Source organism: Notothenia rossii (genome assembly GCF_949606895.1).
Source record: "Notothenia rossii genome assembly, chromosome: 9".
Classification (NCBI taxonomy): domain Eukaryota; kingdom Metazoa; phylum Chordata; class Actinopteri; order Perciformes; family Nototheniidae; genus Notothenia; species Notothenia rossii.
Genome location: NC_136907.1, coordinates 24,839,039 through 24,971,173, shown reverse-complemented (window position 1 = coordinate 24,971,173; position 132,135 = coordinate 24,839,039). Strand labels below are relative to the sequence as shown.

The window sequence follows — 132,135 nt, the reverse complement described above, 5'->3', positions numbered from 1 at the left end:
GTAGATTGGAGAAATCCTTGATTCACTTCCTTCTCCAGGAGTCCATGGGTGTTTCTCAATGTCGAGGAAGGCTGCTCCAGAGCCACTATTTCAAGCATACTACTTCATCGAGTGCCGCCGAAGGACTGTTCCAATGTCCAGCATACTTGGAATTCTACCGAGGCTGGCGTACTTCGTAGCGAGACATTTCGAGGCTGCACATGCACATGTGTAGACTCCGCGGTCTTAAAATCCCCAAAATGCTTTGCACACGGACCAATTTCCATATCTTTGGCGGAAATAGCGCTCCATTTAAGGCGGGGCCTCGCGTATGACGCACACCTGCACACCTGTTAGCCTGTTCCAAAATTCTTTGTTTTCCGAGGCCATGAAGGATTCTTGCCTCGTTTCTGAAGCAAGTGACTCGGAAGACATGTGCTACCAACAGGGGCGGTTCTAGGGGGACCCCCCTGTGGCCCCCCTGAAAATGAAAAAAAAAGTTTATGATTAAACGATTTCCTGGCTGACGTAATAGGCGGAACTAAAGATATTTTTAATTCTAGTCGGACCCATTAGAGCAGGGGTCTCCAACACGTCGATACCGGTAGCTCGCAAGCCCTCAATAGCCCCCCCTTTACAAATATATATTATTATTTTTTAACGCAAGCCGTCTTCTCCATGGAGGAGCACACAGCCTCTGTGAGCGAACACACCTTTATCTATTTAATATATTTGTAAAGAATTAAGTAAGAAATCATTCCAATGTGTACTATAGGACAGTAAAAAAAACAGTTTAAAATGGTAGTTATTAGTCAAATAAAAAGAAAGAATGCTAACGAGGTAACATAAGATAAGAATAAACAACCTTAAATGATTTGTTATTGGTTGTGAATATTTTAAATATGTTTGGATTATTGAAAAGTATACAGCTCCCTTTCATATGAGTGTTGAGAGCTGTATCCATAAATTCATGTTGTGCTCAAAGTGCACCAGATTGATGCTTTTCACTTTAACATTTAAAAAAAAAATCTTCCCGGGGGCGCATGCTCCCCGACCCCCCTAGATGATGTGAGGTCCACCCCCAAATAAAGCAGGTTCAAATAATTAAATGGCATACATTTTATTTTAGTAAACATTGAAAACGGGTCCCACAGACCCAAACAGCACACAAAGGTTAAAGGTAAGCATATAATAATGTGTAATGAAAAAAATACAAATAACTATATTGCATTGTGTTCTTATGCGCAATTACTTCATACTGTGTTTGTCTTTTTCGTCCTGCATTTATTGTGCCCCAGCCTGGCCCCCCCAGTCAAATTGGTCTAGAACCGCCACTGGGTACCAAGCAAGCGTCCTCGACATTGAGAAACACCCCATCTCTTGAGCAATACTGACACCCACTGATGAGAGTAGGGACTGGCAACTGACCCACATTGTTTATATTTTATAACATATTCTTTGTGTATAATCGGAAAAAACTGAGTAACAATGTTACACAGCAAATCAGCAAATAAATATATTTAAATTTTAAATTGTTGATCTTTTAAGATGTATACACAACACATTAATCCCAATGACAATGGGATTAATGGAAACATTCATTCACTTTACCAGTCATATTATCAGTGAATAGATTACTGAAGGGCGCAAAGCCAGCGGCTCAAAATGTCGAAGAGACACTTACCAACCATGAAGAGACATAGCCCACAAATTGACATTAATAGACTACAAAGTGAAATGAAATGACTACAGAGAAACACAAACAACGACAAAGAGATGTACAACAACTGCAAAGGGAAACAAAGTGTCTCACAATGACTATAAAAAATGTTAAACAACCAAAAAAAAACATTTTAAAGAATATAAATAGACGCAATATGATTACAAACAAAAAAAAGACTAAAATAAAAAGACAAAAGGAGTCTAAACATCTATAAAGTTTGTGAATTAAAACAAATCAGACGAAAACTGAAACAAATCTTACATTAACAATACCATTATTAGTTGTCTGTTTGGTGCCCATCTGCCCCTTAGTGGGCATGTTCTGTATTGCAGGTTTAAATCAATGTAAAATCCTGTCCCTTATTCAGCCTTTAATTTCTAGACTATAGTTATATTCAATTATTTTAAACCTGACAAAACCTTCCGATGCAAACATGTAATTCTCTGAGCAATGAAAATTATGTTAAAACGCACTGTTCAACTCTTTCATGAACGTTCCCCACTGGATTTCTAAAACATGTTATCTAGCAAGCACTAGCTTTTACCAAACATTAATGTCTTGGAAAAACAAAAGGATAGAACATTTCAGCTGTTTCAACAGGGATTCAAAGAAAAATATCAATGAAGTGTGTGTGATTGTGTATGTGTGTTTGTGTGTGGCCTTCTCTTTTCCTCTCGTGTTTTCCTGATTGCTGTTAAGTTGATTCAGCTGTTCCAAGCTACACACCTGCAACCCATCCACTCATCAAAGCAGCAGTAACCAAACCTTGGTTCTTCAATCACCGTCTTCCAGATTGTTGATTCAGCTTTAGCAGCAACTTGATACAGTTCATCACATATAGCCTTATGGACTTGGGTCTGATGAGGAAGACACTAAAAGTAAGAATTACAGAAAACATTACAACACATACACACACTCTAAAGAGCCAAAAACGATTAGGATCAGTACATTCTAAATATAAAAAGCTCTTACAGTGACAGTAAAACTGTTGTCCCTTGTTACTGAGGCACAGTAGACATTGTCACTGATACAATATTGTGTAATCACCTTGAGGCAATGGGACCATTTCTATTCACAAGTCAGCCTCTTGTTCCCCAGGGCTGCAGTGATGGAATATGAGCGCAATCTACTGAACTTGGCACAGTCAGGCATCTTAAGTGTTTCAATCCAGTAGCTGTTCATAGCTGTTGTCGCATTTTATATTATATTTGAGAAGATTTCCTTACAACAAATAATGTGGAAATACAATAAACAACTGTATTGTATATTTTGATTGCAAGAAACAACAACATCTACTCACATCGATAGGAACCTTGATAGAGAGGTGAAATGATAATGTTCCTGTATTCTGTAGGAAAGCCATTTAGCCAAAACATGCCCAACTATAAAGTGATCTAGGACTGATATAACCGATATAAAACTACTTTAGATGGGTCTATAAAGATGTCCTTCTCCGACAAGATTTCCATTTTGAGGAGACTGTAAAAAGCATATTCTCATCCCTTTATCTGCAGCAGAAAGGTTACTGTAATTAATCTCCAACACGGGCCTTATTTCAGATTCATAAGTGGGTTCAATAAACCAATTAATTGCCATGTATAGCTAAAGTGGCTTTTTTGGGGATATTGAAATAAGCGTTTTAAAAATGGGGCGTCTGATCATTAACTTTGAAACGACTTTCTCTAAATTGTTCCAAAAAGTTATATTCGGCTGTAATATGCTATTAAAGCACAAAGGAGGGATCCAAAGTGAGAGTTCACTGTGGAGCAGTTTGCTAGGGCTGTACTTTCTCTTCTGATCATTTTAATCAAAAGTGCAGTTTATTATCCACGAGTGAACTTTTCAATGTATAGATATTGCCTGAAAGCAATTTCTTTCTGCATCTCTACTGGTACTTTGGATTTAAATGTTGAGGTATCCCATTTTAATTATTTCTATGCAACAGAGATTGCCTACAGTAATTCAGGTGTTTGACTTAATTTAATCTTGCCCCTATTATCAAGTGTGTGTGTGTGTGTGTGTGTGTGTGTGTGTGTGTGTGTGTGTGTGTGTGTGTGTGTGTGTGTGTGTGTGTGTGTGTGTGTGTGTGTGTGTGTGTGTGTGTGTGTGTGTGTGTGTGTGTGTGTGTGTGTGTGTGTGTGTGTGTGTGAGTGTGTACACAGTATATCAACATATTTATTCAATGAAATAATGTTTGTTTTAATCTGAAAAATCAGATTTTTTTAATCAAGTGGCAAACTCTGGATCTGAAGTAAATGTAGTGCCTCAACCCTGTTTACTTGCCAGCAGGGGGCGACTCTACTGCTTGCGAAAAGAAGGATGATTGTATAGAAGCCTATTAAATAATTACTATACCTTACTTTTTTACTGTAGTGGAAAAACGCTATCCCCAAAATAGGTTACATCATGTGACTATGTCCAGTTTAGTTTGTGTTTGTGTAAACAACAACACCTACCAAACACTATATACGTGTATGAAACCATAAACCAATGTTGGCCAGAAATAAAATGTAATTGCAAAATAGTTGCTGCCCCTGATGCCACACTCAGACTCCACACAAAAGTAAATTAGCAGTCACAATAAAGTATAAAATACTAAATTAATTAAGTTCTGAAAACAGTAATCTTTCCTGATGTAGCATATGTGACAATAATAATAATGTCCTGGTAGCAGAAAATACCCGGATAGAGTTGTCGTAAAAATGAAATCTTTTAAAATCATTGTTAATGACTTTCCTTGCTTTTTCACCTGCATGGTAATTTACACACAGTCCCTACCCCACTGATGCAAGTCATTTCCTCTCTCTCCCTCTCTTTCTCCCTCGCTCTGTTCTTCTTTCTCCACCCAGCTGTAGAACAGGATACATGAATGCTGGGGAGGAGGATAGTGGCAGAAAAAAGAGAGGGGGAGTGAGAGGGAGAGAGTGGAGGAGGAGGCAAAAAGGCAAGGCATAGTAGGACAGAGAGTGTTGGAGGGCAGCTCACAGTAACATTCTGCTGTGTTGTGATTATGGAGTGAGCATGGAGCAGCAGGACCAAAACAAGAGGAGAAGGGGATACAATGAGGACACAGCGTGGCTTTATGCCTGATCAATGAAAGGTAGATTAGTTCAGAATTGAGGGCTCATCAAGAATCGATGCTTTGCAGAAGGACCGCCTGCAGACTCCTATGAGTTTGTTTTCTACCACCAAGGGATTGGATGTATGAAGACAAAGTCCTTCCAAATGTGATGGATCAATGAGGACATAAAACAGAAGGCGTAAAAGTAGCTACTGACATTTGGACTCAAGAAAACTCGCAGCAGGATCAGACAAACACTCAGGTAAGCCTGCTTAACAGAATAATAAAAACACGTTTGGTAGGAATGTGCTGAGAAACAGTTCTGTTTTCTTTAGTCTTGATCATGTGAAGAAAGTGTGTGGCACTGAAAGAGCATGTATATATTTCACCCCAGCAAAGGAGAATTTAATTGTGCATTAACAGGGCAGGACAGTTATCACATTAAACGGTGCTGACAACAGACAGGTCACTTGACTGAGCGTACAGTAAGTAACATTAGGTGACACGAAAACCAAAATAATAATAATAGTCTGTACCGATAAAGATCTCAAAGTGTTCTCCTTTTTGCAATTCTGACATCCCTGTATGAAGGCTGTTGAGGGGGGTGGAGAGGAGCCTTGTCAGAATGTGTTTGCATGAAAATGTTGTCATAAATCACCGTTCGCGAGCCCAAACATTCACACTGCATTTTCAGTGTGTAATGATAGACTGCCTGTTAATATGCACAAAAAGAGTCACACATTAAAGCCCCGTTGGTGACTACGGAACTGCTGTTGCGTAAATTATTAAAATGACCTCTCACACAAGAAAATACTGGCACATGTGAATTTGTGAGTGGCATAGACACACACACGCACACAAATGCCAGCCGTGTGAAAGGGTGTTCCAGTTAAATGCACACAAAGCTTAATGAAGTCTATAGCATCAATGTGTGTATACATTATGGCCTCTTTCCAAGGTGAGCTGAATGTGGAGGACAACACAGTGAAAGCTGCTTGCTATGACAAACATTCCCATTAGAGAGGAGACAGAGTTTACAAAGCCGCAACATTTTGAATTGTATTCGATAAATTTGTGCTTTTTGACACTAAAAGGAGGCAGTATTTGTCAAGGAGTAATATAATATAAAACACTTATTTTCAAAGCCCACCTTTTTATAAGCATTAACAGATTTCTGTTTCTTATGTAGGCACTCCAGGTTGGGAGAGTTTTTTAGTTGAGAGCGTGATTCTTTCTGGCTTATCTCAAGTCTGCATTTCATTTCTGACAGCAATAGTTATCTTTGATTCCTGCGGCATTGAAGCTGTCCCTCGTCTCAGTTCTAGCTCTAAGCATTGTTTCAACTTGTCCTGCATTCTCATAGATTTCTCTCATGGCACCATCTCAAATGCCTCCCACTGTAAACTTGTTCCTCTCTTACTTTTTAGACGGATGTAATGGCGTGGAAATACCGCTGTTCTCTTGAATTACCAGACTTTTGAGACAGCCAAACAAGGGATGGGGAGAAGAGCCGCTGACCTGACAACTCCAGTTCCAGTTTTGGGTGTCCCTGCCCTGGTTGGAGTGCGTGGTTGGAGAACAACAGGAGTAGACAGAGCCCTGCTTCACACATGGGGACCTCAGTGCAGCGTGGGTGTTCAGACATCCCCGGGGGTAAGCAGACCACTCACCCAGCAAAGTGTACAGTTAACTGATACACTCTCTACGCCATTGGATAGCATTACTCAAACATCCAAGAGCTACATCACCAAGGAAACGGTGTACAAGGAGATATTACTTCTAACAAAGACTGACAAGGAGAAAAGGGTTATTTTAAAACAGAAAAGTGGGGAATCCAAGACCAAAAAAGAAGTGACTTTCAAAGCACTAGGAGGTGAGGCCTCTGAGGATGTGGCCTGCAGTCAGAGGAACAGTAGTGGGACTTATTGCTATGCCAGGGCAATCAAGACCAACCCACACTTTGCTGGGAATGTAACCAACGTCAGGTCTAAATTAAAATCTGCTCACCACTACACCAACGGCAGCGTGGTAGATTCAGAGGCGATCGGCGGAATTAGTGTTCACAGCGATGAGGCAGAGTCTGTCAACAGTGCACTCTCTCGTGAAAGAGACCCAACCGGACTGCAAGGTCATCATGCAGAGCGGTGTGGGAAGCTGCTGTTATCTGCTGCCCGACCTTTTGGAATGCCACAAAGAATATGCAGCCATTGCGGTGGCAGACAGAATGAGAAAAGCTCCAATACTGGCACTTGTCTCGCAGAGAAACAGCCGAAGTCGAAGTCAGCCTCCGTCTTGCCTACCACGCATGTCCAGATGCCCAATATGGAGAAAAACTTTAAGCCTAGCCATTGTGAAATCTCTGAGAGCATCACAAACAGAGACAACAGGACACTCGTTAATCCACAAATGTTATATTTTAGTGAAGAACTAAAGTATGGAAATACCCCACACCCAGCATGCCCAGTGCACTCTAAAGGCAATTTGGACACTTTTTCAGAGACACGTGCTGCAATTGATGCAACGTCTCCTCAACCCACAACCATCCTCCATGCCAAAACCATAACTTTTACTAAAGCAACGATTGAAATAAGAAAAGAGGAAGCCAGTATAAAATGTTTAGCAAAATCGCCACAAGGCGGTAAAGTCCCGCGACCAACAACTCTCGCTCTGGCTCCGCAGTTTGCAACAGCTACCAAACCAAACAAGCCACACACACACACTTATCCTAAGCAGTTTGAAAACCCACAAAACAACTCGGCGCAAAATAATGTGCCTAAAAAAGGTTTGTCACCATCTTCTCAATTTGAAAACACATCTACTACCAACACGCGCAAATCAATCACAAACTTTAATACTGTACTGGCGTCCACTGAAAGTATACCTGCTAAATTTGCTGATACGCAACATGAAATAGTAAGTGTAGAAATAAATACAACTCATAGGCTGGGAATAAGCCCTAAAATACCTGTCTTATTACAAGTAGCCAATGCATTAGACCCTGCAAGTCCACCACGTTTCTCTCGCAATTCTGCATATACCCCTCAAGAAGAAACACTATCAAGCTTTGAGGAAAATTCACCTGGAAAAGCATCTTTTATTGACACTGCGATGAACTCAAGTAGATTTTCCCTGCAAAACAAAACTGCGTCACATTCAATTCTCAGAACTGTTGTCCCACAGAACGCTTTGAATCGCACCTCTAGTTCAGATCATACCAGCACTGAAAGTAAATCTGTGGCTACACAGATCCAACCTATTCTACGTAACGCCTCAAAGTCCGAGCCTGCGCTTCATGTTTCCACAGGATCTGTAAACGCAACATTTAGTGAAACAAAACCCCAAGAATCAAGAGTTAGGTTGCCTTCAAGTGCAGCACCCAGTTCTACATCTACATGCAACGGCACTCTATTAAAAACTAAAGCCCTCAGGTACTCCTCAATCAATCTGAAAACTTCACCACACACTGTCTCCACCTCTTCATCTACATTGACAAGAAACCAAAGTAACGTCCGTGCCACAGATACAGCTTTGCTGCAATCAGCAGACACAACACAACACACCAACGTTCTTAATCGAAGTGACGCGCCTCAACCTGATCACACGCTAGCAACAGACAGCAGGTTTCAAAGCGGGAATGAATCTTGTGTGTGTGGTGTTGTTTCCAATCAGGAAAACAACTCAACAATGACTCCGGTTGCATTATCCGAGCAGCTAAACGTGTCAAAAGATCACATCAAAGTCAGTGATGCAAGCACCCCAACTCCTAAATCAGCCATTATTCCGGCTACTGAATCATATACGCGTGGAAATAAATTCAGTCGTAATCTAATCAATGAATTAGTTTTGCATGAGTCAAATGACCATGAAAATTCAAATGTGCCCCAGGTCACCGACCTTCAGAATTACATTTCCCTAATTAAGTCAAGCAGCTCTTGTCTCCGGGGTTGCATAAACACAGGGCAACAAAGGTGCACGCATCATCAAGAATACAAAGACACTGAACATGAGGGACAATCCACTACATGCCCACCAGTAAAGAGCGCCCAGGAGACGGATTCAAAAACAGAACAATTCTCCTCGGGATTCTCAGTCAGGCATGCGAATATTAGTCTTAAATATAAGGCCGACGAACGGACACTTTCCAATCCCTCAAAACCAGTTGTCAAAGCACAATCAAACAGTGAGACCACTTTCTCATCACTGAAACACACTGGTGCACATGTCGAGGCAATTACAAAACCTTTAGTTCTCCAAACCTCTGATTCAGAGCCTTCATCCCTATCACAAACACACAAAAGTCCAGAGCTTTCATTCACTGCACCATTCCCTTTTCACAGACAGGAAAAGTTTTTTATGCGCACAGGATCTGAATGCAATTCCATATTGCCGTCATCAACAAAGCTCTTGGCATCCATTTCCTGCCTCCCGTCCTGCGAGGCAGAGGCGATCGTCAGAGTGGATTCAAAATGTAGCACTGCCCCCCCTCAGCCGTGCCCAGAGGAACCTAGCCTGGCTCACTCGCAGACAGCTGCTGCAGCCCTGTTGCTGCCTCCTTCCCCACAGTGCTGCAAATCAGCAGCCCTACAGCAGAGGCTCGAGACTGTGGAGGCCAGCCTGGCAGCCAACAAGGACAGGATCACTACTCTGCTTAACATTATCCATGACCTGGAGACCTGCCACACTCCCACCAGTGGGTAAGATGATGTGTGTGTCTGCATGACTCCTCTAGTCTAGTGTAATGTATTGCTTTATATATAGGCTAACAGCAGCATTATTACATGATGCTTATCAAACATTTAGTGTATAGTTTAACTATAATACAAACCCTGCAGTGTCAGATATGACTAAATTATTAATAGACTCCACATTCAATTCCACATTCCAATAAAGTAGCTGCTTGCCAGATCTGGTCAAGGGAATTACTTCAAAAGCTGCCCTGCTTTGCTGATCTTTGACTTTTCAGTGAGTCATCATTTGCATTTACTGGATACACACAGTGGCCTTGCAATGCATTGGTAAACTGTATTGATTTTCAATCGAAAAAACACTTTTGTGTGTGTTTGTAAAAAGACATGTACAGTAGCCATGCTTATTCATCCAGAGTTAAGTGGAGAAAGTACTGGTTACTCTGATTGTTGCCTTTAAGGCGGGTTCAGATGACCCCGACACAACAGAGGGTGGGGGGGCGGGTTTGTCAATGCAAAGGTCTACTCTACTGTGACAATACTGCATTGCTTACACAAATATGTTTTATAATTGGCTAGAGGAAAGCTAGTTAATGTTAGCTCTAAGATGTTAGCAATTAGCCTGTTAGCTCTTAGCATTCTATGGGCTGCAAAGTCCTGCTTTTCTAAATAAAAGATTTTTAAGCCTTAACAGATTGTTGTGTTTTTATGTAAATAATAGGACAAAAACAATGTAAAAGGATTACAATTTAGAATTATTGACAGTTTACACTGACATGACTGGTCATGGAGCCTAGAACGTTGAATAATTGATAAAGCCTTGACTGGTGATGGTAAAAACAACCCATATACAACAGAAAAATGTAAATTGGGTGACAGATTCATCAGACATTTCAGTTTCTTTAAACCCCCTTTTTAAAAAATGTGCAACACAGTCAAAAAATAGTTTTGTTCCCAATTTTAATTAAGTTGATGGTTAAGGAATTAATTGAAATGCAGCAAATGAACATTGACTTTCTGTTGACATTGAATCCACCTTTGAAATAATGGATCAACAAGATTAAACAATTCTTATTTGCACTATTTCTTAGATACACTTGGATGTAAGAAGTTGAACAAACGTCTTTTGAAGGCCAACATACTGTTAATATGTTATGAAGCTGGGATCATAGTGTCATGATGTGAAGCCTTAACACTGGAGATTGCAACCAGGCCTGCGAATGTGTGCATGAGTGTGACAGAAACCTACTTGGGCATTTCGAGAGGGCATATCTCGGAGAGATTTATTTAGCCGTATAACTCTTCTGGGACAAATAACAAGAATTAAAATTTGCCTTCTGGCAATGTGTCTATGTCAATCATTCTCATCCACTGTAGTGTGCTAATAGGTTGTGACTGCCTCCGAGGTCATGTTTCAGAATAACCAGCTCCTAATAACCAACTGATGTCTGACATAATGCATGTTATACGGCCCATCGCTGCCAACATCAGTCTGGAAGAATATCACACACACAGGATGAGTGGTGAGAATAATAAGCTGTGAATCTGAAGGAATGAATTTTTTCTTATCCCTTTAACTGCCGGACCAAGAAAAAATTTATGGAAAAAAAAAATGTTGCATTTTCTTATCAAATGGGCCATAAATAATCATAAACACATTTTTTTTTTTTTGACTGACCACACAGTTTTGTTTTTATGAGCCTCTACCAAATGGTCAAGCTGGCCTTCTATGTTAAAGTACATTTTCAACAATCATACAGTACAGTATTTGTATGCATCAAACTCAAATAAAACACAAAACTCAAATACATTTTTCTTTTATGGAAAATGAGCAATATATACAAGCAGATATATTCATAAAAGATAATAAATTATAATTGGAAAAAAAAATGGAAAAAAGTAATGTAAAGTGTTTTTCATGATAAAAAAAAGACTTGCTCATCTTACTGTATATTCTGAATTGGCCTAACAGGAAACCACTGGCCTAACAGCACATGTCCATATTATCCTGTGTTGGCCTAACTTGCTCATCTGTGTGCAATTTTGGGCTGAATGCCATGCATGAAAGGTGCTATATCAATTATTATCACTCTTTCACTCTGAGACTCATAAGGCAGTACTAGATTTAGTGATATTACCATGAATCTAGCCATTTATTTACCATATTTTATTGGAAAACATCTCTGAAACTCTGAAAAAGTCATATTGCTAGCTTACCATGAAAGGCCAATTCGACCGATTGGTTGAGCATTTTTTTTTTTTTAATAATTACACCCTTGTTAAAACTTTTTTTGTGCTTTAAGTTGTCTAATTATGTTCAGTCAGTGCCCTGCCACTAAAATATGTCAAAAATGATATGGTTACCTTACAAAAGTTGACCAAAAAGAGTGATTTCTTCAGCAGTGATTTTTAGTATTGTCAACTTTCTCAGTTGAAGCTAGCTGAAGGGCATTCTGTTTGAACCACAGTGACATCTAGAGGTTGTTTTGTTCATAACATGTCAACCAAAGGGTAGAGCTGGCTGAATCAGATGGAGTTCAACTTTTTTTTTTTTTTTTCAACAAGATATCAAGATGCGAAATGTGCTCTACCAAATGGTGTTGCTGGCAGTTAAAGGGTCTATGTCAATCATTCTCATCCACTGTAGTTTGCTAATAGGTTGTGACTGACTCCGAGGTCATGTTTCAGAATAACCAGCTCCTAATAACCAACTGATGTCTGACATAATGCATGTTATACGGCCCATCGCTGCCAACATCAGTCTGGAAGAATATCACACACACAGGATGAGTGGTGAGAATAATAAGCTGTGAATCTGAAGGAATGGGGGAGTTTTCTCTTATTCATTGTATGAAATTATGTTTACTTTCTTTTATCCTAGTCGGCAATGCTTCAACACTGGACAGGACCTCAACAACTGCTTAACCTGCCAGAAGACTGCTTGTATTGTGTACAGGTGAGATAATAGTTAAATGACCATTTTGCTTGCATGCAGTGTTTGAACTGATAAGAGCAGCTCTAGAAATTAGGTTTCTTGCCCAAAATAGAACTATAGTTGCAAAAAATTATGAATATATAGTATGATATTGTGTTATGCCTTGGCGTTGATTATGACCAGTCAACCTTTATTAAGATCAAGAAAATAATGTTGGGCCGGAAACAATCTCTTTTGAGATATTTGTACAAGGATACTCCCAAAAAATAAATCAATATTTAAGAATGTCCCTCTGTAAAAACAGAGGGACCATGCCTTACTTCTATCAAAGGGCAACTTAAAATGATGGGTTTTATTCAAAGTTCATTTGTGTTCAAGGCATGGTTCAACAAGGCCGAGGCCATTTGCCATTTCAGTTACCGAGCACTTCTCTGTCAGACTGCCCACTTCTCCTCACTTAAAATGAATGACTAACTGTATGGGCAGCTTACTAAATGAAAAGCTCTGTACTGCTCATTTGTTTCATCGCTCAGAATACATAGGGAGATTACTTTTCCCCTCTGGGCATATCATAAACCTTTTCGGAACACTGTCAAATTAAAACACTGACCGTATGTGACTCCAGCTATTCACAATCCAGATTTATGGAGATAAGGATTCACTCTCTGAAATTTAAACTAGCAAAAAGGGACAAGTCATGCCAAAGCAGCTTGCACTTTAAACAAATATTTACAAAGATCACTTCACTTAAGATATGAAGGCATTGTTAATTTGCATAACATTTTATATTGTGTAAAAATGTAAATACATATTTTATTTTAGCTCTCTATTTACCTAAAGTAGCCTTATCTTGAAAAGTATTGTATTCACATCCTGCAGCAATTATTTAATAATGTTAAAATGTCCTTTTGTTTTACTAACCCTATAAAAAAAAGCTAATGACAGACGTTTATATATACCTTGTCCATTTTGTTAAAGATGTGATGCATGAAAACATATCATGCAATAGTTTTTAGCCCTCATATTCTAACTTTGATGCTGGTTTGCACCCATTAGTGGAAATGTTGCATCAGTTGAGACAAAAAACATTACAGAGCATTGTCCCAGAAATACTGTATTTGAAAGGCGGCTATGGAAATCTAAGTCTTCCCATCATCTTCTGAAAACAAAATACCTCACACTCTACAAAGCGAGACCTAAAATGGTCTTTATCTTGAAATATTCAACACATCCCTCCTGATCTACTTACTCCCAAAACTGCTTTTGCATGACAAAAACACATTACATAAGTTGATCTGCTGACTGCTGTGTGTTGCCATCTGGTCCTTAAAGGCCAAATGGAAGATAAGGCAATTTGAACAAAATGTGTGCACCTTCAAACACAAAGGACACCCTGCTGGGGGATGCCTTCCTGCCTGAACCAATCACCCATTTTGAAATCTGACAAGCGCAGATCCTCCCACACGAGTCCCACAAAGTGAGCCGTAAATACTAAAGCTTGATACATAATAGGAAAAAAAAGCTGGAAATATAGATTTGACAAATCTGAGCATTCATATGCATTCTTTTGCAAGAGCAGATACATTTTGTGTTGTTTTCAAGCCTCTGTTTTGGGGGGTTTTAGTAATTTTGGGCTGCATCTGTGTCTGTCCAGTGTGGAGTATGACTTCAGGCAGCAGGAAAGACGCTTCTTGGAAGTTCTGAACCTTTCGACAAAAGGAAATAATGCTTTCAACGCGCACTCCTCCCCTCCCCTGAACTTCAGCCTGCTCAGAAATGTCATCATTAAGAACTTAACAAAGTCAAAGGTGAGAAGCAAAAAGCTTTGCAAGACCCTGTTCAAATGGCTGCCCAGGAAAATCCAGCAAGTGTAGACCTCTCCACAAAACCTGTGTGCTGTTTTATAGCCATAAGCCTGTGTTTCAAGTGACCAGCAGAAGCCTTTGCAGAGGACTTCTACTCCTCCTTTCCTACCCATAGAATAAGGTGACTCTGGATTAGGCTCTCACCCAATAGAGTTCCACTCTCCTGCACATTGTCAAAGCTTATAAACATTTTGTACCCTTTATCTTTGTGACCTTCATCTAGTATCATCCATATTTCACATCTGAAGGTTAATGCTATTTTGTTGTCAATATGCCTGCTGCAAACCCCAGCCACACATTTCTGTATCTAATTTTACATAAACAAATCTGTTATTCATATTATGATTAATGCACTATAAGTTCTAGTTGATGTCACATTTCCCTTTTATCTGTCCCTCTTGCCTGCTTCTTAAGATTAAATGTGCAGCATAAAACAAGTTTTTTAACGGAATCATTTTGAAATGTAAAAATAAATGGGAATTTACTCACTGTTTGTTTGTCTGTAAATCTGTTCATTTTTCCAGAGCTTTGTTTAATTTAGAATGCTAAACCTCCCTTTATGAATTATGTGTAATCTGCTGAGACGTACAGATTCAGTGCATCCAAACCTTTTTTAAGACTGCAAACTAACCACGAGAGTGGAGAAAATAGAAAAACATTCATTATGCCTTTGTCAATTGTGCTGATGGTCTCCAAATCCCCAAACAATCTGAGCCTCATAAAAGGTTTCGGAGTAAAACAATGACATGACGAAAGGCTGCAATGAAGCGTGAGGCAAATTCAAAATGTCCATGTCCACATGCACACACAGGCACATGAATATAAAAAGCCAAGAACAGAAACAAAACCTTCTGGACGGTTTCACTGAAAACTTCATAAATTATCAGTGCAAGGGGAATATGCGATTTAGAGAGTTTTGGGGAAGAAATGGCATAAGAGAAACATATAAACTGTATATTGAGCAACAAGCCAAGCAAAGGTTGTTATATCACCTTTTGGGCTGAAAATACTTTGGAAGTGTTTTAATTAAAATGAAGCAAAGAAGAAATAATTCTGAAATTGAAAAGGCATTATTGCACATGATGCTTGAGGGAAAAGTGGTATAGCAGGTGACAGCCTCATGGCCTTCTGAAGGAAACAGTAAGTAGGTTTTATCTAAACTAGAAATTACAACAATGCATGCATACAGAGATGTAGTATTCAGGAAATGGCCAAACATCTTCACACATCCTCAAATTGTACTCATCAAAGTTACTCATACAGCGCTGTGCTGTAAAAACAGTGCTGTTTGAGCCTTTCATGGCACCAAAGGGAGATGTATGAAACATTAAGAGGAAGTTGAAGTGCTAAATCAGGGCAATATTCTCTTAAGATATAGAAGTTATATTATATAGTACTCTCAAATAAAGTTATTTTTTTATTATCAAGTTTTTTATTTTCCATTGGGCAACACTTTAGAGGTTTCTCAATACTCAAATTTCCCCTCCTCGACTCCTATCCTAAAGACTTAGTGCCGCCCACAGGAGATGCGAGCGGAGGACTGACATTGAAAGTGCGGTATAATGAGACAATAACAGGCTACATATGCGGACATACTGTATACACACACATATATTTATATAAATATATACAATTTCAGAATCAAATAAGTATGAGAGCACTCTCATAATAACGTAACACAATCAGAGACTGGATATATCCAGGGGATGCATGCAGAGCTCTCATTGGCTGAGATAAGTCCGGCCGTGCGTAACGCCTCCACCGTTCCCGGAAATGCATCCGCGGAGGAGCCGTGGAGGACCCATCAGAGCCTCCTCGATGCTCGATGCTCGGTCCTCGATGTGCATTTAGAGAAATTAGATGTCCTTTAACATGGCGCGCTGAAATCCATTTCAGCGAGTCACCGAGCCACTACCGGAGGACCGAGGAGTCGAGGAGTCGAGGAGTCGAGGAGGGGAAATTAGAGTATTGAGAAACGTCTTTTGAGAGCTTTCACACAATCAGGACTGCAGCCTGTGATTGGTCAAAAAGTCAGAAACACAGACTGCTGTGATTGGTCGACAGACTCAATCATCGAAATCCGTAGTTGCTAATAGACAGCTAAAGCTAATAACAGCTAGAACTGTTTTCAACACGGAACAATGGTTTAAAAAAAGACATTTAATGTTCGAGTTATCATGATGGAATTATTTTACAAAGTATCCAGAAGGACGCTGCTGATTAACAAAGCTCCTGAAACGGCAACCGGCAATATCGCACCAGGAACCCTCTTCGGAAAGGCACAGCAACAAGCTTCTCGGCTAAAAGTAAGTGTCTGCATGCTAACAGCCCGAAAGTTAATGTGGTATATGACGTAGTTCGACATGACGCTAAAACTATATTAAATTAAGTTCAATATTACTATAACATTATTTCCTCTTTAAGTAAAAGTAGTCATATCGCATTGTAAATACTGTAAGTGACTCTGTGACATCTAAATGCCCTTCAATTAACGTCAAAATGCACTTACAAAAAGTAAAAGTAACTTTGGTCACTATGCACAATGGCCCATTTCATAACACATAATCACTGTTGTCTTCATTTTAATGTTGCAGCTATTTTTTTACTGCTGTGCAAAGTTTATCTTAACCTTTAAAACATTCATGATAGATGATTTGTGGACAATATCTTGCAATATTAATCCTAATATGAAGCTCTAGTAGAGCAAAACATTTTTGCTTCTGAATTATGGTTGAGTAGAAGCATCAAATAACCTTAAAATAAAGTTATATTTTAGCATTGTAGAGTAAATTGGCACATTTTAGAAAGTTCACTATCAGCTGTGGCAGATCCCTCTATATAATATTGTGTTTATTTTCCATACTTTCCATTAACTTCTTCAAACAAGTGCATTGTTGATTTGCTTGTGAAAACAAACACTGAAATTACATGATGGTCTGGCAGGCCTTGCTGCTTGGCGTTTGAATGCTGATGGACCTAGTCTAGATAACGTTTCTGTATAAGCATTATACTGTGTATACAGTACATGTACCTTTCTTTGTATACAGTAAAGCTAGATCCTATTACATTACATTATTTTCAGAGAAACATTTTTATGAAACTTACTAACTAGCTAGAAATGTATAAAATGGGATGAAGAAGCGTCCACGCTTCCTTCTGCAGAGCGCTACATTCTTGACTTAAGAGCTCTGCTGAGATTCTGCAGCTCTCTGCCAACGGACTTGCCAATTTTGAAAAGTGGTTCTGCTAAACAATATTGCAGCAACCTCTTTGCACTAGAGTCCTAAAGCCAAAGACAAATAGGTCTATAAAACAAAACATAAACGGGGCCAGAAAACATATTGCGCTTGTGTTCCATATTAGAGAATATCTTTCACACAGAATGAAACTATTTGTCGTCTATTTTAACATTAAAGAGTTCAATTTCAAAATGGGTATTTCTATATCAGTTCTAACACTTCCTGTTGCTTTAAATGTAACAGTGTAATTCGCAGTGGCAGAGAAAAACAATTTACGTGATTGTATTTCTTCTTTTAAAGAGAAATAACCTGATCAATACTAACATGTCTGGTATGCCTCAGGAGAGGATTCAGCACCATTCAGGCATGAAACTGTTGTGCTGTTGCACTTAAGGTGTGCACAATTCTGTAAAAGAACTGCACCAAGAAGCACCTTTTAGCTGTTGTTAAAGTAGCATTTCCTCCATTGCTATAAGTGTTTTTCTTTCACCTACACGTTTGATCAATTAAACCTCCATTTGCTGTCTCACAATTCCTTTTGGGCCAGCCACCAGATGTTTCATTTGAAAGCTTTTGAAAAATAGACTTTGTAAGGGATCACATTTACATCTGCTTATTGTGTTGCAATTTCCGTTTAGTTGTCAGAGATACTTCTTAGATACTTCCATATCTTAAGTGTGTAAAATGTAGCTTTCCTTTTTCCTATCAATGTAATTTGTACAAATAGCAGTATGCTCCAGAATTGGTTACAAAAGTACCATGTCTGTATGTAAAGTGACCTTTTTTAATGAAACAATTATGCACCACACATGTTATTAGCATACTAAATGTATAAAAAGCAAATGCATGTGCAGTAACGTTTTATTTCAAAAACATGTTTCCATTTGCTGCACGGTGGTTATTAAAGCTGGTGCGGCTGTTCTGTGACGTAACACTTCAAACTAGCCAGCTGGAAAACGTTCATCTCTATTATGTGACATTCTGATATTAACTTTGAATCGAATGGCTCCCAGTAAGGTGAAAAGATGACTTGCACTGCCAGCACCTCTGAAAAGTACTGCCAGAGTCTGCAGCTCCATGCAGCCCTCAGCCACCGTCAGCTCATTATTTTGGTTCACTGGTCCATCTGGTTGAGGTCTAACGGCTCTCACCAGCCCCTGCATAAATATAATGGGTAGCTGCCAGCTCACAAGCTTAAATAAGCTGTACACTACCTGTGTGTGAAAAAAGGCAGGAGCTGAAGCGTTATAATGAATGTTCTAATTAATTATAATGCTTTATTTAGGCAGATTTAAAACATTAAACACTGGATGTAACCATAGGAGGTCATTGTTTGGTTTAAAGCTGAAAATCACACAGAGTTTATTAAAAATAATCTATTTATTCAACTCCAGAAAAAGATTTTCATGATAAACAATGATGGACATTTACATTTCACAATTGTTTACATTCCCCTAAGAAAAATGTAAACAATTGACTAAAAATGGAGATCACCCTGAATAATTTCTAATTTCAATTACTGCAACTGTATATAATTGGTCAATTTCTGATCCTTGCACAAAAATAAATGCCAGTGAGCCATTCTGATGTTATATGGTAGCCTACTTGATCTTACTAAGTCAATTTAAAATGCTTTTTAATGTGTCGTGATTACTGTTGTAAAGCATTATGAAGTATATGAAGTGCTTTTGGTCATATACAGTGTTTCCGCCAGGGGGGCGTCTTGCCGTCATTTGACGGCCTTATTCAGCTCGGACAACAATGGAACGTGCACGCTTTGGACACGATGAGCGGTGGAGGATGCGCGCGTGAACTGCGAGTGCCGGAGCCTCGCAGCGGCGAAACTGAGGCTCCGTGGTAAACTGTGGTAAAAAGAGCCGGCTCTTCTTGTTAGTGCGCCGAGCCAAATGATCCGGCTCACTAAAAAGAGCCGTAATTCCCATCACTAACGTAAAGGGATATTATCTACTATAAGGGATGGCTCAATTCAAGTCACGTGACTCTCTCTCGGGTGGACGCCCTCTCAGCCCTGGTCTGGCCGAAACACTGGTCATATAACTACCACAGTTAGTGTTATGTCAGTGTGATATGTCATCGTAGTCCTCAAACGTTGTGAATGGCACAGTCATGTGATGAGGACACTTCCGTGTGAATAGTCTGCTGGTAGTGGCATATTAAATTGTGTATTTAGTAGGCAGTAAGCAGTATGTATAGCCTACAGTAGAACTGGTTTTGCAGTTTGCAACCATATAGAATTTGAGGTAAGAATGAAAAGAATGTGATTTTGTCTCTAACTGCACCGGTGTAAGTTGCTTTCAACTCTTGGTTAAATAGAGGTTGAAATGGCTTTTCACAAGTGTTTCAAGGTCTCATTTTGAAGCTGGGCAGCGAACAGCCTTATTTTTTCTCTCATAGTCATTGATTTCACTTAAGTTAATGTATCACTGATTTAAAATGTTCCCAGCCTCTGCGAGGCCGTGAGCTAAATGCTAATAGAGTGGTGCAGCGATGACATATTTGTGTAGTCCGACCTGGAAGTGAGCATCGCAAAGGGCTCCCTTGACAAAATGCAATGGAATTTCCCGATTGGATTTCAGTGTGTTATGCTCTGTGGCAAATACACATTCATGATACTTAACACCTTTTGTTCAGAAGGAAATCTCCACATATTAACACAACTCTATGATTTTGAAGAGTAAATGCAAATGCCAGAAGTAAAAAGCTAACGCATCACCACCACTAACCTGAAGGTTGTCTCGTGTTGGTGGGATGATGTTGTTTTAGACACTTGTTAGCAACCACTATTTTTAAGACACATAGAAGCTTTGCATTTTATCGAGTGGAGTATTTACTGACATATATTATGTACGTTTACATTTCTTCAGCTTGTGTAAACCACAGACCTTATTTCATGCTTCTAACACAAAAAACCATTGACTTTGAGACAAGGGAACCGGAAGTGCTGAAATATTGGTATTGTTAATTCTGGGTTTTAGGACATGTTTGTGCACCACTCAATGTTTGCGTGTTACTCGAGTTTATCAGTCTAAAATGTGCTAATGAGCAACATGAAGTGCAACTGAGGCTGATGGGCATTTCATCAGTTTTGAACTTTGTTTTTAAATCTATTCAGTCGTTGTTGATATCTTGCAGTCAAAAACAAAATATGTGTCATGGAGGCAGAAAAGTAACGGAATGATCAAGGATCATCATGGGGCAAAGATCTGGAAAAAAAGATGAGATGTTGAGCATGCAGTTATAGTTAGAGCTTTAATAAGGTGCAAATATTAACACTTTTACAAAGAACATGGCCTAATTGTTAGAATGTTTGAGCATAGTCCCAATGGGGTGGAACGACCGATTGACAGACACACGTTTCCTCTCCTACAGCCACATTCAATGACTCTGTTTAAACTGACAAACACAAACAGTATCCTGAAAAGGCCACTGGTGTTGATTTGCATTTTTTAGCATTTCTGCACCACGCTAAGCTGTATGTGGCACCAATGATTCATGCATATTTTTAATCCAGTAGAACATATGCTTATCTTTTGACAACTCAGTACAGCATCAAATGTTGCTGTTTTACCCAAGAGCCTTTTGCCTGAAAGTGTCCTGTGCTTTTTGAATAGGAATGTCTACATAGAGATACCATTTATGCGATTCATTATAGGATATAACTGGACTTTAAGAGCTAAAGGTAATACATATTCTATGTTTAAATATTTGTTGGCAGTTTTTATGTGTGTCTACCCTGTGTGGGACAGTTTAGAAAGGACTTGCTCATTTCCACTGCAGTGCTTTTCTCCCAGGGCATCCTGCTGTGCACTCACAGACATTCTGTGCCTGTTATTCTAATTTCCAGCACAGTGAAGTGTAATTTATTAAGTCTACAGGATGCTAATGAATATATTTTTAATACATCTATAACTTGGTTGTACAGCAAGCATGGCAGACTTAAATCTCTGGTCTTAATATAAGGTTTGAAACTGTTATCCGTTTAAATGTCGTCTGGCAAGTAGATGTGAGAGTTAGTGTCAGTTGCTTTCTCAAATGAGCTCTGACAGTGTCATCATGATAATGCTTTACACTCTGAAATGCACTATAGACTTATAACCTTGCGTTGAATTAATTGGTAATTCCTGCGTCTCCGGCTGGGTAAACCTCTTGAATGTCAACAGCAGACAGTAGAGAGCTCTTATTTTACCTCTTTTTTTGTTAGATTTTTGTGAGAAAAATAGATAGAAACTTTTGTGCAAATAGTCTATATTACTCACTTGTCAGGCTGAATACTGGTGTGGTACAAAGTGGGATTGTTTTGCTTGCCATATATGAGTCACTGATAGTTTTGGCATCTTACAAAGCACATCAGTAGAGTGGTGCAGTGACGATTCCTAAAACCCGGAAGTGAGTTAGCACGTTACCACTCCCGGTTCCCTCGTCTCAGAGTCAACGGGATTTCTTCATAGGATTTAGGAAAATAGCTGGAAATAAGGTCTGTGGTTGACACAAATGTAAGAGACGGATCACGTTTTGTTCTACAACATTCAATACATCAGCAGTGACCCCACTGGTGATTCTTGAAGAGTTTGTGTGTCTGAAAAACGATGGTTGTTAACAAGTGGCTGAATAGGAATACAGAAGTTGTCGAGGACGTTGTACGTCATTACGCCGAACACGTAAAAACTCCCGCTAAGTTTGTTTGCCCTGTTCTGCTTGAAACCAAGTACCTGCGCTCTTGCAAACTGTTAAAACAAACGCTTCAACTTGTACAATTTTCAATCTGTATTTTTTAATATGGATCTTAAGTTGGCGTGACGTTGAAGTCGTGCGACCCTGCTGTACTCGGCTGTAGTTCTTCTATAGCATAACGTTAGCATTTTGCTTCTGGCGATTAGATTTATAATTCAAAAATTATAAAAGTTGGTAAACATGTGGATATTTTCCGGCTGAACAAAACGTGCATTTATCAAACAGGTTAGTTTTCCACAGATCTTATTTTTTACAATATTCCAAAAGCCTATGGAGAAATCCCATTGCTTTCTTGTCGAGGGAACCCATGCATAGCTTACTTCCGGGTCGGCCTCAAAAATTACGTCATCCCTGCACCACTCTATTGTCTAAATTAGTTATATGTGGTTGGTTTGAAATAATCAAAACTACTCTATTTGAATTCACACATTACACTTATTTCTGCTTACTTACTGTCGAGTTGTCTAGAGTTACTACTGTTATTTAACCTCTGAAATGTCTGAACAAACCAATCAGAATCGCGTATTCAACTAAGCCATGTAATAATTCTCACAGACCGCTGCTTAGGAGAACAGACCTTTGCTAAGGAGGATCAAGGGACTATGTGCATTGTGCAGTCATATCAATCCGAAGAAAGAAGTCTGGTAAATGTTACGTCAGCTGTGGACAACAAACATTAGTTTACATCAATTCGAGAACACCACGGAATACTTTTTTGATATTCATTTATATATTTTCTGAGAGCACAAAACTTTGGATTCATGATGCCAAATCCTTCCCCAGTGAACAAAAGAAAAAGAGAGCAAGAGAAAGTAAGAGGTTAAATGGAAGAGCACTGGACGTCAGATAAATCAGCAGAAGAAGACAGGAAGGAAGTAAACACTAAAGGGAACAAGGTAGCGGCTCCGTCATTTTAAGTTAACTATTTCCACGGTTCCAGCCATTGGTACGCAGTGGAATGGACTATTTTGTTCTTAGTGGTGCAATACGATCATTTTCAATTAAATAATTTTGTATTAATATTGTGAATCAAGTTGTTGGTTTATTTAAAATGTAGCGGGATAATATGCAGCAAGTCAAACAAGGTCCAATATAGGACTTACCTGAAATCAAATTTGGTTGATTTAATCATGTGTTACATTTCAAAACGTGATGTTCAAAGTTAGAGAACAAGTCTGTGCTTATAAAAAAGCAAGACATTTGCCTGTAATGGTGGCTAATATGCAATTAAATGATATCATGGGGTGGTCAGGATGCACAGCAGTATGGTTGTCTGGAGAGTGCACTCAAATGAGCAACTTGTAGCCTTGTGACCTCATTACATGCGGACCAAAAAGCTGCGTGCCAAATTTGGCAAGAGAATTCAGCAGCCGTGCCAAGTTTCCGGTGAGTTGTAGAACTATGAAGATAATATCAGTTCCCATGTCAGTATAGTTTGTTTGTTTATATCCGTTTGTTATTATAGACTACCTCTTTCCCGCCATTATATCCACTAAATATAGACACAACAGACTCTCCCCTGTTTCGCCATATGGAGACATTGCTGCTGGTTGGATTCTCAGACACGGCTAATGACTCACTTTGACATGGCAGTCTTCCTTGGGGACAGAGAGGGGTGAAGGAGGACAGAAAGGGCAGATTGGGGTTTACTCTTGCTCCTCCTCTCAGGGTCGAGTGTCCTCCAGAGGGGCTGAGGAGCAGTAATCTGCTGAGATGTCAGAGATTGGCTTCCCTTGGGATGGAAATGTAAAATGACAGAGCACAATGGAAGAGAAAGGAGAGAGCGCTGGCTGTCTTTTTACAACAGAGCTGGCAATTGCCTGGGGCTTTTCTATGGCCTTGAACGTGGTATAATTTGGCCTAATAATCCTGCATAACACGCATAACATTTTCCATTCTTCTCTCTAAATGCTATTTTGAACAATGTGGAGCCACATTGATAATGATAAAAGTGGGAGGATGGTGGCACAAATCTAAATATCTTTCTAATTATGAATAGTGTTATCTCCAGATATCACCTTGTTGTGTTTAATCAACAGAGAACATCTCAAAGCAATACTGTGCCCCTTTATAAATAGTTGAACATTGAAAAATGTCAAGCAAAGCATTTCATATCTTGTAATAACTTCCTTCATTGCCCCCTAGGGAAATACATTGGGCGGAGAAGGATCATGTAACAAACATGCAAACAAACATAATGCAATCAAATGATTAATCCACATTGACAACAAGAAATAAACTATAGATAAGTAAAAAACAATGTATACATAAGGACAGCTGCAGTTAGACAATTTTTGCCAATAATGTGATGTAGCATGTTTGTTTAGTCATGCTATTGAGTTTTGGATTGTATCATCTGTATACTCCCAGTCCCATCAGATACCTCACTTTCCCCCTATTTCCTCTGTCCTTAAACGTACAGTGTATAATATAAATGTCAACAAAGGACATAGTACATCTGAAAGTAAGTTGAAGACACTAGCCATGCTTTCAGGTCACTTCTGTAATGAGGGGTATGTTCTCAAGTCTATGATCCGTGTTTCACGCTGCTGTGTGGAGGTGATAGAGAAGTCTTTTCTTCACACCACTTTTTCTGTCTTTTTTGATGTGCAGCCTACAAATGAATGCAACACTGCCTTCCAGCAGAGACTGTCAGAAAAAGCGCACTGCTATCCCCACATTAAAGCTATTACTGCATTTCCCTTTTCTTGATGATGGCAGGCTTTTCACCCCGCACTCAAGTGTGGCATTTTGGAAGAACTAAAAACTTTTCTGACCGACATGCTCTGACAACACTTCGCTTAAAGCAGTTTTTTTCGGCTTTAGTCAAGCTCTACAGTCACGGTATTTGCACTGTGTGGCTTTACCCAAGGTAATCGGCATGCTTTGCTTGCATAATGTTTGTTTGTACATTATGGTGGTACTTAACCAAGACCAACAGAAAAGTGCAATTTTTGCCATAAAGTGTAGCAATAGCATATTTAGGAATATTGTAGGGATGCACCGAATATTCGGCCGCCGAAAATTATCGTCCGGAAATGATTAAAAAGGCCCTTTCGGCCGAAAGGGTTCTAGCACCGAAAAAATATCACCGAATGTCAGAGAACAGGGTTAAGTTGGTAAGCTAACGTGTTGTTGTGATGACGTAATCAAAACGCGGCGACAAGCACGGCGCGCGACCATGCTCGCGGCTGGCTCACAGCCAACATGTCTGGCGCTTGGAGATATTTAAAAATATCAGAGAAAGAGGCGCGGATTGCGATTTGTAAAATGTGTTCAGCTGACATTTCTCGAGGGGGTGTAACTGCAAAGACTTTCACCACTTCGGGATTACTCCACCACTTGAAATCAAAACACCCGGACAAATATGCGGAGTAAGATCAAATCACAAGCACTGACAGCGAGAGACTGTTCAGCGCTGCCACTCATGTGCTTGATGAGAAGAGGAACAGACTTATGGCTGATAAAGCAGAGAAGCTACTGTTCATTAAAAAGAACCTCCCACTTTTCCTTAATAAGTAGACAAGGCTGGCTTATCATAAGCTTATCATAAGCTTATCTAGTTCTACATGTCTACTCTATACCCACTTTCCTGAACAATTTTCATTGTGAGTTATAATTCACCATCTCAGGTTATCATTAGGGGGAAATGACAGCAGCACAGTGTTCAATATATTGTACTTTCGGTATCTAAATGATACAATGTTGTTTACATTGCTCATGAGGACAGACCACCTTATTTGCAGATTCTTGAAATTGTAATTTAATTTGTAATTGATTGTGGATTTTGTATCCAGTTTTTACTTTATGTATCTGTATACAATGTTTACTACTTTGCTTATGAGGACAGACAGCCTTATTTACAGATTCTTGAAATTGAATTGTAATTTCATTTGTAAATAGTTACATTCATGTGGATTTATCCAGTTTGCACATTTGTATGCATGCACTTATAGGTGCATTTGTTGTTGTTGAAGGCCCGGCTGTTACAGTCTTTATTTACACTATTTTGTTGTAGGCCTACTGGCCTAGATGTTTATGCAGTTTTAAAGTACCTTGGCTTTGTTCTGAATGCACTTTGTTGTAGTTATCCTACAGAGAAAAGAAAATGCACTTGACTTGGAATTAATGTACTGTATGCATTCAAAAGTGCTGAATAAATGTTTGTTTTTTTACAAGTCTTTTTATTTCATTATAGTGTACAATAATCGATGCCATTTCATAGATTGTAATATCACAGTACACTCACTACACTCCCCCCTCCCTCCCTCCACCCGCACATGCCCACACTAACGAAACCAAAAACATTTATATATAAAAAAAAAGAAATAAAAAAAAAAGAAATGCTTCTCAATATAACTCAAACAACAGAGCCATGAAAATGAAAATAAACATAAAACGAATAAATGTTTTATGGACCCATAATAGTGATTATTATTTAAGTTAAGTTTTGCCATAATCATTTATTTTTCCATAATCAGGTAGCTGAACAACATTGGTAAAAAATGTATACATTATATTTATATATATTTCTATTAATCATTTTCGGCCTTTCGGCATTCGGTTTTCGCCCAACTGTTTCCTATTTTCGGTATCGGTTTCGGCCAAGAATTTCCCATTCGGTGCACCCCTAGAATATTGTCCATTTCAGAGATTCAGGTAGCCTATAGGTAGGTAGACCTTCTGTAAACTATAACACTTTGTTTTTTTAAGTAAAACACAATACTTTCAAGTACATTCAGAACATTGTAAACCCTGACTATTAGAAAACATCTCTCTGTTGCTTCAGAGGCCATAACAGACTTTGTTGATTTAAAAAATCTAATCAATTTCAGACCAACTCTCTCAATAACCTTGGCCAAAACAATAAACAGTTCAATATAAAGTGCCAGTTGCACCAACAACATAATAAATAGTTCAACATAAAGTGTACCATTTAAAATGTAATTAAAAAAGTGCCAGTGATTGACCTCAATCCCTTCTATTCTTCCAATATCCTGATGAAAAATAAAATCTCTCTGTTGCATTGGCCACTGTTTGATCAACATTTCAGTAACAAGCCCATTGGCCTCAGGATACCTCTAAGACTACTCCTTCTGCTTCTTCTCTTTCAGCCAGTTGCTGAGACAAACTAGGAAAAATAAACAAACGGTAGAAACGAACGGTTTGTAATAAACGGCCCTATTTCACGATGCAATCTGTAGTACCTTTTGCAGCCCCTTATCTTCTACCACTCCAAGTGGTCTACAGTCGAGTGCAATCCAGTGAGCTGGTTATTTTTTCAGACGTGGACTTAGTTATCCTGGCCCTGAAACCAGTCATCTGGTTGAGTGTGGGTTGGGTGTGGGTCCTTGTACTCGGAGTCGGGCTAACGTCCACGCTAGCTTACACGCTAGCTGCTATATGTTTTGCATTGAGGTGATACTTGAGGCTTGATGTGCTGCGGTGATATGCAAATTCCTTTTTGCATAATTTGCACACAACCGTGCTCTTATCGACGCTTCCATCCGTCCGTTTTTTAAAACAAAATTTCCCATCCACGGGGCCAACCAAAGCGGTCTCATCAGCTTTTTCGTTCATGTTTGACTATTGTTCACTGTGGTTTGTTGTTGTCTGAAGTCATGAACGTTAGTTGGTGCTCCAGTATAATCGGTACGCCTGAAACTCATCCAGTGAGAAACGTTCAGCGGTGCAAAAATAAGTGCGATTAAAATGCGTTAATTTTTGTGTAATTAATTAATCTTAATTAACGCGTTAAAGTCCCGACCCTAATATATATATATGCTTTTCAGCATACAATATTAATTAAAGTGAAGTACATTGCATATATCCCTTCACAGAACTAAAGTATGCTTTTAAAAAAGGTTTAATGAGATGATGGAATCATAACTGAACTGTATAACATAAAAAGGGACACATGCTGAAAACCCAACCCCATAAGTTTATACTTAAGCAATAGCTCACGACAGGCCGTGGTATATGCTCATTATATCACAGCTAAGGGGCGTGGTTTGGCCCGACGCGAATTGGAGGGTCGACAACCCCCTTAGCTTTTATGAAACGGTTACCAAGTGTGGCAATATGAAAGAAAAATACACACTCTAATTTAAATAGTTTTTATTAGTAAATAATGATGTTCAAAATAAAATAGTCCCTCCGTTGCCTTCTGCACAAAACATTGTGCAAGGTGGTTGCTATGCAACAACACTAACAGCTAGCGAACATATTAGACAGAGAGTGTTGATCCATTATTTGGCTGTTTATTTACATTAATGTGTATGTTGCTGTTTATTGTGCAGCCACTGAAAAACTGTCCAGCATCAGCAGCATGGCTTACGTGGTCACTTGGTTGAGGTTGTTCTAGGCTGTTGCTTGGCGTGGTCCACTTTCACTTTCTCCGGTCCCCGAGATTCGGCTTCCAGTAGCTCTGGAGAGAGCTTTCTCACCTGTGGCCACTAACGCTCATAATTTCTCTGCTTTGTTTCAAGACCCGCATCAGAAAGCTTTTGAATGGTGGTACTTTTCCAGTTCGTCTACCTGCTCTTCACGTAGCTCTGCATGTCGTCGTTTAGGTAGTTTTTTTTTCTGTCCAGGCACTGCTCAATCCACTCCTCCATAGTAAGACCCCCCCGGAGGCCGAAGTTAATCTTAAATGTTTCCATCTTATGCTTTGTAAGTTTGTTTCGTAACGGAGGAAATGTAAATATATTTATAAAACTGACAAGTCAAATCAAGCAATCTGATTGGTCGATAGTGTTTTTGCGGACCTCTTTGATTACAGATTTGAAAACATCGTTGCTTGCTTTAAAAGTAGCACAATTCATTATGTCAAACCTTGGAAAGTGTCTAGATATCCCTGCCCTAATGCCAAAGGAACTGCACACTGAATATGTTTTGCCGTTTGATGTCTATGTCTGGACCGCAGCGTAAAAAGGAGGGTTTCTGCCCCGTTACTTCTCCGCTGCTTTCTCCGCTGCTTTCTTGTTCCAGTATGAAAAGCAAACTGCAAGCAAACTGAAAGCAGTTTGTTTTTCAGCCCAACGGGCGACAGAAGGTTTCAAAACCGTTTATGGTCTCCGGTACTTCCAGTCCAACTGCATGCACAGCGTTAGAAAATCGGGCCTTCAAAATAAAAGTTTGACTTTTTCTCCAAAAAAAAAAAAGATTTTTTTTTTTTCTTCACTCACACATCTGCGACCCACTCGACCAGTTGAGAACCACTGCTTAAAGGCCTTGTTACACTGTGATTTAAAAGTATTACCACAGTGTTGTCCGGTTTGGGTCCACTAAACACAAAGTATACAGCAAAAGCTGTTGGGAATGTTCTTAGTTTTGCATTGTAAACCAAAGTATTGGATAAATGTTGATGCTTTTATGGTGCTAGATTAAAAAACATGAAATTAACAAAGTTAATACAATTTATCTTGTGGGGAACTTCAATGCAATCCCCAATCTAACAACTGTCGAAACATTTTCATGGAGAATAAAATCAAAACCAATTTGAATCCATCCCACATGGTAATGTATCCTCAAGAAAGTGTTCATTACTAACTAGGTTGTTTCTTTTGTGCAGGAAATACAGATACAGCTAATGTACTGGGAATAAAAACATAAATTTAGAATATTTTTTTCAAAATAGTTCTTGGACATTTGAAAAAACTGTAATTGCAATCCATCTAATAAGTGTTGTTATATTTCAGCCAGGACCAGTGTTGTTTTTCTATTTGGTTTAGAAGACAGCTTAGATTGAACATAAAGCAGGCCGCCGACCTTGAAAGAGTGTGGAAGAAGCTTGTTAGTCAGAAACATCACTGCAGGCTCACTCACATAATGTTAGTACATCCTTGTAATGAGGATGATTGACAGACAACACAGCCGTAAGGCCCTTAAACCTGTTATCAGTGGAAAAGAGTCTTATGCTGTGGCCAGAAACATCTAACATCCTCCTCACCAGAAGCACAAATAGATTAATTTTGACACTGTCTTATTTCTTTGTAATTTAGATTGACCATAGTTCACTCTGATGTCCAGCAGGTGGAAGAAAAGAGTCAGATTTGTATACAGTCACCAAATTACCAATACTTTTTTTTTTTTTTAAATGCTTAATGTTTTGTGACAATGTAGGTGCATGATATAAATGCATTGGCTCCAAGGTACTTTGCATGTACACTTTATGTTAAAATGAAATAGAAATGCTGGCAAATATAATAGCTACATCCTCTGCTAAGCGCTAATTGCTAACTTTTAGAAATTCTTAATATGAAGCAATCTTAATCTGTTTTCATTATCATTTAGGTCAGAATGAATGTACATTCGTAACGAACATATTTATTTCTGATTTATTTTCTTTGAATCTTTTTAGCTTAACACCTGCTACTGTGTAGTTTATTTTGGTTGTGAGAAGTTTTGAGTCTCTTTCTGAAGTTAACACACCTTAAATAAACTTTAGTAATTAAACTTTCAAGCAAAAGAAAGCGGAAATATATCATTTGATAATACAAATGATAATTTTTTTTTTTTTTGAATTTCTTTGGTTTTCTAATGGATAGTGAGGTGGGCTGATGATCGGAAGGTTGCGAGTTCAAATCCTGCCTGGAACACCACTACTAGTGTGCCCTTGAGTAAGGCACTTAGCCCTCAGTTACTCCAGGGAGACTGTCCCTGTAATTGGTCCTTGTAAGTCGCTTTGGAATAAGGCATCTGCTCAATGCCTAAATTGTAAATTATATTTTTGGGAGAATAAACCCCACAACTCCGGTGTGTCTCAATCATTAACAACGCAACACAGAGCAACAAAAACGTTGTCTACAGTAGCCATGAAATCACATGTATTATCTTATTTGAGGGGGGGGGGGGGTGGATGCGTGGACCACCCGAATAGGTTAAGGGGCCTTTGGCTTTTCTTGCCGGGCGGGGGTGCTTTGCGGTGCCCCCACAAATAGAATCACATTCTGTGGGAAACACTGAACCAGGATAGGTCTCATTGAGATAAAACAAAAATTAATTATTATCATCTATTGATTCAAATAACAAGATTCTCATCCTCTGGCTTTGCTTATACCAAACGTTTTTTTCTGGACCAATGCTTCCAAATGAGTTTACTTATTACTCAACATTCTTAATGCCTAATTTGTTCTCCACCTCAGAAATGTGTCTTTGTTACCCCCATATGACCTGTTCAGTTTTATGAAGCGTAGCGCAACGCACTGCTATTTCTAGTTGAACAAAAAGTCCTGCCCGTCTGGCCCAATTCTCAGGCCTTCTCCTCCTCCCTAGATGTGGTATTTTACAGCTCACTCTTGGATTGAGGATATTACATTCCCAGTCAATATCCACACAAATATCCCTGTCTGAATTCTTAAAGAAAACCCATAATATGCATTTAAAGGAGGGGTGATTCTCTTGGTTTAAGTACATTCTAAAGTAGTACTATGTCAGTAAGGCTAGTTAATAAAAAAAACATTCCTCAAGCCAAGTAAGAGACTATTGCTATGCTATGACCTTCATGAATCACAAAAACCTAAAAAACTACATCATAATTATACTCAAACTAACTATAGACCTATTGGGTTTGATGACCAGTGTAATGACTATCCGTAGACACGTTATGATAATATAGTTTGAAACTATTCCTAAAACCTGTGTTGCCACACCCCTCATTATGCATTGCTTTGAGCCTTTTCTTAATTACAATGGGTGATTTCCATACAATTTCACCAGATGTGCAGTAATCATGAATAAGCTTTAGAGACCCAAACCGTGTTCCAGGCTATCAACATGTTTATTTGTGCCGTAATGTTGCTGCTTGGACTGTTCACCATGCTAGCAACAGCCTGTCAGTCAGTCCACTTTGGTCCTGGCTGAAATATTCCAATAAATATTGGTTGGATTGTAATGAAATGTTGATTGACATTCATCTGCCTCCCGTAGAATGAACTGTAATTACATTTCCTTTGAATAAAATGTAGTGCCAATAAACACATAAACGTCTTGCACAACAAAATTTGAGATATCAATAATATCAATTACAATATGCATATTTAATTAGGATCATTTATTATTATTCTCAAAACAAAGGATTATACAATGTTCTGTTAATCATTGCCTTGATAAAGCCCGGAACGGCCTTAGATCCTAGCACGGTAAGCTTGACTTCCATCGTGGCTCGCCTCATTCTTCTCCCTGGGCGGTCAATCCACCCTTGATACGGTCTGGTCCAGCAGGTGATGTCATGAGGTGATCATCTCATATCTTCTGCACTTAATCTTGTGCTTCCTTCTCTAATTGTGGATATACTATAGGACAGGGCTGCGGAAATGTTTTCACCTTGGAGGGCCAAGAACTGAAACTTAATTGTCTGCAGTTGGGCAAAGACAACACCTATTGAATTTGATGTATTATTAGGACGGTAAAGGGTGCTACAATAATTAATTATTAGGGAACCAACATGTTTAAAGAGCATTTTTATCTCACTCACAATAAATATGTATAAACTATTTTTTTGTGGTTTCATTTTCAAGGCCATACATGCTCCAGTAATAAAGAAATGATGTTAGGATACAATATTGGATACATCTTTGTTTAATTAAATGCAATCATAATCTTCTGAAATACTCTTGAGCCCCTTGAAATTGGACAATACCCTTGTAAGAAGAAAACAAATGTAAGCCCTAACAACAGTGAAAATGCGCACCAGCAATCAACATATGGATGCACTAGAGGGAGTTAAAGCACACAATAGGTTACATGTGTCACTCTGCACATGTCTTTGAGGATAAAGACATTGGGAGGGAGAGGGAGAGAGAGAGGGAGGGGATACGGAGGGACTGAGAGAAAGAGAGAGAAATACGTTTAAGCAGGATCAAGGAAGCAGTGGGATCATTCATGTTCTGCGAGGAAGGCTGGGATCACACGGACCTTTTTAAGAACAACAATGTGAGGTGAGTCAACACGATTTCAACTACTTTCTTTAGGAAATTACACAACTGTTTATAGCTAGATGATGTTAATGAGAAAAAAACCTTTGTAAATGTATAGAAAAGTATGAATGTGTTGTTTAGTGATTCATTTGTGTTTTATTTTCTCTGGTTACACATTTACATGATGTTAGTGAGCCTGCAGGTAGGTGGTTTAGTCTTGATCCAGCAGTTAACTCCAGTGCACTAAAGTTGTTCTCAAGGCCAGTTATGATTTTGTATTTGTTGTAAGATAATTTTTGCACCTGTGGTTTCATGTTAATTGTTCTCCATACAAGTCGCTGTATGTCTGAGCCCTATATAAGAGGATGAGTTTCTGGATTAGAACAATATGGTTGTGTTGGATGGTCAGTTTGTTACTCAGTTGAAAGCACTTTTTACATGTTTCTTGCCGCAAGTGGGACGACAGGCATGGTTTTAGACTTGAATTCTACATTACATCCAATATTCATCATTTCTAAGAGATTGATCCAATGTGTTTTCGGTCGTGCAGGTCTATGGTATGTATTTGAAGTAAATATCATACATTTCTAAAAGATTGGTTGTTTAATCTGTATTCAAATCACAGTTGAATGTTCTATAACTTATGCAAGTTTATTGCATCATTATTTCTTGCTGACTTTAACAGTAAAAATGAGAGGGTGTATCTTGGTAATAAGATTATTAGCGATCATGTGGGAGTTGTTCCAGTTAGCTGCAAGGCAATTAGGTTTCTGTTTTCTTTAAAATATGTTACTGGTCTGCTTAATGCAAACAGCACATCCTGCATAAGCTAATGGGATACAAAAATGTTGTCCTTCAGTGCAGATAAAGTTCAATAAACTCATGAGGATGAGGAAGGCAAGGATAAAAATGCAATGTACACATATCATATAACTTCTCCTTGGGCGTGATTTTGGAAAATTGCCCAAATAGTTTTTACAACACTCGTCTTAGTAGTTTCACTTCTCACATGTTGTTGAATTGTTGGCACACCTTGTGTTTTTCTGGGCCGGATGTCTTTGCCACATTGTTGTCCCACATTGTTGACTCATGAACTTCAGCAGGTTAACTTAAAGGGGACCTATCATGCAAAATGCACTTTGTGATGTATTTTATACATACAGTGGGGCAAAAAAGTATTTAGTCAGCCACAGATTGTGCAAGTTCTCCCACTTAAAAAGATGAGAGAGGCCTGTAATTTTCATCCTAGGTATACCTCAACTATGAGAGACAAAATGAGAAAAGATTTTTAAAGAATTTATTTGCAAATTATGATGGAAAATAAGTATTTGGTCACCTACAAACAAACAAGATTTCTGGCTCTCACAGACCTGTAACTTCTTCTTTAAGAGCCTCCTCTGTCCTCCACTTGTTAACTGTATTAACGGCACCTGTTTGAACTCGTTATCAGTATAAAAGGCACCTGTCCACAACCTCAAACAGTCACACTCCAAACTCCACTATGGCCAAGACCAAAGAGCTGTCAAAGGACACCAGAAACAAAATTGTAGACCTGCTCCAGGCTGGGAAGACTGAATCTGCAATAGGTAAGCAGCTTGGTGTGAAGAAATCAACTGTGGGAGCAATTATTAGAAAATGGAAGACATACAAGACCACTGATAATCTCCCTCGATCTGGGGCTCCACGCAAGATCTCACCCCGTGGGGTCAAAATGATCATAAGAACGGTCAGCAAAAATCCCAGAACCACACGGGGGGACCTAGTCAATGACCTGCAGAGAGCAGGGACCAAAGTAACAAAGGCTACCATCAGTAACGCACTACGCCGCCAGGGACTCAAATCCTGCAGTGCCAGACGTGTCCCCCTGCTTAAGCCAGTACATGTCCAGGCCCGTCTGAAGTTTGCTAGAGAGCATTTAGATGATCCAGAAGAGGATTGGGAGAATGTCATATGATCAGATGAAACCAAAATAGAACTTTTTGGTAAAAACTCAACGAGACGTGTTTGGAGGAGAAAGAATGCTGAGTTGCATCCAAAGAACACCATAGCTACTGTGAAACATGGGGGTGGAAACATCATACTTTGGGGCTGTTTTTCTGCAAAGGGACCAGGACAACTGATCCGTGTAAAGGAAAGAATGAATGGGGCCATGTATCGTGAGATTTTGAGTGACAACCTCCTTCCATCATCAAGGGCATTGAAGATGAAACGTGGCTGGGTCTTTCAGCATGACAATGATCCAAAACACACCGCACGGGCAATGAAGGAATGGCTTCCCAAGAAGCATTTCAAGGTCCTGGAGTGGCCTAGCCAGTCTCCAGATCTCAACCCCATAGAAAATCTTTGGAGGGAGTTGAAAGTCTGTGTTGCCCAGCGACAGCCCCAAAACATCACTGCTCTAGAGGAGATCTGCATGTAGGAATGGGCCAAAATACCAGCAACAGTGTGTGAAAACCTTGTGAAGACTTACAGAAAACGTTTGACCTCTGTCATTGCCAACAAAGGGTATATAACAAAGTATTGAGATGAACTTTTGTTATTGACCAAATACTTATTTTCCACCATCATTTGCAAATAAATTCTTTAAAAATCAGACAATGTGATTTTCTGGATTTTTTTTTTCTCATTCTGTCTCTCATAGTTGAAGTGTACCTAGGATGAAAGTGACAGGCCTTTCTCATCTTTTTAAGTGGGAGAACTTGCACAATTGGTGGCTGACTAAATACTTTTTTGCCCCACTGTACATATGTGTCCCCGGTGCGTCGGGAACTCACGCAGCGTCAGAAAATAAAACCCTCTCTCTTGTCCTCCTTACCCAAATCTTTTAAAAACGGGTGTACAATGAACTGACGTCAAATAGGCAGCGGACCCACAGAATTTTGCTATCAGAAACAATGCCGTGTTTTGGACGTAATCTCTTATTTGTTTACATTAGCAAGCCTCGCTAACACTCAGAGCTAACCTGTACTGAAGATAGGGTGGCCATCCGTCCGGTTTTAGGTCGGACAGTCCGGTTTTCAATGTCTGTGTCCGTCTGCCGGCGCAGCCTTGAGCCGGACGCTCATTTGTCCTCCTTTTGAGGTGATCCCCATTTTATACTTTTAGGGTATAAAAAAAAAATAGACAATTATACAAAGAAATACAAAAAATAAGTTATGTGTAAGTATATATCCCTGTAAGACTTGTGGTCTTACAAATTATTGGCTGAATGTGATGTCAAATACATATCTTGTATTTCATTGGTTAATAAACGTAAACAATTAGCCATGTGCTTCTTGACGTCACGTTCACGGCATGGCACTGTGGCACAGAGTGACGTTAGTGCTAGCAGACTAGCTCATGAGCCAACTCCGCCTAGTTAGCGGTAGGTTAAACCGCAGAAATGCCGAAACGAAAGACTTCATTTAATCCTGAATGGTCGAAAGAGCATGGATTCCTCACAAAAAGCCGAAAGGACGACTTCCATGCTTTTTGCACGTTGTGTCGTTGCGATGTGGACGTAAGTAGCAAAGGAAAAGGTGCTGTCGACAGACATGCTAACACAGATAAGCACAAAAGCAACGATCAAAGCGCAGGTGCCTCTTCACTTTTATCGTTTTTCCGTGAAGCTTCATCGCCTCAAGATGACAAAATCTCCGCAGCAGAACTTTGTAAAGTTTATCATGCCCTCAAGCATCACCAGTCATACAGGAGTGTAGACTGTGGAATAAAAGTTGATCGCACAATCTACAACGACTCATCAATAGCAAAAGGGATGACCTGTGGAAAAACAAAAGCCAAAGCTTTGTGCGAAAATATCCTAGCACCCTACTCTGTCCAGACGCATGTGGATTACATAAAAGAAAATGAACTGCATTATTCAGTGGCAAGTGATGCATCAAACAAAGGTACGATCAAGTGTTTCCCCATTGTACTGAGATATTTTCACTTTGAGGAGGGCGTGCAACATGCACTGTTGGATTTTTACAGTGATAGCAACGAAAAGTCGGAAGCTATAACAAATCAGCTGCTATCTAAACTGGAGATGTCTGGACTAGATGTGAAAAAAATGTCAGCATATGCAGCAGACAAACTATGGAAAACACAACAGTGTTTATCAGAAACTGAAACAGGCTCAAAAAGACGTGCTCGCTGCAAACTGTTTAGCCCATATTCTGCACAATGCAACAAGATATGCAGCAAGCAACTTGGATATTGACATTGAAAATGTTGTGCTTAAGGTGTATAGCCATTTTAGCATCTCAGCTAGCAGAACGGCGCAGTTGAAGGAATTCTGCGAGTTTGTGGAAGTGGAGGAATGCAATCTGCTGCGGCACGTTGTCACGCGATGGTTGTCTCTGCTGCCATCTATTGACAGAATCCTGAAGTGTTGGAGACCCCTGACCAGCTACTTTCAGAGTCTAGGTGAGGAGGAATGCTCCAAGATTTTGTGGAAATGCTTTGGAGAGGATGGCAACGAAGTATCTGAGATGTATTTTCTCTTCCTCAGTCACATTCTGAAAGTGTTTTCAGACTGCATTGAAGCACTCGAGGCCAAATCATTCAGCATAACCTCTGTGTTTAAGGTAATGACTGAACTGAAAGGGAAACTTGAGAGAAGGTTAAAGGACACATTTTTTGGCTTTGCTGTGAACAACAAACTCAAGCAGCTAACCCCTGATCTGGCTAAGAAATGTGAGGCTGATTTTCTTGTTTTCTATGAAAGAGCCAAGAAATACGTGAGTGAAAGGTATGACTTCTCTGAGAACAGCTTTCATAGTAAAGTGTCAAAGCTTGGCCTCACAACTGCTGTGTCCTATGGAGAATACAGTGATGCAGTCCAAGCCTGCAGCCTGAAAGACATTGACATGTATGGACTCTATGAGGAATATGGCATGGTGGAAGCTATTCTCAGCTCTTCAGAAATGGAAGGATGCCACAGTGAGGAGCGGTATCTGAAACTGTTTTCCAAAGCAGAAGTCCCACTTGTGAATCTGAGGAAGATCAGCGCCTACATCTTCTCCATCCCATGTAGCAATGCACATACAGAACGTGTGTTCTCAATGATGACCTCAGCATGGAGAAATGAGAGAAATTGTCTGGATGTGGACAGTGTCAAGGCAGAGCTGCAAATTTGTGTCAACTTCACATTTGAGTGCACAGACATGTACCAGAGACTCCTTACAAACAAAAAACTCTTGGAAGCAGCCAGGAAAGGGCAAAAGTATCGTAAATAGACATTCAACTTGTGGTTAGTACACTAGAGTCTTATTGTGTTTTGAGTGTGAAGGATTCAGTGAAGCCAGGATAAAAACTAAAAGATAATCCCAAAGTGTCCTCCTTTTTGGTGTTATGGAAATGGCCACCCTAACTGAAGAGCACATGTGTTTGAGCACATGACACAGGTTCTGGCCCAGGCTCTCGTCATCTCACGCCTAGACTACTGCAATTCCCTCCTGGCTGGTCTACCTGCATGTGCCATCCGACCTCTGCAGCTCATCCAGAATGCAGCGGCTCGTCCGGTCTTCAACCTTCCTAAATTTTCCCACACCACGCCGCTCCTCCGCTCCCTTCACTGTCTTCCAGTAACTGCTAGAATCCACTTCAAGACACTGGTACTTAGGTACCATGCTGTGAATGGATCTGGCCCTTCCTACATCCAGGACATGGTTAAATTGTACACCCCAGCACGTGCACTCCGCTCTGCATCAGCCAAACAGCTCGCTGCACCCTCAGTGCGAGGGGGACCCAAGTTCCCATCAGCAAAAACATGTGGGTTTGCTGCAGGTTTCGAGTTGTAAACTGAGCTCTACTGGTTTTTTTTAAACTACGCTTGCGTAGTTGCACGCGCACGTGCAGGCGCGCACGCACACAGGCATAGATTGCGCAATAATGTATTGCGCACCTTGGAGGTGCAGACTCCAACTGATGGTATATATTGCACACCCTTGCGAGTATACAATTAGTGTCTGATGTGTTAGGGCTTCAAAGATTATTACAAAATCACAAAAACTCAGGAACTCTGTACTTGTGGAGCGTCACAAACAGCGCCTCCGTTTATTACGTTTTACTCTCTCTCCACAACTTCAGAACAGACTGCTTATGCTCAAACACATGAACTCGTACACAATCAATAACAACGTAAGAGCTATAGGCCTACAAATTAAAGAAAATACAAAAATTAGCTCTCACAGATAAAACGAGAGAGAGAGACTGACTTCACTGCTAATTACGTGGTACAACAAACACACACACACACACACACACACACACACACAGACACAGACACAGACACAGACACAGACACAGACACACAGACACACACACGCACATACCTTACCAAAGACAGCATCCTCCATAGCAGCAAGGTTAGTGCTAGCTGTCACGCTAGCAGGTGCATTTTGGTTGTCAAAAGCGTTTTTTTGTTTCGTTGTGAGAAAACATAAACTAGCCAGGCTTGTAGACCCCGTCGGCTTTTTTTGGGCGGCATGGTAATCGTCTGCTAGCCTACGGTACTCGTAGTATGTATGTGTGTATCTTGTCAATATATTTGAATGTCTGTTGAACATTGTTCAACTTTTGATGCCGATAGATGCTCGTGATGCTTGCAAAGCCATGCCATGCTCCCAACAATGCAGTTCGGCGAAGATTAAAAATCTTCTACGTCATCCCATTCAAGTGAATGGGCGAAGCGTTGAAAGCATTGAAAGCATTGAAAGCATTGAAAGCATTGAAAGCATTGAAAGCATTTTTCGATGCCTGTAGTGTAGACGGGCCGTGACGGCCCGTCTACACTACAGGCATCGAAAAATGCATAGATTGCGCAATATTTTATTGTGCACCTTAGAGGTGAAGTGCAGGCATATTGTCAATCAAGAGAGAATACGATGCGTAGTTCTTTTCGAAAACATTGTTTTGTTGGCCTATTTACCTCGTTAACGTAAATAATACTCATTACATTGAAAAATGCATTATTTGTGATCAAAATAATGGTTGTTGGTAATGTATAATAGCGACCCCCACAGATGTTTGATTTCACTGGGTCCGTGGGAGCTCAGGCCCCTCCTTATGGGAGCTCAGCTCCCATTGGCTCCCACGTAACTCGAACCCTGGTTTGCTATCCTGGCTCCAAAATGGTGGAATGAGCTCCCCATTGAAATCAGGAGAGCAGATAGCTTGCACATCTTCTGGGGGAGAATGAAAACTCATCTCTTTCGACTCCACTTCGATCGATAGAATTACTAACAAAGAACTGCTAACAAAGCACTTAAATACTAATAAAGGGCTGGCTTATCTAAAACCAGTTGAGTAGCACTTGAAATGTTTTAGCTCTATGAAACCTGATGTACTTATATGATTCTGTTTTCTTCAAGTTTGTATCTTCTTGGTCGAACGCACTTATTGTAAGTCGCTTTGGATAAAAGCATCAGCTAAATGCAATGTAATGTAATGTGTTTATAAAGCAGGAAATAAAAAAAGAACTTGCCTTGTGATAAACCTGCAAAAGAAAAAGCATTTGAGCTTGACATGGTTTAAACAAGATGTTGTTTTATCACAGCAGAATTGAACTTTTATCTCCGTTAGAATTCTGATCAGGCATTAGCTCCGCCTCTTCTTCTTCTTTTTTTTCAAGCTAAGGACCCAAGATCCGCGTTTCTCTAACAGGGCTGCAAAAGAGGGGTTTGAGCAGTATGAGACATGGCTACAATGAGTGAACTGTTTGGTATTTAGAAAAAAAAACTTCACAGACATGTTTTGTATAGGTATGTCCCTACAATATATGTTTCAAATATAGCATGATAGGTCCACTTTAATTTATTCAATTATGCTTTTTATTTCCCGACCTGTTCTCTGTCCTTTGTGTACAGATATATGTACTTCTATCATTAACAGATGCCAAACAGAAACAGGATGTCTTTTTATTCACTGTAGATGAGACAAGCAATAACGTAGGCAATGGGCAATGTTGCATATTGCAAAAACAGCCAATATAACTGAATAATAATGATAAATATATTAGTCATGCAACTACATGTTTATTTTCTGTTTCATTCTTCTCATGTAATAGAAAATTAGAGCAGATTATTTTAATCTTGTCATAGTTAGGCTGCATTTTCATATGAGCTCTGAAAAGTTTCTGGAGATTCACGTCTGGAACATTTTGTAAGTGTAACTTTGTTTGGTTTAGGTGAAGGCTAGCACCTTGTAGAGCGTTGAGGAGGCAAGACAGGAAGCAGATTTCATTATGGTCACGTAGCTACTTACCGTTTCTTGAATTCGTTGGACAATTTTATTATCTGCTATTGCCGTCGGAAATTCCACCGACCATTTGGACATCATTTTTGTATGTGACCCTTCTTCTTCACCTTCAAATGTGTTTATATTTATATATTAATATATATATGACCATTTTACATCAGCTACAGTAGAAAAAAACCACCACTCGCTGTAAGAGCCCCTGACAATGAGCGGCTCTATTCACGCATTGCTCAATTACACAGACTTTGTACTGGCAGGGTTAATCTGTTTAAATCTGTCTAATCTGTGTTAAAGTCCAGTTAAATAATTTGAACCACTTTCCCATACAGCTTTACCAGGTAATTCTAGATAACTTCAGGTTTGCACTGCATGTGTTAAAGAGGCTTCTGACTGTCAGGGAATCAAATTGAATTATTCAATGAAATTTCAAAAGATCTCATGTTCTCATCATGGAACAATGGTGTTGTGTTTCACCTGATAAGCTCTGTTACAACTAGGCAATATGAAAAAAAAAGACCAACATGGTTAGTATTTGAGTTTAAAATGAAATCCTCTACCTTTGTGAAGTCTGGTTCATAGCATCAAGGGAGCAGCTAACGACAGCTGCAACTCGGTTTTAACTCTGTCAGTAGTGAACAACCCAATGTCACCATGGAAACAAGAAGTGTTCCTCCCTGAGGGTCATCTTTTAACATTATTAAAAAACATTAAGACCTTGAATTCCCTGAATGGCCAGGTACAACTGAAACATTGCTACTATAAATTATGTAACTATTCGCCTGAGGAAACAAGTGAATTATTTGTATTTGAGACAAGCTAAAGCTCACAGAAATGTTTGCTGTTTCTGGTACTAAAAAAAGTCTGTAGTGTAGAAACGTTGTTTATTTTACTTTTATATTTGAACACAGGGCCAGAAATATTGACATGTTGAGCGACCATGCACATGTACATAACAATAAAAAGAAAAACCTCTATATTATAAATACAATTAATTAATAAAAATATTCGTAAGCGCTCCAAAGGTGTGAAAAGATCAACATTTGTAAAACAATTGCTACGTTGCAAAATGACTTCATAATTACACAAAACAACTACAAATTGATGCAGAACGATGACAATGGTATGCAAAATCAAGGACTATTTGACCCTTTGAGTCTCTGCTCCTCTTTAGCAAAGTAGTTATTTTAGGTGTTTTTACATATCTGGGCCCATTTGATGTACTGTAACAAAAATGCTAACATCTGAAATTGTTAATGCATACACCTTCGTCAATGTGTGTATCCTTTAGATACCTATTATATCTTGATGGACTGTTATATTTGCATATTTACTACAATGAACACAATGCTGTCCTTTGACCAGGATTTGACTAGTAATTTTAGGAGTAAATAATTCAATAAATAAATAGTTAACAAAGAATAACTGTGAAACATGGTTTGCAGCACCATACTTTTATTCCGTCCTGAATATTGTCTGCAGATATGTCATTCAGGCTGCTTACGTAACAAACAAAATGTACCAACAAGTAAACCAGTATGTCATCTGTACAAAAAGGCCCTTATCCCATGCATCATTATACAAATGTCTGTTAAACACCATTATAATTGTGTCTACCCTAACCCAAACAATGTAACTTTATAGTCACTGTTGTTATCACTGTCAAAGTATACACCTGATGTTATCATATCTGTCAGGGATGATATCGTTTTTGGAAATCCCTGAATGGATGACACTAACTCATAAAACAAAACAACCCAGCAATCTGTTCGTCATTATGTTTGTAGATACCATACATTTGACATAAAGAATAAACTAAACATGAAAGAGCAAGCGGTTTGTTTTTGTTTAACAGATGCCATATGTTTGGACATCTGTAATAACCATAGAATATTGCATTTTTATCACTGTGTGTATTAATAATGAGTCTTTGCCAAATTAAACAAAGCCTCTTGAGTGTCATATTATATGATGTTATCAGAGGCGGAAGGTGTGTACTCAAGTGTTACTTTAAAAAAGAAAGGTCAACTTTTTTTAAACTGAAAAAGGAGATCAGTATATTATGTGTTGAGGGGACTTATTTTAAATTAAAGAACATATTTATGCTATTTAAATTGCATTATGTCACAAACAAGCTAGTCAATAAGCATCCATGATGTCTGAACCAACATAAATGTATATTTCTAAAGATGTGGATATGACTGATTATCAATTATAAATATGTTGACCAGTAATTACCAAAAAAGAGACACTCTGCAAAGTCTTCCCCAATTGGCTCAGTTAATGTAAAATCCTTGTTTAAGAGCAATGCATATGAGTTGATTCCAGGTTATTCAGACTACCAGGCTCCTATTAAGGGTTGAGAGCAGCTGGTTCACTTCCCCTTTGACCAATCAGGTTTATGCTATGTCCATGCACTTAGGCAGAGAAACCATGTAGTCTTTTGCAAACAGTACAAAGGTTTTATTTTGCTATTAATCGTTGTGCATTATGGGGTCAAAGTCAAGTCAAAGTCAGCTTTATTGTTAACATTTCTACATGTGTTATACATACAGAAATCTCGAGATACCGTTTCCCGCAGTCCCACAGTGTGACATAAAACAAGATACAAAAAAGGGCCTAGATAAACAGTGTATACAACTAAGTAATAGTATTAATAAGTGCTAGTTTAATAATACATTTAAAAACACAGTCCACAGAACATGAATTAACATTAATGCAAGTATTTTTTGTGCAAATTAGAAAAATGTTCAAAGTACAGTTTCAGTGCAGTAGCAGCGGGGATGGGTAGAAAAGTGACTGGTGCTGGATGAGGGAAGGTTGTGCGTGTCCCTGAAAAATATGTTAATTGCATAAATGTTGTATGGCTAGAAAGCTGAGACTACTGAGAATTCGATGAACCCAATTGTATAAATGTTTGATGATGCTAGCCCCCACAGTAGCAATTTCATTGTAGTGTGACCACTTTTTGAAACTTGACCTCACTGTATGAAATAAGCTGTTCTGAACTCTAGGATAGTTACAGCTCATAATTACAATCATGTAACTTTACTACCACAAATTAAAGATATGTTATGTATGATTCATGATTTAGCCTAAAAAAAGAATACCATCTAATTACATTACATGTCACTTGTTAGACGCTTTTATCCAAATCGACTTACATACTCAATACAGTGGACAATTCCCACAGGAGCAATTTGGGGTGAAGTGTCTTGCCCAGGGACACAACGACATGCTGACTGCAGTGGGGATTGAACCTGTGACCATCACTGTGACCACCTGTGACTTGGTATGTTCCCCATACCAAGTCTCTATCCACTGCGCCAGGGCTGGGGAACAATAGTTTTGCAAGGGGGGGGGAAGAAACGAGAAGAAGGTGGAAGAAGAACAATTTGGGAGAAAGAGAGGAAAAAGAGAAAAAGATGAGAAAAAACGATTCTCTTGCTCCCTGTACCCCTTCTGTAGCATGTAAAAGTCTTTATATACAGAAGTACTTTAATAAAGACCAACAACGTATGCGTTTGTTGACTAATAACACTTGTGTTATGCAGTTAACTATTAACACATTTCTATTAAATATTATATATTTCTAATAAATATTAAGTAAAACGTATCTACTTCTTTCAAGTTTATTACATACGATTATTTTTTTTTTTTTTATCAGGGATAGTTTTGAAGTACCCAATATGGACCTGCTCATGGTTTGTGTGCTGTGGATAAATAATTAAATGTAACCATTACATTTAATATGAACTAAGAAGGTACTGGCGTTATAATGTATTTCTTTTAACAAACAAAGAGAAAACCTATAGAAATTCTAAACATAGCACTCCATTCAATTATTGGACAGTCACGTACTTTATAGAACCAAACCTTTATTTTAAAGTAGTTCAACTTAATAAAATGTAAAACAACCCATAAAAGTAAGAAAGGTGCAGTATTACAAAATAACACTCTAAATGAGTTTTAACATAAAATAAACATTATCATAAACTTAATAAAATATATACATATCATATATATATATATAAATAAATATCAAACTATACACCGAACTTCATAAATAAATAAGTGTCCAGTGTCCATGCCTCTGGTGGGGGGGATATACATTTTGTTATGTCCTCCAACCATTGCTCCTTTGGCACAATGTAGTTCACTACTCGCTGTACTGGCAGTGTCCAGTGTCCGCTGTCCCAAACCTCACACACCTTCACACGTGTTGGGCAGTACTTTGCGGCTCAGTGTTTGGCTGGAGCAGGAGCAGGACTAGGAGCAGGAAAAGCAGAGAGAGGCTGGCATTCAGAGCCTGTGGAGCAGTGACCAGGACAGGAAACTGTGAGCTCACTGGTGCATATATCATGGAGCCCAAAGGTGGAGCAGGGAAGAGCTGCAACACCACATGAGGACCTGAGGGTGGATCAGGGAAGAGTTGCAACACCACCTGAAGACCTGAGGGTGGAACAGGGAAGAGCTGCAACACCACCTGAGGAGCTGAGGGTGGATCAGGGAAGAGCTGCAACACCGCCTGAGGACCTGAGGGTGGAGCAGGGAAGAGCTGCAACACCACCTGAGGAGCTGAGGGTGGATCAGGGAAGAGCTGCATCTCCACCTTGCTTTGATGCCTTGTGATCTGGAATGTGACAACAGCGAAGTTGAGGCATTTATTAGAAATGATCTATAGCAGTTAATGTTTCCAGATTTATAACCGAACACATTTATAATAAAAACTAGTTTTTAATGTTATTGTTTATAAGAGAGTTTAACAAACATGGACATCAAATACACAGTCACGTTATATTTGACCTTTTTGGTTGAGTCCATCTTTAAGATGGAACCAAATGTGGAGGTGATGCTGGCCTTGATATGGTCCATGTGGGAGAGGATATCCCTGCCGTACATGGACAGCACCCAGAGACTGCTTGGGAGGAGGCTGGGTTCTGGGGGCTCCTGGCAGACCACAGGGAGGAGGCTGGGCTCTGGGGGTAACTACTGTAACTGAAACTATTATCATTATGTTTTAGTCTGGAGTGAGTCACTCAGTGTAAATCATTTTTGATTGATAATATTTGCACCAGTAAATTATAAATGTTCAGTAATATACTTATCATATGTGAATAATAAGTAATAGCTACATATGTTTCTATACTTTACCTTCTGACAGAGGTCACGTCACTTCCGTTTCCTTGGAGCGGGTTTATCCCTCCTGAAGGCCAAAGCCCGTCCATTCCGCATCTTCCATTTCTTTATGGCTTATAGGTTTAGTGATCATCTAAACTTTAAGTAAAATAACAATGCAAGTGTTAGAGAGAACTACACTGCAAAGCGAACAACACTGACACCATGTTAACCATTATTTATACAAGTTATCGACACATATAATCATGTATAAACACATCATGTTCATAAACGGTGAAGTTATCCTTTTATCCATAAATGATTGATGTATGTATATTGAATTAAAATTAATGAAATGTTATATACAGTATATAGCTATCTTGAATATATATTCAACAATATACTACTGTATCCTTCCTGGAGCATATAACACACTTTATCATATCATAGTGAGCAACGATCCCTTATCTCACATAAAGATATTTATATCATATAATATATGATATACTTTAGGTGTCTATATGAACAAATAAACTGATAAACATAAACTCATGAAACGCCACCAGTAACCAATAGGCATCTTAACCAAATATGTAAAGTAACTAAAGGTAAGCTATTAAACACATGTAGTGGAGTAAAAGTGCACCATTTACCTCTGAATTGTAGTGGAGTAGAAGTACATATTAGAAAAATATGGAAACACTCAAGAACAAGTATCTCAAAATTCTACTAAGTACAGTACTTGAGTAAATGTTCTTAGTTACTTCCCACCTCTGTGTATACAGTATATGCTGTATGACTTCTGTACCACTGCTCACAGAAGTGTAGTTACTAATTACTACATGCCCATTCATACAAGAGTCGTTTAACAACGTATTTAAATTACTGTTGTCAATCGGATGTATAACACATGGCTGTTGACATTGATTAATATAATAACTTGTATTTAACCTAGACAAGATAGCATTAGCAATGCTGGCTTGCTAACTTTATGCAGACTGAAGTGGCCGACTGTATACACTACAGTCATGTAAAAGTTGACGCCAAAACGACGGTTGTAAAAATCAACACACTCTCACTCCATAATCGTCCAGGAGCGACGTTTGGTCAGGGTCCCGTGGCGTGCAGTTGTGACGCTCCTAGGCTCCTTCAGCTTCATAACCCGGAAGTAATTATTCCCCTTACTGTCTATTGATTTTACAGTGGTATCTGCACTATTCATCGACTAAAAAACACCAGATTATCCTTGTTAATTACACAACAGTGATTGGTTTAAATTGTGTACAATGCTTTTGTATTTTTCCCCTTCGATTCGGAGAAACAAATATTTTTTCGGAGTAAAGGATCCCCAGCTATCGTTTAGGACTACACCTTGTGCTCTGTTTGACAAACCCCGTTTTTTTTCACCATTCATTCCAATGGCTGGCGTCTATGTCACGTGATCTTCAAATTTGTCCCTTCAGAAAAATAAAACATGGCCGAACTTCGTTTTATTCTCGGTGGAAAATGCCTATTTTAAAGTTAGTTTGGCCATTAAAATGCGTTTTGATGTCATTTGATGCGAGAAATATGAGTTGATATTTCAGATTATGTGTGCAGTGGATGTACATGATCTTTAGTTTGCTCGTTATTACGAAGATTACTTCAGGAAATTGCGTCCATAGAACGTTTTCATTGTTACCAAGGTGGTTGCTAGGGACGCTGCTATCGATATTATTTCTGTTATGTTGTGTAACTGTTTAATGGTGTTATCTTTATTGCTACCCCCTTCCCCGTCAATGTATAGTGTTGGTCCACAGCGCAAACGTATTAACAAAATCCGCATCTAAAGATACGTTATTTTCCCCTGTGCAATTCCAGTCTCACATCTCACATCACATCGTCATTAACAAATAGACCAAAAACATTTCAAAAATATAAAATAATACTTTATTCCGAGTGTGCTTGCTTTTCTCTTTGAAAGTCATCACATAACGGCATTGTAATACACGGTTCGGCTGCATTAAATATTACATATCTGCCGTAGTTCTCTATTCCCTGATGATAAGACTTCTAGACAAACATGAGGAACTGCCGCCAACACTGAAAACGTGACGTGGATCATAAATATATCAGCAATTAAACAACATCTTACAATTCTGTTAAGTATTATTATGATGACGCCCTTAGTCTGTGTACTACGGTAGCAGTCGCACTGTTATTCTGTTCTTGTATGAAGGTACGTCCTAATGTGACGTCACTACGTTGACTGTTGTCAGTCTGTGAATAAACTTACCGGAGACATGCTGAAGAGAATACCGAGTCTGATTTACTTATTGTTCATACGCGATTCATGTGCACCCAAGCTTAACAGGTTATGGGCCCAGGCAGAGTTGGACACAAACCGACTTGGAGATAAGTGAGTTAGATTATCGGAAGAAGTGTTACGCGACGTATTACGCGTTAGCCAATTAAGCTAACAAGCTAGCTTAGCAAGTGAAGTATATTAGCAAGCTATTAGCCCTCGCGGTAAAGTTGGCGCGCAAAAATGGCAAGCAGAGCAACAGGTCTCCTGGCACCGCAGCTCTTATTCAAAGGATGTGAAGATAAGTATGACCTTTGGGAAACAAGATTCCTAGGCTGCTTACATACTCTGAGGCTAAAAGAGACTATCTTACATGAGCCCACCGGTGCTGATCAAGAACAGCTAGATGCAGATAGAAGGAAGAATGCTGATTGCTATGCTGAGCTAATAAGGCTGATAGAAGATAAGAGCCTGTCGCTAATAAGACATGAGGCCGCAGATGACGGCAGGAAGGCTCTGAAAATACTGAAAGAAAATTATTCGGGGAAAAGCAAGCCGAGGATAATAAACTTATACACGTCGTTAACGAGGCTGCACATGGCAGACAACGAGAGTGTTACCGACTACATGATAAGGGCAGAGAACGTGATTACAGCCCTGAGAGATGCAGGCGAGACCATGAGTGATGGACTGACCATAGCCATGATACTAAATGGGTTACCAGACTCCTTCAAGCCATTCGCCGTCCATGTAACACAGAACGAAGATAACGTTACGTTCACAGACTTTAGAAGAAGATTAAGGGTCTATGAAGAGTCGGAGAAAATGAACACAGCAGAATCCACAGATAATGTGATGAAAACATGTGCAAGGCAAGGCCGAGGCACCAAGACGCACGCTAGCAACAGAAGAGATGAAGATGCCAATGTGACGTGCTACAAGTGTGGAATAAAAGGACACATATCAAGAAAATGTTTTCGAAAAGTGTGGTGCGGTTACTGCAAAAGGAATACACACGATGAATCACTCTGTAAGAAAAAGGGGGGAGAAGATGGTGCCAGAAAAGTCGCAGAGGAACAGAATGGCGACCAAGACCATCTCTTCAAGGCCAAGCACACAAAGAGCGGGAAACCACCAGACAACGTGAAGATGAAAGGCATCATGGTGGACGCAGGAGCGACATCCCACATCGTGAACGACATCGGAAAGTTTAAAAGCTTCGACGATTCATTCCAGCCCGAGTCTCATTCAGTGGAGTTAGCTGACGGGACCAAGTGCAATGGAACAGCACAGAGAAGAGGAACGGCGGTGATATGTCTATTAGACGACGCCGGACGACAACACAGAGCACAGCTACGGGATGCACTGTACATGCCCTCATACCCACATGACATCTTTTCGGTGGCAAGAGCAACAAACGGAGGGGCGACAATCACCTTCAAGAAAGGGGACAGTCACATGGTTACCAAAGACGGCAGCAGGTTTGACATCCATGAAAGTGTAAATTTGTATTACTTACCAACTGTTGAGGGGAATGTTGACCAATGTAAAGGGTGTCACGACATGCAAACTTGGCATGAAATTTTGGGTCATTGCAATTACGAAGATGTACAAAATGTACAAGGTGTAGTGAAAGGCATGGAGATAAGAGGAAGTGCAGTCAAACCAGCTCAGTTGTGTGAAGTGTGTACACAGGGCAAGTTCACCCAAACGAGAAATAGGGAGCCAGACAAAAAGGCTAAGATGCCCTTAGAACTAGTCCACACAGACTTAGCCGGTCCCATGTCAACACCAAGCATAGAAGGGCACAGATATACACAGTCTTTTACAGACGACTACTCTGGTACTATTTTTGTGTATTTTCTAAGGTCCAAGAGTGATACAGTGCAGGCCACAGAAAGGTTCTTAGCAGACATAGCACCTTACGGAGAAGTTAAGTGTATCCGTTCAGATAACGGCACTGAGTTTACAAGCCGAGACTTCCAGGCACTGTTAACCAAAAATAGGATTAGACACGAGACGTCTGCACCCTATTCACCCCACCAAAATGGTACAGCAGAGAGAGGTTGGCGAACTCTCTATGATATGGGCAGATGCTTACTGATAGAAAGCAAGTTACCAAATAAACTATGGAACTACGCCATACAGACAGCAGCTTATGTAAGGAACAGGTGTTACAGTAGGCGCACAAAGAAAACGCCATACGAGCTGTTCACAGGCAAAGAACCAAATATATCCAAACTTCAGAAATTTGGGTCAGTGTGTTTTGCTTACAAACAAGAGAAGGGAAAGCTCGACCCTAGGTGTGAGCAAGGTGTTTTCATAGGCTATGATAAAAATAGCCCAGCTTACCTGGTGTATTATCCAGACACAAAGAGGGTCCAAAAGCACAGATTGGTAAAATTCACAACAAAGGGGGATAAAGAAAAGGAAACACAAACACCAGAGTCATACAATGAATATGGTGATAGTGATGTACATCCCAGGGTCAAGGACAGCGATGAAAATGTTGTTGATGAATGTGATGTGGGAAATGTGCCAGGTCAAGATAATCAAAGTGGTGCTTCTGGGACTTTACCTGAACAGACTGAACGTACACAGCCGGGTAAAGTCACCGAGACTCCAAACAGAAAAAACCCACCCAGAACCAGGAGGAGACCAGCTCACCTACAGGAGTTTGAGACTGATGATACGGAGGACAAACTGCAAACATGCATGGATTTTTGTTACAGAGCAGTATGCGACATTCCTCAAACCTTCCAGGACGCCATAGCGTCACCCAAATCAAGGCAGTGGGAAAATGCCATGAACGAGGAGATGAGATCACTGGAGGAGAACGAGACCTTCAACCTCACCCAATTGCCACCAGGCAAACGGGCAGTGGGGGGTAGATGGGTCTACGCACTCAAGAGTGACATTGATGGGTCAGACAAGTACAAGGCGCGATTTGTAGCTAAAGGCTACAGTCAGAAACCAGGAATCGACTATGATGAGACATTCTCACCCACAGCTGATATGACAAGTGTAAGAGTACTCATGCAAAAGGCAGCACAGGAGAACTTAATCTTACACCAAATGGATGTTAAAACAGCCTATTTACATGCACCCATTGATTGTGAAATATATATGACACAACCAGAAGGTTATGAGAAACAGTCAAAAACAGGTGAAGAGTTAGTATGCAAGTTGCACAAATCTCTCTATGGTTTAAAGCAGTCAGGCAGAAACTGGAATGCTATGTTACATACATGTTTGACTGAAAATGGTTTTGTACAAAACCCCGCTGATCACCGTGTGTATACAAGAGAAAAGCACAGCGAAAAGGTAATCCTAATAATATGGGTTGACGATCTCATTATAGCAGCCAGCAACGAGGGTGTATTGGAAAGTGTAAAGGGGATGCTCACTGAAAGGTTCAAAATGAAAAACCTGGGAAAGTTGAAATATTTCTTAGGTATAGATTTTGAGCAAACAGAAGGTCAAGTCAAAATGTCTCAAAAGAGATATGTGAGCAAAATACTGGAGAGATTTGAAATGCAGGATTGCAAGTCGAGAGACACACCATGTGAGCCAAAACTAGAATACACAGCAGACGCTGAAAACATTAAAGAGCCAAGAAAGTACAGGGAGGCAGTAGGAAGTTTAATCTACTTGTCCACATGCACTCGACCAGATATATGTTTTGTGGTCAGTAAACTATCTCAGCACTTTGCTGAACCAACTGAAGAGCACTGGAACACAGTAAAACATGTGTTCAGATACCTTAAAGGTACAGCAGAACAGGGGTTATGCTTTAAGAGAAATGACACAGATAGACTAGGTCTGAGAGTGTACAGTGATGCTGACTGGGCATCAGACGTAACAGACAGACGTAGTACATCAGGATATTGTGCCAGTCTCAGTGAAGGAAGCTCCTTGATCTCATGGAAGGCAAGGAAACAACCTACGGTTGCACTATCTACCTGCGAGGCAGAGTACATGGCCTTAGCATCAGCCATACAGGAATACATCTACTTAGAACAATTACTCAGAGGTATAGACAAATACAAATATGCACAAACAAAGGTGTACGAAGACAACCAAGGTACTATAGCACTAGCCAGAAACCCAGTAAACAGGCAAAGGTGCAAGCACATTGATATTAAGTACCATTTCATAAGGGAGACTGTAAATAGTGGAAAGGTAATTTTGGAATACTGTCCTACTGAGCAAATGATCGCTGATGTGATGACAAAACCAGCCACCAAAATAAAGCTAAAGAGGTTTGCTCAGGATATGTTTGGCACCTAGAAGGGCAAAGAGTTAACATAGTTAAGGTAAAAGAAAAAGAAGCCTTATTTTGTTTTGTTCTCAGGTAACCCAGTAAGCTAAGAGCGAGTGGGGGTGTTAAGTATTATTATGATGACGCCCTTAGTCTGTGTACTACGGTAGCAGTCGCACTGATATTCTGTTCTTGTATGAAGGTACGTCCTAATGTGACGTTACTACGTTGACTGTTGTCAGTCTGTGAATAAACTTACCGGAGACATGCTGAAGAGAATACCGAGTCTGATTTACTTATTGTTCATACGCGATTCATGTGCACCCAAGCTTAACAAATTCTTTTCACACAATACGTCTCTTCGCAGGATCAACACTAATTCGGCTGACTTTTATATTTGATCCAATTGGTAGATAGGCTGTGTTTACACCATAAAGGTGCACAGCTGATAGAAAGGGACACCTGGTGGTTAAAGCATGTTATTGAATTTCATTATTTTTATTATTAGATATTAATAGGATCCCTATAAAGCAGGGGTCGGCAACCCCTGGCACGCGTGCCAGCATTGGCACGCGGCACCGTAACCAGTGACACACTAGGAATAAGTGGAATAAGTGTGCAAAAATATTTAAATTGTATTTTCGGATCCTGATCGAGACCGCCGCCAGAGCGCTTCTCCCCGTTACCTGCAGAAGGAAGCCATGCACGCAACGCAGCCCCGCTCTCTTTAAATCCAGGTGACTTTCTGCCGCTTTCCTCCGTGGTGCAGTGCTGATCGTTTCACCACGGAGGAAAGCACTTCACTAATTGCAGTACCCATAAGGAGCTGTACAAATGCCGCAGTTTCTGCGTGGCTGTGTATTTAGTTGAAAGCCCAGTGGCGATCTGCTCATCTCTCATCGAAATAATATGCTACAAAGGGGCGGACTGGCCATCTGTGTGTTGAACTTTCCTGTCGGCTCCCAGACCGTAGTCGAGGAGGGCAGAAGCAACAAGCTTCAGGTTCAATAACCCACTTTAGCTTCAATGACTGGAGAGAGGCGAGCTCTTCTTGGGAGGCCGTTGCATTTATTTAGCTGTTCTTCTGTTTCACAAAATACATCACAGATCTCTGTTTTTCTGCTGCTTCGTTTCACTTCCAGAAACATACACGTTCCCTCACTGTCGCTCTACCATCCACACACACATGCACAAGCCACACACCCCTCTCTCTTAAGGGGACAGCGATCTCATCTCACTCTGCATGACCCTAATATACTGTAGGTGTGCTCTGGAGAATCACAGAACGGACTATCGTCCTTATTATTATGCCGTTTAAACCAATTATTTAAATGTGTTTGTTAAATTCGGCATCATGTAAGTTGCAATGACAGGTCCACCCACTGCTTCCAACGAGGCTCCCCCGCCCTCCTGCTGATGATTCTCGATCGTTGGCACGCTGATACATTTTTTTTTTTTTTAAATGGCACTTCATATCAAAAAGGTTGCCGACCCCTGCTATAAAGTATATTCATTACTCCTTATTCTCTACTAATAGTAATAGTACTAATAGTTCATTAAAGACTGTATATAATGACTATTTTGCATCCCAAGGTTTATTGACATCATATTCACAAACGGTGTAGTTATGCAATGAATGAAAAACTTGGGTCGCAGGTTCCTCAATAGTGCATTACAAGACATCTATCAATATTTGTGCATACCTCTAGCAATGTTAACTATGTTGAAGCACTTATTTTTAACTGATATTATACATATGTATTATACTCTTATAGGATGTATATAGATATTTCATCTCCGGCCTTGTCAGGAATTGAACAATCAATAAATAAAGAACACAGAATTATTAAATATAAAACACAGAATTTGTGTGATTATACTAAATGATTTACAAATAAACACCACTGCATATTTACAACTGTTACACATGCTGATGTAACGCAAATGTTTCCAACTTGGGATCAATAAAGTATATCTTATCTTAAGATGATCGATGGCTACTGCCATATTTGCAAAATTTGCCTCTGAACCTTGACAAGTGCATGTTTTAGGCTTATCAATTAACAACAGGAGGGGTCACAGACCGAAGACCAGCTGTTAAATAAAGCTCTTCTGACCTTAGCTGGCATGTGGGTAGATATATTAATGCTGCCCATTATGGGCACAAGCAATTTTCACCCATTTATTAATTATATGTTTTAAATTTGAGTGTTTCCTATCACCTAAACCTCCAGGGATTTACACAGTATACTGGCAACTTCTTATTATGGGAAATACGAAAACGTCTTTTAAAACTACAACTCCCAGTAGAGACGTACCATAGATAGAGAACATGTTGCGAAACACAATATCGATAGCAGCGTCCCTAGCAACAAGAAACAAGTAGTTAATAATAATAAAAGACATTAAGAAAAAGGCATTTTAAACAGTCATTAAAAAGCAATACAATCTACCTGCATTGCATTACTCTAAACGTGTAATAACGTGCTTTAACCAGTAGGTGGTTTGGGTTAAAAAGCTGTCAAGTTTACAGTGTTAACAAAATAAAATATATTGCTGTTTCTGGTTTAGTTTACGAAGGATATATTTAGTTATTGTTTTTATATTTGTAACACAAAAGCGATGGAAAAAACCCACAGAAACACAGAAAAGATGGTCTTAACATATCCCAGCGGTCTAGTAGTTAATAAAAAACAATAATATCAAAACAAAATATTACTACTAACTTTATTGTGAAATTCAAACTGAACGGTAAAAGAATAGTTTCCGGTCTATTCTGAGCCCGATCTCTGTAGATAAATAAAAATAAAGGACTACGACAGATGTGTAATATATTTAAAGCAGCCGAACCATTTATTACAATGCATTCATGTGATGACTTTCAAAGAGTAAAGCAAGCACTGCTGAATAAAGTATGATTTTATCTTTTACGAAACGTTTTTTTTCATATGGAATGCAATTGGAGGTCAACCAATCACAGAGCTTGAGAACTAATCACGGGGTTTGTCAAACAAGGTGTAGTCCTATACGATAGCTGGGGATTCTGGGTAGTGTAGTGTCTTCTGCCATCCTTTACTCCGAAAAAATATTTGTTTCTCCGAATCGATGGGAAAAATACAAAAGCATTGCACACAATTTAAACCAATCAATGTTGTGTAATTAACAAGGATAATCTGGTGTTTTTTAGTCGATGAGTAGTGCAGATATCACTGTAAAATCAATCGACAGTAAGGGGAATACTTACTTCTGGGTGTACAATTCTCCGTTATCCAATGGGAATGGACGCTCACATTGCCTTTTAAGGGCAGCCGACACAAACGAATGTCGTGCTTCCATGAGCGTGAAATCCCGCCGCAGATGGGAATACATTGCAATCAGTTGAAAGCAATTTCCGTCCCTTTATGAAGCTTAAGGAGCCTAGGAGCGTCACAACTGCACGCCACGGGACCCTGACCAAACGTCACTCCTGGACGATTATGGAGTGAGAGTGTGTTGAAATAGGTTTTATGACTGTAAACGGGAAAATAGAAACATGTAGTGTTGTTACCTACTCTGAATAGCACTGATACGCCTCACCACTGTCAACCAAAGCGTGAGGGGGGCGGGTTCGGGGAGAAGCCGTGCAGTGAGTGGCTCTGTCCATTGTGATGCCGTGACGTGATTGGCTCCGTCCATTGTGAACTCGCGTCGTGATTGGTTTAGGTCCAATCTCACAATGGAGAGCGAGTATCATGATTGGGTGATAGATTGGATTTTTAACAGACGGTCCTGTGCCAACTAGCGCCACACGCCTCTAATCCAGGGGTGGGGAACCTCCGGCCCCCGGGCCGTATACGGCCCGCGAGACCATTTGCTACGGCCCTCGAGGTAATTTATAAACGCAAAAAAGAAAAAAATTAAAGAAATCTAGACCGCAAAAAAATTAAACAGGCGAGTGCCTGTTTTTCCTGGCCAAGGTCAGGGTCCTTGAACACAACACGAGCCTAACGTATCATCACGTGGTATATGTCTCGTCTGACAGAGGAGCATGGCAGGGGAGCACCAGAACGTCGCGTCGGCACATCCAAAAATTGTAGTACCCATAAGGAGCCGTACACATGCCGCAGTTTCTGCGTGGCTGTGTCTTTAGTTGTAAACCCAGTGGCGATCTGTTCATCTGTCATACTGATCATACAGTTAATAACTTTGTTGTTATTAGCATCTGGTTAGCTAGCTATGCTAACGAATATAAGAAGCTTTTTCTCCAACCAGTGAGGTAAAGGCACATCTTGATATGATCATTATAGTTCTAAAAAACAAGAGAATAAAGTAAACAGGTATGAAATACTATATGACAGTAAATAAAAGTTGTTATTAATAAACAAGAATACAGTTTGAAAGGGGAGTGATTTGTAAAATATCCATAAAGAAAAATATATCTGCTTCCAGTTCTGTTTCATATGGATGTTGAGAGATGTATCCATAGATCTCCTAATGTTGCTCTCAAAGCGCACCAGATTGATGCTTTTAACTTCAACATTTAAAAAAAAATCTTCCCGGGGAGGTGAGGGCCCCCCTAGAGGAGGTTAGGTCTCCCCCCCCCCCCCACACTTAAATCACGTCAACATGGATAGGAAACGAAATAAATTTGCCCATATCTTGTGTCCAATATACTTTCTGTTTTGGTGGTCATGCCACAACCGTGCACGTGAATGCATGCACGAGTCATGGTAAAATATCTGGATTAAGAGTTCGCTTTTTCTTTGCACGGCATGAAAGAAAGGCGAAATGAATGGGCTGTAATTTTAGTATTTTTACGCAGAGGTCAATAATTTGTACGGCCCTCGGAGGATTTTTAAAAGATTGAAATGGCCCTTGAGAGGAAAAAGGTTCCCCACCCCTGCTCTAATCCATCAATCTGCTGTTGCTGTCATCAAAACTTAATAATCTTTTTTTTAATGGGATACAGTAAATCAGATGGCGTTGCCGTGATAAGAAAGCAGATGGGAAATTGCAAACATCATTATCAAAAATGCTGAATGTATACACTGTCAAGCAGCAGTCAGGCTCATTGGAGCTGGACTACTATTGGCCAATGGTATCTCATCTCAACTTTATTTATAGAGCACATTTTATACAATCATGCAGACAAGTGCTCAATAAAGCACCAATAAAAGCAGAAAATAGACAATGAAGACAATAAAATGTTAAAATAAACTTTAAGATACTAGAATTAATAAGAACAAGCAATAGAAACATAAAACAAACAATAGTATATGTAACGACGAGACGCCGTTACTTGAGCTCATGTGGATATAATCATTGTACTGTGTGGGGTATATTGACGACAACTTCCCTGTTCCCCATGTATGTTGTAGCTGATTGTGGGCACCTGGTGCCCTGTGTTTAATTGCTTCCCCTCACCTGTATCTAATAGCTCCCCCCTCACCTGTGTCTTGTTGTGCCGATTGGTGTGTGGGTATTTAGGCTCTGTTTTCCCTGTCTCTGGAGAGTGGTATGTGTGTGAGATCCCTGTGGCTGCAGGCTGGGCTTGCGTGAACAGCAGCAGGATTGAGGCTGTGTGAACTTTGTGCACAGTGTTTTAATAAATGCCCACGTCGGGTTATATTTTTGGACGTTCTGCCTCTGCCTTCTTGCTTAGTCGGGCCGCTCAACGGTCAGTCTCACAGTATATAAATGAATATGACAATATACCAAAGTAACCCTTAAGGTTTATTGAAACATTTCCACAGATGACATGTAATGCATGCTGGTGATGCAAGAGCAACGTGTGAAATATAAACAAACATATTGGATTCATATCGTAAAACGTAATTCCTGCTGTTGTTAAAACTTTCCGTTTGAGATTGCACTTGTTAAAAGGATTTGTTATTTTTAGATGCATTTCTAATTTAAAAATGAAATAGCGAAGCTTATGTAAAGCAAGACAGCTGGAGCTTTGACCTCAGAGTAAAACACCAGTCTGGTGCTCCAGTCCAGATGGATCATATTTTACTCTTGTATACATACTTTAAAGGAGAGGTGTCATGGGCATTTCCACTGATCATAATTCCATTGTTGAGGTATACTAAAATAGAAAAATATTGTGCAATTTTCCAAACTCACATTGGTTTCACATACAGCATCTCTGTAAAGTATGTGTATTCAGCAGTATTCACTTTCTCCACTAAACCCCCCCAAACCCTAACCCTAACCCTAACCATCCCTCTGTCATGGAAAACTTCACACATCAAACCGCTGCCCAAAATTACATGCCCAAAAGAACATAAGGACTACAGACCAATAGCCCTCACCTCAGTGATTATGAAATCACTAGAAAGAATTCTTCTCCGATTTCTTATCAGTACACAAGACAAACTGGATCCATACCAATTTGCCTATAAACAAGGGCGCGGTACGGAAGATGCTGTAGCCACTCTGGTTCACATCATCACTAAACATTTAGATAAAAGCAACACCTATGCAAGAGCCCTCTTCCTAGACTTCTCATCAGCATTCAACACAATAAAAGCAGACATCTTGGTGTCAAAAATGGCCAAAATGGAAGTAAATCCATATCTGATTTACTGGTATGCTGCTTTCCTCACGAGTAGAGAGCAACTTGTGAAGGTTAACAAAACCCTGTCATCTGCTATCACAACCAATGTAGGTGCCCGCCAGGGCTTTGTGAGTTCAGCTGTGCTCTTTACTCTATACACTGATGATTGTCGTACCAACACACCAAATCAAGTCATCATTAAGTACTCTGATAATACTGCAATAATATCTCTGCTCAGTAACACAGACGACCCTGAGCTGCACCAACATGCTGTAAATCAGGTGGTTGAGTGGACTGATAGCAATGCTCTTGAGACAGATGAAATCAAGCAGGGAGCTTCATACAAATATTTTCGTGTAATGATTGACCGTCTGCTGTCATGGAAGGATCACATTGAATATCTCTACAAAAGGACAAAACAAAGAATTCATTTTCTCCACCGTCTTAGGTCTTTTGGGGTGAGCAGAGAAATTATTCTGTTGTTCTTTACATCTGTGATCATGTCTATTCTGCTGTACTGCAATACCTGGTACAAATGTTTGTCAGCAGCTTTAAAATCAAAACTGCTCCACCTGTTAAAAATCTGCTCAAAGATTGTTGGTCAACCCTGTCAGAGACTCTATGACTCAGCCTATCATAACAACCTAGTGAGGCTGTCCAACAACATCGTCTCTGACCCAAACCATGTTCTGAACACTGAATATGAACTGCTACAATCTAATCGGAGATACAGGGTCCCAAGATTCAATAAAGTCAGACTGAAGCACTCCTTGTGCATCAGTCAATCCTCACAGTAAATACAGAGTTAAATCCCAGATCAAATGCACGCTGAAGGCTCTTTGAGCAGCTTTTCTCTCACTGATTGTGCTGTTATGTTAATTGTTTGTTGTTTGTGTTTCATGTATTGTGTCTGGATATTTGTCTATTGATGTTGGACATGGAGCTGCTGTGACGCAAGTCAAATTTCAGACTTGATCTGACCAATAAAGTATTATTGTATCGTATCGTATACACAGCCAAACACAGCCAAGCTCAACCTGAACAGACACAAAGTCACAGCCGAAATAAAAACAATAAGTGTGGCTTGATATTGAGTAAGAAAAAGGTTTATAGGTTGATAAACGCTGTGAGAATGGGTCTGCAGAGAGAATTTCGCCGCGATCCCAACTGTCTGTTATCAGCCTGCAGCCAGGGAGCAGAAATCAGCAGAGCTGCCCGCACTGAGTGTGTGCGTGGATTGGTCAAATTGTACCAATCAGCGGGAGCTTAACGTAACGGCTCCGCGGACTTAACGTAACGGCTCCACGGATTGGCCCATTTAGTTCCGGGTACGTGCTTTCATAAGCACAAATTGATATCACCAACGAGGCGTTTTGGGGAGGTATTTTCTGTGTTAGAGTTTTACTCGCTACAGGGTGTACTTTGAGGGTTTTGACTCTGCAGACCGTTTACATGCAGAAAATCCTTCATAACACACAAGGGGACGGGTAATAACCGGAAAAGCACGACATGTAATTTATAATAATTTGCATATTCAAACACAAGCAACATCAGTAATCCTTTATTGTTTAACCAGATTCACAACATCCCAGTTTTCCTCATTTAATCACAATGCTGATGTTTAGGCTTTGGTCGACATCTTAAAAAGGCCTCATGTCATGCTTTTCCGGTTATTACCCGTCCCCTTGTGTGTTATGAAGGTTGTTCTGCATGTAAATGGTCTGCAAAGTCACAAACCCTCAAAGTACACCCTGTAGCGAGTAAAACTCTAACACAGAAAAGACCTTTCGCTGACCCAGAACGCCTCGTTGGAGATTTCTCTTTTTCCATTGTTTCCTTCCTGGGTACAGTGACGTGCCCATACCCAAATGGACCCATTGGATCCATCCGTGGAGCTCCTCACACACACACTCTCTCAGCGGCAAAAACTGTGACGCGCTGTGGGGGGGGGGGGGGGGTGGGGGGGCTGCTGGTGGAGCCTTGCAGCGGCGAAACTGGCGCGCTTACACTAGGTGTGCCGCGTTTGGGGGTGTGTGGGTGCTAGTGGAGCCTCGCAGATGGGGGTGCTGCAGCCCCCTCAGCATCCCCCCCTTCCCGAGTCCATTCGCGATGTCTCGCTGTCTCGCAGACCCCACGCAGCAAGCAGGAAATGAACCCAGCTCACACTGTCCGCTCCTCGCAGCAGCGAGCCGCACAACGTTGTGTCATTTTCTGGTTGCTATAGCTATTGTAACACATAATCACTGATGTTCCGCTGTAACAGTGGTAGACCATAGTGGTAGACTCATCAGAACTTTGGTGTGTGGGTATTTAGGCTCTGTCAAACTGACCAATCAGAGCACAGTGGGCTCACAGGGAGGGGGGGCAGAAATGGCCATGACATGGGACCTTTAAAGAAAGCTAAACTACACAGCACCACCTTAAGTTGGACAAGTTAACTTTTTCTGGATGTAGGGATGTATACAAACAGTTTAAACATCTGTAACAATTACAAAGCAAGCACACAGTAGTATAATTGTGTTGCATGCATTTTGTCTGACGCATATGTACGTCAATACATTATTTAAAGCATGATTTCCTTTTAGATTATTATTAAATGCGATCCATGAACTAAGAACGATAAACATGCTTAACTTTGAAATTCACAATTATTCAAATGTATCTATATTATGACGTGATTTTTTTAATTAATAACCAGTGTTCTTTTTTATCACCAGGAAAGTGTTAACAGCCCTGGGACTGTGGGAAAACACATGGCTTTGAAGTGCTTTACACTCAATGATCTACTACTGATCCTGAAAACCTTCAAACAAAGGAGCCATGTAGAAAGGTGTCTGATGGAAAAGTAACCTGTCCTTGGTGAACCCGTTTCCTGAGCGAACGAACCACAGCACTGTGTTTAAGGAGTGGAGGTGACCATGATCTCCATGGCTCTCCGCTCGCTCGTTCTGGTGGCTTTCATCATTCTGACCGTCGGTGGGAACATGCTGGTGTGTTTGGCTGTGGGACTAAGCCGTCGACTGTGGCGCATCGCTAACTGCTTCGTTGTGTCCCTGGCGGTGACGGATCTGATGCTAGGCCTGCTGGTGTTGCCCTTTTCTGCCAGCGTGGAGCTGCGCAGCGGAAAATGGCCCCTCGGGGGAGCCCTGTGTAACATCTACATCTCTCTGGATGTGCTGCTCTGTGCATCCTCAATCCTCACCTTGATGGCCATCAGTGTGGACCGATACTTAAGCATTACAGCTCCCCTTAGCTACTCCCGGAGAGTTACCCGTCTGAGGGTGACACTGGCCTTGATCACCATCTGGGCTTTGTCCCTAGCAGTGTCCTTTGTGCCCATCCACCTGGGCTTGAACACAGCAGACTACAGAGTGCAGCACTCGGACTGGGGCATGGGGGAGGACAAAGAGGGACACTACTGTCAGTTTGAATGGAATAACAACTACGTTCTCGTTTATACCTTTGGCACATTTTACCTGCCTCTGCTGCTTATGTGCGGAATGTATCTTTGCATATTCAGAGTGGCACGAGAACAGGTCAGTGTTTGTTTTTTTATTCTGTAAAACATGCACAGGCGCAATGTAAAAGGTCACTTTTTGTATCCATCTAAGGAAATCGATACAAAATATGATTTTCTTTTAGTGAATGTCATTTTAGTGGAAAGGACATATAAAAGAATAGCATTCAGTCACATTCACTTGTTGATGATGGAACTTCATTTTCTGTGTCTCTAACCTTTGCTTTACGGCTCTTTTCAGGTGAAGCGAATTCGTGCTGCCACTCCGTCGTTTGCACGCTCAGCATCAAATGCAGCCATAGCTCGGGAGCACAAAGCTACAGTGACATTGGTAGCTGTTCTGGGGGGTTTTGTCATCTGCTGGTTCCCCTACTTCACCTTATTCACCTGCATGGGCATAAAGGAAAATACAAACCCCCCTAATACACTTAACTCTGTGGTCCTGTGGCTGGGCTATTTTAACTCGGCTCTTAACCCAATCCTGTATCCAGCCTTCAACAGGGATTTCCGCAAGGCCTACGCAGAGCTGCTTCGCTGCAGAGGGTCGTTTCGCAGAAAACTGCAGCTCACTCGTGTGTCAATTCATAAACGATTGACCTTTACTAACGGACAAATGGTCTCCCAACAGTCTGAGAAACATAAAAACACGGATAATAATGTAACTGACACAAAGACCGTCAGTCCACAGGAGAGAAATGGTATCCCGAGTGAGCCAAGCTAAATTGCCATGGATCTGTTGTTGTTCTGATGGACTGTAAACCTGCAGCAAGAGGTTGTAAATGAACATGCTAACTATCACTTAGATGTTACGCATTGTGCCAAAGATAATATGTACACCTCAAAACACAACATTCAAGGTTTCAGCACAGCATTTGTGTTAATGTACCGGGTATTGATAACACTTTCTTTGGCACCAATGTGGAAAATTCATTATGAAAATACAAAAACAGGGTCTTAACCTGATTATGGCACCTTATTACATATTGTTTTAATCATTTCTAATGATAAATGCAATGGCAGTTTAGAGTTAGAATCACAATGCAGTGCATTACATCAGATTATAATGTATTATAAGACAATCATAATGTATTAAAACTAAAGGAAATTTTAAACACAATCAGTCAGCGTGTGACAATGAAGGTCAATGCTTTAAGCATTATATAATAAGTATTACTAAAATATGCTCAGCAATTTGTTGTGATTACTATAAAGTATCATTAATAAATGTATACAGTGCTATAAGCATATTTTTGATGGAATACAATAATAATAGCAATATAATACATTTCATTTATAGTGTGCTTTTCAAGATACTCAAAGACACTTTTACGGGGTAAACATATTGAGTATGTTTATAATGCATTATAGAAATGGGCACCATAGAAAGTGTTACCAAAGTATTATAATGTACAGTACTGAATTGTCTGTTTATAAGGCAGGTGTAAAAAGCAAAGAAAAATGTAATTCAAAATAAAGGGCAGACAGACGGCAGAGTGGAATAAATAGATGACTCAGTAAGTTTCCCAGTGATTGTCCTGGAGACACAGATAGTTACAAAGTGTTTATTTTCTCTCCCGTCAGCCCTGCCAATTAAAGTGAATAAGTGACCAGCAAGTTGATTTTTTAAGTGCAAAATGTGTATATGTTTGACTTGACCTCGGCACGGTGACCTTTATGACTTCCTGTATGTTTTTACAGATGAATTGCTACTGGACAGAACAGCTGCCGGACGGACACTATATAATTTTTCATTAAATACAATAAAATCTACATCCATGAAAAGATTGCTTGGATATGTACTTTATATCCTTTTGGGGATTATTCTCATGTAAAGACAGCAAAGGTTAAAATAATGTGACAATACAACGCCGCCACACACCTTTTTTTGATTGCATAGAATGTATACACAAGTTATTGAGCCGTTTCCGCTCTACATCCTGAACTCCTCCCTTCGATGCAATGCACTTCCGTTTTGGCGGACTGGGTTTGTTTTGCTAGCTAGCTCCGTTGTGCCGACAAAGCACTGATATCGCAGAGACAAAGAGGATATAACAATTACAACATGAAGAAAAGTGGTTCGGGAACTACGTGTGCGGTAGTTGGTTGCAATCACTCGAGAAAGCACCTGAACGAGTGGTTAGATAGAGAGTGCTACGACCACAAACCAGCACCCAGCCATGTTGTTCATTAAATACAGATAAACACAACAAATACTGCATGCATTGTATTTTTTAATATTATATATGAATATTTTCATAGTGATGTAATTGTGTGGGCTGCTTTTATATTTTAATTTGTAATACCTGTTAGGATTAAACATGTGATCTTTCTTGTTGAAGCCATTTCTTTAGTTTCCTCTCAACAATTAATTAATTCAGTGTTATTTATGTACAGTATGAGCTTAATATGAATGATGAACTGTGTTAAAATAAATTGTAGCACTCTAAGGAACATATGAAATGCAATAATGCAATAACAGTGCAATAATGAAATTAAATTACATCAAACTTTATTTTCACTCAAACAGTACAGGCACATATGATATATTGCACAGCATAAAGAGATCATGTAAATTGTGCATTATGTAAACAACAGACAACTGTTGGCTCCTGTGGGCATGACCTAAATAAGGCAGTTTATTTTGTTTTTAAAATGCTGAGATATTTACTGCAGAACTGTAACCTTCCCTCAACAAAATCGTCAACAATTTTCGGGAGCATGTGGGCAAAGTAGAATGTGCGCAGCCTTATGATATGCCTTCAGAGTGTCCATTGCTTTTCCATCTATTGCCATGGATTGAACGAAGTAGGAGCAAATGTTGCTGTACGTTATGCTGGGCCACGTCGTCATGTTATCCTCCCAGTTTTGCACTGAATTCGGGTGGGGGAGAGTAACGCCATCTCCAGTCAAAGAAGTAGAATCGTGTTCCCAAGCTAGCATCACTGTTAGCATCGAAATCGCTGTGTTTACACCAGTGCCCGTCTGACTGTTTACACCGGTTTACATCGACAGACGCTGTGCAAAAGACTTCCGGCGGAAATGAAGTGCATTTGTGTAGGGTTATGGCGCTACCCGTGGTTTGGCGCGTAAACTTGTCTATATAAGACATCTTGTTGGTTTTTTTGTATGAAGCTAAGTACAACTGAATGCAAAATATCTAGGCATGAATAAAATCTGCACTTAACTTTCATGTACTGAAAGCAAAAGTAAATAATTAAAGTTGTAAAATTAAAAGACTGAAAACCAAAAGAAAAACATGGAAGCAAACTGTCAATCACAAGCCACGCCCTAAAGCACCTAACCTGCTTTATCGTTTATTTTACTCCCAATGGGACCAACATTTACAAAATGAGCATCATAATGTATTTAAGTGGACTTGAAACTAGTGATTATGATCATAAACTCATTGGGAATATGTTTAAAATGTAATAAAGTTAGAACAAGGGTCATTTTTGTCATAGACTTCTAGAGAATCTGCATTTTATTTGCAACCAGTGGAGTCACCCCCTGCTGGCTATTAAAACAATGTCAGTGGAAGGCCATTTACAGTTTATCGGTTGCTGTTTTGAGTGGTATGAGATGAGGATAAGAACAGAAAATTAGGAATGTAAATGTAGTCTTCTTGACAAACTTTAACACAGAAAGATGGAAAAAAAGCACACTGATACATTTTTACGGCTTTTATTTCCTTTTAAAATGTAAATTTTAACTAAATATTTTTGTAATGCAAAGGCAGAATAGTACCTTTTTTATTTTTTTAAGTATATTTTTCTTAAAGATGTTATTTATCTTTCCAAACCCATCTCATCCAATTTTAACAAACCATTCTACATCGATAAGAATTTCCCCATTGAAACTTTGTAGACACTGCTGTTTAATGCATTTTGATATTTGTTTTGGCTTCATTTAGTCTGTGTCATGATTGGAAAAAGAGTATGCAGATGGAAATGGTTTTCAAGAACTGCCAGCAACAAGGCGAGCATAGCGTGATTCAAATTAAAGTTTAATGTGAGCCCTGGTGCTGTCGATGCTAGTTGAAGTAGGTTGATAGGTTGAAGCAGGGGAAAGGAAAATAAAATCCATTTGGGATGAATCAATGTCTTGCCTTAACCTTGCAGGAGGGGGGGTGCTGCCAAGGAGGCGACATTAGATTGCACTTCACGACTGTAAGGATAGAAACTAGAAAGCGATCAAGGCGGCAGCTGCACAGTGACACATAAAGTGGAAGTCATTGAAATTATTGATTCTTATTTGGGTCAAGTGGCAGGAAGTAAACAGCGAAAATGGAAGTGCAAGATCAGTTATATGAAGCATTCATATAGCTAAGGATGATAACATTGTAATACTGTCACTCCTACACAGTATAGGTCTTTGAGAGTTTGATTGTTTGAGTTTGATTGTTGCATGTGTAAAAAGACATGTCTCTTCTATAAAACTATATCTATAAATCCACCAGAGGAAGCTCTATGACATACACAACATGCAAGTCTGACTTTGTGCAGACATAGAAAACCAGAGATAAAGACATGGGATGTTTACATGGTGCAGAAACTACTTCAAAAACACATCTCCATTAGAAGTGACTTCCTGAAGTCTGCAGAAATGGTATCAGTTACTCCATGAATTAAACTTCTTATCTAAATCTTATCTCAGTCTCTCAGAACTGACCCAAACCTTTACAGTTTTAAATGACATAAGACAACACACTTTTACCAATCACCAGGAAAGAGGCTAACTTCATTGTATGTATTTCGTATGATATTGTCTTTGACAGCAATTGTGCATTTCTTTGATATTCAACTTGTTTTCGATGACAGTATATACTGATTGTGCAATTTGTAGTTTCTGAGGTTTTCTCTTATCATATTACATTTTTATTTATATTACCTTTTCAGCAAAAAGGTTTTACTCGTTTTCTGAAAATGTATTTACATATCTATTAAGGCAAGGCCAGAAAATGTCAACATTTACAATTCGTCCAAAAATGTGTTACATTTCCTGTTGGCTTGTGTTTTGTTTTAGCAGTGATTTAGCATCTATTATTTCATATAATTAAAAAGTGTAGTTGTTCTTTTCTTTCAAAAATAAGACTTGAATGGCGCATTTCCATTGCAGGGCCTCCCTTGGCTTAGAACGGTATAGTTAGGCCTTGTTAGGATGGGCTCACTTAATGCTGCGTTTCCATTACAGTGTAGTAGCTGGGGCAGTAACTATAGTAACGCAGTGTAGGCGGAGCCGTGACGTCATCTTCAATGCGAACCACAGAAAAACCACATCAGCCGTTAGTTGTTAACACTCAAGTTCACAGCTCCCCATAGGCTATCTGTTCAGAAACGAGACAAGAGTTAAACAAGTACAAACCACAGACTGTCTGTGTCATGGCGAATACAGTCGCTGGTTTATTTATGTCTGTATAGGCCGTTGTTGTGAGTGTGGACGGTCGGAGCATATATTGCGTTAGCTTAGCCGATCTCCATTTGGAAAACACGCATTTTAAAAGGTTTTTCGCCTGCCGCCTTGTCTGCAGACTTGTCAAAGCATTAATTCATGCTCAATGCTTTATTGGGGGGGTCTGGGGGGGTCCGAAAACCAGTCAGTATCTGGTGTGACCACCATTTGCCTCACGCAGTGCAACACATCTCCTTCGCATAGAATTGATCAGGTTGTTGATTGTGGCCTGTGGAATGTTGGTCCACTCCTCTTCAATGGCTGTGTGAAGTTGCTGGATATTGGCAGGAAATGGAACACGCTGTCGTATACGCCGATCCAGAGCATCCCAAACATGCTCAATGGGTGACATGTTAGGGTTAGGGTTTAACCCTAGGGTTTTCGGACCCCCCCAGACCCCCCCAATAAAGAAAAACTGCACGTTTCAGAGTGGCCTTTTATTGTGGCCAGCCTAAGGCACACCTGTAAAATAACATGCTGTCTAATCAGCATCTTGATATGCCACACCTGTGAGGTGGGATGGATTATCTCGGCAAAGGAGAAGTGCTCACTATCTCAGATTTTTTCCAGATTTGTGAACAATATTTGAGAGAAATGGTTATTTTGTGTATATAGAAAATGTTTTAGATCTTTGAGTTCATCTCATGAAAAATGGGAGCAAAAGCAAAAGTGTTGCATTTATATTTTTGTTCAGTGTATATATATCATAACAAAATCCGGGACACAATGCATAACTTCTGATTTAAAAAGTCCTATTTATGTACAGGTTCTACGGATTCAAACCTTATCAGCCTGGTGTCTGTTCTTCTGTTAATATAAATTAATCCTGAATCAGGAACAGAAAATAAAAGGATAAAAATATAAACATCCACTATAGATTATCAAAAAAAGGTTGAGCCACTTGATGGAACTTTCTTTCAATATTCATATACATAATGGGGGCAACATCTTTTTAAACTATATTAAAGTGATAGACTATTAGATGCACAAGGATTCTGTGTGCGTCATCATGTCGTTTATGGAAATGTATCAGAGCTCCAAAGTGTGCTAATCCAATATTGTGCTCGTCTCTTAGATATAATAGGGCCGGTGACTGCGTTACGTACTCTGACCTCAGATGTTTAATCTCATTTCCATTATGGTTATCTATGTTTACTCTCACATTATCATTTCCGATGTAACATCTCCTTAGCACAGAGATAAAATCCCACCTGCTGTAGACAGAGCAGCATTTTAAACTCAATGTCAATAGTTGCATTGTTATTCTTTAGGTGTGTGTCTGTGTGTGAACGGGTATTCATTCTTGTTAATAAGGCACAGACAATTTAAACAAAAGGATGTTGGCACAGTGTCTATTATGTTATAATACAGGAAGTAATCCAACAGTAGAGATTATTAGGATTTAGGAGTTCTCTTTTTTCGATCGTAATTTAGACAAATATGTGAAGGTTTTCCAGTGTAGTCAATGTGAGACAAAGTAGAAACAGACCCACAATGCTACAACAAGAGACTCCCTAAATGCTTGTTATTTCACCCCGATGGGCACGTTACTGCAATATGCATATTTGAATTTTTTTAAAGAAACTCTCTAAACATTAAACAATACCTCGCAGAAACTCTGAATATGCCTTAGGGGTTGAATCGAGATAAACATTAACAAGAGTGAATTGCAGAGGGCAAAGAAATAATGTGCATGACTGTTTTCACATTATTTATTCCTTTGAGTTCAGACATTCAACTCAGACATTCAGACACAGAATGTGTCGAACTGTAATACTTTTCAAACTTGAGTCTCTAGAGTTTTGATACTATCTGTATAATACAGAATCAGTTTTTCCATGTCATTAAGGTCTGACCTTATACTTGGTGACTGGTAATGCATTGCATAGGCACCCTATCTACCAGTTTAATTTTAGGTAGAAGATCATGGTTTGGGTTGTATAAGTATTCCTATGTTTATCACGTACTGTATGTTAGGTTTCTTTGCTTACGTAGGCTACTTTAGTTACTCAGCGCTGACTTTTGGTTTCACACGGGTCGCAGACTCAGGCCTCAAACTGTTCTGTCATTGTTTGACTCGTCCATTGACGCCTCCCATCCCCCTTAGCAGACTTGATCTGTCTTTGAACTATGTCACCAAACTTCCCTTGTCACTCTTGTCATAATTGCCTCACCTCCTTCATGATCGTTGAACGACCATGTGAACTGATGATATCTGTGTTAGAGGAACCCTGCTCTGCGTCTGTTTCTATGGTTCATACTCCCAACTCAATAGTTCTTAAACAAATCACCTCAACAGAAAGTCATTTGGCCAAAATCTTTTATTTATTTATGCTGGAGGGCCCCCTGGTGGGTTAATCTGACCATGGTGCAACTGCTGCCTTCTCATAGTGGCAGCACTTATTATTTGAATAATGTTCAACCTGATTGGCTGAGAATGCACATTTTTCAGTTAGTGGATTCATAAAGATAGGTTGTTAAATCTGTGATGTATCCACAGGGCATTGTTCAGCCTGTATCAGTGAACAGGGGGCAGTAAGTGTTCTGTTCTCTCATTGTATGTCCACGAGATGGCAGTATAATCCAGTTTTACTTTTCAGAATCTTCTTCCGGAGATAATATTTTGACTCCTTCATCTCAAGAGAAAAAAAGTATTTTGATGATGCAGATACAAGTATACCACAGGGGAATGTTATGTTTCTGTATCTGGTACAATACAGCACTCGTGCCATTGTGGCAGAACAACCTCAAAGGGTTGTATTAACAGTTTAAAATATCTATTTGATAAATGATTGATAAGTAATTGAATACAGTCCTATATGTAAGGGTTGGATGGAGATAACTAGCTTTAAAATGTGGCAGTAGAAACAATCTCATATTGAATCAAGGCTAATATTAAGGATGGTACATTTGATTCTTCCCCACTTCAAAGAAGAAGCAGAGCATGAAAGAGACGAAAATGACTTGTTATCTGAGGAAATTAGTTCAGTATTTAGTATATTTGGATCTTGTTTTTTTTTTTATCTATTTAATGCACTCACACTGTTGAACCTCATACATTATGCAACTGAGTAGGTGGTAAAGTGGGTGGTGAGGTGTGAAGCATTAAAAAAAGATTCATTTTTCTCTACAAGAATTTGAGCCTGCATTGTGAGGTTGCAAATACTGCCACTGCGCTTAATTCTTGTGCTGGCTGGTGTGTGTTAAGTCACACGTCCTAATTGTCCCCAGTGGATGTGAAGAGGACAGCAGTTGCAATGGATAATTGAACACATTTCTTCCGCAGGCTGCATTAGGGGGGCTGGTTTGTGGAGATTTGCCAATTGGTCGAAGTAACACAAGCCAAAATAACTGTTTATTGGAACATATATATATATATATATATATATATATATATATATATTATAATAGTAGCAGCGTGGGTCTCATTTATATTCTGCTGATATGCCTTGTGTTTGTGCCAAAAAGGCTGTGATGAATTATGATTTATCTTCATCTCGGCTGTGTGCACTTTGCCGTACAAGAAAGACTCATCTTCCTTATGTGGGTTCTGCCTCCTCAGCACTTCTTTACCAAACCCACATAAGTGGCAGCTGTACCAGAGGTGGAGCCTTGTTGTGAAGTGCTGAAGAAGAACTTGCTGGTTGCTTTTCTTGTGATTTTAGCATACAGAAGTTGGAATTTTGTGAGTAGTTATTTAATAATACACTTACTAAAAAAAGCTTTTAAAAAAGAAAATAAGACCACACCAAAGATAAGGAGCAGAGAGGATGTTAATAATATGAATACAATCTGACGGAACCAAATCACGAGAAATAAAAGAAGTTCAATCATTTCTGAAAGCTTCACAAATGAAAATATTTTTTAAAAGCTCTGAAAGGAGATGGAGGGGTTGGTATTTTGATTGTAGAGAGTTCTATAGTGTGGGGGATCTAATAGCAAAAAGCCCGATCACCCTTTGTAGGCCTCCATCTGCAGATCTCAAAGAGGCCCTTTAATGCTGTTTGGAGTTTTCCCTTTCCTGCAGTGTGGTATATAGGTTTGTGTGCATGTAAATGGTCAAAGCGTAAAGTCCAAAAGTTCCCTCCAGAGACAGTTTCTCTCCCACACTCAATGTTCTGCTTCTGTAACATAAGAACATCACTATACACTCTCTTCTATTAGCTAGCCCTCAAACACATTGTACGTGATAGGCTAAGGGGTGGCGGTGGCACATCTTTTAGCAGTTGACCAATCACAATAGAGCCGGCCAACTAACCATTCAGAGCAGACTGGGCTCTAGTTCTGAGCAAGGATGAAAAGAGGTGCTGCAGCACAGGCAGTATGAGAAGAATAAAAAGCTTTTTGAAAATTAAAGCATGAAAACATGTCACAGGAGAGGCACTAAATACAAATAAGAACCTGCAAATTAGCATAATAGGGACCCTTTAATAATCTTATTTTCACTTTTGAAGTTTGTATTCTCTGATATTTGGATATGGATTAAAACATTTTCAATGAATTCATATGTGACACGTATTGTAGCCCCATGCCAAGAATGGGGAGATGAGGCCGTCAAAGTTTTGTTTGCAAGCATATATGTACAGCTATACAACACTTCATGAATGTTCAAATCAATCTAATAAATGTGTACAGACTCACAGGCGGTCAAGCATGGCATTTTGTAGTTATTTCCACTTTTAGCAATCAACATTACAACACTTACAAAAGTCCTTCTTCACCCAAGAATAAAACCCATAGTGTTGGAGGTTGTGTAAAGCGTTTGTGTTGTGCATTTGCTTTCTTCTTCTTCTTTTGTATTTTGTTGAAGGTCTATATGTGTTTTTGTTCGTGGGTGTAGTAATAAGCAGCTGTTGGCTAAGATATCTCAGCTTCTCGTGCTCCCACTGTGCTTGTCACTTCTCATCCATCCATGTGCAGAAACTCCAGTCTACAGACCATGAAGCGTGTTCAGTGTGAGCATGCTCAGTGTGGGGGCTCGGGAGATTTAGAAATCCAAAGTGTAGGAGGCGATGCGTTGCTGCTGCCTGCAACCAGCATGAGTTTACACTGTCAGCAAAACCTGGCCTGAGGAGATGGAAATTCAAGGGCTTTATGTACCAAGATAATGCAAATGAAAGAAGGAAGCCTAAAAGCAAGCAAGTCAATATCCTTGAAAGTGTGTTATGTCTAAAACATCCCCTTCTTCTTCTTGTTTATTCAAGGAATAGGCTTCACTATGGCAACAATACAGCATGCTCCCCAAGGTCATATTTAATAATGTTTTTTTATTAATACCTCCATATCACCATGGACACTGGTATTTTCTCTGGAACTGAAAATGTTATTCTCTTCCTCTGCGCCTCCGTTTAGCTTTTTTAGCGATGTTGATCAGACATGTCAGGGTATTGTTGCCAACATGATTTTAAGTTTAACACATCATGTGCAAACATCACATATTTGATATGCTGCTAGAATCAGTCCCAGAAACATGTTTTTAAGGGATGTTAATCGTGTGTGTGTGGGTGGCACATGTAGCCATTTTATTAAAGGCTACATGATATGGTTTGTACAGGCTCTTGGTCATGCTTGTGATGAGAGGCATGTTTCCTTGACAGTGCAATGGAGAGAAGAGATCAGAAGCACACATGAAACCAGTAAATCATGTGTTTTGGCATCGCTACGCCTGCTAATGGTCTCCAGTGGGAAGACATGGTAACAGTGGGTGAGCAAATGAGTAACGGGTACGTTTTTTGTTTTTTTTACAAAGTTAAAGAGGCCCTACTTAACACTAGTATGTAGTGTGTTGTAGGTTTTTGTGCATGTAAATGGTCTCCAAAGGCTAAAATCCCAAAGTTCCCTGGCTCACACCTACCTAAAACGCCTCCATTGAACTCCTTTGTTTACTTCCTCAAAATAATGACATCACTATGTAATTTATGCTTATAGAAGTGCAGCTATGTGATGGTTGCACTTCTCTAAACTAGCGCTCCGACACCTTGAACATGATAGGCTAAGTGGGGGACATCTCTAAGCGGTTGACCAATCACAACAGAGCTGGATATCTCAAGGGTTGTTCAGTTGAAGGTTCCTTACTGATGATGTTTCTTTATATTTCATCTCCACATACATGCACTACAGCTTTGAAATGCAATGCTTTTCTAAGGATCAAACCAAAAGCTCGCAAATGTCTCGCCCCTTAGCCTATCACGTAGAAACGGGTTGGATTGCTAGCCAATAGAAACGCGAGTGTTGCATTGTCATGTCACTATGTTAAGAAAGAAAACAGAATAGTCCAATAGAGGTTTCTGGCACAGAGGGACATTGTGGGAGAGAAACTCACTTTTCGATTTTAGATTTTGCAGAACAATTACATGCACAGATAGCCTACTATAACACACTAAAGGGAAAGTAAATAACCCAAAACGCATAATAGGGCCCCTTTAACTTTGTATTACAAAGAAGACGGAAAAAACTACCCGCTGCCATTCTCATTTGCTCACCCGCCCACTCAGTGTAACCATGTCTCCCCCCTGGAGACCATTAGCAGGCGTTGCAATGTCACAAAACCCATGACTCAGTGGTTTCATGTCTGCATTATTCTGATCTCTTCTCTCCATGGCAGTCTCAAGTTATTTAGCCCCTCATCACAAGCATGACCGAGAGCATGAACCATACAAAGCAAGAACCATATCATGCATTTAATCAAATGGGTACATGGGCCACCCACACACACAATTTCCATCCCTTAAAAATATGGCGTTGCCTTTAAGGCAGTGGGGGGAGTATGTGGGAGAGAAACTCAATTTTGGAGGGGACTTTAGGATCTTAGCCTTTAGAGACCATTTACATGCACAAAAATCAGGAAAGGGAAAACCCCCAAAAGCATAATATGGCCTATTTAACCTGCTTTAAATTCATACAAATCTAATGTGACTTCCTGACCGTTTCTGTGTGCAGCATTCCACCAAAAAGAGTCAATAATACATGTCTGATTTTTCAACCCTTCAAAAAAAAGCTACAAATAATTGCTTCTTGAAGGGGTGTTCATCCTTGTTAAAGCCCATTGTGACAAAGTAGGTTTAATAGGATTTTTTTATAATCACAATTTATGATTGAACTGTAATTATTAATATCCCACTGTCTTTTCGACACAGTGGCTAGCTGTCCTCCTCTCGGAGTAAAGTGCTCCTCTCCTGGGATCCAAACAGGATTTTGCGAACAAACCACCTCGAGTCATGGAAGCTAAGGTCTTCCCTTTGCTGCTTTTTTTTTCTTCTAATGTATGTGTGACAGTGAGGATGGAGCAGGGCAGTGACCTTCTGAAATGCATTGGTGGCTGTGAATGTGAGGAGAAAAAAATAATAATTTATAAGCATTAAATATAGACAAGGCAGAGGATGACTGGGGGGGAAATAGAAGGAGGAAGCACTGCGTCATGCTCTCCTCAAGCATTTCCCCACTTCAGTGGAGCGAAAAACAAAACCAGCAGACTGCAGGCTTACATAACCTGTGTCAGAGTATCTTTGGGGTAGAGTAGAATCTGTGTTTACGCGCGATTAATATGAGAATTTGGCACAGACCTTTCTTGTTCCGTTTCAGAAATGATAAATCTCAGTTCAGGGGTATGCCTGATCACACCCAATAGTGACGTAAATGTGTGTTCTCTTTTGTAATTGTACCCTTCAGTTATGCCATAGCAGGTAATAATAATTGTGATGATAATAGTGATTCATATTATTGTTTTAGGAAGCATTTGTACGCCTTCTTTCCAAAGTGTGTATATTATTATGAATTTTTTTCCAAATATTTTTTTTAAAGAGCCATCTTGTTGCTTTTGCTAATAATTTGTTATACTTTTTATTATAGCAAAAATAATGACTTATTATTATGTATTTTTGTTCACGTGCTGACATTTTAATATTGCAACTGTGGCACAGATAACACCAAACATACTTAAAATGTTTTATAATCTGCTTATAGCACTGAACATTAATTTTGTTTAAAATATAAAGAAAATAAAGAAATGGCAACATAAGTGCTAGCAAAGTTGTTGTTCTTTAATGTCGACAATACTTAGAGGAAAGTAAGGGGTCCGAGCTGCCGTTTTGTTTACCCTAGATGACTATTCCTCCAAAAATGTACAGAGAAGCCCTAAATGTGTAATCAAGACATATCAAGAACTGACAATGTATCCCTGTATATTGTAAGAACATAGTAAAATGCTGCAAATCTTTAAATAAAGCATGTGTTATCACAATGAAAAGCAGATGTTGTAATAGTTCTTAAAAAAACGAAATATTACCGGGTTTTTTTACATCTTAAAAGAAAAACAAAGGAAGAAGAAAGAGCATTCGCCAAAATGAGAGTGAGGAGGCACAGGGAGGGAGCGTAGACGAGGGAGGGAGGGAGGGAGGGTACAGTGGCGGCTTCTCTCTGCAGCACAGATCTACTGAGAGCACCAGAAGCGAAGCAACTCCATAGACCACAGCCGCAGGGCTCCCACTGCAGCTCCGAGGGGAAACCTCACACAGAAACCTACACTGGAGGAAAAACTGCTACCTCACAGACAGAAGACAAGTCAAAAGGAGAAGAAAAACCTTTCAGAGTGGACGGAGAGAAGAGTCAGACCTTTTTATTGGAAGAAAATAACTTTCAGGGCACACCACTTTCCCCACGTTCTACTTTCGGAATCCGTTTAATAATTTAACTTCTGCCTCATTTTGTTGAGGTCTGCGTGGAACACATTTTTACATTTTTGCTTTCCCAATAGTTTGACATACAGGTCTGTATTTTAATTTCCCATCAGTACTTCTTTATCTTATGCTGATGGGAAGAGTTTTCTTACTGACCTGAGTGATATAGTTGAGTTAACAGGTACTCAGATGTAACTGCGTGGAAGAGAATACACATTTTTAAGCTATACTACAAGCTTTCATACTTTTTTCTCTACAAGGATCCCCTCAAAGGACCTGAGGATGTCGCAACACAGAAACAACTGAAGCAGATTCTGCTTGCATTTAGGATCGCTCCCCAAGCTACAGCAATATCTACTGAAAGGACACTGTGGGTACACTTTCAAGCTCAAACCTTCTTTTTTTTAAGGTTTATCGGAGGAAAAGGTGGTTCTCTGGTGAAGCCTCTTTGCCCCGTCCGCCCCCTTCTCCACCTCAGCTTCGGGATGGCTGGGTGCACCAGCCGCTGCAGGCAGGGGGTGCTCAAACTGATCCAGTCCCTGCAGAGACTCGTCTCAGGAGGCCTCACCAAAGGTATGGATGTTTTTTTTAAACTATTATACATATTAAGTGACTGTTAATTTGTCACCTAAATGTGCAAGTTTATTGCTTTTTTGTGCGTGTATTTGCATAGATACAATGTGTTTTTTTTAATATGGTAAGCCTACACGTAGCATTCAATGAATACTCAAGTGTGTATACGTGTTGAAATCCATAAGATGTCAACTCCAACAGATACTAACCCAATTGCAGCAGTGTAAAAAACATTTACTCACTGTACTTTGGAAATAAATCAATTAAGAACCTGTGCAGTTTTTCACTTTATACTTATATATCACTTAATTTAAGAGGGAGATATTGTAAATTGTTCTCCAACACTTGTATTTCATAAAGTGAGTTTCTTCTCATTCTGCATACAGAGTAATTTTACTCCTAGCGTAGTTATTTTTTAGTGTCAATAGCTTGAAAAACCTCCAATTCAAGCCTCCTCTGTACCTGATTTATCTTCCAAAAAATGTCCATTAGCGTCGCACAATTGATTTATATTTGTAGAGTTGGCAAAGATTTTGATATTCCGGTATTCAGGTTTACTTTCCTCTTCATTGACAAGCAAATACTGTAACCATTCAATTGGCCTTTGACACAACAGTGCCCAGGTTGTTTTTAAACTTAAAGTTAATGAACGTACCAAAGTAGGAAAGACAGCTTTTCCAACTTCCAACGAAATGGAAAGATCCGTGCAGCATGTGAATGCAGCAGCGGCTTTAGTTTAGGTCTGCTCTCTCTGAGTGACATTCTAGTTCAGAGATGCAGTTGTGCTCGATGTAAAATGTGAGAATACAACATAAATCCTTCATTAAATGTGTTAATACGAGCTTTTGGTGCCAGTCAGAGAAGATGTGTGTAACTGGGCATTTGTTTAGTTCTGGAAACTGAAGTGGTGCAACATTCTATTTCCTCATGGCTGCTATTGAACCATAAGATCAGATAAGCCATACAGAAAAGGAGGATTAGTTTATGTTTGTATCTAGTGTATTCTTTTCTCGTGGTGGACTACTCTAGATGTTCACCTTTTAGTGCTGAAATGAAACAGTCTTAGAAATATAATTCACTCTTCGGTTGAACAGATCCCAATTCCCCAATCCCTGCACACACTGAGGCTATAACTTTTAGAATATAATTGGAGGGATGAAACCCTCTTTAATGGTCACACATGCAGAGCACACAGCACACACAATGAAATTTGGCCTCTGCTTTTAACCCATCCTAGTACCAGGAGTCTAGTACTAGGAGCAATGGGAGTGAGGGGGGAAGGGGTGTGTACGGTGCCTTGCTCAAGGGCACCACGGCAGGGCAAGAGGTGAACTGGGACCTCTCCAAGTAGCCGTCCACACTCCATATTTAGATCTGGTCGGGGGCTTGAACTGGCGACCTTTCGGCTCACAGTGCAAGCCCCTACTGACTGAGCCACTGCCGGAATATGACATTATGGATTAAACTATACTAATGTTGCATCAATGTTTAAAAAAAACGCTATAATTTGACTTGCATAAGAAAAAGGTTTGTTGGGTTAGCCTATGGTGTACACCCCTTAGGGCAACAGTTGCAGTGCACTATTGACCTTGTCTTCTTCTTCCTCTTTGTGTTAAAAGCACTGACTCTCACTCTCCTCACCACCTCCATCATCGTCTAATCCAAAATTACTTTTCAGAACAACAAAATAACAATCGCTGAGTCACCGAGTCAGAGTGCAGATGCCAGCTCAGCTGATTGCACACTGATCTGCTCTAACTGTTATATTAGACAGTTAGTGTTATGATATATATTTAAAATTCAATCTACTATACTTTATATACGCTCGCTGTGGGCCATTAACGTAAGAGTCTCAATGCTTATTTTCAATTTGTTGATAGTCTTACTACAGTATCTTACTATGAATCTTTTTCAAGCATACTGCGAGGAAGATGAGGCAGGCATTATTAATATTAATGAGTGCTTATCTTATTATACAGCACTAAGCAGCAGATTATAATGCATTATAACTTTGTTTAAAATGCATTATATTTAGAACTTGTTACCTTTATTTCTTACCATTATGGTCTTTGTTGTTTTCGATTTTCCTCAAGTAGCAAGCTAGTTGTAATAACTCAAGTTAATAATCAGAATCTTTTTGGCAGTTTCTACAATTTCTTTCATAAGTGTATACATATATACTTAAACTACTCTGTTTTACCTTTATCCCAACCAAACAGATACTCAAGTTGGCCTTGTGAATTGCTAAATCAACCCAAACTCAAACACATCTGAAGTATTTTCATATTTGTATGGTTTTTCTGATTTAAACCAAAGTAAAGTTTTTGCATTATACTGGAAAAAGTACTCCTTTGATGAGAAGTTAAAGAAACCTGTTGAGAGTGAAAACGTGTGTTCTAAAAGAGGTGGCTTTGTCAGCTACTGTGCTATTCTAGAAATAATCCAGCCTACTTATGGCCGCTTGGGTTGACAATGTAGGTCGTGTGATGGAGCCACATATCTGTAGTGACTGCGCACTATACTGTCTTTAACATCTGAACAATTCCCGACCTATTTTGTAAGGAGCTTGGACTGTTTAACAATGTAAAGTAATAAAAAGAGTGGGGATTTGAGCCCAGGTCTGTGTTTAGTGCGGCATAAAATCAAAAGATGGAGCTTGAAAGCTTTTGCCCCATGCCAAAAACAGCTCCAATTTAAGAGCACAAATTCCAAGATGCGTCTTATCTTGCCCTCTGCATCCTCAAAGCGGGAACAGCTGATGAATTGGAGTGTGAATTATATTGACCATGTAGTCCCCTGACATTGTGCCTCTGGGCTTGTTTGCTGCTTCTCCTAAAATGTTTTTTATGCCCACTGAGGTGCACACTGACCTTCTGTAACTTAAGGTTGAAAGATTGCTGCATGAGTCTCTATACCAAATACTTACTCAAACAAATATATAACATTTGAATTCAACCCTCAGTGGGATTGGATATTATTTTATCATCATAACATACAGTGGGATTTGTTTACATATTGTTTCAATATGAGATCAATTAGGCGTGTGGCGCAGTGGCTAGAGCCTTTGTGTTCGGATCAGATGGTCACAGGTTCAAACCCCACTGCAGTCAGCATGTCGTTGTGTCCCTGGGCAAGACACTTCACCCCAAATTGGTCCTGTGGGGATTGCCCACAGTATTGAGTATGTAAGCCGCTTTGGATAAAAGCTTCTAACAAGTAACATGTAATGTAATTATAGACAGTTTTTTTCTTATTTATCTCCACAAGGTGTTATCTACGTGTTACGAAGTGTAAATTATATAATATCAACTCCTCATTGTGTTATCAACTAGCTTTTTTTCAGGTGGGCGCACAAACAGATTGCACCAGATAAAAAAAATAATAACACAGTAACTGGAACATATTATGTTCCAGTTACTGTGTCCATAAATATATATATATATATATATATATATATATATATATTATTTTTTTTAAACTATAGCATAAATGAAAAGATATCCATGATGTGTAGAATTCTAGAAATGAATTTTCAATAACTATAAAATGAAATAGCAAACAGATGACTAATTTATATTTAAACAAAATCTCAATGTTTTCTGGATATTAAACTCTGAATGGGACCGTCATTTACTGAATGATAATCCCCTTCATCAAATTTACAGCACTAACATTCAAATGAACACCATGCTGTATTTAAGAAGATTTTTGAAACTTTACGACCAAACTTTTGTTTTTAAAATCTTTACTGAGGAATAAAATAAATTGATAAGTAAGTGAATTTTCTCATAGACTTCTATACAATTGGTCTTCTTTTTGCAACCAGTCTGGTCGTCCCCTGCTGGATATTGGTGAGGATCCAGTTTAAGGGATCCTCAATAATCACATTGGTATGAAATACATTTTGATTATATTCTCAACCGGAAAAGGACTAAAGCTATATTCCTATGATGCGTGATTTTCTCTCTAACCATGAGGTCGGGCGCAGAGCCATCTGGTAGAAATGGTCAGTTAAGTTTAGTTTGTCTAGGGTTACCTCCCCCTGCTAGCTTGCATAAATACATACAACTTTCATCTGATTAGTTGTCGAAGCGATAACAAGGTAAAAATGAAATAGTTTGAACTGGAACGCTCCATAGAAACACAACGGCAACGTCAGCGCAGAGCCGTTTTACCGATTGACATGAGAATGCAGTTCAAGATCTGCATTTACTGGGAAATACTTGTAAAACCCTCATGTAAAAATGATGGATGGCATTGGCATGTAACATAGAAAACAATACATCATCTTTGAGCAAGAGAAGACATTAATACAACAAAATGTAAAGAAATGATCTTGCAATGCTTAAAGCACTACACTGGTCTTTAGTTTTTCCTGTGGTTGTGGTTGAGTTTCTCTGCACATTTCCTCATTATCATGTATCATAACATAATCTCTGTTTAGCATATCTATCATATGCATGGAAGAAGGCACACATGAAAATAGGCACACAAATGAATAATCCGTTTCACACACACGCGATCATGTCAGGTAGCCTGAAAAATGTAAGACCCTTATCCCCTTTCTCGCTTTGTTAAACACATTTGCCTTTACACGCTTATACAGATAGTGATATGAACCGTTAACTCTGCCCGCTCACCTTTAAAATTCTGTACTCACAAATTCAGCAGCATGTAGATTCAGTTTTAGACCTTTAAACATGGCAAGCTTAAGTGTCAGATTTCAGACTGGGTGTTGACATGCCTTGGGTCTCACGCAGAATGACACTTTATTTTCTTTCTCTAGTGTATAATTAAGCAATCATACACGAGAGGCCGTTCTTGAACTCCTTGACCAAGCGCCTCGGTCCTGCCGCAGTACTGTCGTACCAATAATGACGTTCAAGAACGGCCTCAAGTGTATGATTGCGATTCTATTACACAAACTATCATTGTAATCAACTGTTGACAGAGTCACATGTATAGCAATAAACTGGTCATGACGACGAGGTCTTCTTTAGCCTTAACTGGCGTGGTTTATTTTCATATGTGCATTGCACCACTTGACCTGCTCTCCATGAGAGCTAGAGAGAGAGAGATAGAAGGGGAGGGAACAATCCCTTATATCTGATACCTGACGTCAGCTACAATAGCTGCGCCTCCTTACGCCTGTAGCGCCCTCTTACTATGGAACAGTTATAGTGCAGTTACATGCAGACATATTAATACTTACACTTAACATCAACAATATCGTAAAATAATTTCATAATGTGGGCTAATTTGCTCCCAAACCTACGCTTTCTGCTTGAGTTAATCTCCATCAAAAATGGTTCCTAGAAAGTAGTTCCCATGGTAACGATAGCCGATCAAACACTCCTGCTACCCTGCTTACAGTTATGGATATAATTATAGTAAATAATATATTATTAACCAATTTATTGAAAACAATTTATTGAAAACAATTCTTGAATTAGGCTATTTAAATATCTGAGTAATCACTGTGTGGGATTAGCGGAACAAATCAAATCAGGCTGTCCATGGTGCTGAAACATTTTGGGTTCAGAATGAAGGTGGATGTTCATGCTGCCATTAAAAGTGCAATTCTTGAAACAGCTCTCCATGAACTCCATGCCAGACTTTTTTGCAGGTGGTGCTTTGGTGTTCACGGGTAGGACTACCTTATAGGAAGAGCTTTCCTCCAGTGGCCGTTTCATGGCGTGTCCCGGACCGGCAAAAAGCGCGTTGCTCCACATCTTTCTGTTGTCTAGAGATGGAGCCCAGTAGCTGCGAGGCGATGACTCTTTTTTATGTCCGCTAACGAGGGATGGAGCTGAACACGGCAAAAGGAACTCGAGTTCCTTTCTCGAAATGCCGGGGTTTGATTGGAGACGTCCGTGGCTGCCACCGGCACGCGGACTAAGGCTCGGTGTGTGCTCCGCAGAAGGCTGGGGACGTTGCTCGCCGTTCCCGCATCGGCTTTCTATACAACGGGGGGACGATGCACGACCTGCTGGGTCGACCAGCAACCCCATTGCTACCTCGTGGGTTTGTTCTTCGGGGCGTGCGGCTGCACATCCTGGCTGCTAACCACGTGGGGCTAACGACGGCTAGCAGCCACCCATGGCTGCCAGCTAGCGGCTAACAACGTGGGGCTAACGACGGCTAGCAGCTACCCATGGCTGCTAGCTAGCGGCTAACGGCTAGTGCTAACGGCTAGTGCTAACGGCTATCGGCCCTTTTGAGTTTTCTGGTGCCGGAGAAGAGGTTCGACCAGCCGGTTGACCTCATGCGGACACTCTCACCTTTTTCACCAACTCGACGGGGGTTCCAGACGCCACTCACATTTTCATCGACGCCTGGGTGGTGCACTCCTTGACCCCGTCTCGCCTCGACAGTTCCGGACATCGCCCTGGGTGGCACGCTCCGGGACCCTGTCTGGCCTCTCCTGCTTCCGGAGGATTTCATGCCCGCCGCCGCGGCACGTCTGCCTACGGCCAGGTTCCTCTCCTGCTTCCCGGGGACGCCTCAGCGCCTGCTGAGGACTTCATGCCCGCCGCCGCGGCACGTCTGCCTGCGGCCGGGTTCCTCTCCTGCTTCCCGGGGACGCCTCAGCGCCTTCAAACTAGGAACTACAGTTGCGGTTATTGTTCCCACACGGACATGTTATGGGTTACTTATATATAGTGTGTGCCCTCTTGGCTCTTTCTCTTGTCGACCCGGGCTGCGACCTGACAACATGTCCTATTCTGCTCTCTATTAAAGTACCCTTTCACATCTCCATTGCACCGCCTCCGACTCCATGTCCTCGGCACTACAATGTTGCTGTTTATTGTGCAGCCACTGAAAAACTGTCCAGCGTCAGTAGAATGGCTTACGTGGTCACTTGTATAGGTTGAGGTTATTCTCTAGGCTGTTGCTTGGCGTGGCGAGAATATTGCTCCACTTTCTCAGGTCCCCGAGATTGGGCTTCCAGTAGCTCTGGAGAGAGCTTTCGCACCTGTGGCCACTAACGGTCATAATTTCTCTGCTTTGTTTCAAGACCCGCATCAGAAAGCTTTTGAATGGTGTTACTTTTCCAGTTGGTCTACCTGCTCTTCACGTCGCTCTGCATGTCGTAGTTTAGGTGCTTTTTTTTCTGGAAATAGGCACTGCTCAATCCACTCCTCCATACTATTGTAAGACCCCCCCGGAGGTCGAAGTTAATCTTAAATGTTTCCATTTTATGCTTTGTAAGTTTGTTTCGTAACGGAAGAAATTTAAATATATTTATAAAACTGACAAGTCAAATCAAGCAATCTGATTGGTCGATAGCGTTTTTGCGGACCTCTTTGATTACAGATTTGAAAACATCGTTGCTTGCTTTAAAAGTAGCACAATTCATTATGTTAAACCTTCAAAAGTATCTAGATATCCCTGCCCTAATGCCAAAGGAACTGCACACTGAATATGTTTTGCCGTTTGATGTCTATGTCTGGACCGCTGCGTCAAAAAGGAGGGCTTCTGCCCCGTTACTTCTCCGCTGCTTTCTTGTTCCAGTATGAAAAGCAGCCCAACGGTATACTGTTTTTCTCAGACGCGGAGGGATACTGACTTGTTGTGAAAAGTAACTTACAATTCTACCCGTGGTATACGCTCAGTATATCACGGCTAAGAACCAATCAGATTGCTTGATTTGACTTGTCCGTTTTATAATGTATTTCTTATACTGCACCTTAATACCCTTGTTTCGCATTGTTTTTCCATACGAAATGGTTTTGTCATAATCTGTAAAACAGAAAATATTTACAAATTAATCTAAGTTTGGAGAACCTTTTAGTTATTCCAAAAAAATAAAAAAGCATTTTAATTAAACAGATAGGCTACTTATTAATAAAATAATGGTTGTATGAAATCAGTAGGTTATTTTGTTTGACACTTTTTAATCAGAGCTGTTTCGGTGCTTAAATCAATACTGAAAATGTTTAAAATGGAAGCAGCCACCTACGGTTTTGTTAATATTATGTTAACCTCACTATATTATCAAGGGAATTGATAGCAAATGAGAAGCTTGTAAGTGTTTAGTTGGCGATCTTGCAGTAACAATAAGATGTTGCTGATAATCTATCTGGCAGTGTTCACAGCACCTTTTGCCAGAATACTTCATAGTTAGCGATTCATGAGGCTTTTGGCAACTAGCATCGCGATTATTTCCCTGACACCTGTGTTGAACATACAGTATGTGAAGTGTTTGACAAAACTAAGCTTCGTATTAGTGTGATGTTAAAGGCTGCCCCCGTCCATGTAGTAGGGTTAGGGTTAGGGTTAGTACTCTTCCCCCAATTCCCCTATCAGGGACAGATTATATATGACATGTGTTTTGCTTTGTTTTTCCTCTATGATGAAAGGGAAAGATGGAAGTAGATTTTGTTTAAAGAAAGAGGTGGATAATTTAGAGGAGATTTCTAGTCACAGTGATGATAGTGAGAACAAAAAAGAAATCCCCTTGGCGGACTGAGAGCAAGAACTGACCTCAATGCTGCTGACGTTAAAAGAAGTAGATTAAAATTGGAATTAGATGGTTACCCAGTGTCATGTTCCCCTCTGAATAGAAGAGTTCCAGTAAAGCGTGCTGTTGATGGAGTACAGTATAAGGTCGATGCTAATAGATTTAAGGGTTGTACACAGTCACAGTTGTTCAGGATGAGTGATGCTTTTCCATTTGGAAAATGTCCCTGACAAAGTATTCTTGGACCTTATCAATTACCCATTAAGTACTTTTGCTCCCAAGTACCACAGTCTGGTCGGTTAACATTAGATATTTTCCGAAAGGCTTGGTTAAATTACATTGATCAACAATCGTGTTCTTGTAATGCAGTTTTACAGGATTAGATTGCATGTAAACAAAACAATTGCAATTATAGTGAAAAAACTATAGCAAACTCACAGTCAGTACAATTGCTGTGCTTCAATTGTTCAGACACGCCGTCTCCCTTTTTTTCCTGTAGCAATATATAATGAAAAATGAAATAAATTGAGTGATTGGTCTTTTTTGTTATGTGCCATAAGTATCAATTAATTATCATTATCAGTTATTTCTATGACAATATTCATCACTTTTTAAATGGACTTTGCAAATGTGAGGTTGTTGGTTGTACCCAACCCAGGTGTACATATCTCCTGGTTTACTATTCCCACAGTAATGTTGTTGGCGTCCATCACCTCCACCTATCAAATATAATTCCCTCACACCCACCTTTGCCTCATTTTCATGAGTCAAAAATCAATAACTGAATATTAAAGGCTAATTATTGTACGTGTGTGTGTGTGTGTGTGTGTGTGTGTGTGTGTGTGTGTGTGTGTGTGTGTGTGTGTGTGTGTGTGTGTGTGTGTGTGTGTGTGTGTGTGTGTGTGTGTGTGTGTGTGTGTGTGTGTGTGTGTGTGTGTGTGTGTGTGTGTGTGTGTGTGTGTGTCTTGCCAACCCTCCCGATTTTCGCGGGAGACTCCCGGTTTCCTCCCGGGGTCATATTTCTCCCGATTTCTGACAAAATCCGATTTTCTAGTTAGGGCTGCTCCCTTATGTCAACTATTTGGTTGTTTTGGTGTTAAGATTTCTTGAGCTTATTAGCCAGCTTCTATGCTTTTTGTCATGATGGATGACTCGTATCCAAGAAACCTTTGAGTAATTCTCTGGTAAACAAAAGATTTAAACTAGTGTTTTTGCATGATCTTTCTAATAATTCAACAAAAACATTTACAAATAAACCTTAGAAGGACTAAGAAGGATTTTAGTCAAGGACAGTCTGACTCAAATATGTACTTTATTATCAACATTTCCAATTCTTCCCTATTTCCCCTTTATGCCTAGTCCTAATACTCTTGTAGAATGCAGAAAGAGTGTAGCAGGAACAGGACCTCTCATCCGGCCCCCCGATGCACCTGTCCCTTGCTATTACCAGTCACATGTGTCCTCTAAGTGCGAAACCTTGCAGCAAGAGTCCCATCAGCCCCCACTGTGGTGATAGATTCAGAAATACGGCCCCGGTACTCATGTCTCTACTACGACCACAACATACGTGTATGACAGAAGAATGCAGAATGTCACAGATTTTTGATCCGTTCTCCCCCGGAAACTCTTTCTATTCCTTTTCGTCTCGTTCTTTTCCTGGTGCTGTTGAAGCAGTGGATTGGAGCTGACAGTGTGTGTCTTGGCTTTTAATATTTAACATCACCTCACTACACACTTTAATGTAACCGTCTTCTTTGAGATGTATTTTTATCTCAATCCTCCTCTGTGTTTTTGGCTCTCCATGTTCATTCTCTCCAGCCCCCATATCTGATATTTACATATAGAATCCTTTTTTATCATAGATCAACAATGATGATCTCAGTATTGAAATTGATGTGTGATGTGTAGTGTTGCAGTAGGATACTCCAGGTTCTGTTACAGTACATGCTCCTATGTTGTAATTGTGTACATTTTTGCTCATATTGTGTTTGATCAAGAGCAAAATGAGCTTGCAACGGTGACCCAAGCTGCTGATAGTGTCAGTAAATATTGCACACTGCTGCCACCTGTTGGTAAAAGAGTAAAACCCCAACATAACAGAAAATGTACCAAAGCTGCTCTCTACTGGCCTCTCCAAACATGAACATTTAACAGAAAAGTTGTGACCCATCAATTTCATAACACAGATACAATCAAAAGGCATGTTGTTGAATAGAGGCAATGGTTTGAAAAGTGTAGAAAGTAAAAGGACAACAACCTCCCCACTTTTGTAATATTTAATTGATATTGTCGTTTATGAAAAATAAATAAAAGTAAATGTTTTTATGTATTTTAATGATTAGATATTAGATTTTCTACGATTTTCAAAAATAAATGCTTACTTCTTACCATACACATTTCAAATAACCAAATTATCACTGGTTACTTTTATTACCTAATTATTCATTAAGAAAGCTGGTTGAATGAAATAGACTGTTATTCTCTTTAATTCTCAATATATTACGACTTCTCTTAACAAGGATATATGTTTTGAACGTGCAGAAAGTTTTTTACATGAGCAGAAATCTTGTGGTTTATAAATGACTAAATGAATGTATCCTTGATTTAAATAGATGCTGGATGCACAGAAGGGATGAGTAAAGCATACCTCCATACAGTATGTGCTGACTCAGAGATCAAATAAATGAGAAATGTGCATCTACAGAAGAATAAATATTTGAAAGCTATACAGAATACCTGAGAGCCTCAATGCATTATGTTGTATGCCATTACTTTTGTATATTAAAGGGGCCTTATTCTGCTTCAGGTTCATATTTGTATGTGTGCCTCTACTGTGACATGTCTCCATGCTTTAATGTTCAAAAAGCTCTTTATTTTTCTCATACTGCAGCACCTCTTTTCACCCTCTGTCTGAAACCAGAGCCCAGTCTGCTCTGATTGGTTAGCTGGCCGGCTCTGTTATGATTGGTCAACCACATAGAGACGTCCTGTCCCTTAGACCAGTGGTGCTCAACTGGTGGGTCGCGACCCAAAAGTGGGTCGCAGATGTGTGAGTGAAGAAAAAAAAATATTTCCTTTTTTTTGGGGGGGAAAAAACTCAAACTTTTATTTTGAAGGCCCAATTTTTTAACGCTGTGCATACAGTAGGCGTTGGACTGGAAGTACCAGAGACAATAAACGGTTTTGAAAACTTCTGTCACATACTGATCATCTTCTCAATAAAACATCTTTGCTGATGTTCTTTCGAGTCTTCTGGCCAATCAGAATCAAGATTGTTGCCGGAAGTCCCCACGGAGAATAACTTTGTGGTAGAACTATTCTTTATACATCCATGGGTACAACTTCAGATAGAAATGAACACATAATGAAATATGACCCCCGGTTTGATGATTGACAGGTCACAGAGCAATGGGGGCTATCTACCCTTACCCACAATTTAAAGTAATTCACACAGACTATCTCCTCTTTACTCTTCTATGTGTGGAGCAGCAAGTTCAGCTGTCAGAACAAAGTGAAAAATAAACAATGGCATAAAATATTTTTAATATGTCGGGTAGTAATACATTTATTTATTTTCTTCTCAGAGTGTACCAGAATGTGTAGTTTATGTTAGTATTTCTAAAAATCTCCTGGGGGAGAATCCTCCCAGATCCCCCTTCTGGGTTTGGATTTTCAGCACGTGTGCCTTTTTATGTTAGTTCAGCTTTGATTCCATCAACTCATAAAACCTTTTTTTAAAGCATTCTTTAGTTCTGTGAAGGGATATAAGGGATATATGCACTGTACTTCACTTTAACTAATAATGGAGGCTGAAAAGCGTATATATTACAGCACGATTTTTTTGTTGAATAGATTTGAGTGGTTCAAAAGTATGCTACGGTAGTAAACAGTTGCAGAACATTTACATGCACAACAATCTATATAACACACTACAGGAAAGTGAAAACCCAATAAGCATAATAGGGCCTCTTTAAGAATTATCACCAGGTGTCTGAATTGTGTCTTTTTAACTTAAATACAAACATTTCGTACCATAAATTAGAACTTATAAATTCACCAGAATACTAGAATTAACTCTGTGAATGCTTAAAATGTAATTATTTATTATAAGGGATATCAGTCAGGAAAGGATAAAGGGAAAATCCCTTGATGAATCTGAATAAAGCCTTTTCTTCAGGGCCTTTAGCACGGTTTCCTCTCTGTTGGCACACTGAATAATAATGAGGAGATTATGAGGTCAGACTGCAATGCTGTGTCATGTTGGGGGTGTTACAGTCTAGAAAGGCAGATCCACATACAAATATCTGTCATGGGGATTACAACTGGTAACTTTTCTGAATCTTTAGTTCTCCTTCTGCAAGTGTTTGTGTGTCAGGAGGCTCATTCTTACTTTAAATGTGATCAGGTGAGGCCGGGAAAGATTGTTAAAAACATCTGTGGTATCAGTTGTAGTTTGTGTTAATGCTTCCATTATCAGATGACTTATACGGCCATTTTTCCAGAAGGTAAAAGTAATACATATTTAATAGGAAAATGCAGAGAAACTTTTTTATTTTATGGTTATGGTATTTAAATGGAGAAAAGAAAAGGAAGTACGCATAGCATTATAACCTTGTATATTGATTAATATATTTATTGAATTATGCATGACTTTATGTTTAAATAATCAGTGCATGTTCTTACCTTAGCTCCATTTTGTCATCACAATACTGCCCTCACACACACATACACTTACACACACAATATTTTAAGCACCATTAACCTGTTTAACTACTGAGTTCACATTGTGGATACGATTCTTTGTGTGTGTGTTGATGCCGTCGTATTCCTTTCAAACAGCCTTTGCTATTCTAACAGCTCTAACAAAGGAGGTGGAATGCCCTTTTTAAGAAACAAGAAACCTGCAAAGCCTTCGAACACGTAGCAGGCCATTGACCTTTCAAAACCTTTTCTTCTTAAGCGCACACAAAGAAAGAGTGAGACAGAGAGAGCATTTACATTTCTAATCTGCAGCCAGTGGAATACTTAAACAGACATTTACATTTTCTGTGCTTAAAGGTAGGGTAGGTAAGAATGGAATCTGCCCCTTCCTTCAGACTTCCTTACAGAGCCCCTCCTCCAACACACACAAACGCGCACTTGACCAATGAGGGCACGAGATAAGTTTGTGCACAAGATGGAAGGCTGACAGGCAGGTAGGCCATCCAATTATTTTAGCCCAGCGCCACGGCTTCCACAGATCAAATGTTTCATGTATTTATTGTCAAAGCATTCAATGTATTCATTGCTATTGGGATGTTAAGATCATTCCATGGAGTATAACAAAAGTGTTTCTGAAGTGAATGACCTATTCCACCTTTAAGTACGTTATACCCTACACGCCAGAGCAATAGACTCCATGCAGGAAATATATAAGAAGGCTTCTGGTTTTTGTTTCCACTATTCGTTCTTATTTTGTTATTCCCCATTGTCTTCTGGATTTGTCCAATATTTTGCTTGTTTTGCTTTTCCCTTGGGAACAGTCCACAAATGATATGTCCAATGCAGGAAATACAAGTTGTAAACTTGGGGAAAATAAACATTAAAACTATTATCTCTTGTAGAGTCATTCATTGACTTAAGAAATACCAATGGTCCATCGATCTCAATTAAGACTCAAAACCCTTGGAGGATGACATTGCATGATATTAGCTTCCTTGTCGAATCTTGATATGGATTGTGCACCTGTATAAACGTTTAACAGTGGATTATCTTAAATGCCTGGTATCTGACTTGAAAGACAAGGCCTGGATGGATGTGAGCCTTGTTCAAACAATCACTGAAGGGCTTCCAGGTCTTGTCAAGGAATCTATTTGTTTTCAGTTTGATAAGCTTTCATTTAAATACTATGAGACATCTAGCTTAAAGAGTTAAAAAGACTAGACTTTAGAAATGTAGAAAAGTCGATGCTGCAAATTGTGGGAGTCCATTTAGGACCGTTCAGACCAAAACATTTCCCAATTGTGTAAATATTTGACAAAAGAAAGCCGTTTCACTTGGTTTGGACAGGAACACAACATGTGACGTAGTTAGCAAACACTTTTAAACACATAATGAAGTTTTCAATTGTATTTGGTAACATGTTGATCAATTGAGTGATTGCATACCCTGAATAGAGCCTTGCACCAGGTACACCATGCCTCGCATACGTAGAAGAATAGTGGACTACAGTACGTTGAGGATATGGTTCCACTGGTTTTGGCAGACCTACAGTATGTCCTGCTTCCAAATGGGTTTCAGGTGGATTGTTGGGTTAGGGTTTCGAGAATCAATGGAGCCATAAATTATAGAGGTGGAGCATTTCAAGGTTGGACATAAATAGAAGCTTTTTTAACAGTACCGCAATTTTAATGAACTTCTCCTTTTTCTTCTATTTTTTCTTCTTCTTCTCAACTAATATTTTAGGCAATGTTATCTTTGCTAATGATTAAAAAAATGGCGTCACACCTATCATTTTAAATCAAGTGGGATTCATCTTTCATTTCACGTTTTTAAGAAATTAAGGTTAATAAAAGTTGGTGCACCTAGAATGGATTTCTTTTTCCCCCTTAACATAGAATTAAGAGAACATCTAAGATAAATTTAAGGCATAAGACTTAATGTTTAATCTTCTTATAATTGTGAATCTTCATCTGAATTCCGTTGCGAATCATTGCCCCTATAAATAACATCAAACTCTTAAACACCATATCCTTTCTAAGACATATTTCAACTCATAAGCTGCCTTTACCAAATTGAATAATATTGTTTAAGTAGCAAAAGCACTTACAGCATATTCAAAACGTACTTACCCTTTTTGATTGTAATGCTCAGCACTTGTAGGGAACTGAACATTACTCACTCCCACTGCTTTCCTTCCCCCAATGCACACAGTCTCATCTTCTTCGATTGAATCCGCTTCATGAATATTAATTGACAACATTTAACACTCTAATGTTCTTGTTTATACTGAAGTAAAAAGAAAATACAAACTCCCTGCATTCAAATTAAGGAGAGGAAGTCCAGCGATGTTACATTAGTGAATTAACACACATACACGCACAAGTGGAAAGCGTTACAGCTAACATATACAGTATCTACATGCTCATTATGGTTCGTGCCATGCATCACAGAGCAGAGCACTTTCTCACAGTATTATTAGACTAATGTGATCATAAGCCATCCAGTTGTGTTCGTCTGTAAGTGCATTTATATGCAAATAAAGAGAGATATAAGTCATGAATAAGAAGAAAACAATTATAATAGATGGATGCATTGCTTACATTTTCATCACAGATATATTACATATGTTTTAGTTTTTAATTGTAATATTGTATTTTCCTCTATTTTATATTTTTTTAAATTATGATATTTTATTTGTATCATTAGATTGTATTTTCCCTTTATTACTGTATATGTTAATATTTTTAAGTATTTATTCTATAGTATTATTATATATTTCTCCTATTCTATATGTATATATCTTAGTACACATTGTTTTATCGTATATTTTCCTTTAATAGTATTTTTATATTTTGTATTCATATTTCTTGTACATATTTTTATAGTGTTTTTTCATATCATATTATTTCATATTTTTCTCCTATCTTACATCTCAGTTCTTTTATGATTTGCTCCTTCTTTCTCTAACATTTCCTTATATGTACAAATGTACTTGGCAATAAACCAGATACTAATTCCCATCATATTTAAAATGCAATGCCTGTGAAGACCAAGGATCCATCACCTTGAAAGGCATGTCCTTAATAATAATAATAATAATGACTTGAATTTATATAGCGCCTTTCATAACCTCAAGGTCGCTTAAAGCCTTCACCTGCAACGGTTCACTTGTCAGTCGGTGGAGTTATTACTGCATCGGTTTCCAGCGCTCCATCACAACATGAGGGCATGAGGAGGCAGGGAGCCAGAAATAGGAGGGAAAGGCTGACAGATGAGTACAATCAGACACAGAAGGGAGGGAGTGGCGCAGAAAGGCGGGAGCAGCTCGCGTGAGTCTTTGGAAGGAGAAATCAGAAATCCAAGAAAATCAGCTGAAGGGAGAGATCCGTCCCTCTGAGTCAGATCTGAAAGCAGAGAGAGGAATCAACAGGGGCAAAGCCTCTTTTAGATCCAGAGCGGTGGAGCCAGACCGGAAAACAACAGGCTGACACAAACCGTGAAATAAATCGAGGATTATCACTCTGTGAGTTGTTTGACCAGGCTGGTTTCCACGGCGACAACATGGGTGCAGTTGTGGGCACTTTGACCATGCAAACCAAGCAGAGGAGACCGTCCAGAGGTACGTAAACAATACCCAGGAAAAGATGGAAAGAAGGCAAAAGAGCAACAGAAAGTGTGACTAACCTGAGAGTGTGTGGGGGAAATGACAGAGAGAATTTAGACCAACTGTAATTCATACTATGTGTTCATTTACATGTTCTTCATGTTGCACATTTAGCATAAACAATAACTTGTGTTTGCCATATTTTTGTGGAGAGAGTAGAAATGAATGAAGAACAAAAACAGCCAAAAAATAGATCTGCTTATGCATTTGGAAATGGTAATTGCATGTAACCAATTAAATGTGCTGAATATGTAAAGTACACTAATTGCATTAATGCATTCTTTTTATATTCCAGAGTTTGGAAAAAATTAAATAAGAATAACTATGTTAGAAGAAATAAGGAGTATTTTCTCAAGGAAGTAGCAGAAGAATTGTGAGGGATACGCAATGAGAGCATTTTGCTATAAAGCCGCGGTGTGAGGAGAGATTAGAGTTTCAACAAGATAGTTACATGTCCTTGAAAAATAACTAGAGAGCAGAATCCCTGCCCCTGACTCTGACTGCGTGTGTTTGGTGCGGATGTGAGTGAAAGAGAGAGGGGGAGTGTTCAGAAGGGAGCGTGTGAATTAACAGGCGGCTCACATATCATACCTCTTCCTGGCCTTATGCTTGAGATTCTCGTTGTCATGGAGACTGCGTTGTAGGGGCTTAGAGGAGAGTGTGAATGATACTCGAGCCAAGATCAGTGATGAATTCATAGCAGTGTGAAACAGATAAAATACCCGAAGCTGTAAACAGAGCAATTCATCTCTGACGGCAGGCGGAACGTGCTGTTTGTTTTTAAATGTATATAATAGTTATTCGTACTTGTTTTAATAAAAGCTGTTGAACAAAATGGCGAGAAAAAAAGCCCTGAGGTCATCCTGTTTTTTCTCTCACTCCATTAGAGAGCGTGTTGCGTAGCCAGCTGTGTAGAAGTATATGAGATCAGACTAGAAAAGATAACACTTTATTGATCCTGCATGAGGGGAAATAAGTATCACAGAAACAGGGAGAGGTATGTCTACACATAAAAATAAGTCTGAGTCAGAAAGCTAAGTATGCAATACGAAACTGTAGAGAGCCAAAGTCTTTTTCAAACACGCAGGTATTTCTGTCTTCAGTATTTGCTGTTTATGTCACTGACCAACTGGACTTTATTCTACAATATACTGTATGACACCAGTATGATGGAAACAACTGTGGAAGTCTGTTTTTTCTGGAATCACAACACAAACAAAAATAACTTCATAGACCAAGTATTGGTGGCAACAGCTGCTGTTGTTCAATGACATGAATGTAATAAAAAATATAATGCAAACAATAAAAAGGTTAATTTCTCAATGTTTATACTTTATGTATAGTCAATGTGTAATGGGCTACAAAATAAGCAAGCTACTAACAGCAGTGCAAGAATATATCAAATTAGCAAACTGCCGATATTCTGAGAGCCGATAAAATTAACATTGCTATTTTATCATTTTCACCTTTGCAATTGTCCTATAGTTAAGCTGTCTTTGTGAGTGTTCATCTAATGAGGGGCTGGATGGTACGTGTTCATTTGTTTTTTGGATAGAAACCAAAGTGGCAGGAAAGAGAAAATTACTTCCACCTTCTTATAAAACTAGCTAACTAGTTTAGGAGTCAAAAAGCAGAGCCATTAAGTCTCTGAATACATGTTGGGGTCAAAAACATACACATTGCAACTTTAATGCCTTGAGACAAAAAGTTTGAAGAAAGGATTAAAACCACTCGCGTATGTATGGTTAATATATACAGCTACCAGCCAGCATCAATATTCAATTAGCTTAGCTTAGCTAAAAGTCAGAAAGCAGGGGGAAATGGCTTTGTCCACAAGAAAAAATACCCTTGGCAGTATCTCTTAATCTCACTTAATATAATTGTATCTTGTTTGTTTCATTTGTATGAAGAGCAAAAGTGATACTTGCGGTTTTATGTGCCTGACAAATTCTTGGCTAGGTGAAACAACTTCCTGTAGTTTTGTCGTCACTGTGAGATTTCAGGGACTCCAAGAAAGAACAGGGTTTTACAAACAAAATGTACCTCTTAATAAGTTAGCTTTAAAGCTGCTGGCAGGTGGACTTTGGACAGAGCCAAGTTAGCTATTTCCCCACCGTTTACAATCTGGTCCGCTAAGCTAAGCTAACCAGCATGTGGCTGTAGCATTATAATTAACGTTACAGACATTGTACACACATCATTACACTATTTTCTCATCTTAGTTTCAGCTATAAAGCAAATATGTATGTCTTAAAATGTCAAACTATTTGTAAAAGGTCAGGTGAAAACTTCATACAGTTAGGGAATGCTTCCAGGCCTTTTCAATGTAACCTAAGAAAACAAAACGGATCCAACCTGTTGTCTACAATCAAAGCTAGACTTGTAGCACCTTCACAACCTGTCACTCAGATCAGTGGTGTGTGTAAACACTACTGTCCTAAAGCAGCTGCAGCAGCTGGCATTAACAGTATGACAGCGCTGCAGCTTGTCTATAAAGTCACCATCTGGCACAAACCTATTATTATCTCCATCACTTCATTTTGTAACACTTTATTCCCAGTGCATGCTAATGAATGTTTATGTGCAGAGCAGCTGCTGCGCCATTTATATCAAGACCACTGCCTTCATTGCTACAGTACAAGCATCATCACTAGAGTGTCTGCAACATTTATCTGCATGAATCTTGTAAGAGTATATCACTTAGATAGCATTATGTGTGTGGTAATGTGATCATTCTTTCCTCCTTTGGGATATCTATAAGTGCTACTAAACCCCAAAGCAGTAGCAGTTACTAGTTAACGGAAGTAGTACTTTTAGCTTCTGCCACTATGGGTCCATGTGGTTTCAATGTCATCCTCAGTGTGTGATGTGTCCGGCGTAGCGATATACTGCACATGTGTAGAACCTGTAATCCAAGCAGCTACTACATAACTATTTTGTGTCCATTTAGGAGTAAATCTCTTAACAGATATGTTCTGCACATAAATGCAAATATTTCTAGGCAATAGACAAGATGTTGGTATCTGCTTTCTGTTTGTACTCTGAGTATGATTGACCTATCGTGTTTTGAGTGGGTTTTAGTTGTGTGCAGAAAAACAATTCATGTGGAGAGCCTGAATGCTATCTCGGAAACCCTTGCTAAAGTCTGAAGCTGATAAAGCTACTTAACTGAAAAATAAACTGTTAACCGTGTGTATTATCAGTTTGTGTGAAACAATCCGTAGGTAGACGCATCTCTCAACTATATTCTCGCATCTGTAGTTATCTGTACTATACGCAATAATACCTGTGGATATTTGTTATCCTGGCAACACAGCAACATCTGAAATATTGGCCCTTTCCCCCAGAAGTTTATTTTCATCAGACCAACAGTTCATTTCCCCCTTAATTTGCCAGTTACTCCAAAATTCAACTCAATTTCCTTTTTCTCATCCTGCTTTAGAGATCAGTGACTTAATGTTGGCTTTCATCAAATACCATGTTTTGTTTATGTCCTCTAAACATATCGTGTTATTCTCTTTCTCTCACCTTTTTCTTCACACGTTCATCTCCTTCTTTCTCTTTTCCCATTACTCCATGCCCCCCCCCTTTCTAATCAACACTTCTCCCCGTTTCCTTTTCTCGCCCTCATTTCATTGCATCTGTTTCTGATCACACTATAGCATTTGTAGGAAAGCAAATGCAAGTGTTGTCGTGTGGTGAGTGAAACGCTTTTACTCACAAGGAAGATGAATGTGTTAGACACCTTTTTTCTAATCAGTCAATCTATATTACGCATTACCTCATCCTTTGTATCTATCCCCATGACAACAAGAGCCAGGGAGATCACAACACAAGCTGAGAGAAAGATGGAGGGATTGAGAGGAAGCTTTACATAAACACATACTGTATGTTCAGCTGATAACTGAAAGTATGTTCCACAGTTCAGCATCTATTGTCTATTCGATAAAAGCGGAATCAATATGCCAGAATATGCTAATTACATTACATGACATGTCACGTGTTAGACACTTTATCCAAAACGACGTACATACATGCAGTATTGTGGTCAATCCCCACAGGAGCAATTTGGGGTGAAGTGACTTGCCCAGGGACACAACGACATGCTGACTGCAGTGGGACTCAAGCTCTCCCCTGATCCGAAGATCAGCGCACTACTTCACTGAGCCACAGCCTCCCCTAATGTCACACTAAATGTATTAAAGTGACAGTAGCTTCCCCAAAACCTAATATGCAGTCTAAGTGCTATTTATCAATCTCAGTTTGTTTTGCTGTTTGTTGTCGAGTGTTGGATATACAGTATCAGCTATAGAGTTCTCTGTTATCTGTCCAATATAATGGAAATGGATCCAAGTGCAAAAATACATTTGAGAAACTCAACAAAAGTATCGTTTTATGCTCTGAGATAATCACGTAAGCCGAATTACGTGTAGTTTCGTAATACCCCAGAGAAGACAGACATAAATGGCCAATATTTTCGAAACTTCCGGCAAAATATAAGTAAGATGAACAAATATTTTTGATTTTTGGGTTAACGTTTCCCTTTAAACGGGCACTAGTATGCTCATTTTCAGGTTCACAATTGTATGTGTGCCTCAACTGTGACATGTCTCCATGCTTCAATGTTCAAAAACCTCTTTATTTTTCTCATACTGCCTGTACTGCAGCACCTCTTTTCACCCTCCGTCTGAAACCAGAGCCCAGTCTGCTGTGATTGGTTAGCTGGCCGGCTCTGGTGTGATTGGTCAACCGCTAACAGATGTCCCGCCCCTTAGCCTATCACGTCATGTGTTGGAGAGCTAGCTAATAGAAGCGTGAGTGTTACATAGTGATGTCACGATGGAAGATGTCTTTCCAGCTCATTCCACATTATTTCTGGATAATCTTGAAGCTAATAGGGAAGCCTCATATCCTACATATTTGTAACACACCAAGACCATTCGGTAAAGCTTGAAACTAAATGTAGTAAATAAACAGCACCAAATAAAGATGATTCATAGATCCAAGAAGAAGCATTTTATCTAAAAAATGCAGCTAACTAAAGTTTACATTTAGCACTTAGCATCACAATTAGTTAATGCCACAGGGAATTGCTAATAGCAGATGACCAACAAGATATTTGATATTCCACTAGAATCTTCCTCTGACAGATGATGCATGGTACTAGATACAGTCTTATACCTCATTCACACCAACGCAACTCCGGTTCAAGCTCCGTGCTAGACAGTAGCGTGGCGTGGGGAAAAAATTAGGGGAAGCCAATAATACGTCCTTTCTTTTTGGGGGGGGGGGGGGGGGTCAATGTAATAACGTAACCAGATGAGTGATTACAGCGCACGGTATCATTTTACACACATTTGTCTCATACAGATGCAGGACTTACACACGCCTGTTATCTAACCGACAGGTCCGCACGCACTCTCCAGCCGAAACTCTAATAAGCATTCATTCACAAACTAAATCAGGAGACCTTTAACGTTTTACATCCGGTTCGCTCCTTTGTTCCTCGCTGTACACAGCTCAAGTTTGGGCATTGGCCTGTCATCAGATTGTATTTGTTGTTGCTGCTGCTGCAGCGGAAGTTTAGTACAATTATTTTTGATTAAATACTCCAAATCTCCACCCTCCATAATTGCACTTGCTTCAGTTGCTTGCTACTTTCTAACGGCAGTGAGAGTGGTGCAGTGACGCTATCTATCTTCTATCGATTAGATTTATGATTCGAAAATTATAAAAGTAGGGTAGACATGTGGATATTATCCGACTGAACAAAACGTGCATTTACCTAACAGGTTCGTTTTCCACTGACCTTTTTTCAAGCTATTTTCCTAAATCCTATGGAGAAATCCCATTGATATTTTGTCGAGGGAAACCGGGCGTAGCTTACTTCCGCTTTTTGGGACGCGTCACTGCACCACTAAGTTGATGCGATTTGATTGGAGTGTGAGGCAAGGGAAGCCAGCCGCCTCTGGCTTCCCTTGGCATGGCCCTGACCAATCACAGGTTGGCAGGGGCATGACGTGAGCCTCATCTGATTGGTCAATCCCCCCATTTTTTTTCACCAAGGGAAGGAAATTTCGGCTGGCCTCCTCTCGCAACAGAGAGTGCAATCTACGGTTTCACCGTAACATCTAGAGGGGCGCTGTTTCACTCTTTGTAAAATAATCAATGAGAATGAGGGAGACGGGCCGGTAGCAACACACAACAAAGAATTTCCGAAACTAAACGAAGTGTTTTCATTTATTTATTAAAATTATAACTACAATCCGAAAAAACAGGGAAGCCTGGCTTCCCTTGGACTCCAGGAGAAAACACCACTGGTGCTAGAGCTTTTCAGGTTCAGAACCGGTTCTTCGGTTTAGCTCCGGCTCTTTTCACACTGCCCTGAGTCCGACTGGTGCTGCGTCATCGCGTCATCGTTTGCGTTATGACGTAAACCGTTTGCGTGCCTACTTCATAAAGCCAAACCGCGCGGAAACCTCTCACAGCTGACACCGACAACAACAACAATGGCCGATTGTGCTCCAGCTTCCTCTGGACCTCTTCAGAAGACCAGATTCCCAGTAGGTAGCTGGTCTCTTCAGTGGACCACTGCTGCTTGTTACGTTTCTCCATCGTTGTGTACAAACTGGATAAAACGCCGGCTTTTTGTTGTTGTTCAGGAGTTGATCCCGCCCCTGCCCCTGCCCCCGCCTTGACGTAAGCGTGACGTATGCGGTGCTTTTGCTCTGGCCTGACAATTTTTTGGTACTTGAAACAAACCGGATTCCGGAGCTAAGAGGCTGCTCCGCTGCGGTGTGAAGAGGAAAAGCCGGTGCTTTTCAAGCTCCAGCTCCGAACCGGCCCTGAAACACTGTTGGTGTGCATGAGGTATCAGCGGTTAGAATTCATCTTGACACCGCTGCTGAGTGGGTCGAGTGAGTCATCGCCGCCATCCAAATAGCCATCATCATATTCATCTCAATCTCTTTTCCTTAATCGAACCGAGTGATGCAGACACAGCTAAACATCTTGTTTGTGTGTGCATTGTTCATGTTTCTTTGTGGAAATTAGCGAGATCCGATGGGGTTTTGTTTGCTGAAGTTACTCATCATAGGATGCATCACTTGGTCTCCATAAAAGCAAAAATACATTGCTGATATCACAGGGACCAGTTGGGATATACAAGTATACAAGAGACTGATGTGTAAACAAATACGCTGCCGGTGAATGCAATAACAACGTCCTGTTTTCTCTCCGATGTTTGCTCATCTCTGAGAACTTGTTGTGTGGATTGTGTCCTCTGCCGGATTCTGGGATGTTGGTTTAGCCCTGCAGCTGGAGACAGTCGCAGTGACAAACCCTTACCCCCAGCAATATGAGTACTCCTTACATCATTAGCCACCATCCATCTTCACAGCACCCAGTACTGAGCACAGTAATACACCCCTCAAGGGGATCTCTTTGTCAGACGCATGTATCTTCCCTCCACCAAATCCATTTCTCCCTTTTTTTACCTCATTGTGAATTATGACTCTTTCATCTTCCCCCGCAAGCGTTTTTTTTTGCCGTCCTATCAAATGTGTATTTCTTTGCTGCCACCCTCACATCCTTAAGATGACTCGTGTATTACAGGAAGAGCATTTGTCAGACAGGGATTGCAGAAGTCTTGACATGATTCTGTGTGATAAACGTATGTCTTTCTATCTTTTCTGGCTGTAGATAGAACAGATGATGAGCTGGAGATGACAACGGTGTGTTACCGGCCGGAGGGTCTTTCCCAGTTGGAGGCGCAGACCAACTTCAGCAAACAGGAGCTGCAGATCCTCTATCGTGGCTTCAAGAATGTAAACACACACTTTCTGCTTTTATTATTACATTACAGTATCTTGGTGAATTCAAGTAACTTCAAGTTTAAAAATGTAGATTACCTTAATAAAAACACTTTTCTTTATTTTCCCAAATGGCATCTAGCTTTTCAGATTTGTATTAGATTGGTTTTAAGATCCTTGATCTTGACTTGTGTAAAGAAAATTACACAAAAATGCAAAACACTGTAAAATATTGTGAAAAACAGTGTTTGCCTTTTTCAATGTTGAGTCATAAAGTTACACTGATGTTTGGCACCGAATATTTGTATTTTGTGTGGAATTACCCAAGACACAAAAAGCAGTTTTAAAAATAAAATTATGTACACACAAAAAATGTGCGTGTTAAGGCCTGAAGGGATTATTGTTCCTAATTGCAGCGGTTTTATATCAAAGTAAAGAAAAGCAATAAACAATACAGCTATTTTTTCAAACGTTTTGCTGGCTAACTAGCTCAAATGTGTAAGAGATTCGTGGGTCAAATGTGATGAGGTCATGCCTCCACAGTGCTGCTGATTTCTTCCAACAGTAGAGTGGAGGAACCTTACTCCGTGTTTGTCTTTCCTCAGGAGTGTCCAAGTGGGGTGGTCGATGAGGAAACATTCAAACACATTTACGCACAGTTCTTCCCTCATGGAGGTAAAGTGCAATCAAATGTCTTTCATTGCTCTGAGGAGCCTTTCCACTGCAGCAGACCGCTCACGTTATCTGTTTTTGTGTTGCAGATGCAAGCATGTACGCACATTATCTCTTCAATGCTTTCGACACTACAAACAATGGCTCCATTAAGTTCAAGGTCAGTCCTCCTCCATTTTGTGTCAAATAAGACTCATTGCTTGCTTCCATGATGCTTTCAGAATCTGACTTTGTCTCGTTTTCCATTGCTGTCAGGACTTTGTAATGGGTTTGTCTATACTGCTGCGGGGAACGCTGAGAGAAAAGCTCGAGTGGACGTTTCATCTTTATGACATTAACAAAGACGGATACATAAACAGAGAGGTGAGGTTCGGCTCTAAGAGTGTGTACAGTGTTGAATATGAAGTATGTCTTATCACAATGTGACCGTGCCTGTTCTCAGGAAATGACGGAGATTGTGAGGGCAATTTATGACATGATGGGGAAGTTCACCTACCCTGCAATAAAGGGAGACGTCCCGCAGCAACATGTGGACGCCTTTTTCCGGGTAAATAAGTCTTATTTTGAATATAAGATCAACGCAAGTCAAAAGTAAAGTGTCTTTAAAGATACCCCTGTAGATCTAAAATGATCATATTAGCTTCATTGAAACTCGTTACAAGTTTATGTTGCATAAAGCTTATACATTTGAAGTCATTAGCAAATGTTTTATAATTATTCTCCAGTTGGTACTCAATACTGTGAACATGTTTCTGTAGTTACTATAATCCATATGTGTTGCAACAGGACATATTTGAGACTGATTTGTATTATATTGCAATGTGTTTTTCCACAGAAAATGGATAAAAACAAAGATGGAGTGGTGACTCTAGAGGAGTTTATTTTAGCCTGCCAGGAGGTGTGTATTCTCCTGCTTCTGAAATAATAAGAAATACATGTAAAAAGTGCTTCCTTTGTATATTTGTAAATATTACATAGCATGTATTCTAACGGATTGTCACAATGGGCTTACAGGATTAACAATCATGAATGACAGTACTAAAGGATAAATACAATTACAAGCAAATAATACAAGACAAGAAGATAGAATGTGAAATACAAAACAAATAAAATGAGAGTATAACAGAAATACAATCAAAGCAATACAATGTAATATTCTCTCAATATACTTAATGTACTAAAGTATCTCCTCAGCATGTACAGGATTGTTTCTAATCTGTGTAGATAAGTGATGTTATAGCTGGAGGTTGCTGTCATCGTGCAGCCTATACATCATGGAGTCAGTACATTGTATCATTCCGCCCTGATTACTTGTGTTCTCTCTCTGTAGGATGAAACCATGATGAGCTCCATGCAGTTGTTTGAGAACGTGATGTAAAACAAGGGGAGATGATGAAGACAAAAATGAAATGCGAGGTGTGTGTGTGTGTGTGTGTGTGTGTGTGCGCGTGTGTGTGCGCGTGTGTGTGCGCGTGTGTGTGTGCGTGTGTGTGTGTGTGTGTGTGTGTGTGTGTGTGTGTGTGTGTGTGTGTGTGTGTGTGTGTGTGTGTGTGTGTGGATGCATCCAGTTTCTCCTCCTCCTCTGGTCAGACCTCCCCCCACAACAACTTGAAAGAAAGGACTGGACTGGAATGCTGTTCGCCTTCCTGCTGAGTGTCCCCACACAATACAAAGAGACTGATGCGACAGACATTGCTCTCAGTGCTTGTCTTGAAGATTGTCATGTTACCTGATAAAGATGGTCCTGCATTACAAGGCTGCTCCCGATCAGCAAAGAGCTTTTGTTTAACCAGCACAACTTTGTTTGCCAAAAAAGAGGATATTTTTTTGCCAAAAATATTATTGCATGCTTTTGCAAGAGGTTTAGATTTTTCACCCAACAATTGTCCGATTTATTACGGGAATTTGGCCATAAAGACTTCCACATGTATCGAATGCATTGCTGTGACTGCTGTTCCTTTGTGTCGACCTGGCTGCTGCTCGCCTGCTGAGTCTGTCTGATGCTCGCTGTTAAGTCTTTCTAAAGTCAATTTGGAAACATTACATTTCATGGGTCTGATATGTTGCGTGCCTGTCTTCCTGTCCATGATGGACCTTAGGTATTCGTGAAAAAAAAAGAAAAATCGAATCATTCTTTTATATTTTCACCTGCTGCTTTGCTTACAGTGGTCAGTGTTGTCAAAAATGTTTTGAAAAAAAGTATTGTGAATGATGTGCATACATTGGGTATTTTCATCAGAAAGAGGCTTTATGATCATCAAACCAATCGGTTTTATTTGCACAGGTGACCGGTTCAACATGATGCAGTCAATTATGGTAAAGAAAGGTATGTTTTGCTGTTAGCTATGTTATTATACATGAAATTATATACCTATTAGCGAAAAAACTCATTTTATGTGTACACATACTCGGCCAATAAAGCTGAGATTTAAGTATATAGTCCATTCTAATAAAATCCTGGTATGAAACAAATCTGATAATCTTGCAGGGAAATAATATTGAATGTCAGCTTTTTGGAATGTGATGTTCTGATGACACCTACTGTAGGACGGCTCTATCTCCCCGAACCCCCCTGTGATGCCACGCTGACGGATACAGACAGACTTCAGGTGTCAGTGAGCTGTTCTCTGTACAGTGCATCAGTGTGACATCACAGCCTCTGGTGTCTGATATCTCGGTGTGGAACGGTTATTAAATCTCACTAACAGAAACATATATTTAAGCCATAAAAATAAACAGGTCAATTCTTAAATTGAGTGATGTTTTACTTTCCAGTCGTCTTTGTTTCTGTCTCTTTACTGCAGGACTATAGTAGTATTCTTCCTACAATGTTTAGATTTTATAGTCAATTAATAATAATAATAATAATAATAACTATAAAAGTTGATGGAACAAATTAAGATTATTATCAAAAAAAAAAGAAGTTAAATATTGAGAGTGATAAAAAAAGAATACATTTCTTACATTATCATTATTTAGCTATTATTAGACCTTCGTTCTATACAACAAAATAGTAGATATATATATATATATAAAATAGTGTGTGTTTATATATATATGTTTATAAATGAATAAATGTGTGTATATATATATATAAAATAGTGTGTGTTTATATATATATGTTTATAAATGAATAAATGTGTGTGTATATATATATATATATATATAAAACAGTATCATTAAATAATGCTGTGTGTATATAAATGAATGAATACATCTGTGTGTATAAATGAATAAATACATGTGTGAGTACATATAAGTGTGTGATTATATATATATGTTTATAAATGAATAAATGTGTGTATATATATATATATAAAATAGTATCATTAAATAATGCTGTCAGATAAATGAAGTACAAAGTAATAGTCAAGGTTATATTCAATATTCTGCACTTACACCAGCTGAGATGATAAAACACCAGTAATACAATCTCAGGACTCTTCGATATGGCTTTCAGCGTTCGTCAGTCATATTGACAAAGAAGCACTATTATATTGTATATTATGCAGCGTTTATAAGGATGGTATTTTGCTTGTCAGATTCAAATTTCGCGCGCGTCTATGACGCTATCGCGTAGAGCTACGTCGATCCTTGCGTAATGCGGAAGTGGGCGTGGTTAAATCTAAACTGGGTTGGAATAACGATAGACGCAACCGGATGTTAAGTGCCGTTCCAATTCTCCAAATGAAAGGAAAGGAGGTTTCAAACTTCCTTTATAACCTCCTTTAGCTTAGGAAACACTGGAACTCCCTTACCAAAAGGAGAGGAGAAAATGCTTCCCCACAATGCCTTGCAGCCGCAGCATTAGCGTCACACAACAGTCGGCCGTTCACGGAAACAAACGATTATGACGGAGAAATTATATCATGAAAGTTACGGTGCTTATTAAGCATTTTAAAACGTATGTGGTAAGTTGCCAAAGTGCTTTGTTTTGAACATTCATCAGTATTATAATCAAAAAGAGAAATATGAACGTTAGTTTTTACTGAAATGATCAAATAAAGTAAACATTTCACTGAGCTGTGTGGGGTTTGTTCAACTTTTAAAAGATGTTTGAATGGTGATGTACACAGTGATAGGTGTTAAGGACTAACGTTTATAATAAATACATTTGTATTGATTTTAAGATATTTTCATACAATCATACGTATTGGGATCATTTGTATTAATGTGGACCGGAGGGAGAGGGTGACGAGCATAAATTTCACTTTCCTTTTTTATTTCCATTACAACTTGTCATGAAGAATATGTTTCTCTGTTGTCCACGTTCATAAAGCATAAAAGAACAGCACCAGAGCACGGTGCAGAGTCTCTAGATGAGTCCCTCGTTCTTATTAAACATCCATGTAGTGCGTTGTATAGAACACTGTAGTTTCCATAGTTTCACCACAGCAGCAGACGCACATCATAAACACGTCAGATAGTGAAAGTGCATTCGGATTCTCTAAAGTACCGCAGTCTCTTCTCCTAAGTCCTGTTTAATTCTCCTATCAACTATCCCTTGACCCCATGACGTTTCACTCAGAGGTCAAGGAATAGGAGATAGGGTTAGAATTTAGGAGCTGATTTTTGGATTATCGGAATGCAACCCATATACTACAGCGTCTCCAGCGCTTTCGAGCGGCAATGGCCGGCCGTGGCCCAACCTCTCATCCCCCTGATAGGTGGAGAATTGACCAATAAGCGGAGCACCCCTTTTGTGACGTCGGAAAGAATTCAAATCTGGATCAGTCTGTAGAAGTTTCTCAATGCTCAAATTTCCCCTCCTCGACTCCTCGGTCCTCCGGTAGTGACCCGGAAATGAATTTCAGCGCGCCATTTTGAAGGTCATCTCATTTCTCTAAATGCACTTCGAGGACCGAGCATCAAGCATCGAGGAGGCTCTCTGGAGGAGCTCTAACCGAGGAGACACTGATGGGTCCTCCACGGCTCCTCCACGGTTATGGCTAGAAAGGATCCGTCTAGTGTAAATATGACGTCACGTTCTCGTTGTAACTCGTTGTAATCGGAGTGGCTCGGAAACACATCTACAGCAGTAACATGATGCAACATACACATTAATGCAGCAGCAATATTAATAGAGAAAAATCAGACTTAATAGTAAAACACTGCAAGGGAACATTTTATTGCACCAGGAGCTATCTTATAAATATAATAAAAAATAAACCATAGTGTTGGTGATCTACAGTGTTGTCATTCTTCTTTGAACCCCAACAAGACCACTAACACCCTATTTCAACAATCACACTCCCTGTCATTGACATAATTAATAGATAGTTTAGCTTCTCACCATCATTTGATGTGGCCAACTGATGTTAAAAAAGCTGCCTGCCAAACGTAAACATTCAGCCACGTGACATTCAGCCAAACTCTCGCGAGAGTTTTACACAAGACGGATCCTTTCTAGCCATAACCCGGTTGGGTTTTAGGCGGAAGTGACGTAAACTGCCACCGAGGACAAGAGACGACGCCCTTTACTTTACTGGCTGCTGCCGTCTTCACACAAATAAACCCCTTAAAACCTGTATGATTTAGTTTTCACATGTTTATTGAAATGAATTCGTCCATCTCTTTATATTATAGTATTACATGTATTATTTTCGGTTGTGTATTTATGTTTTGAACTTTTTCATTGATTTAATTTCTCCAAGAGAGACAAAAATCACTAAAAGATCTGGTGGATATCTGACCAGTATTTCATCATGGAAGTTAAATCAGAATCATTTCATTATCCTGTTGAGGAAATGTTGTTTTGTGACAGTTGCTAAATTTGAGAACAAACAAAATAACATACTTAATACATAGCTAAATGTATATATACACAAGAAGTAAAAGTGTGAATTTCAAGATAATAAAAATATAATAAAAAGATGAATGTAACTATAGGAAGTAAAATCAGAAATTGGCAATGCAAAATAAAATAACCATATGTATATAAACATATAAAACAAACAAGAAATGAAAGCAGAAATGTTCAATATGATTTTAAATAACAATATTTATGTTGAAATAAGAAGTGAAAGTAAAAGAGGGCAATACAACAAAGATACAATAAAATACAATTAAAAGATGTACATTAACATAGGAAGTAAGAATAACAATGTGCAATACAAGATAAATAAAAAGATTAAAAGGATAATGTAACCTTACAGATTTAAAGTAAAAATGTTGCAATACAAGTTGTAATTAAATAGAATAAAAATATGTATGGATAAATAAGAAGTTAAAGTTAAAATGTGCAATAAAATAGCAATATTTACATACAAAGTCAAATTGCACATTGTACAATATATAACAACAATATGTGATATAATAATAATAAAGATATGAATGCCGAACTGTACAGTTAAATGTTTTACAAAGTTCATTTCAAATTCATGCTGACCCGGGAGTTCAACCTCATAGCTTCTGCAAAGCAGCCTACCCTTTTTGTGAATGGGTGCTTTTGCGGCACGGTCACAGGTAGGTTGGCCATCTCCTTCTTCCTTTTCTCAGGTGTGAACGTCAGAGGAAGGCTCTGATCATGTGGAGTTTGTAGCTTCACATCTTCCAAGATCTCGGTCAGTTGGTCAGTTAACGTTTTAAGGTAATCTTCATCTTGCAGATGGTATGTTAAGTCAGTAATCTCACGCAAGAGACTGGCACATTCCCTTCTTCGTTTAACCTTTCTTGGTCTTTTCCTTTCGGGCAAAGCGTTACATGGTGACTGCAATTCCGCTGATACCGGGTATACATGTATGATCTGTGATGTCTGATCTGCCGCTGCCATCCCTCTCACAAGAAGTCTGTCCCAGATATGCATTATCCAGGGAGAAGAGGGGGTGATCCCTGTAATTAGATGCCAGTTTCTCCCAACCCCATTCATGCACATGATTAAAAACAGCACAGAAGTGCTTTCAGGGCAACTTGTGCTTTGCCCAGTCTTTGCAGGTGCACGATGGCATGATGATACTTTCACCAAAGTTGATGTTGTGCTGTGTGCAATGATGACTTTGGCTTTTGACATGGAACATGCCATTGCCCTTTGCAACAACGTCATTCGCCTCATAAAACTGGGCTTCTGTAAGCCTTGACATCAGATGGTGTGCTACACTTCTTGGTCTGTCTTTTAAGAACTTTGGCATGTTCTCATTGTACCTTCTGTAGAATGAGGAGTACTTGACGTTCAGTTCAATGTACCTTCAATAAGAGAAGAGAACAATATCTTAGAAGTCTCTCTGTGACAGTTTGCTTTCTCTGACATATAGATATGGTATTTGATAATACAATTGTCTCAGAAACATATGCAACAATGAACAACATCAAACAAATATGTTGGAAACAAAGCTATCGAACATTACATGTATATATATGTATATAAAAATGTGTGTGTGTGTTGGTGTGTGTATGTATGTATATATAAATATATATATATACATATGTATAATCAGTAATAATTTTTTAGCTCACTTCCGATATGTCCTTGGTAGGAAGTCAGTTACCAACACAGTGAGCATTTCACTGAGGCTGCAGTTCTTATAACCTTCAAGATGAGAATATTTTAGGGTTTAATTTTGTCTTTCCACCCCATTGTTGGTGTAGATGGCCACCTTGAGATCTTCATCCCGAAACACATGCACCCATCTCTACACAAAACAAAAAAAGACCAAAAAAAATGAAAACCACGCCCTCACTTTGTCATTGTCTTTCCAGACTTTGGCCTCCTACAGGTTGCAAAGGCGTGAGCTGAACTCCTCTGGAGTTGAAGCAGCTGACTGTCAGTGGAGGGTATGACTTTATTATATTTTGAAGTAGATTGTTGCATACATTTGCATGTAAATGATTATATTTTGGTAAGTTTATAAGTTGGTCGAATACTATGTAAAATGCATCCTTTTTTATTTTTTTAACGTTTCATATTCTGCGAATTAACAGATTTCTACAGTTACTGCAATTTCAAATGGAAAACTCTTCCTCCAGGGCACCGATCTTTACCTCTGAGAAATCAACCATGAAGTGGCTAGGGCTCCAGTCAGGGTTCCACTCCTTAAACACCTGGAGGGCTTATTTGACATCTGCTGTTGTCTCACTCTGGGTCACAAAGAGGCCAACCACTGCATAGCACACATTTGTACGTACACATAGGAAGAAGAGGGGAACAGAGTAACGACACGTCCGGTAAGTAGCATCAAGCAGGCACATCTGTTGTCCATACAGGTGGAGAAGCCTTCATTGCCAGGCTGTCTGGTAACAAAACAGCAGCTTTGTGACAGTTCCGTCCTCCTGTAGCTGGCTTGGCCTATACTTGATTTTGCAGTAATCAACTAACCATCTGGGGGTCAGAAGCTGTGAATGAAAGTGTAACTGGACATTATCATCATGAAGCCTCATGACCCAAACATTAGGAACATTTGTTGTCATTATCAGGGCAATCAGTTTTGAAGTTTTAGTTGCATTTTGAAAAATGGTCATACCCTGCATATGAACCAAATACTGCTACTTTTTTTTGCTTACTTACACCTGCATTCAGAGGACAATGTATCATGTAAAAAACTGACCATGCTTGGTGAAGTCACAAACTCTGTAAGTTGTGCATTAACCACCCACAAAAATGTACATGGCTAGAATAATATTAATACTATTCTACTCTCAGTGTATTACCTGCAGATTGACCTGGTCATTTTTGGATTCACGTATTCCCTCCTTCGTTTTTGATAAGATATTCCTGATATCCTTGTCTGTGGGGTAAAACCTTCGACGTGTTCGTGGAGGTGGCTGCTCCCCCTGGAACAGCTCGTCATTTACAAAATTAAACAGGTGACGTCTAATCTCACTGAGATTTCTGGCACCAGCCAAGGTGAGCTTCACTATTTGTTGTTCAACTCTGGAATCCATCGGTTCACGCAGTTCAGCTACCTGTACATGACGTTGAACAGGGTAATTATAGATGTTTAAAGCTGTCTAAAAAAAGTCCTCTTTGTACAGCACAAATTGTACCTCGCATCTTGTTTCTTACAGCAGCTAAAGGAATAGACGTTGCATGGTTACCTCTCCAACAGTTGGATGGTTTTGATGGTCATTTTCTGGGGTGAAGCATGTGTGGTATTCCATGACTACTTCAACTGAGGAAGGATCAGCTGCAACTACAGCCTTTAGTGCTGCGGAGAGCTCCCTCCTCTTTGCTTTACTGTTCTCTGCAATCTGGGGAACATAAAAATGACATGGCAATTGGGATCATGACACGAAAGCAATTATAGCATTGAACGCACTTGTGCTGTGCTTGTGCTGTACCTTGAAACCAGGACATTTCATGACCTGACTGACAGTTATCTGGGCAGGCCAATCCATCTTCTTCGTATTTTGTACAGGATGGCGTCTTGCATTGAAGACATGGTCTTCCAGCTAAGAGAAAAAAGGTGTATAGAAATACAATATTAATTTATGTAGACATTTTCATGGTCTCCTCTCCATAACGTGGAGAACGTCATTTTTTCAATGGTTTTTTCTTTTATCTTCTTTAAAATATGTGTAGGTCCTGCTCATATAACTGTAGCAACAAGTCACCCCTGCATCTGTACTGTTTGTTTCTATTTGTTTTTGCAGACATACCATCCCCTGTTAAAATAAGTAAACAGGAAGAATTTGGTGCCAGGTCATGACCGTGAGCTGGTTGGGTTCTGTAGGTGAACAAAGGAAGGATATCCCCCCTTATTTTGTCTCAGAAGAGGCCATTGAATTTTGTTTCCTATTCCTCTCAAGTTTAAACGACTTATGTATTTACATAATGCTGATTCCTATGTTGTTATGTGTCACATTGTTATGTGTCATAGAATGCCATAATGCATGTCATATTACGAATAGTTGTTTAATTTTCCTTTACCAATTATTTAAAGTTGTTAATGCATGTCAATTCATAAATATACCGCTTGTTTCTCTTTTTGTGCATGGTACTTCTCCTTTTGCCGAGTACACCTGTCCTTTCCCTGGTGGCATCCATATATCTTGGTGCCCACAAGTTGGAATGGCACCCCATCATATGGTACACATTTCAACTCTCTGGTGAAGGTTACACGTCTGTATTGAAACATTTGTGACAAAAATACATATTTTAACCATAAAATATACACGTTAGTAGCAGCACCAGCAGGTAAACCTCCACATCAGAGGCCGACAGGTGCTGCGAGCAGCGGCCGAGGAAGAGGTGCTGTTGACGGGCAGAGGAGCAGGTGATGTCTGAGCAGGTGATATGTTTTGATTATAATGATTGGCAATCACACTTTAATGCAATCATTGATTGAATTAAATTGTTATCAAAGCTGGTAAAGGTGAAGCTAGTTATAATGAATGTGTATACTGCAGGGCTTGCGAATTTTACTCCAGATGTATCTAAAGTCTAAATGAAGTGTTGTTTAAATTTCGCTTTTTAATCCACTTCTGCAAAGTAACTAAAGGTATTACATTAATGTAGTGAAGTAAGTGCACAATTTACCTCTGAATTATAGTGGAATAGAAGTACAAAGTATGCACAAAAAAAGGAATATACTCAAGTAAAGTACAAGTCCCTCAAAATAGTACTTAAGTGCATTACTTGAGTAAATCTACTTGGTTACTTTCCACCACTAAGTACAATAGGCTATCTGAGTACTTCTCCCACCTCCTTAACAGGCTTTTGAAGTTTGTCAACCGCCATAAAATCAAAATCAGAATAAGAATAAGAATAAGAATAAGAATAAGAATAAGAATAAGAATAAGAAGAATAAGAAGAATAAGAAGAATAAGAAGAAGAATAAGAAGAAGAAGAAGAAGAACATCCATGAAAAGAACAGGCTTTTGAAACACATCTTTCCATCCTATCTTAACGGCTGTGGGCTGAGTCCTACCTATAGTGGTCCACTGGGTGGCGCTGTGTATTTTCTCCATGTCTCGTTGTCGTTTAGGGTCAGAGAAGAAGAAGAAGAAGAAGCAGGAGGCGGCGAACCGACCACGTTAGTTAGCGCGCTCTCCAGCAGCAGTAGTTAGTCGTTCTTCACACCGCAGGCAAGCAGTAGTCTCAGTGTTTTATACTAAAAATGATCGGAATGGACGAAGAACAAATGGCCCCACAGACCTTTCTTTACGGTGAGAATTACCCTCTGCATGTCTTTCACCATGTGACTTTAAGGTGTTTTAACACAACGGGTCATCCTTATGCTAGGCTTCTTTTTTGTGAAATAGATTAAATGAAGCATTTTAACTGCATATTAACCTTTATTAAAAGCAGATACTCTACCTACTGTCATATTAACAGTATGTTGAGCACAATGTCTCGCGGTGTCAATGGTTGTGAGTTGGTCTCAGGAGGTTGAATGAGGTGAACAGCATGGCTTCAGAGCAGGCTACTTAGCACACACGTGTTGGACTATACAACAACATGGCGGCGCCCTTGTTTCGCGAACAACGTTTGATATTCCATTAATTTATTTCCTCTCTAGAAATTAAAACTATAGGGCAGTATTTATTACATGTTGTGTATCTTAAGTGGACCGTTTAAGCTGATTTTTTTAGATGACTGTTGAGCTTGTCGTGGGAAATAAAAGTCAACGTGGTTTGATATCATGCGGTGCCTGCTAGCTTCCTCCGACCAATAGCTAAAGTAGTTCCTTTATCTTGTTACAATGTCTAGTTTACTTTTGAAATATGTGGCACTCTGTCGCATCACCCGAGCAGACCTTTCCTCCTCGTGGGATTATATTTAGAAATGATTGGATGTTGTGTTGGAAATCTCTGATGCTAATGTATTTTACTTTGATTGCAATATCATTTAAGAAAGATATCCAAAAATGACAAGTCAAATCTAGTGGCTTGTGTCGACACGTGTAATATCATATATGAATGAGTAATAAATCGGTAAGGAATGGATTATAACGTTGAAATGGTGTTTTAGACGAAACAAAAGTCCACATTGTGTTTAGATGTATGTATTTATTCGAAAGCTATACATGTACTTGACAAGTAAATTACAATATATCTTAGATTGAACCATACAGTTTAATTGAATTGTTTTAGAGTAATAGCCCCTAATCTAGTGGTGATTCCTCGTGTCTGGCCCTGTGGAAAAAGTCACATTCAGTTTAATCTGTGTGGCTCCCTCTTGTGTTCATTTGAAATATAACACTTTACACCCCAGTGAAGTCACTTCCCCCACTTTTTATTTGTAATGCTAATGACTGATATCCTTTTTGTAAATTTTGTCTTTAGGCTGTGTGCTGGAAGCAGGAAAGGATATGGTGTTCAACCCGGAGGAAGATGAATTTGAGCATCAGCTTGATTTAAGAATGGTGAGTACACTGAGATATATATATATATATATATATATATATATATATATATATATATATATATATATATATAATGAAGTGGCTGGCTTAATGAACAGGGTGTTAGAAAATGTTGTTTACTCGACATTCCTTTGTGCCTCGATGTGTCCCGAGAAGCTGAATGTGGATCACACCAATAGAATAAAATCGGTCACATTTTTATTTCAAGTTCAAATCTAATGGCAATCATCATCCTGTCTTTTACTGAACCCCTTTCAGTTGCATTCCTGTCACTCGTCAAATATTGGAAATAATCACAACAATAACTACACACAAGCTTAATGAATGCAATTTGAGTCTTAACTTAATACCCCTATAACAAAGTCAAGCATGAGCTTTTCTCCCTTACTGTAGTTTATTTTTTAAGGGTCCAAACATTTCAGTTTATATTTACATGGTTTTAATTTTCTCTTTGTTAGTATCCAAATTAAACTTAAGTATGTATGTAGATTATTTTTGTTGAATAATCTTAAAACCCTGGAGGTTAACAGTCTTCTGCTTCCCCCCCCTCTCAGGCCTGTGTGGACCCCGGCACCGCAGACGAGCTGCACATGGTGGAGGTGGAAGGACAGGACATGGAGGGTCAGAAAATCAAGGCAGTGCTGGTCTCCCTGAGGCCCTCCACCCTGCCAAGTGTAAGTAAACACAAACCGATACATGAACACACTTCTTTGTCTCATTTAAACGCCCTACTCCGGTTAGATAATGCTGCGTCACCAACACCCGCTCAGGAAAGAATTAACACAGCGTTTTTGTTGCAGGTGTGTCTCGGTGGTTTCACTATCACCCCCCCGGCTACTTTCCGTCTGAAGGCAGGTTCCGGTCCAATCCACATCAGTGGACAACACCTCGTCAGTGAGTGTTTCTTACAAGAGTATAAGGATGTGTTAACTGTTAAGATTTCAATGTGGTTTATTGGGAGGGCTTTTAAATAATTCACTTGTTGTTAAAGTCTGAGTAAGCACGTTTCTCAGTGTTGGTAGTGCATTCTAACACTTCTAAATTCATCTTAGTGATGGAGGCCGACCAGTCCTTTGATGAAGATGATGAGGAGGAGGAGGAAGAGGAGGAGGAGGAAGAAGAAGTTGTCACGGCGTCAAAGAAGCGACCCGCTTCCTCCCCTGCCGCCAAGTCTCAGGTTTGTTTTTGCACCTGTCACTGTTTTCATCTTGTAATCTCTTAATTCCCTTCAAGTGACTAACTCTTTACCTCCTCCACAGAAAAAAATGAAAATTGAGATGGAGGATGAAGACGAGGATGACGAGTGAGTACCAAGTCCCACAACATTTAGACTTGATATTTTCTAATAAAAGTAATTGTGAGGTTTATTAACAACAGTGGAGGAAATGATTGATTAATAAATAAGAATAGTTTAAATGTTTGCATTTGATCAAAGATAGTAATGGTGATTTTAAGATCTAACAGCTGACATTGCATTTAAAGATGTATTCATTCTAAATGCATACGTTACAGTAATACATTTTTCTGAGATTTGGATGGTTCCTTTTCTCTGACTTTTTATTGATCTGTTTTATTTTTTAGGGATGATGAGGATGAGAGCGAGGAAGAAGAGTCACCTGTTAAGGCCAAGGTGACACCGTCCAAACAACAGAACGGCAAGAGCTCAAAGCCAAGCACTCCTGCTAAAAAACAGGTAATTATCTCCTTTTCAGACTTTATATCTGTTTCAATGTTTTGAGATGTAGTCACTGTATTATTTAAAACTTGGTGAAGTTGCCATATCCAGTGTAATTTCTCCAAATGATTGTATCATTCCTAATATCTAAATGTGCTGTTCCTTTTTAGGATAAGACCCCCAAAGGTAAAGGGGAGAGGACGCCTAAAACCCCAACAACTCCCAAAACCACCCCAACCATCCCTGAGCTAAAGAGCAAGATGATGGAGTCTGTGAAGAAGGTGTGTGTCCTTGGAAAAGCTTTGAATTCAACTGGTCTTTTATAATTATCATTATCCTCTTAACTTGGGAGAAACATGGTGTCAATATTGAAATGTTCTCATTTGTTGTTTCCGGTCCACAGGGAGTCAAATTACCCAATGTCCAGGCCAAGTTTGAGAATTTTGTGAAGAACGGTCTTAATGTCGCCGACACCAAGGTACAGTACAAGTTTACCTTTTTTGTTCTAAAGTATCTTTGATCAGTGAAGTTTTTTTGTATCATTCTTAATTTGAGTTGACTTGCCATAAAGATGTTGATACATTTGCGAAAGTCTTGTTAACGCAAACCATTTTGGTTGTGCTAATGCTTTCATTCCAAAATATTCCTACTTGACGTCTGACTGAAACAGTTAAACTTTTTCAAAATACTCATGTGTGCGTGCATTTGTTGTGGTTCTTCTGAACGTGCGGTCAATCAGGTAGTCTACACGCCATGTAAAAAAACACCTGATAACAGAACAAGAAGCCAACAAGATTATCTTTTTATTTTCTTCATAGAATTGTTGTACAGTATTATTTGCATAGCTTCCGCTGCCACCTGGTGGAGATCCAGTACACTACAATGCAGTCAAACTGACCTATATACTGTAACACTGCTCTGCTGAAGCAAAACAACAACCAGGCTGTTATTACCAACAAGCAAACCTGACTGGGGCATCACTTGACATTAATACAAAATGTTTGTGGTAACCTGATAGTTCTCAGCATAGGAGCATCTTTAAAATACAAAACATTTTGCATCCCGTTTTTAAATAGCTTTTTAAAAAAAATTATTGTACTGGTTTTTAAATGCTCCAATTTTGTTGCTTTAATACCAATTTGAGACCTCCCACTGGGGAGCTTAAAGTCAACTTTATGAGTCGTTAATTTATAGAAGTCAATAAAAAAAGGTCTATGGTTCTCTCTGTAACTAAACATTTGTAATGTCTGCGTCTGGTCACTGTATTAACCTTCAGCTTTGTATTTCTTCAGATCATTTCCGACCTGTGGAAGTGGAGGCAGACGGTGAAGGATACTAAATAAGTCTCAGTATTTTTATCGTCTCTTTTTATGTTTATACCCATCGCTCCCCTCAAACCCTCTGAAACCAAACTCAGTGCCTCACACTTGTCGTTACTTCTCTATGTGGTCCAGCTGTAGGGTAATGTGGATGCTGACGGTGCATTATGGTGGTGCATTGTCTTTACATCACACACAAATTTGCATCTTTGTAAATGTGTAAATAAAATCCTCGTGAGGTTGTTGGCACCTGAGTATGGAGGATACTTTCATTAGTTTTTTTATATTTACAGTCAAGTCATTTGGTCTAATGCAGGAAATATAAACGTGCATCCAATCATAAACCGCATACCAATAACAACCAAGCTGCTCAATACAATTATTATTCAACAGCCAATCAAACTTCAGTAGATGTCGGCCACCATTGGTCAGATTTGTTAAAGCTGTTAATATTTCTGGTAAAGCCCAACATGAACATGTAAAAGTAGCGCCTTTTGAAATGCTTTGAATGTTATGCTAATGTGAGATTACAACGCTCAAGATCCCTTAACAAACTGTTAGCTTAACCTTTTATCAGAATTCAAATGTTGTTGTTTTTAATGAATGTTTTACCGTCCATAACATCAAACATTGCTATTAAGCAGCAACCCGCACTAATGAAGCATCGTAGATGTATCGCTAGTGGAGATGAGTGTTTCTGTTGTTTGCTGCTGCGACGAGAGCTCGCTCTGAGTGACTGAATGCATGAAGGAATTTACTAGATTCTTCTTTTAAAATCAAGTTGATTAAAACCCTCCAAACAAGGATGATTTTACTAAATATTCTAAGACTTAATCACCTGTATTCAAGTTTAAAAAGTCCCAGAAGTTCCGTGCTCATGTGGTCGGTTAAAGTATTATTATAAATGTTGATGCATGAGGCCTGTTAGCGTAGTGAGTCATTCCATGTTCTAAAGAAGCAAGTGTACGTTTGTTAGAATGAAAATATGCTGTGAGTTGGACTGAGTGTTGATGGATTGAAAATAATGTTTCCACTGTTCCAATTCTCTGCCATCAGAATCCCTATTTGAAGATAAATACAGGTTTATGATTTTCTTTGTGGCAATGTTCTTCCTAATAAAATTTAAAGCAAAACAACTTTTGTGTTTCTTTGAATATGCAATGAATTATGCATTAGTCTTTTAAGTTTCAACAAAACCATATTGTGATGTTTAGAAATGGCTTATTACTTTTAAGTATCCAAAGCTACCCCAAATCAATACAGCATTGTTTACTACACTGGAAATGTACACACCTTTCTATTACATTTTAGACTAAATTCTACATATTAATAGTTCTGCAACGTCGGGAGCATTTGTATTGACATTTCTAAGTTTAAATGTATTATCTATACCTGCTTTGTCATGTGAGCCAGTGACTACATTTAATAAAAATATGTTGATGTAACGAGGGCTATCATAAGTTCAAATATTGTGGGATATTTAACATGAGATTACTATGGTTTGTTTTGATATTTGAATATAGGGGGAACAAATCACTTATTTTTAAGACAACTGTTGAACCAGAGGGTCAGCACTGAAGTATATAAATATTATTATACTAATGTCCAGTGCATCCATCCACACGTCTAATTTAAAGCAGTTACCTGTACAAACCACCAGGTGGCAATATAACCAAAGCAGCGCTCCCTGGCCTGATGAAGCTGTGCAGGAAGATTAGTTCAGGTTCACACCTCAGCTAAATCATCTGCAACCAGACATTGCTTAAAAACATGTAAATATGCCAACTGTGCAATTCTGTTTCACAGCATGCTGTCTATTGTTTAATATGACTTCAAGGACAGAGCTTATGAGCTGTTATTGTACTTTTTCAGTTGGCTAGTGCAGAGCCTCTAATTGTTCCATACAATGCTCAAACTCACTTCCTTCTTAAATGCCATTATAAATTGTAGAACCCTTTTAGCTGTAATCAAGGATTCCTAATGTTTCTATTTCATACAGGAAAGTCTGAGTACCGGTATTCATTAAAGTGAACCAATGAGGTCAGCATACGGGAACTTGTTTAAATGGCTCCCCTTTGACTTCCTATGGTTGTTGGTTCCATGTTTGTTTTGTTACAGGATTATAAATACACTATTTCCCCAAAATTCAAAACTTGTTTTAAGCATGCACATTTTTTATTTGTATAAATTAATGTCATCAAGCCATCTGTATATTTTCCACTTTTATTTTATGTACAACACAAACTTTGCAAATCACAATTTAAAAACATTTTAAAAAACAAACTGAATTTGATCAGTGAAGCAACAGTTTTTGTGACTTAAAGTAATAGTAGCAATAAGTCAAGCCCATTTTCACAATAGCTCAACAAATAGTTTGCTCACAACATCGGGAGTTCAATATCAACATTGGCAACGCGTTAAAGGATCAGTATACTGTAATGTATATAGTTACAATATCCCTCTGGCAGTTGGTTAAAACAAAAGGCCTTCGGTGTTACTGAATGATTGTGGTTTTGTTATAAATAAGGCACAAATACATGGAAATAATGCTAGCAAAATGCTTCTGTGCCAGATAACTACAACTGGAGTGATACAAAGGTGTAAGAGTTTACCATTGCCACTTTCAGTGCATTCAAACACACTGTACACTCTGATGCACTGCACATCGTAGCACGCAACATATATTGCTACACACCAAATTGTACATTCTTGGATGTTCCACCTTAAATCTAACTTAGGGCTTTACAGGTGTCGACTCAGTGGATACTACATCATATACAACCAGTAAGCACTGTCAGACCGGGCAATGCCTATAGGCTCTTTAAGAAGTAAACAGCCATCATTTAAAACTTAATGCCTTAAAATATTACAGTAACATCTCAGGGTCCTGAAGAAACTAAAAATATTAAAAAAAACTGATCACTTCCTAAAATCTCTGACAAACGTGAATGTCAAAGTGTCCCTTCAACATCTAAACCGGGGTCTGTCCTCTTCAAACGTACTCCTTGCTGCTGGGGGGTCTAGAGATGGGATATTTGGGTGTAGATTTTCCTCTTGGGCACGATGCTGCCAGCATGCCGCCTCCAATTATAGCCAGGAACGCTCCAGCCCAGGCGATGAAGATAGCAGAGCCAAACTCATACCTTCAGAGAGACAAGTTACAGTCATGAGAAAAAAGGTAGAGGGAGCTTAAACTAATTCAAAACAAACATGCTCAACACATTTATCAACAATAAGAGGAGTGTCTGGGTGCATGCAAATATCTGGTCATAGATGAGGCAGAGCTTCAAAAGGAAACCAAACGTGTTTTTATTCTGCAGTTTACATTTTGATGAACTCACTTGGTATTGACGGGGGTGAAAGGGTTATAGAAGGCTTGGATGATGTCGTGAGCGTACCAAGAGCAGGCGACAATGCCACTCAAAGCTGAAAGTAAAAGGGAAAAACATCAGTAAAACTGTAAAGAGTCAATGAACAGATTAACAAAAGCAAGATCGGAAGGCGTCTTACATCCAATCAGGATGACGATGCCACCGCCCATGGCGATGCGTGACTTGCGCGTTTTATCATCTCCTCCGCAGTTGGTGCACTTCATTCCCATGCAGGCGATGCCCAGGCCGGCCACCGTTACGATGATGGACAAGATCATGAGGGCGCGGGTTGCCTGGAGGGCACCTGGAAGAGAGGGCAGGATAGGGTTGATCCATCAGTTATTGTGACTAACACTTATTGTGTATAGGTGTACACACATGGGTGTGGTGGCAAAGGCGAAAAAACTCATTTTCATTTGATGTAATTTCTGCAGTCATTTGTCATGATAACACTGTTGTTACAAGCGTAAACTTGTGTTTGCATTGTTGCTTTTATGCGTTTTCTGTCCGCCATTTGGGGGATAAAAAAAAAGAAGTGTAGACAAACACCATGCAGGAACAACAGAGCCACTTCTGTCTCCCGTGTGTCATTGCCGCTCCCTGTAACAACGAACCACAGAAACTGGCTCTAACCGGAAGCCCAAGAAACTAGAGGGGGGGCCGGGGGAGTGGGTGTGTATGCTGCAGGGCAGAAACAGGTTTAACTAGGTTTCAGGTTTCATTATAAGGAAGACACTCCCCAATTTCAAGTGCTCACAGACTGCTATTCAGCAGGTGGAGTTTTTTGTAGCTTCAGCTTACTATCCGAGAAGAAACAGACCCTTTCTAGAATCTGAAGAATGTCTTATATGGCGTCAACTAAAGCAATCTGGTTGCCACACTTTTGTTATTGTTCCTAAACAAAATTTGAGTATGCATTTCTGAATAATTATGTTTTATTTGATCACTTGCTCCATATCTAACCACAGCTTTAATCACACAAGGTTTATCAAAGTTGGTTTGTGTTCATGTTTGAAGAGGCGATAACACCGTCGTGCTGCCAATATTTGTATCAAGTGTTTGGATAAGGCCCAAGAGAAGGAAAAACTCACACTATTTGAAGAGGATAGTGAAGTTTGTGAATCAACTATCTAACTGGCGTTTCAACAAGTTAGTTAGAGATGCAAGTGCATTTCAGTAATGTGTTGAGCTAAGATCACCTCGCAGGGAGGGGCCGTTAAACAACCCTTGCAGAACATTTCCTGCAACAGTCAGGCTGTTTGGGCCTTGAGGGCAACCTATCCATCAGTGGCATGAAATCAAATAACCTAAATGTCATGCCACAGTTGACCCATTTAGCCACTTCTTCAAAAATATACCATGTAAGAGCCATAAAGACAGATTCTGTACAACTTGTGATATTTGACTTTAGGAAGGAAGAAGAAAAAAGGTTCAAGTAACTATTTTCATCTTTTGATAATGGCTTACATGACTACACAAGTTAATGACTAGTTATTTATTACATTATTTCCCTGAACCATCCTCCATACTGCCACATACTTTAGCCCGGAAGCATGGACCTTTGTAATCAATTAAACTAAAACAAATAAAATCAAATGCTGCATTTGATTAAAACTTCTGCAGAAGTTATGATATATAACAAATAAAAAGTCCCATTTGTTCTTGGTCCAAAACGTAGCAAAGAAGGGTTTTGTTGAGTTAATTCGAAGGCCTGTAGGCCAAAGGCAAGGCAAGTTTAATATAGCACCTTTCAACACAAGGCAATTCAAGGTGCTTTACAAAAATGAAAGATATTCAGACAAAGGCATTTAAAAACAGTCATTAAAAAGAAAAGATAATAAAAGAAACATTAAAAGAAAAAAATACATGAATAAAAAGTAAAAAGACAAAGCAACCGTTTGTGGGGCTGGTATCCCGGCATGTTGACTAAACAGTGGCTCATACAGGACAGGTGTTGTTTAACCTGATACTATGCTGTGAAATGCAAGTCATAGACTGCAGGCTTCTAAACCCATGCGGGAGGAGGGGTCGCTACAATGGACAATGGCCACGGTAATCATTGCCGAAGTGTAAAAAGGACTGCACACATCCTGTCAAGTGGGAACAAATGCAATAATTATTACGTTTTCTTTTGCAATAAATCTCTGGTACTGAGCCATGGGAGGCCGAATAGTACGTTTAAAAAAAAAAACGAATGCATTTTGGCTGTGTAATAACAGTCGAGTTAATAAGTGACAGAACCGGTTAGACCAAGACAGGAATCTTTAACATCCAAGAAGCAAAGAAGTAGAAAGTACAACATGGCGTACTAAAAAAATAGTTATTGTTGTATATTCCAACAGGTGCATACACGTCCTTTACATCATTTCATGTTACACGCAGGTTTTGGTGTAGGAAACGGTCAGAACAATTAGTTGTAAAAACTTAAATAAATAAAACACTTTAGTCACCAAAATAAAGATTTTACTTAAACGACAGAGCTAGAAGCCATTAGCTGGGTGACTTACCATTGAGCTGCAGGATAGAGTCGTAGACCTTGCACTGGATCTGGCCCGTGCTCTGAAACGCGCAGGACATCCACAGTCCTTCGTACATGGCTATCGCCGTGATGATGTTGTCCCCAGCATAAGAGGACATCTTCCACTGGGGCAAAATTGTGCCAATTATCAGTCCAATTAAGCCAATAAGGGCCAGGGCGAATCCCAAAATCTGCAGACCTTTGTTGGCCATTTTCCTACTTCTTCTTCGACTTGACGGCGGAAACAACACAGACGACGTCCACCTGCTGTGAAGGTAAAAATCCCCCTCGCCTCACTAACTGTCGACGTTTAGCTAAGATTGCTGTATTACTGATAAAGTTAAGTCCTCTTGTTACTCTATTGAAGTATTCCTTGACTTTCGGAAAATGTTTAAACAACGGTGGTTTTTCGATTTATAAAGTGTCTCTGAGATTCTTCACGCACCTGTTCCTCTGCCGCACCTTGAATGGGGAGGGAGTAGCGGGAGCGAGCTTTTTTAGGCGGTTTCTGTAGCAGGTGGGCGGTGACGCGCACGTAGTTTCGACTCATCAGCCGTAGCAGCAAACACCTGGAGTTTCATGATGTAAGAGTTTCCTGACACAGACCCCCTACACCTACGCTGACTCAAACAAGGAAAATGTATAATATTAATAATACCGTTAATGATTTGGTTTGTAATTGTTTCTTATAAATACGATGGACGATACAGAATTTATTTTAAAAAAGTATATTTTTATTATAAACCAACCTATATTATTTAATGCCATATTATTTGATAGGGATAGTAGCACAACAAAGTCTACACTTAATAATGTAAGTCATACAATGTCTAGTCCAACCATGAGATAAGCAATTAAAACAGGAAGTTTCAAAACTAGTAAGGAATTTTTTGCAACATTGTTGAATATTGAATTGTGTAAAGCATAGAAAAAAGCATAGAGGAAAGAGCCATGCATTTTGTATGTATGCATAGCATTTGTGGCTTTACAATTAAGGCTCAACATGAGTTCCTTTAAGAAAAACATAATACTAATTTGATAATAGTAATGTCAACACAAGGCATTTCACCCCTTCATTTACAGGCCTGACTACCAGCAAGAATTGCATTGCATAGGATAATTTAACATTCTTTCATTCAAATAAGTATTTTTTTAATTTTCATATGTGTGCAACTGTCATGAGTTGTAGGAAAAATAAATGGCCCTTCTCTGACAGAGGTGTATGCTTTATTCTCCAGTTCAGCAGAGTTGACTTGTACTCCACTCTGACATGGAGGAGGTGCATTTTGAAACCAGGAAAATCAACTAACGGCAGTAGGTGTGGCTCGCGGGCATAAACAGTTGTGAGTCTTGTGCTTTGATAGATCCTGTTGTTATGATATCATAGTGCCTTACATCAGAGGTACTGTACACTTTCAATGAAACTATTGGTAACACTTTCTATGATCATTCTAATAATGACTTATCTGCTTATAACACTGTATAATTATAGTTTTAGGCACTCATAAATACTTCTCAATTATCAAAACACAATATAAAGCATTTTATAATGGTCAAGTACCATAATACTTCATAATTGTTGGTCACACACTGACCATTTTTTGCAAGAACATTAAAACATAATTACCATTATATATCATAATTCTGAAATATTGCATTATCCATTAACTAATCCGAAGTATAGGGAGATCTAATTCATGACAAGTTAATTTTTCAGTTTCTGTCATTCGTAATTGTTGGTTTTAAGTAAAGTAAACTACAATTTATCTAACATAATGTCTGACCAGTAATTATAAAGCAGTATGATACTTGACCTTATAAGTCATTAAGGCTTTATATTGTGTTATGATTATTGTAATCGGGCATTATGAATATGTTTGAGCGATTCTAACTATAATAATAGTTATATTCAGTGTATATTTACGTTCAAAATGCGTTCTAGAGGACTTCTTAGAAAGTGTCTCTCGTTATCACCATTTATTGTAAACAGAGTATGAGTCATGGTTTGTAGATGTTGTGCAGAGTCTGGTTTGGATGATCACTGATACTGTACTGACTTAGTATTTGAATAAGGAATGTATGACTGAAACGTTCCCTGACAAAAGGAAATATAAGAGACAAAGAGTCTGAAATCAACATTTCAGAATCTAATACTCAACACTATGATTCTACTCCCACTTCTGACCGCCTTTATTATCTATAAATGTCACCTAAGACACTCTTTTGTGTGATCAGAAAAACACAACTTATTTTTTGTGGCAAGCAATTGATGTGATGCATTTTCTAACCCTTGTGTTTTTATCAATCAATATCCTTTCTCCTAATTAGGTGAGCGCGCATGGACATGTCAGTACACTCGTTGTAAGTATACACTTAACCTGCATTACTGCAAGATTATTCAAATAATTGATTAATTGTTCACTATTAAATTAATCGCATAAATACACTTTTTTCATTGAAAAAGCTAAAATGTCTGATTCCAGCATCTTGAATGTGAATAATTTCTGGTAGCTTTACTATTTTTAGACAGTAAACTGAACCATCTGCAATCAAAGACACATTTAAATACATCCTTTTGGGTTTTGGAAAACTCTGAATGGGGATTTTTTGAAAACACTTTTGAGCATTTTTTAGACATAACAACTAAATTATTTATTTATAAAATAATCGTTAGCTGTAGCCCTTATTCAGTGGTCAAAGAAATCTAAGATTCTTTTTACTGTTTAAATTCCCTGATTTAAATTGCACTTGCAAAGCCACCAACTGAAGAGATGACCATTATAAAGCCCACACTGACCTCTGACCTTAACCAACAGATTGTAATAATAAAAAACAATCCTTAGCTACAGCCCTGGTAAACACATTCCTCTGACACACTATTAAAATGTTGAGATCTGTGAGTTGTATTTTGAAGGAGCATTAATTGTGCCCCAAAGGAGAACCAGGTATCACCAGTTTACTATGAGGACATGAGAGGAAATCCCGGGATATTTCAGTATTTATCCTCGAAGAGATAAAAACTTGTACACCCAGTAAGTCTGGTTTTGGCTTCAAACTTCACATTTTGAAATAGATCTTTGATACTTAAATGTGTGTAATGTAATGTAATAGTTGTTAAACTGACTGAACCATGCTTTTAAAATTCAGTTTTTCTTTTGACCTCATTTTTTTTGTATAGCTTTTGGCCTGGCAACGGCTTCAAAGTCACACCAGTAATTGATTGAATTACTTCACCAGCTAAACAGGTTTTATTTAGCAACTGCTGTTAAATGCAAAAAACATAATAGAAGCCACCGAAAAAAAGACCTATCCCATGCCCAAGCAAGCCTATACAAGCACAAGCATGGGAATTTCTCTCACACTTTCAATGAATGTCAGGTTTTCTGTGGTACTATGATACTTGCGCAACATAGAAAACTCTTAGATTGATACCCGCAGTCACTATCTGAGTCATCATAAAGACACAGGAAGTAAGACGTAAATATTTTTATTTTCTTGACCCGTCAGATGACTCATTTCAAAATAAAAAAGCAGATGACACTAAATATAATCATTTACGTGTGTTTACACTGCCTTAAAGGGTGTGTCAACAAATTAAATCAACGTAAGGTAAATCACGAGCCAATGACACATATCTAATTAGTTTGTTTTTGGTTGGATCATCTGGGGGCAATGTCATATCTTTTAATTTGTATAATTAAAACGTTTTTGCCCCAAAGCTAACGACATGAAGGTTAATCTGTCTGAAGTTACCTGGTAATCTTCACCCTTTGATATTTATGAGTCATAATCTTTCCTCTGATTAGATGTCGTCCAATTAGGATTTAACCTCGCCTCCTGACACTTGTGTGTTGATGTTAGTGTATGACTCAATGTAATCCTTTTACCCTGACTATGCATGATGTACCAGGATTCCTGGGAGCACACTGAAGGAGAAAAAGGTCACATGAGGAGAGGTGAAACGAAATAAATCTCAAATATATTGCCGCCATCTGGTGGTTACTGTGAATGTAAAATAAAACATAAACACACAGCCATTTTAGCTCTTACTCAGCTGCTCTAACTAAAGCCACATATGATGACTCATTCTGTCAGAGAGAATGAAGCGACCATGTTAAAGGGCAATTTATCTGAACATCTGAAATATTTATTAATTCTGAACTCCTAACGTGTTTTTCAGTATACAATATGAACTGGGCATCAGCATTGGTTGTTAAAGCATATATTTTTTGATATTTAAATAAAGTAAAATATACCATACATTTTTTAAATCAAGTTTATGTTTAACATTCACAAGTTGCAAACTCAACAAAAAGAACAGCTTATTTTTTTAAACGTTTACATAAACCCATAAAAAAGCAGTAATACAAAACACAAGAGGTCATTTCATAATTTGCTTTCTTACTCCATCTATTTGATCAATCCTCTTTCCATTTCTCTCTTTATTTTATAATTAAATCATCAAATTAATGGTTTACCCTTAGATGCATAAGTGAGTCGTTTTTGACCCGGTGAGGTGGTTTTCTTAGAGTATCTTTGTAATAATTTTTTTTTATCATTTCACATTCCAGCTATTCCTCAAAAAACATGTTTTGGATATCATGCCATTGACATTTTAAATTGAAATTTTAAGAAATTGTAGTTTTTGTATGACTACCCCCAAGCTTCCATAAGTGGGTCAGAAACGACCCGCATGCATTTCCTATGGAATTTCGTTTTTTTTTCAAAATGTAAAAAAAATGTCTAAAATTTTAAATAGTGAAAAATTAAATATAAAATATTTCTAGTGTGAACCAAAATATAATACTAAATATTATACAAGTGATTTTTCTTAACCAAAATGACAAAAATAGCATAAAAACACATATTATTCTAATACGGGTCCTTTTTGACCCACTTATGGAAGAGTGTAGGGTCCAGTCTCCCGTGCATCTAAGGGTTAAAACATTTTCATGTGAACATGTTTCGCTTGTTTCTTTTAGCCATAAAAATGTATGATTAAAAACCAAATGGCTTTTGGTCATTATCTCAATTGCCTGTTATTTATTGATATTTTTATCTTTTGAAGCATTATTGATTACGAGATATAACTTTCATATGTGTTATCTTCAACAAATGCACTTCTGGTGACTTCTTAATCGTTTCATAATTGTCTTCCATCAATCCGATGCGGTTTTATTGACATATATAGCACTATAACAGCGGTTGATTTTGTTTAGTGAGAAAACATTCATTGCTTTGAAGAACATCATTAAATCCAACACATTAAACCTCCAAGGTTGTGATATTCCCACGTTTGTTCAAATTTAGCATGTGGGTGCCTATAAAGGAAAAATGCGCATGCTGAGGATAATTGCTTCCTCCAGCTATCGTGAGAACTATATTTGGTTTAATGCCTTAATCCTTATTTGCCGCATTAAGAAATATAATGCTCCATTCAGTCTGAGCGCAGACGGCTCCTCTCTGTGTGGGTTTACTGAGAATAATCTGCTATGAATGCACAAGTCATGCCTCCATGAGATTTAAGATGTCCCAGTACAGCACAGGAGGATCAGAGGCTGAAGAGGGCTGTCTGACCCTGGCCGAGGTCACGTCTCAACGGGGAACTCGTTGTCAAAGTCAGTGACATCCCAGAGCGCACAATAATCTGCCCGATCAAATGCTGCTCAATTTCAGCCTCTATAGAGTATGACTTGTATCTTAATTATCCCAGTCTATGGGTCATGAGCCATCATCCATTTACCACGGTTATCACTGCCGGATTGTCATGTCTAATTGACTGCTGGACTGTGAACTAGAAGTAATTGGTGCAATTCATCCGCCTGATATGTTTCCATTAAATAATCCTGGTCCTTTTGAGAAGATAAATTAGTCTTTGGTAGATCAGAGAGATGTTAGTGTGGTAATCTCAGACCAGATAAACAGCGTATATTGTCTGGGCATGTCAACAATTTCACACGTCTTGCCAATTCTTCATATAAGTGCATGTATGTGTTGCAAAGCACAAGACAGTCAATTTGACCTTGTCATTGTGACCTTGTCATGCTAAACGTGGAATAAACTTCTTACAGATTACTTATTTATCATCAGGGATTTATATGACTTTGCTTAAATCATATGAGTAGTTCATTTAAAAATCCAGCAGTTTTAGAGTATTTAGTTTCTCATTAGAGTTGTGGTTCTGATCACCTGAACACCAATACAATTCAAAAATCCTGTCTCTTTTAGCTTTGTTTTTGGTCTCTACCAAACTAAGCTCAGTAAAGCAGAACAGGGCCACACATTTGGGTGATAATTAGTGTATGTTAGTCACTACGAGGAACCCTGTTACATTGTCACGTTGTCTCTAATACATGTTATGTTATGGGTAAAATATTGGTCCTCTTTAGTTTTTGGGCAGTTCATTATTTTTTTGTAATTGTTCTGATCTATATCTTATCCTTTATTCCTTTTTCTTAAATGTTTTTGTTCTAATGCATCTCTTTGCATTTTTGGCACTTACTAAAGGTGCTTCATAAATTATAATAAGATCTACTCTGCCTTCAATTATTCAGTGTATACAGACAAATAACATTCCAAATTTTTTTGAAAACTGAGGAAGCAATGAACTTTTGTAAATGTAAGTAAATGTTGTGTACTTGGAAATAACTTCCGCCCCCTCCATCCAGACTGGACAGGTATCTTATATTCCAGCAAAACCCCACTTAAAGCACATTTTCCATGGATTTTGAAGGCCGATCTATGGCATGCCAGTCACCTATGGAGCCCATGGTGGCCGCCCAACTCCAAGATGGTCCACCCGGACAGATTTTTCCGTCCACCATGACTAAAAGAAGGCGGCCCCTTTAAACTTGAGAGCTGCTAAAATGAGCTCCATGTCGACAGCTTACCATGTGGAGCTTTTTGATCACTTGGCCAACATACCAGAGACTACTGTGAGGGATGAGATAACGGATTATGGATATGTGTTAAGGCAATACACTGTAGTTAAATCTAACTGGAGGTGTGTGTCCGTGTGTGGAACACTGCATTGTCCATGCAACAGGGAAGTGTGTGTCTGCAGAGAGGCCATCGAGTTGTTCAGCTCAAGCCTGTTGGACCAAGACAAGATTGCAGACTCAAAAATCTGTCACCTACTCATAATTTCAATGTGTGCAGTAAATAAATGTACACAGAGAAAGACACTCTGGGAAGAGCTCGTCCTTCTGATGGTGTCTCTGTTGCCTTCTCCCAAATCTAACTATATCACGTGTAGTATCAATACTATCCAATATGCCAGTTCATCATCCACCATGAGCATCAGAAATGGTGATTTATGGAACAGGATATTCCCTAACAGTGTTCAGGTGGTGCAATTTGGACATTTCTCCAGTACTTTTTATCCATCTCCAAGCCATTTCCACTCCTCAGCAGTCATCACTTTGTGCCACTTCCACGTATAAATTGTTATTCAATCAGTTCAAAGGGATGGAGTTTCTCCTCGTGGATAATCGGCACTGACATGATCGGACATCTTTTGAGGTGCACTCACAGCTGTGTTTGTTCTCTGACCATCTTGCAATTAAAGTAGAACTAAAGTTTATTTGAATATTTTGGTTGGTACACACACATTTATCGCACATTTTTCAATCATGAGAGGGTTCCCTATAGTTTCTCCTACTGACATTCCTTTGTAAAAAGTCAAATAATCTTTTTGAGAATGTTTTGCATATTCTTACTTTGAAAAAATATATCTTACTTTTTTTAGTTTTAAGAATTATAGCCAAGCAAATTTGGCTCACCCCATTGGCAATTTTTTTTGCTTGATACAGGAGAATCTGACTTGATTCAAGAA

The 132,135-nt window shown here is 39.2% G+C and overlaps 6 protein-coding genes across 13 annotated transcripts; 4 read left to right on the top strand and 2 right to left on the bottom strand.

The window, feature by feature from the left end:
- The first annotated feature begins 4,592 nt into the window (after positions 1–4,592).
- LOC307020786 (uncharacterized protein) lies at positions 4,593–14,721 on the top strand. Of its 2 annotated transcripts, none has more exons than XM_079652355.1 (4): positions 4,593–5,025; positions 6,237–9,457; positions 12,330–12,404; positions 14,038–14,721. In XM_079652355.1, exons 2-4 carry the CDS (start codon positions 6,261–6,263, stop codon positions 14,255–14,257), a joined length of 3,492 nt encoding a protein of 1,163 aa, XP_079508481.1. In that variant the 5' UTR covers positions 4,593–5,025; positions 6,237–6,260; the 3' UTR covers positions 14,258–14,721. The 2 variants fall into 2 exon arrangements, with proteins under 2 accessions (XP_079508481.1, XP_079508480.1); XM_079652354.1 differs by having other exon boundaries at positions 6,191–9,457.
- An 18,197-nt stretch (positions 14,722–32,918) lies between these two features.
- On the top strand, positions 32,919–65,440 carry hrh2b (histamine receptor H2b). The gene is made up of 3 exons (XM_079649341.1): positions 32,919–33,179; positions 62,312–63,130; positions 63,353–65,440. Exons 2-3 carry the CDS (start codon positions 62,513–62,515, stop codon positions 63,830–63,832), a joined length of 1,098 nt encoding a protein of 365 aa, XP_079505467.1. The 5' UTR covers positions 32,919–33,179; positions 62,312–62,512; the 3' UTR covers positions 63,833–65,440.
- Positions 43,917–84,559, bottom strand: LOC307018864 (uncharacterized protein). 6 transcript variants are annotated; one of them, XM_079649347.1, is made up of 4 exons: positions 84,129–84,559; positions 46,548–46,670; positions 46,200–46,397; positions 43,917–46,026 (listed from the first exon to the last, which is right to left on the bottom strand). In XM_079649347.1, the coding sequence occupies exons 3-4, from the start codon at positions 46,293–46,295 to the stop codon at positions 45,607–45,609; spliced, it is 516 nt and encodes a 171-aa protein (XP_079505473.1). In that variant the 5' UTR covers positions 46,296–46,397; positions 46,548–46,670; positions 84,129–84,559; the 3' UTR covers positions 43,917–45,606. The 6 variants fall into 6 exon arrangements, with proteins under 6 accessions (XP_079505473.1, XP_079505472.1, XP_079505470.1 ...); XM_079649346.1 differs by lacking the exon at positions 84,129–84,559 and adding an exon at positions 56,604–57,250; XM_079649344.1 differs by lacking the exon at positions 84,129–84,559 and adding an exon at positions 56,608–57,250.
- On the top strand, positions 77,412–106,109 carry kcnip1b (Kv channel interacting protein 1 b). Of its 2 annotated transcripts, none has more exons than XM_079649343.1 (8): positions 77,412–77,807; positions 102,338–102,462; positions 103,053–103,122; positions 103,209–103,279; positions 103,375–103,482; positions 103,562–103,666; positions 103,955–104,017; positions 104,450–106,109. In XM_079649343.1, exons 1-8 carry the CDS (start codon positions 77,720–77,722, stop codon positions 104,495–104,497), a joined length of 678 nt encoding a protein of 225 aa, XP_079505469.1. In that variant the 5' UTR covers positions 77,412–77,719; the 3' UTR covers positions 104,498–106,109. The 2 variants fall into 2 exon arrangements, with proteins under 2 accessions (XP_079505469.1, XP_079505468.1); XM_079649342.1 differs by lacking the exon at positions 77,412–77,807 and adding an exon at positions 94,222–94,591.
- Positions 106,110–114,049: 7,940 nt separating this feature from the next.
- npm1a (nucleophosmin 1a) lies at positions 114,050–119,548 on the top strand. Its single transcript, XM_079649807.1, has 10 exons — positions 114,050–114,219; positions 115,339–115,418; positions 115,973–116,092; positions 116,219–116,312; positions 116,471–116,595; positions 116,678–116,721; positions 117,000–117,111; positions 117,264–117,374; positions 117,497–117,571; positions 118,386–119,548. The coding sequence occupies exons 1-10, from the start codon at positions 114,171–114,173 to the stop codon at positions 118,434–118,436; spliced, it is 861 nt and encodes a 286-aa protein (XP_079505933.1). The 5' UTR covers positions 114,050–114,170; the 3' UTR covers positions 118,437–119,548.
- Positions 119,549–120,621: 1,073 nt separating this feature from the next.
- On the bottom strand, positions 120,622–124,789 carry cldn7b (claudin 7b). The gene is made up of 4 exons (XM_079650297.1): positions 124,291–124,789; positions 121,923–122,087; positions 121,754–121,838; positions 120,622–121,555 (listed from the first exon to the last, which is right to left on the bottom strand). Exons 1-4 carry the CDS (start codon positions 124,511–124,513, stop codon positions 121,405–121,407), a joined length of 624 nt encoding a protein of 207 aa, XP_079506423.1. The 5' UTR covers positions 124,514–124,789; the 3' UTR covers positions 120,622–121,404.
- Positions 124,790–132,135: the final 7,346 nt, after the last annotated feature.

Excerpts from the sequence above, each read along its gene's own strand:
- hrh2b (XM_079649341.1), top strand. The coding sequence starts at position 62,513 with ATGATCTCCATGGCTCTCCGCTCGCTCGTTCTGGTGGCTTTCATCATT. Across the intron at positions 63,131-63,352 it reads TCAGAGTGGCACGAGAACAG|GTGAAGCGAATTCGTGCTGC; the intron begins GTCAGTGTTTGT and ends GGCTCTTTTCAG.
- npm1a (XM_079649807.1), top strand. The coding sequence starts at position 114,171 with ATGATCGGAATGGACGAAGAACAAATGGCCCCACAGACCTTTCTTTAC. Across the intron at positions 116,093-116,218 it reads GGCCCTCCACCCTGCCAAGT|GTGTGTCTCGGTGGTTTCAC; the intron begins GTAAGTAAACAC and ends TTTTTGTTGCAG. Across the intron at positions 117,572-118,385 it reads TTAATGTCGCCGACACCAAG|ATCATTTCCGACCTGTGGAA; the intron begins GTACAGTACAAG and ends GTATTTCTTCAG.
- LOC307018864 (XM_079649347.1), bottom strand. The coding sequence starts at position 46,295 with ATGTACGGCAGGGATATCCTCTCCCACATGGACCATATCAAGGCCAGC. Across the intron at positions 46,027-46,199 it reads AGATGGACTCAACCAAAAAG|ATCACAAGGCATCAAAGCAA; the intron begins GTCAAATATAAC and ends GTCACATTCCAG.
- LOC307020786 (XM_079652355.1), top strand. The coding sequence starts at position 6,261 with ATGGGGAGAAGAGCCGCTGACCTGACAACTCCAGTTCCAGTTTTGGGT. Across the intron at positions 9,458-12,329 it reads TGCCACACTCCCACCAGTGG|TCGGCAATGCTTCAACACTG; the intron begins GTAAGATGATGT and ends CTTTTATCCTAG. Across the intron at positions 12,405-14,037 it reads ACTGCTTGTATTGTGTACAG|TGTGGAGTATGACTTCAGGC; the intron begins GTGAGATAATAG and ends GTGTCTGTCCAG.
- cldn7b (XM_079650297.1), bottom strand. The coding sequence starts at position 124,513 with ATGGCCAACAAAGGTCTGCAGATTTTGGGATTCGCCCTGGCCCTTATT. Across the intron at positions 122,088-124,290 it reads CTCTATCCTGCAGCTCAATG|GTGCCCTCCAGGCAACCCGC; the intron begins GTAAGTCACCCA and ends CCTCTCTTCCAG. Across the intron at positions 121,839-121,922 it reads CATCGTCATCCTGATTGGAT|CTTTGAGTGGCATTGTCGCC; the intron begins GTAAGACGCCTT and ends TTTTACTTTCAG.
- kcnip1b (XM_079649343.1), top strand. The coding sequence starts at position 77,720 with ATGGCTGGGTGCACCAGCCGCTGCAGGCAGGGGGTGCTCAAACTGATC. Across the intron at positions 103,280-103,374 it reads ATGGCTCCATTAAGTTCAAG|GACTTTGTAATGGGTTTGTC; the intron begins GTCAGTCCTCCT and ends CATTGCTGTCAG. Across the intron at positions 103,483-103,561 it reads ACGGATACATAAACAGAGAG|GAAATGACGGAGATTGTGAG; the intron begins GTGAGGTTCGGC and ends GCCTGTTCTCAG.